Below are 144,179 nucleotides of genomic sequence, written 5' to 3' on the forward strand. Positions count from 1 at the left end.
TTCAGTGGATTCAGTACTGTTATAAGCTAGTGAAATTAGCCTACAGCTAATTTCTTTTGTCCCGTTAGCATCCAAAGCTAAGTGTATTGTCTTAGAAACACGTGGCGGTCCTCCCCCCCACAGACAAACACACCTTAGCTAGCATTCCTTTACCTTAGCTAAACACAAGGCTAATCTAGGCCTACACAAACACGTGGCCTCTCACAAACACACCTCAGTTAGCATCCCATGCTAGCTTCTTTCTTTTCACCTGACACACACAAACACGTGGTCACAGGCCTCACCTGGCCTCACAAACACACCTCAGTTAGCATCCCATGCTAGCTTCTTTCTTTTGCTAGGCCATAGGCCTTACCACGTGGTCAACTCCTCCCCCACAAACACACGTGGAGTTAGCTACCAGAGCTAATTCTTTTGTGTAGACCACACACCACGGGCGATTGCTCTAAGACAACGACGGAGGCTCAGCCTCCTCTAAAAATTCTGGATCTGAAATAGCAATGTTATAAGTTATAACAGGTCTGACTTACTGTTACTGTTCCCAGTGCATGTTGGACTCCGGCAGGGCTGCCCTTTGTCACCGGTTCTGTTCATAATTTTTATGGACAGAATTTCTAGGCGCAGCCAGGGGCTGGAAGGAATCCTGTTTGGGAACCACAGGATTTCATCTCTGCTTTTTGCGGATGATGTTGTCCTGCTGGCTTCTTCAAGCCAGGACCTTCAGCATGCACTGGGGCGGTTTGCAGTCGAGTGTGAAGCGGCTGGGATGAGAATCAGCACCTCCAAGTCCGAGGCCATGGTTCTCGACCGGAAAAGGGTGGCTTGCCCTCTCCAGGTTGGTGGAGAAGTCCTGCCTCAAGTGGAGGAGTTTAAGTATCTCGGGATCTTGTTCACGAGTGAGGGAAGGATGGAGCGTGAGATCGACAGGCGGATCGGTGCAGCCTCCGCAGTGATGTGGTCGCTTTACCGGTCCGTCGTGGTGAAGAAGGAGCTGAGCCAAAAGGCGAAGCTCTCAATTTACCAGTCGATCTATGTTCCGACTCTCACCTATGGTCATGAGCTTTGGGTAATGACAGACAGAACAAGATCGCGGATACAAGCGGCCGAAATGAGTTTCCTTCGCAGGGTGGCTGGGAGCTCCCTTAGAGATAGGGTGAGAAGCACAGTTACTCGGGAGGAGCTCGGAGTAGAGCCGCTGCTCCTCCACATCGAGAGGAATCAGCTGAGGTGGCTCGGGCATCTTTTTTGGATGCCTCCTGGACGCCTCCCTGGGGAGGTGTTCCAGGCATGTCCCCCCGGGAGGAGGCCCCGGGGAAGACCCAGGACACGCTGGAGGGACTATGTCTCTCGGCTGGCCTGGGAACGCCTCGGTGTTCTTCCCGAGGAGCTGGCCGAGGTGTCTGGGGAAAGGGAAGTTTGGGCTTCCATGCTTAGACTGCTGCCTCTGCGACCCGGTCCCGGATAAGCGGAAGAAGACGAGATGAGATAAGTTATAACATTGCTATTTCAGATCCAGAATCATAGAAATATATGTGCTCAACCCAACTACAGTGCGAAATTATTCCGTTATAACTTTCCCCAGTTCGCCTAATGTGTGCATGAGTTTTTTCCCCTCGTGACAGCGTGATGCAGCCCAGCCTCAGTGGACTTCAATGGCATTTGGGAGCTATGCGCTTTCAATATCAAAATGCAAGACGATTATTGGACAAATACTGCGAAAACGCCCACCCACCGGACTCCCAGCCTCAGTGGACTTCAATGGCATTTGGGAGCTATGCGCTTTTCAATATCAAAATGCAAGACGATTATTGGACAAATACTGCGAAATCGCCCGCCCACGGACTCCGAGCCTCACACTGGGAGGGACATGGCAGTTTCTGCGAGGAGACTGGTGATTGGTGAAAGCGGCCGGATATTTTCTTTGATTGACAGCTCGTTTCAAATATAGACAGGCAGCGGTGAATTTCAGTTCAGTCCCATGCAGATTCGCAAGTGCTGTGGTGTATTGTAAGAGATCAGCTTACATTTCGATTTCATTCATTACATACGGTTTCTACCAGCTTTATTAGTTTGTATATATTTTCATTGTAAATAAAGTGTAAATATAGTGTTGTCAAGTTTGCTATCTTAGTTCCAGAAATTTCATTTATTTGAGTGACTGAACTTGAACTTGAGGGGGTTAGTCAGCTAGCAAGAAAGCTGCGCACGGATGCCAAGCACTGCTGATTTAATTTTGGCGAAGCCATTTGCCAGTCTTCCTTTCGAGGAAAAAATTAAAATTAAAGAGCAGGGTAGACCAACGCCTCAAATTGACTTGGTGAAAAAGGTAGGGAATAATACTCGTTCCTTTCAGCTCTCCTGGTACGAGAAAGTGAATTGGCTAACAGCAAGTGACCCACATCAACAACAGTAAATAGGCTACTTTAGTAATATGTCATGGATGGACCAAAAATATAGAATCTATTTAAAATGTTTATGCTGATTATATTATATTGGAATATATATTTTTCTGGATATGAATTAAACACAGCTACAATTTGGAAAACATTTTTAAACAAAAACACAGCCGAGAACATTTCACACTACAGACCTGGATTAAAAGTGAAGGGTTATCAGAATTGTCAATAAAACATTTCTCAGTCAAAATAAGTAAAATATAGGGAAAGTGTCATTGAATGAAATGTGTGGCACCCAGCTCTATGTTTGGCTCCCCAAGGTCAGTGCTTGTGCCTATTCCAGAACACTCTGCTGTTACTGCTGAGGTTCCTGACAAAGAGCTGCTTTCAATAATGATCAATTTTTAAACAACATGCCACAATTTTAAAATATAAAATGTTAAAATATACCCCCCCAACACCACCATCATGTATATTGGACAGTAGGCTAATGGGCCAAAAGAACCTGTTATTTCACAGTTTGTGACCCTGCCAACAATCAGCCAGATCAGAGGCAAGAGTATGGGCAAAATTGATGTGTTTTTTCTTTTTTCTTTTAAAATCTAGAAATATCGTAACCGACCAGCCTCCCCTGTTTGAAAGACTACCAGCCGCCACTGCCACACACACACAAGGCCTCTCTCTCTCACACACACACAAACACATCTTAAGTAGCACACAAAGCTAATCTTTTGCCTTCACAACAACACGCACACACTCACACACACATGCGCTCATCAAGGATATCTCACTGTTTGTATATATTTCAACTGCCATTATTCATTTTTATCTTTGTTATAATAAATTCATTTATTATTGAAACTGTGTGTTTATCTCATCTCATTCTCATCTCATTATCTCTAGCCACTTTATCCTTCTACAGGGTCGCAGGCAAGCTGGAGCCTATCCCAGCTGACTACGGGCGAAAGGCGGGGTACACCCTGGACAAGTCGCCAGGTCATCACAGGGCTAACACATAGACACAGACAACCATTCACACTCACATTCACACCTACGGTCAATTTAGAGTCACCCGTTAACCTAACCTGCATGTCTTTGGACTGTGGGGGAAACCGGAGCACCCGGAGGAAACCCACGCGGACACGGGGAGAACATGCAAACTCCACACAGAAAGGCCCTCGCCGGCCCCGGGGCTCGAACCCAGGACCTTCTTGCTGTGAGGCGACAGCGCTAACCACTACACCACCGTGCCACCCCCTGTGTGTTTATTTGTGTTCCAATATCTTTGAAGTCCTCAATCTCCAAGAATTCAAAGGTGCATATGATTTATGTAATATGGTAAGTGATCATAATAATTTGGAATATACCATAATTTAGCTGTTTGGTAATTTATTATTAAGCGCCAAAATTAATGGTATTAATAAATGAGACTGATTTAATGATAATATGAGACTGATTCAATGAAAATGATTCAATGAGACTGATTCAATTTAATGATTTAATTATTAACCTTCAGATTTAATGAGATTGATCACTCAATTACCCAAATGCACCTACACTCCACACAGAAATATGGAATCAATTTTGTGCCAAAATGTTCATACAATACTTTTGAAATATCAGACAAAAACGACAATGAATAATTTGTTTGCCAGTCTAAAAAAATTGACTTTTTTTTTTTTGCATTTTGATTTGTCATTTTTGTTTGATATTTCAAAAGTATTGTATGAACATTTTGGCACAAAATTGATTCCATAGAGTAGCATAAGAATAATCTCATCACTAGATCAAGGATTGAGTACTAACAACAAACATTCAACTAAATACGGTATATTGTGAAATGGGAGGAAGAACTTAATGTAGAAATCACAGATGAGGAGTGGCACAAAATGTGGAAGATACATCACTCGTCTACTAATTCACAAATTTGGAGGGAGTTTGCATGGAAGAACCTGATCTGTTTTTTTATTACACCGAAAATGAAGAGTAAGCAGCTGCACAGCCATCAGAAATGTTGGCGAGGATGTGGATCTTTTAATGTAGACCACTCTCACATCTTTTGAAAATGTCTAAAAATAAATGTATTCTGGGAGATGGTATGTAGGGAGCTACAGCAAATATTAGGATATGGAGTGCCTAAGACTTGTTTAGTGCTTTATTTATGTAAATTCTCAGGGACTGATATTACTCATGATGGATACCTGATCAAAATACTACTGGTGGCAGGCAAGAAAGCCATCACTAGGAACTGGGGAAAGGAAACACCACCAACGAAAGATCAATGGATAACAATTGTGGAAGAAATCTTTTTAATGGAAAAATTGACACATATATTGAAGCTACAGGGAGCACAACTGGACGGGAAATGGGAAAAATGAACCCTATACAGGACTCTAAGTGCTAATACTGGACTGGAATAATAATTGAAAGATATACCATTCTACAAGATTGTAAGAATAGTGTGCTGTCCCCAGGCAGCTTTCTGTTTAGTTTACTTTTGTTTGTTTTAATTGTTGCAGAAATATGTCAATAAAAATTTAAGTGACAAAAAAAAAAAAAAATTCTACTTGAAGTTAGGCCACGACGTCACGCTACCCCATGATGGATTATTTTCCTATAACAGCATGTCCTGTTGTGTTTTATCCCTTCTTTATCATTGACTGTCTCAGTTGTTATTGTTACAGTCCCCGCTAATGATTATCATGGTGGCAAGAGGAGAAATTTTATCAACTGCTCAAATTTGCTTCCTTCTCACGCTGGTTCTTCCTTGTCTTGGTTACACTGGGGCTTCTCATCTATCGCTATCGATTCCCAGACCATCCAAGAGCATTTAAGGTTTATAGCTGTAATTAACTATTTATTTTTCAGGCCAGCTCTTAATCTTGTTTGAAAAAAAGAAAAGATTTATGCTATCTGTGCTACCAAGCAAGACAACATCCAAATACTGTTAGTTTTATTTGAATTGATTGGATTTTACAATTTTTTTTTGAGCCTAGGTTCCTTTGGTGGTTCCTGTGATCTTCACAGTGTTATGTTTCTTTATCATGGGTCTGTCTCAGACCTGTGGAACACAGGCTGCAGTTTGGCTGTTACTCTCACTGGAATCCCAGTGCACTACCTGACCATAAAGCACTCCTATGTACTGACCCATTGGACAAAAGCCTTTGGTGAGTTTCTCAGCCAAATGTAAGCCATCATTGCTCTTCATCCCCATCCATCCATCCATCCATCCATTATCTGTAGCCACTTATCCTGTACAGGGTCACAGGCAAGCTGGAGCCTATCCCAGCTGACTATGGGTGAGAGGCAGGGCACACCCTGGACAAGTCACCAGATCATCACAGGGCTGACACATGGAGACAAGCAACCATTCACACTCACATTCACACCTACGGTCAATTTAGAGCCACCAATTAGACTAACCTGCATGTCTTTGGACTGTGGGGGAAACCAGAGCACCCAGACGAAACCCATGCAGACACGGGGAGAGCATGCAAACTCCACACAGAAAGGCCCTTGTCAGCCACTGGGCTCAAACCCAGGACCTTCCTGCTGTGAGGCAACAGTGCTAACCGCTACACCACCATGCCACCCTCTTCATCCCCAGTAAACACTTTATCTTGGTTAAGGTTGCAGTGGACACCGAGTCTGTCCTTGGAAAACACCCCAGCTGGGACACCTGTCAATCACAGGGCACCTTCCACATCTTGTTCTCATATGTCAGCCATAGTTGACTGTTTTACTGCAGATTTGTTAGTGAGCTCAGAAGAGCTAACCAGAATGAACGTCGAGGATGTAGAGCAGTTCCCAACCAACCATTCTCTCTCTCTCTCTCTCACACACACACACACACACACACACACACACACACACATTCACATATATGGGCAATGAGGTTACCCTAACTGCATGTCTTTGGACTGTGGAAGGAAACCCACACAAACACAGGAAGAACATGCAAACTCCACACAGAAAGGCTCACGTCAGCCGTGATGCTCAAACCCAGAGTGCTAACCACTGCACCTCCATGCTGCCCATCACCTTCCACAAGCTCTTCTGAAACTGACATCCATTTTATAAAGCTTATACAGTATGATTCAAACTCAAAGTCCTTTCCATGCCACAAGGCATAGTCTTTGGCTTCTCATGTATTACATAGCTAGGGTTAGAGTGGGGGGCTAGTCCTCTGGTAACCAGAGGAGTTTGCTGTCTCCTGTCAGCAGGGGGCCTGGACAAGATGGGAGAATGCGCTGGAGAGGAAAGTGACCTGGACTGAGATCTGGAGAGCTGAGCCTCACCGCATCAAATTTCTCATCCAGGCAGTGTACGACGTGTTGCCCAGTCCATCAAACCTGCATGCATGGGGTCTTGCAGAGTCACCAGATTGCCCATTGTGTTCCAAGAGAGGCGCCTTGGAACTTGTTCTTAGCTGCTGCACAACAGCACTTGGAGACGGGCGTTAACGGTGGAGGCATGACCAAGTCCTGAAGACCATCGCTGAAGCCATCAACACAGGACTGGTATGGGCAAAGCAGCTGCGCCCCCCCCAAGTATACCATCGCCTTTGTCAGGGCTGGGGAGCAGGTTGCCCAAGCAAAGAAAGCACCAGCAGGCATCCTGACCTCTGCAAGAGACTGGCAGCTGCTAGTGGACCTTGAAAAACAACTGAAGTTCCCCAGCCACATTGCAGTCACCACCCTCCGTCCTGATATCATCCTTGTATCCGAGGCCACCAAGCAGGTCGTAATGCTGGAGCTGACAGTCCCGTGGGAAGACCGCCTGGAAGAAGCTTTTGAAAGGAAGCTCTTCAAATACACGGGGCTGGTCAATGACTGCCAGCAGTCAGGATGGAGGGCAAAGTGCCTTCCAGTTGAGGTAGGCTGCAGAGGCTTTGCAGCCCGGTCCTTGGCCAGTGCACTGGGGTGTTTAGGCATTGTCGGACAGCAGAAGAGGACAGCCATCCGCAATACCATCGAAGCGGCAGAGAGGGCCTCAAGAAGGCTGTGGCTCAAGAGAGGAGAACCATGGAGTCGTGGTAGCTAGCATGCCATCTGGACACAAGCTGGGGTCTGATCAGCCCTGGCTGGGTCACCTGGATGAGGGTGTATGATGTTGAAAGACCCGAAACACCCAATGATTCCAGGAACATCACTGACGATGTGTCCAGTTGCAGCAGTAGATGTGTTTCTACAGTACAGAGTGGGGGGCTAGTCCTCTGGTAACCAGAGGAGTTTGACTCCCTACTCACATCTGTATTGTGGCCTCGCCAGATGACAGTAGGTGCCAGTTTTATGATGGTCTTTGGTATGCCCCAACCGTAAGTAGAACTCACGATCTCCCAGTTGAGAGGCGGACATGCTAACCACTAGTCAAAGTCCCTCTCACACCAGAATCTGGTCTTCCCAGGCAGTCTCCTGTCCCAGTACTAACCAGCTCTTTGAGGCGTATGGGTGCAGCGCTGATCTCCGTTTCGACAGCCCTCGGCCTCTTGCCTATACAGCTAGGGTTACAGTGGGGGGCTAGTCCTCTGGTAACCATGACAGTTTGACTTACCTACTCGCATCTGTATTGCAGCATGCCTTGCCATACGGTATTAGGTACCATTTTTATGATGGTCTTTGGTAGGCGCCAACCACGAGTAGAACTCGTGATCACTCAGTTGAGAGGCGGGCACGCTAACCACTAGGCCAACTAGCCATTATATAGTATTATTACTACTTCACTATTATCATCTCATCTCATCTCATTATCTCTAGCTACTTTATCCTGTTATACAGGGTCGCAGGCAAGCTGGAGCCTATCCCAGCTGACTACGGGCGAAAGGCGGGGTACACCCTAGACAAGTCGCCAGGTCATCACAGTGACACATAGACACAGACAACCATTCACACTCACACCTATGGTCAATTTAGAGTCACCAGTTAACCTAACCTGCATGTCTTTGGACTGTGGGGGAAACCGGAGCACCCGGAGGAAACCCACACGGACACGGGGAGAACATGCAAACTCCACACAGAAAGGCCCTCGTCGGCCACGAACCCGGACCTTCTTGCTGTGAGGCAACAGCACTAACCACTACACCACCGTGCCGCCCCCACGCATTCATGTACAGGTTTTTCTGTATTTTGAGCATTTTCTATATTGTAGAACAATACTGAAGACATCAAAACTATAAAATAAGATATGGAACATACAACCCCGATTCCAAAAAAGTTGGGACAAAGTACAAATTGTAAATAAATTGAATAACAGAATGCAATAATTTACAAATCTCAAAAACTGATATTGTATTCACAATAGAACATAGACAACATATCAAATATTGAAAGTGAGACATTTTGAAATTTCATGCCAAATATTGGCTCATTTGAAATTCCATGAAAGCAACACATCTCAAAAAAGTTGGGACAGGTGCAATAAGAGGCTGGAAAAGTTAAAGGTACAAAAAAGGAACAGCTGGAGGACCAAATTGCAACTCATTAGGTCAATTGGCAATAGGTCATTAACATGACTGGGTATAAAAAGAGCATCTTGGAGTGGCAGCGGCTCTCAGAAGTAAAGAAGGGAAGAGGATCACCCATCCCCCTAATTCTGCGCCGACAAATAGTGGAGCAATATCAGAAAGGAGTTCGACAGTGTAAAACTGCAAAGAGTTTGAACATATCATCATCTACTGTACAGTGCATGATATCGTCAAAAGATTCAGAGAATTTGGAAGAATCTCTGTGCGTAAGGGTCAAGGCCGGAAAACCATACTGGGTGCCCGTGATCTTCGGGCCCTTAGACGGCACTGCATCACATATAGGCATGCTTCTGTATTGGAAATCACAAAATGGGCTCAGGAATATTTCCAGAGAACATTGTCTGTGAACACAATTCACCGTGCCATCCTCTGTTGCCAGCTAAAACTCTATAGTTCAAAGAAGAAGCCGTATCTAAACATGATCCCGAAGCGCAGACGTCTTCTCTGGGCCAAGGCTCATTTAAAATGGACTGTGGCAAAGTGGAAAACTGTTCTGTGGTCAGACGAATCAAAATTTGAAGTTCTTTATGGAAATCAGGGACGCCGTGTCATTCGGACTGAAGAGGAGTAGGACGACTCAAGTTGTTATCAGCGCTCAGTTCAGAAGCCTGCATCTCTGATGGTATGGGGTTGCATTAGTGCGTGTGGCATGGGCAGCTTACACATCTGGAAAGACACCATCAATGCTGAAAGGTAAATCCAGGTTCTAGAGCAACATATGCTCCCATCCAGACAACGTCTCTTTCAGGGAAGACCTTGCATTTTCCAATATGACAATGCCAAACCACATACTGCATCAATTACAGCATCATCGCTGCGTAGAAGAAGGGTCTGGGTACTGAACTGGCCAGCCTGCAGTCCAGATCTTTCACCCATAGAAAACATTTGGCGCATCATAAAATGGAAGATACGACAAAAAAGACCTAAGACAGTTGAGCAACTAGAATCCTACATTAGACAAGAATGGGTTAACATTCCTATCCCTAAACTTGAGCAACTTATCTCCTCAGTCCCCAGACGTTTACAGACTGTTATAAAGAGAAAAGGGGATGTTTCACAGTGGTAAACATGGCCTTGTCCCAACTTTTTTGAGATGTGTTGTTGTCATGAAATTTAAAATCACCTAATTTTTCTCTTTAAATGATACATTTTCTCAGTTTAAACATTTGATATGTCATCTATGTTCTATTCTGAATAAAATATGGAATTTTGAAACTTCCACATCATTGCATTCCGTTTTTATTTACAATTTGTACTTTGTCCCAACTTTTTTGGAATCGGGGTTGTATATGGAATTATGTGGTAAACAAAAAAGTATTTTTAAAAAAAGTCTCGTTTTAGATTCTTCAAAATATCCAGCGTTTACCATGACGACACTTTGCGTGCTACTGGCATTATCTTAACCAGCTTCAGCAGCATGGTGGTGTAGTGGTTAGCACTGTTGCCTCACAGCAAGAAGGTTCTGGGTTAGAGCCCAGTGGCCAACGGGGGTTTTTCTGTGTGGAGTTTGTATGTTCTCCCCGTGTCCGCGTGGGTTTCCTCCGGGTGCTCCGGTTTCCCCCACAGTCCAAAGACATGCAGGTTAGGTTAACTGGTGACTCTAAATTGACCGTAGGTGTGAATGTGAGTGTGAATGGTTGTCTGTGTCTATGTGTCAGCCCTGTGATGACCTGGCGACTTGTCCAGGGTGTACCCCGCCTTTCGCCCGTAGTCAGCTGGGATAGGCTCCAGCTTGCCTGCGACCCTGTAGAAGGATAAAGCGGCTAGAGATAATGAGATGAGATGAGATGAGTTTGTATGTTCTCCTAGTGTCTGCACGGTTTTCTTCTGAAAACTGTGACATAAATCTCTATATGTCATTCGTGAGGAAATTGATTAATTGTTTTGATAAATCTGGGGACTTTTTGTTTGTGAATGTGTCGATATAATAAAAAGAAACTCAGACGTTGGCTTGAAGATTATCTTCTCATGTTGAAAAACTCATATTTTTCATACGAAATACATCACGGATCTGAGTGATATATTTAAATAATACTGGCTGGTGTTGAGTGGTATATCAGATATATTCCATTCAAGGATACTAAACGAGTCAAAGACAAATTCATATCATGGTAGCTGAATGGAGTATATCTGATACAACATGAAAAAAGTCAGTCAATATTATTATCCATACACATTCCTTTCGAGTGTTCAACGTGTCTTTCTCTTTTAAAATTCTCTCAAAATATTCCGTATTTAACAAAGCAAATCTGCTGGCCATCGTTGTTTACAAATTATCACAGTCGCTCGCTCGTGCGGAAGTTTTATGTCTCCGATGTCGTTGTCTTGGCAACCATGCTATATGGTAAACCATATTCAACGCTCATTCTCTATTGGGTAGAGTGACGTAATACACGTAGGATAAGTGATATGCTAACGATATTGCATGCTACTAAATGAAATGAATGAAACCCGCTAGAAGGGAATAGTAGACGTTTTTATTCCATTGAAAAAGTGTCCTGTATGTATGATAATTCCTGATATTTCTCTCTGATGACATCACTCCCAGTGTTTTCCCACTGACTAGACTCATGTTGTCAAAATGGCGAACCGGTTCAGAATTAAAATTCTTTTGTTTAACTTGCATTTCATTTTTTTTGTGGATGTGTCCATATAATATAAAGAACATTACATGGTGGTACGAAGATATGAAGTTTATCTTCTCGTGTTGAAAAATATCACTCCTTAACTTCGCTCGCTCGTGATATATACATTCACCACTCGAAGATAAACTTCATATGTTCACGCTACCATGTAATATCCATATGTTACTTCGTAGTGTTGACGTCTTCGGTGTTGTTCTGCAGTGGAGAAAATGCAGAAAAACCTGCAGATGAGTTAATGGGGGGTGTATAAACTATCCACCGGTACTGTATATTACTGAAAACTCAGAAACATTTGCATGAAACACATTGTTGTACAGTGCATTCATGAAGTCCTTAATCAAAGGTCCATAAGCACTTGGTTCATTTTAATGAACGTCTCTCAAAACTGGAAAATTTAATATGCAGAAATGTTGGGGGGGGCAGACTACAAGCATCAATTGATGAGCTGAGGTGGAATTTTTATCATCTTTTAGAAGATTTTTTTTGACAATACACATATGACTGTGATGATGATGATGATGACAAACAACCAAAAAAAATTTTTCATTGAAAGCCAACGCATGCAAGAGACCAGGACTGGGTGATGTGCACAAATATATTTATTATTATTATTATTTAAACCTCAATGTCAGATATGATCCTGCACACCATGTTACATCTGCTGCTCTGTGAATTAAAACTGAAATAATGTGCACCGTATCAGTTTGCCGTGGCACTGTGTCTCACTGTAAACCGGTTTCACGTTGCATCACCCATCCGTAGAGAAACTATAACTCCTTCATCATGAATACAGTCGTAATCTGCTGGCATACGATCAACTAAATGCCAAGACAAGATTATTAAAGTCCTAACATAAAAATATAGAGCTCAGTTCTGTGCTACGTACAAAGAGGATGAGTTTACAGATTAATTTCACTGTGTTTTTCCCAAAAAACATAAACCATCAGCTTGAATCACAGGTCTTTCATTCTCATCAATGCACTGGGTTCAGAAGTTTGAGTGCAGTAGTGTCAACGTGGGGATTCTCTTCAATCCATGTACTCATTTACACATTTTAAAACACACACACACACACACACACACACACACACTGCAAATTGTGCAAATCAATCAATTCTTAAATACATTCCTTTGATGCTTTCTCACTCACCGCATTACTGACTTTTGTCTTTCAGAACTCATGTGATCATGACACTCTAAACTGACATACACACAGTAAAAGGACAGAGTCTCTCTCTCTCTCTCTCTCACACACACACACACACACACACACACACACACACACACACAAAAAAGCAGTGAGAGGAAGCAAAGGCAGTGAAAATCATGTGTGGAATGTGTCCTTTTTGAAGTGTGGCTAATGGTGCTCACGTCCGAATCGTCGTGCTTCAGGATGACGATCTTACTCAAGCGTTGCTCTTAAATACTTACAGATTAAAAAAAGTAAAAATACTAATAATGTACATGAAGAACAGATCGGCAGGCTGTTGCACAAAAAGCAGTGTTGATGCTCAGAAAGTCAGATATAACAATGTGCATTTAAAAAAAAAAAGGCAGTGAAAAGCGTCTGAGCAGCTTGAAATGTTGACAGGATCTGGTTTATTTCAGCTCAGGAATAAACTGGGACCAGCTGAGGTTAGCAATTTCCATATCTTCATCCTCCAGACCTGAGAAGCTGATGTCCACTAAGATTTTACTCAGGCTGTCGTTCATGGTGTCCAGTACGAGGCCCTCGGTGAGTGAGCGGTTAGGAGAGCCGGTCTGCAGCTCACGGGAACAGGAAGTGAGCAGCTCACGGGGTGAATTGAACAGAGGCAGTTCTTTGAAGGGTGTGCTGCTGAAGCTCAAACCGCTGTGTTCATGCTGCTGAGGTGTACGGATCGGGCTGAAATCCAGCATGCTGCGGCTCCCTTTGCCCAGCGGCGTGACCCTCCATGGCTCCAGCACCCTGCTGGGTGTGGATGAAGCCGGGTGGCTCCCTTTAATGGGCGTTTTTGAAGTTTCATTTTCCAGCTGCAGGTCACACCAGGGTTCTGATTCGATCTCCACTTCCTGGAAGACAGAGCTATCCGAGGCCACACCAGAATCCAAGAAAGTGCTGTCTGGGAAGAGCAAGACGGGCTCCTCGGTGGAAGGTGGGACGAGACGCTGTTTACGACGCGAGCTGCTCGTTTCGTTCCGCTTGCTGCTGCAGGATTCTCCACTGATGGGGACGCACGTGCTCTCTTCCTTCACTTCAGGGACTGGGGTAGACATCATGACGGAGCTCGACTCACTCTTCAGGACCTTTAATATAAAAAAAAAAAAAAAAAAAAAGAACCAAAGCAGCTGAGTTACTGCTCTTAGGTTTGCTATCGGTTTCCATCTGAGCAGAATTTACCTTGGGAGCGATGCAAAGCCTCTTGTATCCCGTTCTGGAGGCACTGGTACTCTGCTGAGGGGCAGACAGAGAGAATGCTGCTGCTGTGGAGGGTAGAAAGAGCGAAGGAGTCAGAGGAAGCTGAATGGGCACGAGGTACGAGTCCGTCCGAGGCAGGAGAGGCTTCATTTTCCTCTCTGGAGACAAAAAAATTTAAAAATTATTTGAAAAATCTAAAAACCTGTCTTCATGTATATCTGTTCTCACGATATCTCACTGCAAGTCATTTTCAAGGGTGTCAACTGTTATTTAAAGGGATAACATACAGCGAGACATACAGTATCGTGAAATAACTCCGACAGGGAAATTGATATGAAGCAGAGGGATCTTGAACCACCCTGAAGAGGATTTAGAACCAGCTTGCTGTACAGTGTCTTGCAAAAGTATTCATCCCCCTTGGTGTTTGTCCTGTTTTGTTGCATTACAAGCTGGAATTAAAATGGATTTTTGGAGGGTTAGCACCATTAGATTTACACAACATGCCTACCACTTTAAAGGTGAAGATTGTTTTCTTTTTAATTGTGACACAAACAATAATTAAGATGAAAAAACAGAAATCTGAAGTGTGCATAGGTATTCACCCCCCAAAGTCAATACTTCATAGAGCTGCAATTACAGCTACAAGTCTCTTGGGGTATGTCTCGATTAGCTTAGCACATCTAGCCACTGGGATTGTTGCCCATTCCTCAAGGCAAAACTGCTCAAACTCCTTCAAGTTAGATGGGTTGCATTGGTGTACAGCAATCTTCAAGTTATGCCACAGATTCTCAATTGGATTGAGGTCTGGGCTTTGACTAGGCCATTCCAAGATATTTAAATGTTTCCCTTTAAACCACTCCAGTGTAACTTTAGCAGTATGTTTAGGGTCATTGTCCTGCTGGAACGTAAACCTTCATCCCAGTCTCAAACCTCTGGCCGACTCAAACAGGTTTTCCTCCAGAATTGCCCTGTATTTAGTGCCATCCATCTTTCCTTCAGTCCTGACCAGCTTTCCTGTCCCTGCAAATGGAAAACATCCCCACAGCATGATGCTGCCACCACCATGCTTCACTGTAGGAATGGTGTTCTCAGGGTGTTGGGTTTGTGCCACACATGGTGTTTTCCGGGATGACCAAAAAGTTCAATTTTAGTCTCATCTGACCAGAGAATCTCCTTCTGTGTGTTTGGGGAGTCTGCCACATGCTGTTGGGCAAACTCCAAATGTGTTTTCTTTTTTTTTTTCTTGAAGCAATGGCTTTTTTCTGGCCACTCTTCCATAAAGTCCCACTCCGTGGAGTGTATGGCTTAAAATGGTCCTATGGACAGATACTCCCATCTCCGCTGTGGATCTTTGCAGCTCCTTCAGTGTTATTTTTGGGGTCTTTGTTGCATTTCTGATTAATGCCCTCCTTGCTCAGTCTGTGAGTTTTGGTAGGCAGCCTTCTCGTCAGGTTTGTAGTGGTGCCATATTCTTTCCATTTTGCTATAATGGAAATAGTGTTCCGTGGATTATTCAAAGTTGGGATATTTTTTATGACCCAACTGATCTATACTTCTCCACAACTTTGTCTCTGACCTGTTTGGAGGCACCTTGGTTCTCATGTTGCTTGCTTAGTAGTGTTGCAGAGTCGGGGTCCTTTCCAGATTTATACAGACATCATGTGACAGATCATGTGACACTTTGCACACAGGTGGATCATAATCAAATAATTGTGAGACTTATGAAGTGAATTGGTTGGACCAGCTCTTATTTAAGAGTTTCATATGAAAGGGGGTGAATACCTATGCACGCTCCAGATTTCTGTTTTTTTATCTTATTGTTTGTGTCACAATAAAACAACACTTTTCACCTTTAACGTGGTCAGCATGTTGTGTAAATCAAATGGTGCTAACCCTCCAAATATCCATTTTAATTCCAGCTCGTAATATGACAAAACAGAACAAACACCAAGGGGGATGAATACTTTTGCAAGACACTGTACATTATCTTGCACAATACACAGCTATGTGTGACTATGAGCAAACCTGTATTGTACTGGATCGCTTGTGGTCCAAGTTGCTTGTTGACCTACCTGTAGTGCAAGGTGTAGCTTTCTTAGGATCAGGCAGAACTTGCTTCTGTTGCTGCAGAGACATAAAACGTATCAGTTTCCCAACTCTAGAAGGCACATGTGCAGTTTTCTTTGACAGAACACACACACTCAGCCTGAACTACAAGTGAAGAGGATGCTGAGAAAATTTATCAAAACACAAGACAAGGAATAGTGTAGACATGAATGTGCTTCCTGTTTTCTTCCTGCCTCAAGTCCTGGAATAAAACGAGTGTGATCTGTTGGAGACGATGATGAGTCGTGTATCCTCACTGTCTGACTGCAGTGTGAGGAGGTATGGACTGAGAGAAGTTTTTTAAAAAAAGTCTTACTTGTTGGTAACAGACTTGCATGGTTTGTGGGTAAGCGGGGGCCCCGGGATCAATCACAGGCTGGTTGGGAAACAAGAGGCGTGGCCACATTGGGAAAGAAAAATTGAGATCAGAAAAGGCCTTTTTAGATGTGAAGTGGTTTTTAGATGCTGAGAAGATTCTTACCTTGTACACCTGGTCTAAAGTGAGACAGCGGTTTGCCTCAGGCTTAATGGTCCAGTAGGAGATCTTGCCGTCTGATGTGCTCTCTCGGATGAACATATCGTGCAAGGAGAGGTTATGACGAATAGAGTTCTAATAAAGGACATATCAAATCAAAAACATGGAAACAGTACACCATAAAGATTGTCACGATCCAACCTGGATCCATTACCTTCCAACCCGGTTTAGCTACATTTCGGAAGTAGGGGAAATGGTCCTCTATCCAGTTATAGATATCCTTCAGGGTCATTTTCTTATTCGTCTTGCTGTTGATCGCAAACTGGATCATGGCCATGTAGGAATAAGGTGGTCTTTCGAACAAAGGGCCCTTAACTGCACTCACCTCTCCGTCTGCGTGCTGTGGAGAACACAGGAACTCAAAATGGAGAGATTGACACTGCAGAGAGGTGACTAACAAGACGTCATCATGCTGATGATCAATAAATAAATATCTAAAGGGATCCTCCAGTGGATTTATTCTCAAACTTATTTGAAGTAAAAGTAGTCGCAGATTTAAAAAATCAAACTTTCATTTTCGGAGACTAAATAGTATTCGAGAAAAATTAATTGTCTTTAAAATGCCAGAATGGCTTCCTGCGGTAGTGACGTATGCGATGAGGTCAGGTAGCGGTCACTTGGAGCAACTCAGCTGTTTATATTCTCTGTTTACATTGTAGTTTTACAAATATTTTAACAAATTTATCAGCTTTTAAATAAGGATGCCTCATTGTGTAGCATATAAATGCCACAGTGATGCTAAAAAGAAAGCACAAGCTGGAACTCGACTGCATTTCCACAGAGAAAATGCAAAGTGTGCTTGATCAGTTGGAACAGAGGGTCACCAACAGAAACTGGATCAGACACAAGACCTCACATCTCATGTGTGTGGCTGTGCGCTCTGAAGTTTCAGTTTAAAATGGCTCAACTCGCAGTGTGACATGACACTTTGCACTCTAAAATCTTTTCTTTTTTTTACATGATCTACAGCTGGTGCTGGGGAGATTAACAGAGAGAGTGTATGGCACGGTTTAAAACAGAGATTTTAGAGCACGAAGCGTCATGTCGTGCTGCAAGTTGAGCCATTTTAAACCGAGATTTTAGAGCGAACAGCCACAAACACAGCCACACACACAGGTCAGCTGTAGCAGAGGGTCACCGACAGAAACTGGATCAGACATGAGACCTCACGCTGCAAAATTTTTTTTTACATGATCCATAGATACTGTGTGTTGCAAAGTGTGTGCGGCTGCGCACTCTAAAATCTTGGTTTAAAATGGCTCAACTCACAGCATGTCACGAAACTTCTCTCTGTTAATCATCCCAGCACCAGCTGTAGATCATGTAAAAAAAGATTTTAGAGCACAAAGTGTCGTGTCATGCTGAGAGCTGAACCATTTTAAACTGAGATTTTAGAGCATGCAGCCACACACACGAGACGTGAGGTCTCCACCTCTCGACCAGGAGATCGTGAGTTCTACTCGCGGTCGGGTCATACCAAAGACCATCATAAAAATGGTACCTACTGCCATCTGGCAAGGCATGCTGCAATATAGATCTGAGTGGGGAGTCAAACTCTCGCGGTTACCAGAGGACCAGCCCCCCGCTGTAAACCTAGCTATATAATAGGCGAGAGGCAGAGGGCTACAGAAACTGAGATCGGAGCCGCCCTATGCGCCATAGGGTGCAGGAAAGGACTTTAGACTTGTAAAACTAGCAAAACTATGACGTGAACAGACAATATAAACAGCTGAGTTGTTCTAAGCAACCACTACCTGACTTCATTGCATACATCAAGCCCATCTGGCATTTTTTTAAAAATTCATTTTTCTCGAACACTATTTGGTCTCTGAAAATACAAGTTTGATTTTTGAAATCTGCGACTACTTTTACTTAAAATAAGTTTGAGAATAAATCTGCTGGAGGATCCCTTTAAGGAAAGATACATGACTCTAGACCTCTGGTGGAATGATGTATTGAGAAGATTCAAAGGTTTGTAGCAAGAATAGTAAATGAGCATTACCTCCTGGAGCGGTACACAGCCCTCTACATTCTCTTTGTTGGAATCATTCTTTACTGGCTCAGCACCAGCAGCGTGTGTGCTCATTCTCCCCAACCACTGGATGTTTGTCGGGCTGTTATCTAACACACTGCAGTCTTCTTCATTTTTCACTGATGATAACACATGGCAGAATGAACAGTGGAATACGGGCGGCTATAAACTTCAAGCAAAGTGATAATCTACTGTATATGATTATATATATAGCCTACATCTGCTGGTCAGGAGAGGTTTGGCATCTCCAGCTACACATGCAGCAGGTCGGAGGTTGTTTTCACGCTCTGATGCGGCACGCCCAATTGTTTCGACTCCACCTTCCGATCCGTTGCTTCCGCTCAGCAAGATAAACTTGTTTGGCCCCTGTGGGCCGTGTTCCTTCCCTTTGGCAGTTAGCACATTGATGACACTCTGAAGATCGGCAGTTTTTGGGATCACCACGACTTGCGTGTCCGGTGTTGTAGGATGGTCCATGATGCAAATGCCATCTGGAAAGGACTGCGCTCCTGGCGCCGTCGCAGATTTGCTCTGTGGCTTGTCAGCTTCATTTTTCTGAAATGGAAGTTTCCTCCTCTTGAGGATTATGGGTCTTCTGGGACTCTTCCTCATCATGTTCATAGCAAACCGGATACCTGGATAACAAATATATACATAGAGGATATTACAAGGTTGCACAAAGAAATGAAGTTTATCTTTGAGTGGTGAATGGATACATCATGAGTGAGCAAAGTCTCATCTCATTATCTCTAGCCGCTTTATCCTTCTACAGGGTCGCAAGCAAGCTGGAGCCTATCCCAGCTGACTACGGGCGAAAGGCGGGGTACACCCTGGACAAGTCGCCAGGTCATCACAGGGCTGACACATAGACACAGACAACCATTCACACTCCCATTCACACCTACGGTCAATTTAGAGTGTGAGCAAAGTGAATGAGCACAAATATTTTTCAACATAAGAAGATGAAGTTCATATCTTCACGCCACCATCTATCCATCCATTATCTGTAGCCGCTTATCCTGTCCTACAGGGTCGCAGGCAAGCTGGAGCCTATCCCAGCTGACTATGGGCGAGAGGTGGGGTACACCCTGGACAAGTCACTAGGTCATCGCAGGGCTGACACAGAGACAAACAGCCATTCACACTCACATTCACACCTACGGTCAATTTAGAGCCACCAATTAGCCTAACCTTCATGTCTTTGGACTGTGGGGGAAACCGGAGCACCCGGAGGAAACCCACATGGACACAGGGAGAGCATGCAAACTCCACACAGAAAGGCCTTTGCTGGCTGCTGGGCTCGAAAGCAGGACCTTCTTGCTGTGAGGCGACAGTGCTAACCACTACACCACCGTGATGCTCCCCCCACCATCTAATGTTCTTTATATTATATGGACACATCCAAAAAAAATAAAAAACTCAAGTTAAATCAAAAGAATTTTAACAACATTTTAACAATCGCCATTTTAACAACACAAGTCTGCAGGAAAACACTGGGAGTGGCGTCATCAGAATGAAATATCAGCAATTATTATACATACAGGTCACTTTTTCGATGGAATAAAAATGTGTTCTATTCCCTTCTAGCGGGTTTCATTCATTTGGTTTGATAGCATGCAATATTGTTAGCATATCGCTTATCCTACATGTATTATGTCACTCTGCCCAGTGGAGAATGAGTGTCGAATATGGTTTACAATATTGCTTGGTTATCAAAACAGCATGATGTCACATGTCGGAGCGGACGCAAATATTCAATGAGAAAGTTTTCTGCTGCGCATGCGCACAAGCATTTCTGTGTTCACTGGGAAAGACGCGCTAAACACCAGAAAAGCTGCCAAACTTTAATTAGATATTCTTCACACATATTTACAAGAGAAAAACATACCAATGGACATCGAAAAACTGGAAAAAGAAAGAGTGCAATAATAATCATATTGGCTGGCTTTTTTCGTGGTATATCAGATATACTCGTCTTGAACTCGTTCAGTATCATGCTCGCCGAATGGAATATATCTGATAGACCACTCAACACCAGCCAATATTATTTAAATATGTCACTCAGATCCGTGATGTATTTCATACGAAAAATGAGATTTTTTTCAACACGAGAAGATAAACTTCATATCTTCAAGCCAACGTGTGATTTTCTTTTTATATTATATTGACACATTCACAGACAAAAAGTCCCCAAATGTATCAAAACAATTCATCGACTTCCTTGAGTCTCATAGATTTATGTCACGGTTTTGGTTCTCCATGTCCCGGATGGAGCGCGGATGAAAAATATGAGTGGTGTATTTCCCAGTAAAACACTGGGGTCCATATAATATAAAGTAATAATGCACAAGTTATAACATTTAGTAGTATCTTATAAACGAAATCAGGTTCATATTCTGACGTATCAAGGGAGACTGATGCCAACTCACCTAAACTGTCATCTGATCTATCTATCTATCTATCTATCTATTGCTCTCAAACAAACATTTAGGACTCAGTATCTCAATATATTTATCACATACCTCGATTTTTATTGTTGAATTTTCACTCCCACCGAGTGATCAGACCGTTTTCTCCACTTAACGTACAAACCTTTTGAATGTCAACTATTTCAGTGACGTTTGAATTTTAAAACACACCGTTCGTTCAAACTGATCTCAGTCCAGTTACATTATCTATGAGTTCTAATGTACTCAACAGATTTAAATATTAGACATAGACTGACATTAACTCCTGTTTTGTCTCAGATTGGCTGTCAGAGTGATTGATTGATTGCTGAATACAGTACACCCTTAATTCACAATCACACTGCTTCCTGGAGTGTTAATACGGACATTTCCTCTGCACAGAGCTCCTGATCTTGTCTTCCATCACTACAGTTTGATTACAATATGAGAATTGAAACCTGCCACATTAGCTGCTATGGTTTCATATACAGTCAGTACTAAGACAAAGAACCTCAATAACTTCAGTTATCATACAGTGACTACAACATATCATTATTATTGGTAACCAAGCAACCCAGTTAATATTAAAATAAGCAAACCTTCATATTAGGTCAGTTCTCAGGTGTTTTTTTTTTTTAAATCTCTCCGTTGTAAAACCGTAACTTCATTTTCGAGAGAGAGAGAGAGAGAGAGAAGGTGAAAGAAAGTCGCTACTTCCGTCTTTTTCACCGAGGCAGTTTGAATTTTGGCGCAGACCTATCACGTTCGGTCACGTGAAAAAGGTCTGACCAATAGACACAGGCCATGGGGCTGCAGCGAACCAATCAGAGGAGACACGGAAGTATTACTCTGGAAAACTATGGAGAGCGAAGCTAAATGAAACGAATGTGGAAAGTTAAAGTTAATAGAGTATTATTATTAAAGAAGACATGTCATTGTGCGACATTTTGGACCACGCTTTCGCTGTACAAGTTTGACCGGAAGTGAATGCGAGTAGTTTAACTTAAGCAGTATGTTGGTTCTTAACGCTGTGTGTAGACAGTATGAGTTTATGGCTTGTTTACAGGGCTTTTTAACGGCACACGCTGTTTTTGTTTTCCTCCTTTTCAGAAACAGGGTGAGGATGAGGATGGTGAGGATGAGGAAGTCTGATGTCTCGCGCTACGCGGAAAAGGAGGCTCCTGAATCCACACAAATCTCAGCTGCTGTTTGTGGAACAACCCCGAAGCGGACCCAGACACGATTATAGACCCCAGTTACGAAGCGCAGTTAATCCAAGGTCCTTTGTGTTGGAACAATCAGGGCAAGGAGTCGCAGGCCATTCTTGGGTAAGTCGGATCACTGGTTGTTGTAAACTCTTTTCAGGGGAAAGTAGCTAAAAAGTACGTTCAAAACGTCGCCTGATGACGTCATGGACTCAACAGGGGCCATGAAGAAGGAAGCGATCCAGAATAGAATATGCAGGAGAGATTAAAGGTCGGGCGGCACGGTGGTGTAGTGGTTAGCGCTGTCGCCTCACAGCAAGAAGGTCCTGGGTTCGAGCCCCGGGGCCGGCGAGGGCCTTTCTGTGTGGAGTTTGCATGTTCTTCCCGTGTCTGCGTGGGTTTCCCCCACAGTCAGGTTAGGTTGACTGGTGACTCTAAATTGACCGTAGGTGTGAATGTGAGTGTGAATGGGTGTCTATGTGTCAGCCCTGTGATGACCTGGCGACTTGTCCAGGGTGTACCCCGCCATTCGCCCGTAGTCAGCTGGGATAGGCTCCAGCTTGCCTGCGACCCTGTAGAACAGGATAAAGCGGCTAGAGATAATGAGATGAGATTAAAGGTCATAGGCAACGGTCGGCGGTGAAACGTAGAATATCAACTTTATTGTCTAGAAGCACGAACCAAAAAGCGAATTCAATCTTCCGAGTGTCTACTTTGCACCCTCTTATCTCATCTCATTATCTCTAGCTGCTTTACACGGTCGCAGGTGAGCTGGAGCCTATCCCAGCTGACTACGGGCGAAAGGCGGGGTACACCTTGGACAAGTCGCCAGGTTATCACAGGGCGACACATAGACACAGACAACCATTCACACTCGCATTCACACCTACGGTCAATTTAGAGTCACCAGTTAACCTAACCTGCATGTCTTTGGACTGTGGGGGAAACCGGAGCACCCAGAGGAAACCCACACGGACACGGGGAGAACATGCAAACTCCACACAGAAAGGCCCTCGCCAGCCACGGGGCTCGAACCCGGACCTTCTTGCTGTGAGGTGACAGCGCTAACCACTACACCACTGTGCCGCCCCATCGTGACGTCATTTAAGCCAAACAGACTGGGAGCAGCTCTGTGTTTACCTGCGAGCCGAGCACACGTGTACAGACTTTGGTCGTGAGAGGTTGTGTAAAATGTCTGATAGCGATTTTGAAGTAGGAACTCTCCAAATTGAATATTGAGAGGTGAAACCATATATGTATGAACCTATGGCCATTGCGAAGCAATCGGTGAATGTGGCTCACTGGTTTGACCTTGCGGCCTAGGAATCGGACAGCGACTCGGCCGACTCTGATCACGGTGACGCCGGACCTCAACAAGACTCGCGCCCACACGATTTATCCTGGTAATTATGATAGATTCTTACTTTCGTTGTAATACTAAATAAGAGCCCTTTTGAAGAATAATTAAACCACCCTCTCTAGTGGATATAGGTAACGATTACTTGACAGTGCACCGGCAGGCCACATTAGCCTGCCATCCGCGGCATTCTACTATTTATAGCCTACTCTAAGCGAGGAAATATCCGTTTGTCTCATTTCCACAATGACTGTACAGAATCCCTCAGGATTCTTAACTTGTCAATTGCAAGCAAAAGTAAAAATGTTTACCTCCAATCTTCTCCTTTTTGCTTGAGCGTTGCTGGTCCATTTCTTCTTTGACTGCTTGATTTTGTTTCACGCGCACAATCCACTCTCTCCACCTCTTCTCCTCTCGCTTCACGCGCACAATCCACTCTATCTGCCTCTTCTCCTCTTTCGGAAAAAGCCAACCCACTCGCTCCGCCTCTTCTCCTCCTCTTTCGGAAAAAAGCCAACCCACTCGCTCCACCTCTTCTCCTCTTCTGGAAAAAGCCAATCCACTCTCTCTGCCTCTTCTCCTCTCTCGGAAAAAAGTAAAAATTTCTTCCTGAACCGGTCTTGTTGTTACAGTTCACTGCACAACAATAAAGCATGTTTTTCTTTGGAAATTCACGAACACACGTCTGCACTCAAGCCGAATGGCAATGTAAGTAAACGGAAGTGGACTCAACTCAAGCGATTTGTTTGTCTTAAATGACAACACACACCGAGTGGTCACGAAAATAGCCGAACAGAAATTTGCCATGATCCGCGCTAACTTATTTTAATTATTACTTATTAACAATACTTCTTGGGACCAGAAGAAAATTACAGAGGGTTTTTTTAACATATAAAGTTTCAAATGTGCATATAATTAAAACCGTTGCCTATGACCTTTATTTACTGCTTTGCAAGTTATTTTATATCCCCCCGCTGTTGTAGTATGGTACGCGTACTGTTTATAGACCCCTTGCTTATGATGTCACGCATCACGTGATAATTACAGCTGGGGTCAGACAGACACCGTCTTTCATGCAAGCAAGGCTTAATCTGTCTTCAATATGGTTAATTTTTGCGCTTTCTTTGCTTGTTCAAACAGAGAAATAGATAAGTCATTACCATCTCCTGCGATAACCTGGCGACTTGTCCAGGGTGTACCCTGCCTCTCGCCTGTAGTCAGCTGGGATAGGCTCCAGCTTGCCTGCGACCCTGTAGAACAGGATAAAGCGGCTGCAAATAATGGATGGATGGCATTACCGTCTCCCCACTATCGAGAAAAATGTTAACAAATCGAAGCAAGTGCTTCAAGAACAACGAGGAAATGAGTGGTTAAAGAATATGAGGAGAGTTGCTCAGCCTGAAAACTCCAGGGAAATTCATGATTGTATTTAAAATGTATTTTACAAAAACATAAAGTCGGAAGTGAGTGTGGAAGAGTTTACTTAAGAATCTTGTTTTATTTTTTCTGCTCACATTCGCGTTAGCTCCTTCATGAAAGTGTTTGATTTTCTTAAAGGTGAAGCAGCTTCCTGATTAGACACTGAAAACCCAGATTGGTTTCAGGTAACTCTGGCATAAAAAACTCAACAAGGAGCGACGTGCGCAATAAATCCTGAAAGAACAGAACCGATTAAGAGCAGCAAGAGCTGGAGCTTTGTTTCTGTTATCAGAGGAACCCAGTCTTGTGCAAAATGTCTCCACTGAGTCGGAGTGTAGTAATGAACCTACAGTCTGCAAGAGTTCTACACGAACACACAACTTTAGAACAGCTGCACGCATGTGAAATGGAAATAAATCAACTAAGGCAGGAAAAACTACAACCCGGATTCCAAAAAAGTTGGGACAAAGTACAAATTGTAAATAAAAACGGAATGCAATGATGTGGAAGTTTCATTCAGAATAGAACATAGATGACATATCAAATGTTTAAACTGAGAAAATGTATCATTTAAAGAGAAAAATTAGGTGATTTTTAAATTTCATGACAACACCACATCTCAAAAAAGTTGGGACAAGGCCATGTTTACCACTGTGAGACATCCCCTTTTCTCTTTACAACAGTCTGTAAACGTCTGGGGACTGAGGAGACAAGTTGCTCAAGTTTAAGGATAGGAATGTTAACCCATTCTTGTCTAATGTAGGATTCTAGTTGCTCAACTGTCTTAGGTCTTTTTTGTCGTATCTTCTGTTTTATGATGCGCCAAATGTTTTCTGTGGGTGAAAGATCTGGACTGCAGGCTGGCCAGTTCAGTACCCGGACCCTTCTTCTACGCAGCGATGATGCTGTCATTGATGCAGTATGTGGTTTGGCATTGTCATGTTGGAAAATTCAAGGTCTTCCCTGAAAGAGACGTCATCTGGATGGGAGCATATGTTGCTCTAGAACCTGGATATACCTTTCAGCATTGGTGTCTTTCCAGATGTGTAAGCTGCCCATGCCACACGCACTAATGCAACCCCATACCATCAGAGATGCAGGCTTCTGAACTGAGCGCTGATAACAACTTGGGTCGTCCTTCTCCTCTTTAGTCCGAATGACACGGCGTCCCTGATTTCCATAAAGAACTTCAAATTTTGATTCATCTGACCACAGAACAGTTTTCCACTTTGCCACAGTCCATTTTAAATGAGCCTTGGCCCAGAGAAGACGTCTGCGCTTCTGGATCATGTTTAGATACGGCTTCTCCTTTGAACTATAGAGTTTTAGCTGGCAACGGCAGATGGCGCGGTGAATTGTGTTCACAGATGATGTTCTCTGGAAATATTCCTGAGCCCATTTTGTGATTTCCAATACAGAAGCATGCCTGTATGTGATGCAGTGCTGTCTAAGGGCCCAAAGATCACGGGCACCCAGTATGGTTTTCCGGCCTTGACCCTTACGCACAGAGATTCTTCCAGATTCTCTGAATCTTTTGATGATATTATGCACTGTAGATGATGATATGTTCAAACTCTTTGCAATTTTACACTGTCGAACTCCTTTCTGATATTGCTCCACTATTTGTCGGCGCAGAATTAGGGGGATTGGTGATCCTCTTCCCATCTTTACTTCTGAGAGCCGCTGCCACTCCAAGATGCTCTTTTTATACCCAGTCATGTTAATGACCTATTGCCAATTGACCTAATGAGTTGCAATTTGGTCCTCCAGCTGTTCCTTTTTTGTACCTTTAACTTTTCCAGCCTCTTATTGCCCCTGTCCCAACTTTTTTGAGATGTGCTGCTGTCATGAAATTTCAAATGAGCCAATATTTGGCATGAAATTTCAAAATGTCTCACTTTCGGCATTTGATATGTTGTCTATGTTCTATTGTGAATACCAGGGGTTTTCTAGAAAAATTTAGTATGAGGGCGCTCACCATGGTGGGGGGGGGGGATGGTGCCGGTTGTCACCCCCCCCCGCCGTGCAAAGCCTTTGAAAAATGCTCCAATGGGACATTCTGAGGCTATCTGAGAGGGAAATTGTAACAAATTGTCTGTCAACATTGAAAAAGAAAGAAGTAATCATCTTCTGCCCCGGACAGTCTTTGGCTTTCTTCCGCTTCGTGCCGTGGGATGACATCTTTTAAATGCCCAAGTGTCAACAAAAACAACTCGCGAACTACTTCTGTCAAAAGCTCCCGCGCTGGTGTGTGAAAGGTCATTTAGTCTCGAGAAATCTCGCTCTACAAGTCAGCTGACCTTGTATGTAACCCATGTCAAATCTCGCGAGAGCAGCCGCGACAAGTAAACAACTAAACAACATGGCGCCTCAGTCTGGAAAATGCCAATTCGGATTGTTTTTGCACCATCTGGCGGTGTATCTACTATGATTGGAATATTTTTGGAGCAATTATAACGTATTTGATGATCAGACACATTGTCATGTAGTGTTGCTGGGATGTTTTCACGGAGTCGGTAAGGGGGTGCATGCCGAGAGTAAGAGGGCGCAGCGCCCCTGTTCCCCCGTTTAGACGAAAGCCTGAATACAATATCAGTTTTTGAGATTTGTAAATTATTGCATTCCGTTTTTATTTACAATTTGTACTTTATCCCAACTTTTTTGGAATCGGGGTTGTATTTTGGATAAAATCGTTACTGTCCGTTACACACTGATCAACCTGTGTGACTTAGTTGTGCCTTTGAATGGAGAATAAATGAAGAGGGAACTGAACATTAACCGTTTATTGGAATTATTATTACAGGGGTTATTATAGTTACTATATTACTATAGCTGCACCTGGAATGTGTTGATTCTGTTAGCGTTTGTAATTATTGTACCATCTGCTATTAGATAAAATAAAATTGTACAATATTGTTTGAAAGTCTAGAGCAAGATATTATTTTACAAATAACACTTCAGATATTGTTTTAACAATAATAAGCATCACTGTATAAATGATAGAGTGCAAATAGCTGTGTAATTAGATGTCCTTGGGGTTGCTGAGACATGGAGGGGGAGTAATACCATCTCGCCCACAGTTCAGGTTGGAGTCCTTTGAGAGTAAATGCTTTGGGTTTTGCAGCACTCTGTCCCCGAAACCTGATGTCGGGGAGGAGTCTTAACCTTTGTGTATTCTTGCTTTTGTAATTTTTTTTTTTTTTAAACTACGTTTACCTTTTTAGATGTTTTGATAGTCCAGTTAGTCATTCTGGGAATACTCGGGTGAATCAGTTTTGTTGATTTAAACAGATAAAAGTACATGTTTTGCGTTTCAATAACCAAATTTCAACTCAATGTGTGATCTTCATTTTATGTTGCAATTCACAACTATTCTATGGTTTTCCTAAAAAAAAAAAAATAGTACTCGCAAAATTGGGGGCAAGTGATAATATTGAGGGGCAAGTGGAAATTGACCCCAGGGCAAGTGGGTTTAAAAGTTAATGTAAAGCCCTGACCCTGGTCACACTACAGCTCACGAATGTTCTCTGAGCTTTGCAGGTTGTTTTTTGGTGTGGCTCCGCCTCACGAGTGGCTAAAAACGTCATGAAGAATTTCAGTGGATGCGTTAAAATTTGGTGGTGATGTTTTCATCAGCAAACTGAGCAGCAAATACTCGCAGATGGCTTTGGGAATACACTACCGTTCAAAAGTTTGGGGTCACTTTGAAATGTCCTTATTTTTGAAAGAAAAGCACTGTTCTTTTCAATGAAGATCACTTTACACTAATCAGAAATCCACTCTATACATTGCTAATGTGGTAAATGACTATTCTAGCTGCAAATGTGTGGTTTTTGGTGCAATATCTCCATAGGTGTATAGAGGCCCATTTCCAGCAACTCTCACTCCAGTGTTCTAATGGTACAATGTGTTTGCTCATTGCCTCAGAAGGCTAATGGATGATTAGAAAACCCTTGTACAATCATGTTAGCACAGCTGAAAACAGTTGAGCTCTTTAGAGAAGCTATAAAACTGACCTTCCTTTGAGCAGATTGAGTTTCTGGAGCATCACATTTGTGGGGTCGATTAAATGCTCAAAATGGCCAGAAAAATGTCTTGACTATATTTTCTATTCATTTTACAACTTATGGTGGTAAATAAAAGTGTGACTTTTCATGGAAAACACAAAATTGTCTGGGTGACCCCAAACTTTTGAACGGTAGTGTACTTCATGGCATTTGGTGCGAAGCATTCACACCAAATGCCTCATTTTAATCAATAACCCATTGCGAGCTGTAGTGTGACCATAGCCTAAGCGCAGAGCTTTAGAATAAAGAACGAAGAAATGCAAGGGTGGGAGACACAGTGGTGGTCAGTGATTGGTCATTGGGAACAATACTGATCAATAATAGTCAGAAGCTCAACAGAATTTGTATCCACTGTAGGTGTGTCCTCAGTTTACATCGCTGGAAGGTACAGCAGTCAGATGTGTTGGAAAAAGTAAGAAGAAAAAGAAGCATCATCTCCCCACAAGCTCCTTAAACAGAACATTGCCTTCAGCTCAAGTTAGAAGATCAGCTGTGTGTAAATACCCTGCTTTGTTATTTGAGCCTAGTATCTCAGTTCCACTGAGACATCACGGAGGTCTCGGTAAAAAGAGCTCTGTGGGACATGTTGGAGATTCTCCAGAAATAAGACCTCAGAATCACAGCGACGGATCTGGTTCTCCAGTCAGCCGTAACGAGATGCCAAGGCCGAGTTCTCTAAACACAAGATGGGATAACATGAGTGCATCAGGAGCTAAAGTAACCCCCAAACACACTGGTTTTGGAGCTGGGAAGCCGACAACTCCAAGCTCTCTTCCAACACGTATATCCACACCTGACGTTAGCAGCATTTTCACTCCTCCTCACATAGAGACTCCAAAAATGGCACACTGTGAACAGCTTGCTTCATCTTCAGTTCTCAGCCTCCTCTTTTCCCAAAATCACCCCAGAACTCCTCCGAGAACTGAAAAGGTATTGGTGAGAGACACACCGGAGAGTGACTATGGGCTGAAAGTGACCTGGAGAAGGAGGAAAAAACTGCTGAGATTACTCACAGAGCGAGGTCAACTCCTTGGCACCAAGGCCGTGATCAGCAATCAGTGGCCAGATGTATGAACAGAGAAAGATTACTTTTTTTTTTATTATTATTGTTTTCTGTAATTTGACGTATGATGGACCACACACAGTACTGTGCAAAAGTAGTCTGAGGCACCCTATTTTTTTTCATACAAACTTTGTTATAGATTTCTTTTTTATGACTTCTACATTATTGAGTCAAAACATTGCAAAAACATTTTAGAGTCCAGGCGTTCGCTTTTTTCCAGCACAAAATTAAATGTTCCAGGAAAAAAAAAAGTTTGTATCTGAGCAGCATATTACATAAGAGACGACTTTTCAGATTAAAAAAGAAAACATAATGAAGGTTTTGGTGCAAAATGAAGAAGTGAGTGTGACAAAGTGTCCAGAAGAACGGTGGCTGGTTCTGTAAGATGCTCAGTAAAACCTACAGCTCATCTCATCTCATCATCTCTAGCCGCTTTATCCTGTTCTACAGGGTCGCAGGCAAGCTGGAGCCTATCCCAGCTGACTACGGGCGAAAGGCGGGGTACACCCTGGACAAGTCGCCAGGTCATCACAGGGCTGACACATAGACACAGACAACCATTCACACTCACATTCACACTTACGGTCAATTTAGAGTCACCAGTTAACCTAACCTGCATGTCTTTGGACTGTGGGGGAAACCGGAGCACCCGGAGGAAACCCACACGGACATGGGGAGAACATGCAAACTCCACACAGAAAGGCCCTCCCCGGCCACGGGGCTCGAACCCGGACCTTCTTGCTGTGAGGTGACAGCGCTAACCACTACACCACCGTGCCGCCGGGTCGTCTCACACCAGATATTGACTTTGTTTCATTTATTATGGCTTACTGATTACTGGTGTGTGGTTTTTTTTTTTTTAAATAAATGTTGAAACATTGAATTATTTTTAAGCCATTTTTGGGCTACAGCATTTCTTTACATGTACCAAAGACTTTTGCACAGAACTGTACATGAATGTACAGTATGTTGATAATAAGAGAAAGAATCTTTATTTTGTGGGTGTTGAAGTGGATGAAATGTAGTAAATGCCTTTTTTTTTTTTTTTTTTTAAATCAGCAAATGCATTCATGTTGCTGAAATGGATTTAACTCGAATTTACAATTTCAGGTATTAACACATTTTACTTCCTACAGCCTGAGAAGCTTGTTACATCCAGAACGTCCTGTTTCTCTGGGAACTGTGTGTGAGAGACACTTAATTTTTACTCCAGTGATGAAAGCTTCAAATGTGAGTCAGTTCAGCTGTTCACGAAATGAGACTGTTCCCACTAGAGAACGCACCCACTAACATGTATAACGTATGAGTATCGTGTGCTCTATTTGTGTAATAAAGTGAGCTATTTTTTTTAGATGAAGTATGCTCAAGTCTTATGTTTGTTAAATAGACCAGTCTGTGTAATGCTGGGATCAGACCACATGATGGTTTTGTCCTACATGATGATCACCATGTCAGATTAGATGATCATAGTGCCATAAAATCGTGACGTGTCATCATCGGGAGATTGACAACATGACAAGTTTGACCCTGACCGATCATCGTTCGCATCTTTGTGTTGTTGAGGAGGAGGGTTGAGAAACTGTCAATCATGGCTACAAAGGAACACATCGTACGAGTTGTCAAACTAGGCAAGAAGATACAAAGTTTGGACATGCTAGATTTTTCATCAGGGTGTCCTAGATGCCACGTTGTTGTTCTTTGATTATGCTGCACTATGAGGCCTGTTTGTCGTTCCTGATGTACATATTTGGGCCTGACACTGGAAATTTGTCGGTCATGATAAAACCGGGTCAAAATCGGGCTGAATTCGTGGAGCCTGATCACTGAATAAGCAGTACATTGCTATTTGTAGACTGTTTTATATTTCTACTTATATTATTCTTCTTATGCTTCTTGTTGTTGTTATTATTAGCTTATCTGGACAACAGGCGAGTTTATGCCATCATGTGTTGTCCATCTGGCATCATCCACGTTTCATGTAAATCGCTTCTTCTCTCAATTTTTCACTGATTTTTATTCTTTTTGGCAGGAAGGTAGGTCTGCCTGGGCTGCATATAGCTTCTACCCAAATTTGCATACAGTGGTGCTCGAAAGTTTGTGAACCCTTTAGAATTTTCTATATTTCTGCATAAATATGGCCTAAAACAACATCAGATTTTCACACAAGTCCTAAAAGTAGATAAAGAGAACCCAGTTAAACAAATGAGACAAAATATTATACTTGGTCATTTATTTATTGAGGAAAATGATCCAATATTACATATCTGTGAGTGGCAAAAGTATGTGAACCTCTAGGATTAGCAGTTAATTTGAAGGTGAAATTAGAGTCAGGTGTTTTCAATCAATAGGATGATAATCAGGTGTGAGTGGGCACCCTGGTTTACTAAAAAAAAAAAAAACAGGAATCTATCAAAGTCTGATCTTCACAACACATGTTTGTGGAAGTATATCATGGTACGAACAAAGGAGATTTCTGAGGACCTCAGAAAAAGCGTTGTTGATGCTCATCAGGCTGGAAAACATTACAAAACCATCTTTAAAGAGTTTGGACTCCACCAATCCACAGTCAGACAGATTGTATACAAATGGAGGAAATTCAAGACCACTGTTACCCTCCCCAGGAGTGGTCGACCAACAAAGATCACTCCAAGAGCAAGGTGTGTAATAGTCGGCAAGGTCACAAAGGACCCCAGGGTAGCTTCTAAGCAACTGAAGGCCTCTCTCACATTGGTTAATGTTAATGTTCATGAGTCCACCATCAGGAGAACACTGAACAACAATGGTGTGCATGGCAGGGTTGCAAGGAGAAAGCCACTGCTCTCCAAAAAGAACATTGCTGCTCATCTGCAGTTTGCTAAAGATAACGGACAGAATAGGACAAAGCAGCTAGAGATAATGAGATGAGATTATTATGAGGAGGAGTTGTGTATATACAGTATTATGATAGTTGTTGGTTTTGTTGCTGTAGTACTAGTAGCAATATGTTATTTTTATATTACATATTATTGTTTTTACATTTAAAAACAAATTTAACGTCAAATTATTAAGGGTACTTTTAACTTTTCTGGTATTTTCCCACAACTCCTGAAAATCGGAAGCAGTAGGAATCAAGGCGGAACTACACATAGCTTTATCGTAACAGTAAAAACAGTAGTACAATCCTTGTCATTGTAAATTTATAGTACACTAGATAGGGTGTAAAAGCCATGCTTTCCCAGTCGGTGTAGTGCACTTCTGTAGGGAACGAGTGTTCATTGAGGATGAAGTCCACGCAGAAGTTGTTAGTAAATATTCGCTTTCACGCCTGATGAGCCAGTTCCTGAACCGGAAGTGATGATGTTTGGGAATGAATCCGCCATGCAGAGTGGTTGTTCAGCTTCAGCTGGCTGTAGCAGTCCCGCCGTGGGTCCCTCACTGACCCACGGCTCCGGGCTGCTGGACTCCGCCACTGAACTCTTCATCATCCGGAGTGATTTCCGCTCGGCTCTGACCGCCTGTGAGAAAGGACTGGAGAGGTTAACCCGGGCTGATGAGCAGGAACAGAGCAGGTGGGAGCAGTGTGTGAGCTTCACCATCAGGATGGGTTTCCCCCAAAAACCTCTTAACGCTAAAAGAGCATCTTGACTAGGAGAGAGAGAGAGTTCATTGTGCTGCTCGCTTTACTATTTAACGATGATCTTTGTGTTGTGATGCTTTTGGGAAACTCAGGCCAGATGTGTAGGTAGTCATGCTGTGAAATAATTTCATTTAAAAAATATCTGATATGCTACTATTGCTATATTTATTGAATTCTCGATTCTGATTGGTCAGAAAATGTTTTCTATAGCAGCACCACTAAGAAGGTTTACATTCATTCTAATGCTTTATCATTTCCATGGTAATGGCTCATTCTCAGGGACTTGTCTTGTATCTCATCTCATCTCATTTATCTCTAGCCGCTTTATCCTGTTCTACAGGGTCGCAGGCAAGCTGGAGCCTATCCCAGCTGACTATGGGCGAAAGGCGGGGTACACCCTGGACAAGTCGCCAGGTCATCACAGGGCTGACACATAGACACAGACAACCATTCACACTCACATTCACACCTACGGTCAATTTAGAGTCACCAGTTAACCTAACCTGCATGTCTTTGGACTGTGGGGGAAACCGGAGCACCCGGAGGAAACCCACGCGGACATGGGGAGAACATGCAAACTCCACACAGAAAGGCCCTCGCCGGCCACGGGGCTCGAACCCGGACCTTCTTGCTGTGAGGTGACAGCGCTAACCGCTACACCACCGTGCCCCCTTATTTAATGTTATTTACCAAATAAAAACATGGAATCAGAATTTGTCATTGTGTATATATACAAGGAAATTAAAAGCTCATCTTAAGGTGCAGGATGACATATAAATAGGGGAGGGAAACCCATTAGACCACAACATGGAACAGTACCCAAAACATACAACAGACATCTACGAAGAGAGGGGGAAAAAAAAGTGTATATTGCATTGGTTATTATTGGACTATTGAGGCAGATACTAGTGATAGATAAGAACTAATATGGAACAGTCAACAGGGAGTGGGTTTAGTGCATGTTAGCATTCAGTAGGGTAATGGCTCTAGGGATAAAACTGTTCGAGTCTGTTAGTTCTGGACCTGATGCACCTGTAGTGCCTCCCAGAGGGCAGCAGGTCAAACAACTGATGGCTCGGGTGAGGCAGCGAGGGTTATAGATGTCGTCTAAGGTGGAGAGAGGGTGGCCGACAATTTTCTGTGCTGTCTTAACCACTCTCTGCAGCCTCTTCCTGTCTGCTTCAGTGCAACTGGACACAGAGATGCAATACGTGAACCTTGGAGATGTTTAACATTTGGAAGGAGTCTCCAGTGTTGGTGCTTTATACTTTTAGGTTTTCCACCACAGGAAAGTCTTCAGCAGAGAGAAAATTGCACTTTACACAGCTCCATACTTAAGAGAGTATAGTAATGCATCAACCTGATTTTTTTTTTTTTTTTAAATGGCTTTTGCAACCATATGACATCCGAACGATGAACATGTACCACCACAGGGAACCTGATCATAAGTACAAGGCCACGTATCCCACAAACACTTACCCACCGGACAATGAAATTTGTATATTTATTTACATAAGAGATGGGTTTTTATCCAGCACTTATTTTTAATTTACAAACACATTTTACACTCATCAGGAGCTCCGCTTTTAGGCAGTGAGCGATTCCACGCTTATGGGTACTGAAATGGGGACATGAACTTATTTTTAAAAATTCACCTAAAACCATTTCTTTTTTTTACCATCAGGTCACAAAACATGTAATCTTTAATGAATGACATGTTAAAAGATAACTTTAATTTTCTGAGATGTAATAAAAACATATTTATATGCCAAAGTCAGAACGTAACAGAAGTGTTGTGGACATATATATTCTCAATTTTAACAATGTAGAATTACTTTTTGAAACATAGGAAGGTGATGTTTTAGCAAATATAATTAATAAACATGTGTAGTAGAATAAACATACACATTCTTTCAATAAGATTAACATGGTATAGAGCTAGATTGTAATTAATTTGTAACAGACGCGAGATGGACAATCGTAACAGAAGTAATGTAACAGACATCATTTTGGAACTCATAGGCTTGACTTTGGCATATAAATATGTTTTTATTACATCTCAGAAAATTAAAGTTATCTTTTAACATATCGTTCATTAAAGATTACATGTTTTGTGACCTGAAAAAGAAGTGGTTTTAGGTGAATTTTAAAAAATAAGTTCATGTCCCCATTTCAGTACCCATAAGCGTGGAATCACTCATATATATCATTATCTCTAGCCGCTTTATCCTGTTCTACAGGGTCGCAGGCAAGCTGGAGCCTATCCCAGCTGACTACGGGCGAAAGGCGGGGTACACCCTGGACAAGTCGCCAGGTCATCACAGGGCTGACATATATATGAGAGAGAGGATATTACACTGTGGCACGAAGATATGAAATTTATCTTCAAGTGGTAAACATATTCACGAGTGAGCAAAGCAAAGAGGTGAAAATATTTTCAACACAAGAAGATAAACTTAATATCTTCACACCACCATGTAATGTTCTTTATATTATATGGACACATCAAAAAAAAAAAGGCAAGTTGATCAGAAGAATTTTAATTCTGAACCAGTTCTCCATTTTGACAACATGCATCTAGTCAGTGGGAAAACACTGGGCGTGATCTCATCTCATTATCTCTAGCCGCTTTATCCTGTTCTACAGGGTCGCAGGCGAGCTGGAGCCTATCCCAGCTGACTATGGGCGAAAGGCGGGGTACACCCTGGACAAGTCGCCAGGCCATCACAGGGCTGACACATAGACACAGACAACCATTCACACTCACATTCACACCTACGGTCAATTTAGAGTCACCAGTTAGCCTAACCTGCATGTCTTTGGACTGTGGGGGAAACCGGAGCACCCGGAGGAAACCCATGCGGACATGGGGAGAACATGCAAACTCCGCACAGAAAGGCCCTCGCCGGCCACGGGGCTCGAACCCAGACCTTCTTGCTGTGAGGCGACAGTGCTAACCACTACACCACCGTGCCGCCCTGGGCGTGACCTCATCGGAGTGAAATATCAGCAATTTTTATACATACAGGACACTTTTTTTTCAATGGAATAAAAACGTGTTCTATTCCCTTCCAGTGGGTTTCATTCATTTGGTTTGATAGCGTGCAATTTTGTTAGCATATCACTTATCCTACGTGCATTACGTTACTCTACCCAGTGGAGAATGAGTGTTGAATATGGTTTATGATATTGCATGGTTGTCAAGACATGACGTCACACATCGGAGCTGATGTGAATATCCAATGAGAGTTTTCTGCTGTGCATGTGCACAAGCATTTCTTTGTTCGCTGGTGGTACCTGCAGTAAACTGTCGCAGTGAATTGAAAATGCTATAAGATCCGTATTACACGTGAAACTCCCGTGCTAGTGAGCGAGTGTGACAATTTGCAAACAAGCTTTTTGTAAAATCTATAATTGTTCCGTTGAATGTGAATAATAATAATAATGGCTTTTTCGTGGTATATCAGAGATACTCGTCTTTGACTCGTTCAGTATCATGCTAGCTGAAAGGAATATTTCTGATATATCACTCAACACCAGCCAATATTATTTAAACGTGTCACTCCGATCCGCTATGGATTTCATATGAAAAATCTTAGTTTTTCAACAAGAGAAGATAAAATTCATATCTTCAAGCCAATGTATGATTTTCTTTTTATTATATCGACACATTCACAAACAAAGTCCCCAGATTTCTCAAAACAATTCATCGATTTTCTCATGAGTCACATATAGAGATTTATGTCACGGTGTTGGTTCTCCAAGTCCCGGTTGGAGCTTGTATGAAAAATACAAGTGGCGTAATTCTCACTAAAACACTTGTGTACGTATATTATTATTAACTTTACGGTGAGAGAACAAACCTGTTTCATGGGAAGTTCCACACACCTGACCATCATGCCCATATGTGCTTGTTGAGCATCCCATTCCAGATTTAGTTCCCAGTGTTTACTGTTATAATAACCTCCACTCTCCTCTTCTGGGAAGGTTTCCCCACTAGATTTTGGGGTGTGGCTGTGTGGATTTGTGATCATTCAGCTACTAGAGCATTCGCGAGATCAGGTACTGATGATGAGCGTTCCAGTTCATCCCAAAGGTGTTCAGTCAGTCAGGGTTCTGTACAGGACACTCGAGTCCTTCAACATCAGTCTTCGCAAATCACTTCTTCATGGAGCTTGCTTTGTGCACAGGATCATTGTGATGATGGAACAGGTTTCCACCGCTTAGTTCCAGTGAAGGGAAATTGTCGTGTTCCAGCACACACAGGTGTTCTGTACAGTTGTGTCCTTCTAACAATGTGGGAACAGTTTGGGGAAGAACCTCATATGGGTGTGATGGTCAGGTGTCCAGATACTTTAGGTCACTATAGTGTACCAATGACCTGATTAACAGCGCGACCTGGTATTAATAAATGTAAAAACACTTCCAGACCTGTTGTTATGAGAAAATAATCAACCCTTGGAGTGCATCGTGCCATCCTGCTTATTTTTCACACATTCGCTTTGGGTTTATTTTTCTTATTTTATTTTCTTACTTATCTGGTGCTTCATTGTTGTTACAGAGTTGCCTCATTACAAATCAAATCTCCGTTAATAACTACTTAGTATTCCATATTAAAGCGTGGTACGGTTAATTGAGTAGTTGGCTTTGATCGCTGAGACCATAATTAGTGGACAAGCTGGTGACTGGACGCTGGATAACTGGAGAGAGATCGCCACATTGGTTCATTAAGCATTACAGAGCATTACATCACAGGCATTTATCAGATGCTCTTATCCAGAGTGATGTACAACACACCCAGGGAGCAGTTGGGGGTTAGGTGCCTTGCTCAAGGGCACGTCATACATTTCTGCTGGTCCAGGGATTCAACCCAGTGGCCTTTTGGTCCCAAAGCTGCTTCTCTAACCATTAGGCCATGGCTTCCTGCAAAAATTGTCTATCTAGATATCTGTCTGTCTGTCTGTATGTCAGTCTATCTCTCTAGATATCGGTCTGTCTGTCCGTTTGTCTGTCTGTCTGTCTAGATATAATAAATTTTATTTATAAGCACCTTTCATGACACTCAAGGACACTTTACAAGAATAAAACAGATAAGAAAAACAACAGATAGAAACCTATGCAATATAAAAAAAATAAATTTACAGGGAATAAACTAAACAGCAAAAATAAGAAAAAAGAGAGAAAAACAATGCAAATTACAAAGACTAGGCTATTTTGAACAGGTGAGTTTTGAGTCTAGATTTGAAAAGAGGAAGAGTGTCAATGTTACGGATATCAGGTGGGAGGGAGTTCCAGAGTTTGGGAGCAGAGCGGCTGAAAGCTCTGCGTCCCATGGTGCTAAGGTGGGCAGAGGGCACGGTGAGATGAGTGGAAGAGGAGGATCTGAGCAAACGGGTGGAAGTTGTGATATGGAGGAGATTTGACAGATTGGGGGGGGGGGGGCAAGATGGTGGATGGCCTTGAACGTGTAAAGGAGAATTTTGAAATCAATTCTGTACTTAACTGGGAGCCAGTGGAATTGTTGTTGGACAGGGGTAATGTGGTGGAATGAGGGAGTTTTGGAGATAATGCGAGCGGCTGCATTCTGGACCAGTTGAAGCTTATGGAGGGATTTGTGAGGGAGGCCAAAAAGGAGAGAATTACAATTATCAATATGGGAGGTAACAAGGATGGACGTGGTATGGGGGGTGAGGGAGGAGCAGAGACGATTAATATTACGAAGATGGAAATATGCAGACCAGGTTATATTACTGATGTGAGATTGAAAAGATAATGAGCTATTGAGGATGACACCCAGACTCTTAACCTGAGGGGAGGGGGAAACTGTCCACTTTGGATAGTGTAGATTTTGTGCTAAGAAGAAGAATTTCAGTTTTATCGTTTTTAAGTTTGAGGTGAACCAGGATTTTATTTCAGATAAGCAGTTAGAAAGGGAAGAGGGCGGGAACATGGAATTTGGTTTGCTGGCTAGATAGAGCTGAGTGCCATCCGCATAGCAGTGGAAATGGATATTGAATTTATGGAATATATTGCCAAAGGGAAGAAGGTAAATAATGAAGAGAATGGGTCCCAGGACAGATCCCTGGGGCACACCTGAGGAAACGGGGGACGACTGGGATCTGAAGGACTTGAGTTAGATGAACTGAGTGCGGCCCGAGAGATAAGAGTAAAACCAGTCAAGTGCAATGTGGTTGATGCCAATGGAAGATAATCTGTTAAGGAGGATGGTGTGAGAAATTGTCAAAGGCTGCAGTCAGATCAAGAAGGATAAGAATGGAAAGTAAACTGGAATCAGCTGCCATAAGGAGGTCGTTGGTGATTTTTATGAGAGCAGTTTCTGTGCTATGGTGGGGGTGGGAACCAGACTGGAATTGTTCATAGAGGCTATTTTAGGTTAAATACGAGTGAAGTTGAGTGGCTATAATTTTTTCAAGTATTTTGGAGATGAAGGGTAGGTTAGAGATGGGGCGGAGGTTATTAAAATGATTGGGATCTGAGCCAGGATTTTTCAGAATGGGGGTAACAGCTGCCGTTTTGAAGAGTGTCGGAACAATTCCAGTAGTGAGTGAGGAATGGATGATGGCAGTTATGAGGGGGAGCAGAGAGGAGAGGCAAGATTTGACCAGAACTGTAGGGAGAGGATCTAGCTGACATGTAGAAGGCTTAGATTTACGGATGAGGTCATAGATGACAGATGCATCTGGGAGTTGGAAACAGGAGAATGGCTGACAGTGTGGAAGAGGTTCAGAGGAGGAGAGGGGCAGAAAATCAGGACTTAAGTTCTGGCAGATTTTAGGAATTTTCTCACTAAAAACAGCATCAGAGAGTTACAGGTGTCAACTGAGTAAAGATGATGGGGGGGGGGTAGGGAGTCTGGGGGTTGGAGGATTTTGTTTGATAGAGAAAAGTGTTTTGGTGTTCCCTTCATTGGAGCAGATTAAACCAGAGTAATAAATGGATTTTGTTTGAGCGATTGAATCCTTATAATGTAATATGTGAGTCTTGTGCATTTCTTTATGAATAGTAAGACCAGTTTTTCTATGGAAAAACTATGTCTAAAAATAGATATGTCTGTCTATCTGTATGCCAGTCTATTTCTCTAGATGTCGGTCTGTCTAGATGTCGTCTGTCTGCATGTCTGTCTGTCAGTCTATCTCTCTCTAGATATGTCTGTCTGGATGTCTGTCTAGATGTATATCTGTCTGTCAGTCTATTTCTCTAGATGTCTGTCTGTCTAGATATCTATCTGTCAGTCTATTTCTCTAGATGTTGGTCTGTCTAGATGTCGTCTGTCTGCATGTCAGTCTATCTCTCTCTCTAGATATGTCTGTCTGTCTAGATCTATCTGTCTGTCTAGATCTGTCTGTCTATCATCTGTGTCTAGATGTCTGTCTGTCTCTGTCTAGATGTCTGTCTGCAGGTCAGTCTCTGTCTGTATGTCAGTCTGTCTCTCTAGATATGTCTGGATATCTGTCTGTCTCTGTCTAGATGTCAGTCAGTCTATCTCTCTAGATATCAGTCTGTCTAGATGTGTCTCTGTCTAGATATCTATCTGTCAAGATGTCTGTCTGTCTATTTGTATGTCAGTCTATTTCTCTAGATATCTGTCTGTCTAGATGTCTATCTGTATGTCACTCTGTCTCTCTAGATATGTCTGTCTAGATGTCTATCTATTCAATTAACTTCAATCTTTATTTCAGACTCACAAGAGGGTCCATAACAGAAAAATAAAATCATCTAATGATAAAAAAACTGTGTGTTTTGTAATGTATCATATACACGGGAGCACAACAACTTCAGCAAATCTGTCAGTCAGTCAAAAGATTTAGACAACATTCAGCTTTGCTCACAGCTTTATTTTTTTTTAGAAGCTATTTATTTCAAAACTCAGGGTGGTTGTGGATTATTAGACCATAGAGACAAACAAAATGGGTTCATTTTATGTAAATAAACTTGGTGTCTTCTTGTTGTATACACAGTATATTTATAACAGCTCCTGATTTATTTCCTGGAAATGTTCTGGAATTTCTAATCTGATAGAAAATTGAACCATCACCAAAACCTGTGTGTTTTCCTAGTGCCAGGTACGGAGAATTGAAAGCAGCGCTCTGCATTGTTGGGATTCAAGCTCTGGCCGAGTTAAACCAGTGGCATGATGTCCTGACCTGGGTTTTGCAGCATTATGGTGAAACGGAGCAAATTCCAGCCAAGATCATGCAGATGTGGTAAAAATGTTCCCATGACACTTTATGTATGAGGGATGTTCGGGAAGATTTGGGTTGGTATCTAATAATCAGGATAACATTTAGAGTTAGATAGCAGAGTGGCCAAAACCACACACGCTACTGCATTCAAGAAACAGTTTCCAAACATTAAAGGTAGACTGCCTTTCAGATTTTTCAAGTGTAGGTCATAAAAAGAATTTTCCCTGACACCTGATTATTTTTATTTAGTGGACCGAAACCTACTGAATTCAAATCACAGACTTCCAATTTTATTAGTTTTAAAAAAAATAGAACCATTAATGAATTTATCTCCACGTGGCCCTAAATTCTCCACTATTTTTTCCTGCTTCACCATGACCCGATTCAAGATACGACATCATGCATCACGTGGTGGGCTTTCCCAGTTCACGTGAGGCATTGTGGGATACAAATTTGAAATGGGAGAGAAAAATGGAGGATGTGAGCATGCGAATGAAACATGAAAGACAGACTACAGTAACGGAAAGCGAGAAGAAAAGACGTTGTGTTGTGAAGGAAAGGAAACACAGGAACAAACTAATAAATATCGGCGGTCAGCGAGCACCTCAGTGTGATCAGCTGTTCGTTTAGCGACAGAATGATGGAACTGTCAGTGCACGGTCAAAGGTAAACCTGCGTGCGCACACGTACTTCCTCTGTTTGTTTGACTGCGTGAAGCGAGCGATTTCGTGCATATAATCCCCTCAAATTAAATAACTTCCCAGCCACAGAATGGCCTGACATTTTGAGATATTACAGAAATAAACATATCACAGTAACCAAATTTCAGAGGGAACTAAATTTCACCGATTTTATGAAACCGAAAGGCCGTCCAGCTTTAAAGCATCGTTTCCATGTTAGCGTCACAGTAGTGAATTTTTTATAAGAAATTATCTGTGAAACCTGATTTGCATATCATTAAAAACCCATCAGGCATCATAATATTCTGCCATATTTTCAGTGAGCAAGGTGACTGTGCTAGTGAATTTCTAAAGAAAAATGAGCAAATCTAATAGAATTAAATATTTTTTCCCAGTTAAATTGTATTTCCCCATGTCTAATTGATAGGCATGTAACAATTCACCAGATTTGCAGTTTGATTTGATTCACGATATTGGGTTCACAATTCAATTTTCCCATGATACTTTTGAAAAAAAAAATTAAATGAAAAATTTTACCATAAAATGCAGCATTTTATTTCATTTTACTTTCCTGGTTTTTCATCTTAAATATTCCTTTTGTTAAATAAAAAAAAACACATTTCATTTTCTTAATAATTAACAATGATTTTTACCCACATTTGTGAATATTTGAGTAAAAATATAATAGTCTAGCATCTGAAATATTCCTTTTATTAAAAATGAAAAAAGATGATAACAAACAGGATTTTCTTAAACTTTGAACATTTGTACTTCCTCTGTCTGCTTCTCATTTCTTTATCTTTCAACAGTCTGTAAAAAGAGAGCTTGGATTTCTTGTTAAATTCATTCAGTTCAATTCATTCAAAGTGTTTGTCATATGCACAGTAAGGAACATGTCCTCCTGCACAATGAAATTCTTAGTTTGCCGTCCACCACGAATGCCAAATTTCAACAATAAATAGGTGGAAGATATAATGCAAAGTAAAAGCAAAGCAATATAGTGCAAAATAAAAGCAGTATAATACAAAATAAAAGTAATATAGTACAAAATAAAGGTAAAATAGGCAGTATAATATAAAAATAAGGCAATGATAGAACGTAGCAGCGAAAAAGGGCAGTAGTGTGTAAATACGTTTGTACAGCTGCTGCTTCTCGTCGCTTAAAAATGGCGATCTTTCGCGGTCTTATTGTTGTTGGTCTTAAAGGGGAACAGAGGGCAATATATAGAGTAAATATAACAATAAAACACACATTAACGAACCTTATTCAAGACTTACAAAAGTTTTTTGTTCTAAGGTTGGAAAGTTATAGTGTTTTGAAAGTAGCTCGAGCAAACTATTTCCGCAGTTTGAACAGCCCGCCATGATATTAATTTTATCCAATCAGAATGCACGTTCATTTTCTCTGCGTAACACTCATGACGTATGTATGTGCCCAGTTGTGTTGGCTCATTGAGGTTGGGAATAGCACGTGTGAAATACCTGTTTCTGCCTCTTGCGACGATTTCGCAAGTCCACAGGTGGCGCCTATCTCATTGCAGCAAATAAATTCTGCTGGACTCGTGAGTAACTCCACGTTACATTTTCCGCACGAGCACCACGCCGTGTCACCTGCACGCAGACGCTCTGCCCCACGCTCGCCATGCCCATGGTCAGCATCAGTCTCATCCTTGCCGTCATCCGAGCTTTCTTCTCTTATTTCATCACCGGAGTCGAGAGTACCTCTCCTAGCTATTTTAAGTTCGTTTCTTAAGACAAGGATTTTTTAAGATGTTCCCTTGTTGACCGTTTCGGCGAGAATCTTCCGCCTTCAAAACAGTCACCAGATGTGTCCTGGGGGAGCGACCTGACAGCAGGAGGCGTGAACTACCTGTCAAATTGGGCGGGACGTTCACGCCTCCGTAGCGTAACATCAGCTGATAAGGCACGTCACCACTCGACATCTGGTGACTGTTTTGAAGAAGGCGGAAGATTCTCGCCGAAACTGTCAACAAGGTAACATCTTAAAAAAATCCTTGTCTTAAGAAACGAACTTAAAATAGCTTTAATAGTTAGACATAATGAACTTCCACTACATAGTACCTCTCCTAGGTTCAAACTGGTACCCTTCTAAGCCATAGTCTGCTTGCAGTGTGTCTTGCGGGATCTCTTCGTATGATTCGACAGAGCTGTCGCTTTCCAGGGGTGATAGCGTTCCGGCGCCGCGCCGTGGCTGGGGAAAAAAAAAAAAAATCTAGTTCGCCCATTGTCCTGTGTCGTTCTGAGATGCGCAGATAGACAGTAAAGGGAATTCGAATTCCCTTTACTGTCTATCTGCGCATCTCAGAATGACACAGGACAATGGGCGAACTAGATTTTTTTTTTTTTTTCCCCCAGCCATGGCGCGCCGGAACGCTATCACCCCTGCGCTTTCACTTGATGCGCGCGATGCCATGATTACACGCTTATCTCCTCTATTTCGGAGAGTTCCGCTAGTGCAGTGGGTAGCGCTGACGTCAGGGTTTTTTAAAAATGGCGACTCTTGTGCAGTTTAGCGTATAAAGTATTATATTTACAATTACCAAGATATTTCGTTGTTTTCTAGTATATAAATTTGATAGAATACTTAAGAATACGTTACTTTGTCACATCAGCAACTGTATATATTCGGTACCCCTTTAACACCCCCCCCCCCCCCCCCAGCTGACGTAAGCGGTTCTTTCCTCTGGCCCAGCAGAGAGTTGGTGCTAGCCTGGAACTGGTTTTTCTGGCCCCAGAGCCAGTTCTTTGTCAGTGGAAACAGAAAACTCGGTTCCAAACTAAGCACTGGCCCCGAACCAGCCCTGGAATTGCTTTGGTGGAAAAGGGACAACAGTGATGCAGCTGGTCAGGATGCTCTCAATCGCGCAGCTGTAGAAGTTGCTGAGGATCTTGGGCAGCATACCAAACTTCCTCAGCCTCCTCATTAAGTACAGCTGCTGTTGAGCCTTCCTAACCAGCTGTGTGGTGTTAGGCGTCCACGTGAGGTCCTCACCAGAGGTGGGTAGAGTAGCCAAAAATTGTACTCAAGTAAGAGTATTGTTACTTTAGAATAATATTAGTCAAGTAAAAGTAAAAAGTAGTCGTCCAATTAATTACTTGAGTAAGAGTAAAAAATACTAAGTGAAAAAACTACTCAAGTACTGAGTAACTGTATTAACAATAACAACAAGAAGCTCAAGGCAGTCTGCACATAAACCATAACACTGTGTGTGTGTGTGTGTGTGTGCGCGCGTGCATGTTCACTCCATGAAGTGACTGTTCAGCTTTAACAGCAGCTGGCTCTCAATTTTGCACTGTGAAGCTGTGACCTTTTAGCCGTGAACAGGTGAAAACAATAATAAATTAAATATTAATTAATTAAATCTTTACAAAGTAACATAATAACAAAACAATGGGTAGAGGTTACAAAGAAAAAGGCAGTCTGCACATGAACCATAACACTGTGTGTGCGCACGCGCGTGCATGTTCACTCCGTGAAGTGACTGTTCAGCTTTAACAGCAGCTGAACATCACACGTAATATCTCCTCGTACGAAAAAGACTGGAAATAATCCTGTAAGATGCAATCAACGATGTTAATCCTTTCATCTCCCAAAAAGTTGTTTACTGGATCCATCTCGCAGAGGAGTTGGCAAGTGGAAGTAACAAGCAAAAAGGTTGCAAACTATTCTTTAAGTTCGTTTCTTAAGACAAGGATTTTTTAAGATGTTACCTTGTTGTTGACAATTTCGGCGATAAACTTCCACCTTCTTCAAAACAGTCACCAGATGTCGAGTGGTGACGTGCCTTATCAGCTGATGTTACTCTATGGAGGCGTGAACGTCCCGCCCAATTTGACAGGTAGTCCACGCCTCCTGCTGTCAGGTCGCTCCTCCAGGACTGTGCTCCAGGTGTGCGACAGCGCATACGCTCCCTCATCCCGGTTCATAGTCCTCTGCGCCCGCTTGCGTATCTCCACTGCCGGTATCTATTTTCTTCAGCGTGAATGACTCTGGCCTCTTCCCAATTCATTATATGATTTTGCCGTTTACAGTGGTCTGAAATGGCTGATTTTAGGTTTTCTTGGTGTGCTTTTTCTTTTTCGGATCTTGTGAGTCTTTTTGTTTTCTTTTTCACATTCTATTTGGTGTTCTTTTCTGCGAGTATGGAAGCATCTGCCCGTTTCGCCAATATAGATTTTATTACATGAACGGCAAGGGATTTCATATATGACGTTGCATTTATTGTCCGGTTGTATTTTGTCTTTGGGGTGAACTAGCAGCTGTCGGAGGTTCTTGTATGGTTTGACCGGGGTGTTGATGTGGTATTTCCTCATGGATCGTTGGATGCGTTCTGTAACTCCTTTTATGTATGGTAGTGTGACAAAGCCCCGGTTTGTTTTTTCGGTGTTTTTTCTTGTTTGTTTGTTTTTTTTCCTTTATTTGTGTCTGTAATTTCCCTTTTCGAATTGCCCACGGTGGATATTGGCAGTTTTTTAATGCCTGTTGGATGTGTTGTTCCTCCTCCTGTCTGTCTTTCTCCTCCGTGATGTTCTGTGTTCAGTCGTATAGTGTTCTGATTACTGACATTTTACGTGCTATGGGATGTTCAGATGTCCAGAGAAGATATTGGTCGGTGTGTGTAGGTTTTCTGTATGTTGTAATTCTAATGTTCCCTTCTTCTGTGTGGTGTATTTTTAGGTCTAGAAAAGCTATTGTCTTGTCCGTTTCCTCTTCGTGTGTGAATTTGATGTCGCCTGTCTTGGCTATGGAGTTTAGATGATCCGTGAGTTGTTGTGTGTGGCCTGTTTTGGTTATTTCAAGGATGTCATCAACGTATCTTTTCCAGAAGATAGGTTTGCAGTCGTCCGGTGCTGTTTCTATGGCTCGGGTTTCCAGATCCTCCATAAAAAAGTTGCATAGAGTGGCAGATAGCGGGTCCCCCATTGCAAATCCCTCTTTTTGTCTGTAAATTGTGCCTCTGAATTGGAAATATGTGGAAGTGGAGATGAAATGCAATAGTTTTATGTCCTGTGCTGTAAGTTTTGTATGTTTTTTCAGGGTTCTGTCTGCTTTTAACCGGTTTTCTACTATGTTGAGAGTGTTTGCGACCAGTGTTTTTGTAAAGAGGGATATGACGTCATGTGATACAAAAATTTCATCCTTTTTTATCTTGATTTCCTTTAGTTCTTTCGCCAGTTGTTTTGAGTTTTTGCAGTGGTATTCCGTGAGTCCGAGGAGTGGTTTAATTATGTCTGCCAGTGTCTTGGAAAGGTTGTAAGTAACAGATCCTATACTGTCTACTATGGGTCTTGGTGGTGCTCCGGGTTTATGAATTTTCGGTGTGCCGTATTTCCGGGGGGTGATGTCTGCTGTGGGGATTAGGTGGTTGTATGTTTGTTTATTGATTTTGTTGTCGTCCATTAACGGTTTGAGTAATAGTTTGTCTTTTTTTCTTTTTCTCCGTTGGGTCTTTTTTGAGTATTTCATGTGTGTCTGGGTCCGTGAGCATTTCATTCATTTGTTTTTCATATTGATTCGTGTCCATGATAACCATGGTCTTCCCTTTATCAGCCGGTAGTATTGTTATTTTCTTGTTCTTTGTAAGTGTTCTGATGGCTTCCATTTCCTGTTTACTTCCACATATTTCCAATTCAGAGGTAAGATTTACAGACAAAAAGAGGGATTTGCAATGGGGGACCCGCTATCTGCCACTCTATGCAACTTTTTTATGGAGGATCTGGAAACCCGAGCCATAGAAACAGCACCGGACGACTGCAAACCTATCTTCTGGAAAAGATATGTTGATGACATCCTTGAAATAACCAAAACAGGCCACACACAACAACTCACGGATCATTTAAACTCCATAGACAAGACAGGCGACATCAAATTCACACACGAAGAGGAAACGGACAAGACAATAGCTTTTCTAGACCTAAAAATACACCACACAGAAGAAGGGAACATTAGAATTACAACATACAGAAAACCTACACACACCGACCAATATCTTCTCTGGACATCTGAACATCCCATAGCACGTAAAATGTCAGTAATCAGAACACTATACGACCGAACACAGAACATCACGGAGGAGAAAGACAGACAGGAGGAGGAACAACACATCCAACAGGCATTAAAAAACTGCCAATATCCACCGTGGGCAATTCGAAAAGGGAAATTACAGACACAAATAAAGGAAAAAAACAAACAAACCGGGGCTTTGTCACACTACCGTACATAAAAGGAGTTACAGAACGCATCCAACGATCCATGAGGAAATACCACATCAACACCCCGGTCAAACCATACAAGAACCTCCGACAGCTGCTAGTTCACCCCAAAGACAAAATACAACTGGACAATAAATGCAACGTCATATATGAAATCCCTTGCCGTTCATGTAATAAAATCTATATTGGTGAAACGGGCAGATGCTTCCATACTCGCAGAAAAGAACACCAAATAGAATGTGAAAAAGAAAACAAAAAGACTCACAAGATCCGAAAAAGCACACCAAGAAAACCTAAAATCAGCCATTTCAGACCACTGTAAACGGCAAAATCATATAATGAATTGGGAAGAGGCTAGAGTCATTCGCGCTGAAGAAAATAGATACCGGCAGTGGAGATACGCAAGCGGGCGCAGAGGACTATGAACCGGGATGAGGGAGCGTATGCGCTGTCGCACACCTGGAGCACAGTCCTGGAGGAGCGACCTGACAGCAGGAGGCGTGGACTACCTGTCAAATTGGGTGGGACGTTCACGCCTCCATAGAGTAACATCAGCTGATAAGGCACGTCACCACTCGACATCTGGTGACTGTTTTGAAGAAGGCGGAAGTTTATCGCCGAAACTGTCAACAACAAGGTAACATCTTAAAAAATCCTTGTCTTAAGAAACGAACTTAAAGAATAGTTTGAATAGTTAGACATAATGAACTTTCACTACATAGGTTGCTAACTAGCTGCCAGTGCCCAGCTTGGCTGGGTGGTGGCGGGGATTGCTAGCAAGCAGTCAAGCTAACAAGCTAATGCCCTTCCTTTTGTGAACAAGCACTTGTAGACAAATAATAAAACAAATCTCACAGAAAAAAACACCTAAAGTCTTCACAAATCCCTCTAATCTACAACAAATACAGTAGCTTGAAAAATGGAGATTTCACAAACGATATGTTACGCGTTTTATTTAGTAAGTTTTCACCAGTCTTCCATTCCCAGTTTTTGACCAGAGCCGTGTACAACTATAACGCTATTGAGGAGCTGACATTAGGCGAGCAACCTTATTTTCATGAGCATTTTTTTGGTTTCACGTCAATAGAAAGTGATTGTTAGGAAGATTTTTTTTTTTAGCTTTATTTCTTGGTTCTCTGGTGTGTGTGTGTGTGTGTTATCTTGCCATCTGAGGCTGCAGTGCGTCAATACATTTCCACAAAACAATATATTTTACAGTTATTTATGATGTGACAACAGGGCTAATGTCTGCCTACGAAGACAGCCAAAAGCACACAGCCTACTTACCGCAATGTGTTTCCTCAAATTTGACGTTGAGTTTTTAGAAGCTGAAACGTCCACTGGTTTGGGGAGACACATGTGACCCCGCATAACATAATTATTATTTTTTGTTGTTTGGAGAGTGAACATGGTTTGTATGTGTGGCCAGGGGTGTGCCTCTTCGGCTTGACGAGAAACGCTGGCCGGTGTCTCTGCCATTTTTCTTCTGCTTCCATGCTCTTTTCCACCTGGACTGGTCTTTCCGCGGGAATTTTGTGTGCGGGTGCGCATGGCAGCTTGGCTCTGTTTGATTGGTGAAACGGAGCTAAACCATAGCTGCTGCCACTATGGCTCTGGCTGCTACATTTGATCGGTGAGATGCTGTCATGTGACAGAGCCTCTGCTGGAAGTCTTGACAAAACAAACAGACCACGCATCGCACGGATCAATAAAAATAAAGTAGCGAGTAATGAGCAGAATATAGCCCAATGTAACGGAGTAAAAGTACCGCTTCTTCTTCACAAATATACTCAAGTAAAAGTAAAAAGTATGCTGCATTAAAACTACTCTTACAAGTACAATTCATCCAAAAAGTTACTCAAGTAAATGTTACGGAGTAAATGTAGCGCGTTACTACCCACCTCTGGTCCTCACTGATGTGAACACCCAGATATTTGAAGCTGCTCACCCTCTTCACCTCAAGTTCCTGGATGAACACTGGCTGATGAGGTCTCCTCTCTTTCCTCATGTCCATTATCATCTCCTTCGTCTTGTCCGTGTTGAGGGTGAGGTTGTTGTCCTCACACCATGGCATCAGACTGGCCACCTCCCTCCTGTAGGCTGCTTCGTCTCTGCCAGTGATGCGTCATATCACTACGGTGTCAACCGTGAACTTCAGGATGATGATGTCTTTGTGGGAGGCGACACAGTCGTGGGTGAACAGCGTGTAGAGGATGGGGCTGAGGACACATTCCTGTGGGGTGCTAATGTTTGTGATGATGCTGGATGAAGTCCTATTACCAATCCTGACAGTCTGGGGCCTGCCAGTCAGGAAGTCGAGGAGCCAGTCACAGAGGGTGGGGTGCAAACCCAGTGTGGACAGTTTATGGGTGAGTTTGTGGGGGATGACCGTGTTAAAGGCAGAGCTGTAGTCAACAAAGAGCATCCTGATATAAGAGTCTTTGCTTTCCAGGTGGGAGAGAGAATAATGGAGGGCAGCAGCGATGGCATCTGAGGTGGGCCTGTTGGGCCACCTCAGATGCCATCACTGATGGCATCTACAAATCTGTTTGTACTCGATCACACAGCAGCTCTTTCACATTTTAGATGTGCTTTTGTGTATTTTTCAGTGTTAGAGCTGTGTTTCTTCTGCCTACGGTGAAGTCATACCTATTCCTGCTATTGTCTGTTATTGTACCATGTGCTGTCTAAATAACACAATTACAGTGAGGAAAAAATAAGCGATTGATTACCCAGACTGATTATCACAATTCATTTTTTTAATCGATTTGAATCATAATAAATTTGTGTTACAATTTCATTGTGTATATTGTATCCCTCATCAAAATTCCTGTGCAGGGATTGGTCAAGGATGGCTCACGTGACCATAAAATAGTTCCACCACGGATTACAGTGAGACAGGTTGATGTGCTGGTTCAGGAGTCATTTAATCTACTCCCCTTTCTGAACTGTTGAGCTGATACCCATCCCCAGAGCTGCTATGCATCGTCTTGTTCTAACCACATGTTAGTTGGTTTACAAACCGTTTGCTCAGCAGCCAGTTTGGAAAAGTCACGTGAGGTCATGCGTGAGTCAGAGGTCGCGACCGCGGCAAACATGGTGGATCATCCAGTTAGAACATAGATTCCTAAATTGAAATATTTAGACAAATATTTTTATAAAAATAAAAGTCGAGAATTGAAATATTCCAAATCTAAATGCACCTGTGAGCTTGAAGGCTCTCGAGCGCTCGCTTCTGTGTCAGAGCTCGCCAGTTCCACCATGTTTATTACGACCTTGCTCATTGTATTATAAGGATGAACTTCGGCCATTTCCATACCCAAGTGTAAACAGCGCGGTGTTTTTCCAGCTCATTCTCCTTCACAGGCCTGAGGCAGTGAGCAATACAGCATGGGATTCAAGTACCTTGGGGTTATTCTAGCGCCACTGGGTACTATTCAGGGCTCAAAATTCGCGGTGGTCTGGTCGCCCGAGGCGACTTAATTTGTCATTTGGCGGGTAATTCCTATCACTAGGCAGCCCGGCTGGCTAGTTGAAGATAAATATATATGAAGCGAAGATTCAGACTAGGGCTGTGCAATATATCGAATATACTCGATATATCTCCAAAAATTCTGTGAGAGATGCATAAAATTATTATATCGTAACTATCGAGTATTTTATGGTCATCTGCCAACTTGTGTTTGTTGCGTTTGTTTAAAACATTTCCCAGTGGTTTTCTCCCTGTCCTTCAGGCAGTAACGTGAGAGGCTGCCTAAGGGTAAAAAAAACCAATAACGTCTCACACTCTCCAACCAATCCTGGGCGACATCTAGGTGCTGAAAGGAACTTGCGGCTGCAGGAAGATTTTCTAGTTCCGGTTTACAGCACTGACTCAGTTCGTGCAGTCGCTGGTGTTGCATAGGCTCTGTCAATAAGCTCTGTCAATTTCAGCGACAAATTAAAAATGGAAGCGGACGAATTGGTTCCTAAAAGAACTAGTAAGGGGTCGGTCATCTGGCATTTTTTTGGATATCGCGAGGAGGACGTGGAACAGCAAATGCCAGTTTGTAAAGTGTGCAAAAAAAAAAAAACAGTATCAAAATACTCGGGTGTTGAAATAAATGCACATTAGTCATGAACAATGGTAACTACTCTATTTTGTGTTATTTTTGACAGAAGTAAAATTCATACATGAACAAATTTTGGCGAGTTGATTTTCTGTTTGGCTAGTTACTTTTTGGAAGGTAACTAGTCCAGCTGGCTGGTGGAAAAAAAATTAATTTCGAGCCCTGCTATTCATCTTTTTAATACAGCGACCTGTGTCACGTTAAGCAGTGTATCTCCTGATGCCAAAAAAAGGGGATATAGTATGAGTCAGTCATGGTGTGTCATGGATATACAGTGGTGCTTGAAAGTTTGTGAACCCTTTAGAATTTTCTTTATTTCTGCATAAGTATGACCTAAAACATCAGATTTTCACACAAGTCCTAAAAGTAGATTAAGAGAACCCAGTTAAACAAATGAGACAAAAATATTACACTTGGTCATTTATTTATTGAGGAAAATGATCCAATATTACATATGTGAGTGGCAAAAGTATGTGAACCTCTAGGATTAGCAGTTAATTTGGAGGTGGAATTAGAGTCAGGTGTTTTCAATCAATGGGATGACAATCAGGTGTGAGTGGGCACCCTGTTTTATTTAAAGAACAGGGATCTATCAAAGTCTGATCTTCACAACACATTTGTGGAAGTGTATCATGGCATGAACAAAGGAGATTTCTGAGGACCTCAGAAAAAGCGTTGTTGATGCTCATCAGGCTGGAAAAGGTTACAAAACCATCTCTAAAGAGTTTGGACTCCACCAATCCACAGTCCGACAGATTGGGTACAAATGGAGGAAATTCAAGACCATTGTTACCCTCCTCAGGAGTGGTCGACCAACAAAGATCACTCCAAGAGCAAGGTATGTAATAGTTGGCGAGGTCACAAAGGACCCCAGGGTAACTTCTAAGCAACTGAAGGCCTCTCTCACGTTGGCTAATGTTCATGAGTCCACCATCAGGAGAACACTGAACAACAATGGTGTGCATGGCAGGGTTGCAAGGAGAAAGCCACTGCTCTCCAAAAAGAACATTGCTGCTCGTCTGCAGTTTGCTAAAGATCACGGACAAGCCAGAAGGCTACTGGAAAAATGTTTTGTGGACAGAATAGAACTTTTTGGTTTAAATGAGAAGTGTTATGTTTGGAGAAAGGAAAACACTGCATTCCAGCATAAGAACCTTATCCCATCTATGAAACATGGTGGTGGTAGTATCATGGTTTGGGCTTGTTTTGCTGCATCTGGGCCAGGACGGCTTGCCATCATTGATGGAACAATGAATTCTGAATTATACCGGCGAATTCTAAAGGAAAATGTCAGGACATCTGTCCATGAACTGAATCTCAAGAGAAGGTGGGTCATGCAGCAAGACAACGACCCTAAGCACACAAGTCGTTTTACTAAAGAATGGTTAAAGAAGAATAAAGTTAATGTTTTGGAATGGCCAACTCAAAGTCCTGACTTTAATCCAATCGAAATGTTGTGGAAGGACCTGAAGCGAGCAGTTCATGTGAGGAAACCCACCAACATCCCAGAGTTGAAGCTGTTCTGTACGGAGGAACGGGCAAAAATTCCTCCAAGCCGGTGTGCAGGACTGATCAACAGTTACCGGAAATGTTTAGTTGCAGTTATTGCTGCACAAGGGGGTCACACCAGATACTGAAAGCAAAGGTTCACATACTGTTGCCACTCACAGATATGTAATATTGGATCATTTTCCTCAATAAATAAATGACCAAGTATATTTTTGTCTCATTTGTTTAACTGGGTTCTCTTTATCTACTTTTAGGACTTGTGTGAAAATCTGATGATGTTTAGGTTATATTTATGCAGAAATATAGAAAATTCTAAAGGGTTCACAAACTTTTAGCACCACTGTACCATGAACTGACATCACAATTTCAAGCTATATGGCCGACTCGAGTCACAGCTGTGACTCCGCGAGCATTTCTGTGTGTGGGCAATTCCATGTAAATGTCAACCTCACCATGCAAAAATAAAGCAACATGTAATACATCAAAACCACTCCGGGAGATATCGCCTAGGCCTGTATTTTACAGATGTGAATAAGTTGAACCAATTTGTCACAAGAATTGTTCCCTTCGCCTTAATATGTCAGTCTTTCTTTCTTATAATGTAAAACCCAAGCTAAAATCAACTTTGATCATGTACAATTCTATATTATTGCCACAAGCCACAGAAATGTATGCTAAAATCCACAAAACAGCAAAACAATAGCCATCCTAAATATTATTTAAGAACTTTGATAGTTTTAGCTGATATTTAGAGAGTTTTTCAAAGGGTTATGGTGGTTAAATTGCTGATTTTCTAAACATATGCCATGTCTATTTCAGACGCGTCACATCCATAATGGAATTTCGTCACATCCATAACGCTGACTTTTCCTTCCGAAACTCTGCATGAAATACAAAATATTTTAAACGAAGATTTTTTAATATTCACCTTGGACCCCTCTATCAAATGGATATCTCCATTTCGACATTAGGTTTACAATTTCACAGAATTTGATAAAAATGTACAGTCACCCAAGAAAAGTGATACTTTTTTCTGTCACGTCCATAACGCATCTTTTATTGGCATTTTCTGGCATGCCCTAGATGTACTATGGGAATTGTTCTTGTTCTATCACTTCTCCAGTATGGTACAGCCTTAAAATATGCAACACCTGTTTAAATACTGGGAGACAATAAAACATGCACTGGGTCATTTGTTGCCATTTTGAGTTCAAGTGTCACGTCCATAACGCTGGAATTGCTCGTGTGTAGATCTACATATCATGATCATGCCTAGCGAGGCAGGCGATAGCATGGAACATGGCACATGTACAGGTCAAAGGTTGGTCCAAAGTAAACAACAAACATGGCTGCCTCCAGTGAGTTTATGCCGAGATTCAATCATCACACTTTCAGTTTGGAATTTTTCAATAAGGGACATAAATCTAATCTACCATGCACTGAGAGGCTCCGGGAATTATGGATTCTCTTCAGTGACTGCAGTAGGACTATTTTCTTCAGGGCTGCACCAGTCACCTCAGAGAATCCATAATTTCGACTGGAGCCTCTCAGTGCATAGTATATTAGATTTATTGTTCCATGCCTGCTGATTGAGGTAATTGTATTCGTTAAATGAGCTCCATGCAAGCAGGAGAGAGTACGGATAATAACTTGGACATGGGTTGAACTGGAGGGATGTGCAGTCTATATCCTGTGCAGTCGAATTGGCTTTATATTATAGCTGTAATGATATTCAGTAGCTCTCTGGCATAGCAGTGGCCAACACGTCCATCTGTTTTTTTCTATCTACATTCACAGCATTCTTCTCTACACCAAGGTGTCGGAGCAGGCAGAGGTGCAGGAGGCAGTGCAGACCTGGCTGCACTGCTCCTCTAACTCGAGCCTGCCGGGTTACAGCAGCGTGGCTGAGCTCTACACCCTGCACGTTCTCCTGCCACTAGGCCAAACCGCAGAGGCCAAGCAGCTGCTGATGGGTGACGTGGGGCAGGTAGCCTTTACCGAGGAGCAGAGACAAACTGCACTTGCAATACTAAAGGATCATGATGCTAAAAAAACGAACCGTTCAGATCCAAGCCCTGAACCTGTCCCTGTGGAAGCAGAAAAAAAGATTACACTTCAAGGTACTGTTTGTTTATTTCTATTAAAGAACACTGAGGCTGATTCCACACTTAAGCTTCAGGTCACTCATCCCACTGGTTTTACATTTACAAATATGGAAGTAAAATCCAGATGTAACAAATCTAGCCCATAATACTGTAGCTACACCTTCATCTTCTCTTTTTTACGTTAATTTGTGAAACTATATAACAAGCTTGAAATATCATCTAGGTTATGAAAATTATCCTGCAGTGTTTCCTCACACTCGCTCCATGAAAACATTCACTGTATGAAATATTTTGAATATTCCACATGTTAAAGTCAAACATTTAAACATGAAGTTGAATCATCTGAATTTCCTGATCACAGGAAGATGAACATTAAGTTCTCTCCCCTTTTTTTTTTTTTTTTTTTTTTAAATTCTCCGCTGGCCGAAAAGCCCAAAGGGGGATTATGTCATGGCGATGTCCGTCTGTCCATCCTGGGAAGGGCACTCACCTTCTGAAAACAACTCCTCTCAACTTTTTGGAGGAATTTCATGAAACTTGACAGGATTCTTTTGGCCCTTTTCCACTACCCTTTTTCAGCTCACTTCAGCTCGCTTCAGCTCACTTCAGCCTGACACGGCTCGCGTTTCGACTACCAAAAAACAGCACGACTCAGCTCGCTTCAGCCCTGCTTAGCCCCTAAAACTCGCACCGTTTTGGAGTGGGGCTGAAGCGAGCTGAGTGAGGCTGGGGGCGTGAGCAGACACTCCCCTGTGCACTGATTGGTGAGGAGGAGTGTCCTCACATGCCCACACACACCCCGCGAGCACGCTGGGATCTGTAAACACCGCAAACCCGGAAGGAGAAGAATTACGAATTACGAGAATTTCTGAAGCCTTATGCGCCTCGCCTCATCTATACGCTCTTGCCAGTATCTGTTCGCGTTGTCGGTGACAACAAGCCACAGAACCAAGACCAGCAACACTAACGACTCCATGTTCTCCATGTTTATTGTTTACTATTCGGGTCGTGAGACTACCGCTTAAAAGCTCACTGATGTCACTGTTTGCGCTGCTTAACGACATCACCTGACGTCCACCCACTTTCGCTAACTCCACCCAATGTGTCCACCCACTTCCAGCCAGCACGGTTCAGCGCGGTTGTAGTCGAAATGCAACTCCAACAGCCCCGCTCAGCCCGAGTCAGCACGGCACGGCTCAGCCCAACTCAGCCGCGTTTGTAGTGGAAAAGCGGCATTTGTTATATGTCGGTAATACGCACACTGCAATTTCGTTAAATTCGGTCACATTTTACCAGAGTTACAGTCCTTGATTTAACAAAATTATACTTTGACAATTTCATGAAGGTGTGTTTGCCTTCTGACATCAACTCCTCACAATTTTTGGAGGAATTTCTCAAAGCTTGGCAAAAGGCTTTGTTATATGACAGTTATATGCATATTAAAATTTTCGTTTAATTTGGGCAGATTTTCCCAGAGTTATGCCCTTGATTATTAACAAACTTATATTTTGGCAATTTCATCAAGGTGTGCTTACTTTCTGAAATCAACTTCCCTCACAATTTTTATCCCCCGCTGGCTGAAAGGCCCGAAGGGGGATTATGTCGTGGCGATGTCCGTCCGTCCGTTCTGGGAAGGGTACTCACCTTCTAAAATCAACTCCTCTCACAATTTTTGGAGGAATTTCACGAAACTTGTCAGGATTTTTTTGTTATATGTCGGTAATACGCATATTGTAATTTCGTTCAATTCAGTCACATTTTACCAGAGTTATGGCACAGTTGCCAGCAGGGGATAGCCACGGGTTGTTTGCTTCAGTGTTGAAAAATGGAAAGAGGGGAAAAATAAGTCTTAAAAAAAAAAAGTCACCATAAGCATAGAATCACCTGTTAAATTGTAGCATACCAATGGTTTATATGTTAATCTTATTAACTCAAACTCTAATCCTGGCTTATTATTCAGTTTTTCATCCTAACTCATAATATTCAGTAACTGCTAGAAAGATGTACACTACCGTTCAAAAGTTTGGGGTCACCCAGACAATTTTGTGTTTTCCATGAAAAGTCACACTTTTATTTACCACCATAAGTTGTAAAATGAATAGAAAATATAGTCAAGACATTTTTCTGGCCATTTTGAGCATTTAATCGACCCCACAAATGTGATGCTCCAGAAACTCAATCTGCTCAAAGGAAGGTCAGTTTTATAGCTTCTCTAAAGAGCTCAACTGTTTTCAGCTGTGGTAACATGATTGTACAAGGGTTTTCTAATCATCCATTAGCCTTCTGAGGCAATGAGCAAACACATTGTACCATTAGAACACTGGAGTGAGAGTTGCTGGAAATGGGCCTCTATACACCTATGGAGATATTGCACCAAAAACCAGACATTTGCAGCTAGAATAGTCATTTACCACATTAGCAATGTATAGAGTGGATTTCTGATTAGTTTAAAGTGATCTTCATTGAAAAGAACAGTGCTTTTCTTTCAAAAATAAGGACATTTCAAAGTGACCCCAAACTTTTGAACGGTAGTGTACCGCTATATGGCCAAAAGTTTGTGGACATCCAACCATCATACTCGTATGCATATACACCAGTCGGCTGTAATATTATGACCACTGACAGGTGAAGTGAATTACACTGATTATCTCATTACAGTGGCACCTGTCAAGGGGTGGGATACATTAGGCAGCAAGAGAACAGTCCTTTCTTGAAGTTGATGTGTTGGAAGCAGGAAAAATGGGCAAGCAATCTAAGGCCCTGTCCACACGGCAACGGATTCAGGTGACTCCGATACAATTGCTTATCGTTTAGGCCTGGCGTCCACACCGCACCGGCGTTTTGGGTGCCCAAAACGCAATCTTTTTGAGAACGGGTTCCAGAGTGGAAAGATCTGGCAACGTTGCCGTTGTGAAGTCGTCTGGATGAGTAGAACGGATTTGTTTACGATGACGTCACAACCACATGACTGTGAGTGCTTCACGCCGGGTAGAAGTGTAACAAATATCACCAGGAAAAAGCCTTACAGAGCACTAGTGAGAGTGAAACACGAGCTTGGATATTATTATTATTATTATTATTATTATTATTATGTTCAGTGTTAGTTCACAGTAGTAATGCAAGAAGCAGAATAGTGACAGTAATAGTGAAGCAAAAACATGCAATTGTACAAACACTGCAGCTCTACAGCAAAATATTCATTTATGAAATGGTCTGATTCTTAACACCAGTAGTGCCAATGATCTTCTCATTGCGATGCGAGTTGTCAACAAATCCTATAACTTGGTTCATGAAACGCGCTTACAAAATATTTTCACTGTGAATATTTGTGTAATGGTGCAATCCCGCCAGCAAAAATAGGGGAAAAAAGGAGCGATCTCACCTCTTCAGATGTTGATTTAAGTCCGACAATACATTCCTTAAAAAGGGCGTAGAGGAGCAAATTAATCCAATTTATTCCAGACCATTAAAGACGCCGCCTTCCGCGTAGAATCATACGTCATCCTCGCCGCCATATTGGATAGGTCAAAGCGGAGAATAAAGATTAGCTGCGTTTAACTGTACCAACAGGTTTACCGTCCAAACGAGATCATATGGGATTACCTTTCACAGGTGAGAAACAACAAATTAATTCCATCAACGTGTATCATTCACTTTATTCCGGACCATTGAAGACGCCGCCTTCCGCGTAGAATCATACGTCATCCTCGCCGCCATTTTGGAGAGGTCAAAGTGGAGAATAAAGATTAGCTGCGTTTAACTGTACCAACAGGTTTTCTGTCCAAACGAGATCACATGGGATTACCTTTCACAGGTGAGACTGGAAAAATACTTTTCATTGTATTTGGTCATTATAATGTAATTTTACAAACAGATTTTCCTGACTTTGTGGCTAATATGAAGTCTCGCGCATAATAGTTTATGCGCATGCGTCGTTACTTCTTCTATTGTTCTGGTGTCTCCGAAGGGACCGTCTTACAGCACCCCTAGAGGTGTGGCATGTGTATTGCATTGTTTTCAGCAAGCGTTGCGTTGCCATATGGACCTGATATTTTACTGATTGTTGCCCATTTGGACGCGATATATTTTTAAATAACATCTCGTTGCCGTTGTCGTGTGGATGTAGCCTAAGTGACTGGGGGCCAAATTGTGATGGCGAGATAACTGGGTCTGAGCATCGAACAAAAATGGCACATCTTATGGGGGTGTTCCCGGTATGCAGTGGTTAGTACCTACCAAAAGTGAACCAAGGATCCAGAGGACAACTGGTGAGCCGGCGACAGGGTCATGGGTGTCAAAGGTTCTTGGATTCGCATGGGGCATGAAGGCTAGCCCATATAGTCCAATCCCCAGAAGAGCTACTGTTGCACAAACTGCTGAAAAAGTTAATACTGGTTAAAACAGAAAGGTGTCAGCCTATGTTCCCTCTAAGCTGCACGCCTGCGCAATCGCGCAGTGCTCCCACGCTCTCCGCGCAGAGCAACCCAATGCCAGCGCAGAGAATTCTGAATGGGTTAGCTTGTTAGCTTTACCTGCTTTCCTGGCACTCCTAATTTTTTTTTTTTTTTTTTTTAAGAGTCGATATTAAAAAAACTGATGGCCAGACACAATTATAGACAATAATACACAATAAAAATATTTTTCATTATTTTGTGTGTTATTACTATTAGTAAAATAAAATGTTTGTGACGTTTTAGCTTACGTATGGCACGTCCACCGGAACTGTTACGTGCCATCATGTTATGATTCTGTTGCTAGTGCTTGCCGTTTGAGTTCGGAGTGTGAAGCTGAGGTAAATGCAGCAATGGCGAAACGACCGGGTACGTCCACGCATCAAGCGAGAATAAAAAAGAAACGTGAAGCTTTTAAACTGGAATGGCTGTCGGAGTATGTGCGCACGGACGGACAGGATGTAAAACTTGGGGACATTTTTTCGTTTTCGAGTGAGAAAGGGCTGCTCTGCAAGACGTGCTGTGAAGCCAAAGTAAGGTAGTAAAATAGGAAGGTATTATTGCTATTGGAGTGATATTTGCCTCAACACACAAAAGTGATGGGTAATGGGTTTGCTGTATGGTACTGTACAGCACGGCAGGTGTTCTGATAAACTGTCCTACACGTCAATGCGTCCTACAAAGCCCCACTGCACATGCGCAGAGCACAAAACGTCATTTCTTGGCATTTGAACAGATTTTTGTCCTACATCAGCTGTGCTATAAACGGTGCAGATTAACGGCGTGCATTCAATCTTTACTACTTAATCTAACATAATGCTAATTGTTAGATTAAGTTTTAGTTGGTTTACATTGTACTGCAACTTGTGGCTATTGCAATATAAAATATTCAGAGTGATGTGTGGCATATTTGTAAGTAAAACAACAAATCAGTAGACAAGACACTGTATATGTAAACAAGTTAACATGTACAGTGTCTTGTCTACTGATTTGTTGTTTTACTTACAAATATGCCACACATCACTCTGAATATTTTATATTGCAATAGCCACAAGTTGCAGTATAATGTAAACCAACTAAAAACGCAGATTATGGTGGGTGGCTAGACTAACTGTGTAGCCTAAGAAATAATAAGGCAGCTAGCAGTGTAGTTTTGGTTGTGTGGGGGGCCCCCAAATCAAATTCTGCTTAGGGCCTCTTAAAGGCTTGGGCCGGCCCTGCTGTACAGATACGGTATGGTAAGATTATTATACAGTTGGCCCGCGTGTATGTCTGAAGTTGCTCACAATGGTACAAGGCAGGTGCTCAGGGACATGGCACATATGCTCAGGCACATTAAAAATTAGAGGGAACATTGGTGTCAGCAGTAATGTTCAGACCTAGTCATCTTGCCGTCAAAGTTGCTCAGACCCTTGCACTTGCCCATTTGTCCTGCTTCCAACACATTAACTTCAAGAACTGACTGTTCTCTTGCTGTCTAATATATCCCACCCCTTGACAGGTGCCAATATCTCATTACAATCAGTGTTATTCACTTCTTCACCTGTCAGTGGTGGTGTATGCATATATAACATCTCATTCGAGATTATTTTAATGAAACTATTCCATATTGTTTCAGGGTCAGTGGTCCGGAAGTTGAATGCTGTAATGAGGTTGTTGTACAGAGGACTCTCTTTGGCGGGTGTCACTGCCTGGTCACGCTTTATTCACAGAACCGCTGTTCTGTTATTCCTGCTCTATCTTCTGCTCGTCCGTATGGACCCGGGTAAGGAGATCATCATCTTCAACTGCTAACATAAACTACAACTGTAGATAACGTGCACATCAGTCTCAGCTTGCGCCGCAAAGAAAGAGAATACATGCACCTGAGAATATTTAAAAGAATAATGTAGGCACTGCTACGTGTCTTAGTTCAGCATGCCAAAATTATGACATGATGACTGCATGCCAGTAAAGAGATTGGACGGATTGATGATGCTTCATGTTTCTTTTGGAAAAATTAGTGGACATTTGCATTGTCATGAAGAGGATTCTATAAACCATTCATTTCAGGCAGAATGGGCTGAGGAGGGGAGGGGTGGGGAAATAGCGTAACTTCTGTGAGTCATGTCTTGATCGACGTACAACTGAAAATGAGGGCGGTTTCACAAATTTCTACTCGAGGGTCAGTGGGCTAGATGGACCACCCACCTCTGATTAGAGGGTGGTAATGTATTTAAAAAAAAAAAGAAAAAAAGATACATTTCATGACCTGGATAAGTCTCAAATGGTGGACTCTACATCAGCATCTGCCTTATAAACTTCAGGATGATTTTAACCAGTAGATGGAGTTTTGAGCCATTTTCAACCAAAAAAGTGTTTATTTTTATATTCAAAAAAGTCATTTTAACACCAGCATTGATGTAACTGTACTGTGATGAAACATCTCTTATTTTACAGCTCATAAAGCCATTTAAGTGTGCAGTACCTCTTTAAAAATCTGTCCTGTTGCTCCTATTTGTTTGTTTATTTTCCTGGATGCGACTTGTAATCATAAAAGCTTGGCAGCGTAATAGCTACATAAATTTGCAGTAAATCACGCCAGATATACAATCTGGAGCCAAACTCTAAAGCTTCACATTACTGAACAGTGTATATACATCTCAGGAGCTCTCATAGGATATGTTTTTTCTGAATAAACAGGATTTTCATGAACACCACATTTCTTGTGTAAATGCTCTTACGAATGATTTTGCAAATTAAAATTTGTTGATAAAGTATAAAATATATGTTGTGTAATATTTAAAAAAAAATCTTTTTTTTTTTTAATTTACTGGCTGTGCTCATGTTAAAGGAGATACGCAAAACCTTTATTTTTAAATAAATTTCTGAGTGGATAGTATCTCCATCCTTGATTCTTGTATGCTGCATAAATGGAAATAAAAAAAAAAAAATGTTTTTGAGAGTTAAAATCGACCGCAAAGTTGGCATTGGAGCTGCTCCACTGAGCCAGCCAGCCCTGAATGCGTGACATCACTGCGGTAACCGGTTTTACGGCTGAGGCCTTTGACAGCTATAGACCAAAGTCATATAAATAAAAATGTATGGTGAAAGTAAGAAATACTGTTACCGACTTGCTCAACTAAGACTGATTTGACTTCATTGATTGTGGGTTGACTCTCATTGAAACAGGACAGGCGTTATAACTTATGCAACATACATGTACATGTGTGCATTTTCACTGATAAAACGTAAAAGGCTAATTAAATAATCAGATGAACTGAGACAATCACATTCTGAAGCAAATTAAATAATCTTGTACCGGTAACTTAAACACAATACAAGTTACATGTATTAATCTAAATGCAGGTGAACAACGTGTTGTTTTGTATCCAAATGAGAGTCGGAGCTTACCCGTCTGTGTTCTCGCTTCTTGAAGGCCAATCTTGTGGCCGATTTATTTTGAAACAATCTGACTTTCAGTTGTTCATTCAGTTCTCCGTTCATTCGCTTCTTCCACGTAAGAGCAAGATGGCAGCAATATCCAGCAGAGAAATGGACCAACCGTCTGACTCATTCTCCATTTTCTCCATTACTGAGTACTCTGCCATTACTGCTCGGCTCAGACAATTACTAAAACCTGGGACGGGATGGAATGTCACCGATTTTAGCAACAACCACAGGGAGGTCCCTGCCTGAGCGATAATATATCACGTCCCGTTCCGTCCTGGGTTTTACCAACAACCCTCAGCTCACACTCCGGGAGAACTAGTGCAACTGAACTCACTTTCCTTTTTTTTTTTTTTTAATAAATACTTTCCTTTTCTTGTAGTTTTCCTTTAATTGTTGGTACTGCACCCTCTTTCAGTACAGGCTTGTAGCCAATGCTCCTCAACAGATCAGAGGTCTCATACAAGTCTTCAGTAAAATGTGCAGAGCAGAGGAGAGATCATTTCATAGGCGCCCAATGTGCCCATGAATTTCTCGCAAAACGCGTCCAAATCTTTGCAGTTGCAAAGTAGAATACAACGTAAATCCACCTTCTGTCATGTTGCTGCACCCGCCAGCAGCACATCTATATGGCATGGCGAAAATTAGCTCAAAATGGAGGATCGGAGTTGCAGTCAGCTCTGTGTTTTAGTATAGCGGAAATGGCGATGAGACCGATAGACTTCCTGCCGTGACATTATGACGTCAAGGTCATTCATTCAGACCGCTACCTATATGAATCGCTTTAATCGTAAAAATTACTATATTAGATTTATTATTAACGCTTAAAACTATTCCTGTGCCATTCTTGAGGTCTCAAGGCATTTATAAACGAAAGTGAGGCCATGGCTCTGCGCATCTCCTTTAAGCTGATATCCTGTTCTAACACCTTAAGAATGAGACGTCCTGCGTAAATACTGATATTTCCTTTTAAGCAGACCTTAAATTATTTTTTTTTAACCAAAACACATTCAGAAACATATGTTCTTTATCCACAGCTTTGCCCTCAGCTTATCCATGGATCCTCCAGCTGTACAGACTCTGGCAGCAGATGTGGAATGCCATGTTTGGACCCTACTACAGAGCTTCTTCATGAAAAATTTGTTTGTGCACAATAAGCTGTAGAAAAACATGATGATGATGCAAACACTGCAGTCATGATGAATACAATGTGATGTATGTGATTTGATAAGATCCATTATCCGTAGCCGCTCATCCTGTACAGGGTCGCGGGCAAGCTGGAGCCTATCCTTGCTGACTATGGGCGAGAGGCGTGGTACACCCTGGACAAGTCACCAGATCATCACAGGGCTGCCACATAGTGTGTGAATGGCTGGTTGTCTCTGTGTGTCAGCCCTACGATTGATAAGATAAACTTTATTCATCCCTCGTTGGGAAAATTGACGTGTTTCAGCAGCTCACAGATAGAAAAGAGTCAGGAATAAAGAGTGCAATTAAAGTATATTAAAAAAAAACTACAGTGGATATAAAGTGTACACACCCTGTTAAAATGATGTAGGAGTCTATCAGGCTGCCACATCTTAACTTGACAATATTTGCCCACTCTTCCTTGCAAAAGTGCTCCAAATCTGTCAGATTGCGAGGGCATCTCTTGTGCACGGCCCTCTTCAGGTCACCCCACAGATTTTCAATTGGATTTAGGTCTGGGCTCTGGCTGGGCCGTTCCAAAACTTTTTTGGTGTCATTGTCATGCTTAAAGATTAAATTGCTCTTCATCTTCAGCTTTCTAGCAGACACCTGAAGGTTTTGGGCCAAAATTGACTGGTGTTTAGAACTGTTCATAATTCCCTCCACCTTGACTAAAGCTCCTGTTCCAACTGAAGAAAAACAACCCCAAAACATGATGCTGCCGCCAGCATGCTTCACCGTGGGTATGGGGTTCTTTTGGTGATGCGCAGTGTTGTTTTTGTGCCAAACATACCTTTTGGAATTGCGGCCAAAAAGTTCAACCTTGGTTTCATCAGACCATAACACATTTTCCCACATGCTTTTGGGAGTTGATGTAGTTGGGCCTGGATGTTTTTCTTTGACCCTACCTCACAGTCCAGACATGTGGAGAACATGGGAGATTGTCACATATAGTACACCACCAGTACTTGCCAGAAATTCCTGTAGCTCCTTCAGTGTTGCTGTAGGCCTCTTGGCAGCCTCCCTGACCAGTTTTCATTGTCTTTTCATCAATTTTGGAGGGACGTCCAGTTCTCGGTAATGTCACTGTTGTCCCATATCTTCTCCACTTCTTGATGACCGTCTTCACTGTGCTCCATGGTATATCTAATGCTGTGGAAATTTTTTTGTACCCTTCTCCTGACTGATACCTTTCAACAATGGGATCCCTTTGACGCTTTGTAAGCTCTCTGTGAACCCTGGCTTTTGCTGGAGGATGCAACGGAGTAAATGTCTGAACTTTTGTTTGGGGTTAATCAGTGTCATTTTAATTGATGGCAGGTGTGAACCCAAAAAGACCGAATGCTGTAATTAAATGAAAAGGTGCTTCAACAAAGTATTAGTTTAAGGGTGTTCACACTTGTGCAACCAGCTTATTGTACATTTTTTTTTAATTTTTCCCCTTAACAGATTTGTTTTTCAGTTGAATTGTACAGGTTATAGGTCACATTAAAGGTGGGAAATGTTTTGAAATTATTTATCGTGATCTGTTAGGTTTTTCTGATGTAAAAAAAAATCATTTTAACGAGGTGTGCACACTTTTTTTTTTATATCCACTGTATATAAAAAAAATTGTGTGTAAAAGTAAAAACATGGGCCATGTACGTAATGTACACAACAAAATAAGAATGGAACTTAGTATTACTTCACATGCAGTAGAAATATTGCACTCATAAATACTGGTTACTGAAATAGAAATATTACACCAGGTAGTGAATGTTTTTGCACAGCATAACATAATAAGGATGGAATGTGTGTGTGAAGTGACCAGAGAAACACAAGCGATGAACATAATTGTACACGCCAGTTATGAGCGTGAGACTTAAATAAGAAAATATTTGCAAATGAAAAGGTTATACTAAATAGTAACATTATTACACAGCGTAAGGAGGTGATGGCAATGAGATGCGAATAAAGTGACCAAAAGTATTGGGACTGCACAGAATGGCTCTTGAAACGTCACTCATTTAATGATGGATGTTCTTACAAGTGTTTGTCGCGCATACACACTCGGGACAAAAAGCTAGCCTTTTCCTGTCACTGGTGTGCTACACTTAAGGTCAGGTTGTTTAAGTAGATCTACCTGGAAAGCATGTCATCCATCATTCTACAGGCTAATTTAAGGTGGTTCTTCAGGTGCAAATTAAAACTAAAACATTATTAAAGATATGTGACATTCCCGTTGCCATGGAGAAACGAAACCGGAAATTAACGGTACACATGATGTCCCCCAGTCACAAGGAAAGGCATTCAGTACCCTTTTTCCTGAGAATGGACACTAAGTGAAGTTTGTTGCTCGCTACTATATTGCTCTCGAGGTTTTACCTTATTTATGATTTAGGATGTTGAACATCTATTACTGAATAAAATGATGTGAGCTGTGTGAGTTTACACATCGTGTATGTCAGCATAAGTTCAACTGGGATGTATAAGACAGTACAAATTCACACAACATCTGGATGACCTCTCATTACTGTATGTCAGGAATATGGTGTGGATGTAAACAGTCTACACACCCCTCTTAAAATTACAGGTTTTTGTAACATTCAAAAATAAATCATGGCAGATATTTTTTGTCAATTCTAATATGAAAGAAAACCAAATTCAAGTGAAAAACAAATACAACCCCAATTCCAAAAAAGTTGGGGCACTGTGTAAAACATGAATAAAAACTGAATGTGAAGATTTGCAAATCATGGAAACCCTATACGTATTTAATTGAAAATAGTACAAAGACAACATATCAAATGTTGAAACTGAGGCACGTTATTGTTTTTTGAAAAATATATACTCATTTTGAATTTGATATCAGCAACACGTTTCAAAAATGTTGGGACAGGGGCGTGTTTACCACTGTATTGCATCACCTCTACTTTTATCAACACTGTAAATGTTTGGGAACTGAGGAGACCTATTGCTGTAGTCTTGAGAGAGAAATGTCATCCCATTCTTGCCTGATATAAAATTTCAGTTGCTCAATCGTTCGGGGTCTCCTTTGTCGTATTTTCCACTTCATAATGCACCAAATGTTTTAAATAGAAGACAGGTTTGGACTGCAGGCAGGCCAGTTTAGCACCTGGACTCTTATACTACGGAGCCATGCAGTTTTAATATGTGCAGAAAGCGGTTTGGCATTGTCTTGCTGAAAGAAAGAAGGCCTTCCCTGAAAAAAATTTTGTCTGGATGGCAGCATATTGCTCTGAAATATGTATATATCTTTCAGCATTAATGACGCCTTCCCAGATGTACAAGCTACCCATATCACATGCACTAATGCACCCTCATACCATCACAGATGCTGGCTTTTGAACTATGCACTGATAATAAGCCGGATGGTCCCTCTCCTCCTTAGCCTGGAGGACGTGGTGTCCATGGTTTCTAAAAAGAATTTCTACTTTTGATTCATCAGATCTCAGGACAGTTTTCCACTTTGCCTCAGACCATCTTAAAAGAGCTTGGGCCCAGAGAAGGTGGCGGTGTTTCTGGATATTGTTTATATCTGGTTTTAACTTGCATTTGTGGATACAGTAATGAACTGTTTTCACAGACGATGGTTTTCTGAAGTGTTCCTGAGCCCATACAGTGATTCCCACTACAGACACGTGTCTGCTTTTAATGCAGTGTTGCCTGAGGGCCTGAAGATCACAGGCATCCAATGTCAGTTTTCAGCCTTGTTTCTTGCATACAGAGATTTCTCCAGATTCTCTGAATCTTTTAATGATATTATGGACCATAGATGATGTGATCCCCCAAATTTTTTGCAATTTTACATTGAGGAACATTATTCTTATATTGTTGCACTGTTTGCCCTCGCAGTCTTTCATAAAGTGTTGAACCCCTCCCCATCTTTACTTCTGAGAGACTCCACCTCTCTGGGATGCTTTTTTTTTTATACCCAGTCATGTTACTGACCTGTTGCCAATTAACCAAATTAGGTTTTTTTTTAGCATTACACAACTTTTTCAGTCTTTTGTTGCCCGTGTCCCAACTTTTCTGAAACGTGTTGCTGACATCAAATTCAAAATGAGCATATATTTTTCAAGAAACAATAAAATTTCTCAGTTTCAACATTTGATATGTTCTCTTCGTACTATTTCAATTAAATATAGGGCTTCCATGATTTGCAAATCTTTGCATTCTGTTTTTATTTACGTTTTACACAGTGTCCCAACCTTTTTTGGACTTGGGGTTGTAGAAACGTTTAAAGGAGGGAATAAAGAAAAAAAACCTCACTATAACCTGGTTGCATGGAAGCTGCTGAGAGACCTACAGCAGGAATATCTCCAAAACCACCATCAGACTCCACCTCCAGGGCAACAGATTATCTGGAAGGTTCCAGAAAAAAAGCCTTTTCTGTCAGTTAACCACAAATATAAACATCTAAAGTTTGTGAAACGTTATGACAACTTTGACTGGAACCGTGTTCTCTGGTCATATGGAACAGAAATGGAGCTTTTTGGTAATAAACACTGAAGGTGGGTTTGGTGTAAAAAATGAGGCGATAATGAAAAGAATCCGATCCCTACTGTAAAATATGGTGGAGGTTCTGTGATGTTTTGGGGCTGTTTTTCCTCCAAAGGCCCTGAAGCCTTGTTAGGGTCCACATCATCATGGACTCCATGAAATTCCAGGACATTTTAAATCAGAATCTGGTTCCTCTGCCAGGAAACCAGGTGGCACCTGGTGTACAACCACCTGGGCAGCACGGTGGTGTAGTGGTTAGCACGGTCCCCTCACAGCAAGAAGGTTCCGGGTTCTAACCCAGCGGCCGGCGAGGGCCTTTCTGTATGGAGTTTGCATGTTCTCCCCGTGTCTGCGTGGGTTTCCTCCAGGTGCTCCGGTTTCCCCCACAATCCTAAGACATGCAGTTAGGTTGACGTGGGGCGGCCTTGGGCTGAGGTGCCCTTGAGCAAGGTACCGAACCCCTGACTGCTCCCTGGGCACTCTGGGCTGCCCACTGCTCTGGGTGTGTGCGTGTGTTCACTGCTTCAGATGGGTTAAAGGCAGAGGATGAATTTCACTGTGCATGTGACAAATAAAGGTTTCTTCTTCTTCTTAAACTAAAACTGGGTAGTCATTGGATCTTCCAGCAGGACCATGATCCGATGCATGTCAACACAACCAACACAAAAATGGTTCACTGAGGACAGAATCAAGCTTCTGCCCTGGCCATCTCAGTCCCCTGACCTGAAACCCTGTGGGCTGAGCTGAAGAGGAGAGAGCACAGGAGAGGGTCGAGGCCCCGGATGATCTGGAGAGACTGTGTAAAGAGGAATGGCCTCAGACGCCCTGCTCTGTATCTCCAACCTTATAGAATGTTACAGGAGAGACTCAGTGCTGTTTTACTGGGAAAGTGAGGTTATACAAAATATTAAATGCAGTGTGTGAATAATAGTCAGACCCTCCAGGATTTCGCGATTTGCAACTTCAACGCAAATTCAACCAATCCCCGCGAATTCAGGGCGGTGTTGCAATTATCTCCAATCACTGCAACTTTCCCGCAAATTTGACCAATCGTTGGCTTCGTCTTGAGGTGACGTCGACAAACTACCTTCCGCCTTCCGTGTATGCGTTCAAGAGAAGCAGCGTGTGCGAGTCAGTGTTTATGTAGGCTTAAATTCTGTTACTGAAAGTGTATGTTTACAGTGAAGGACTGTGTGCACTTTACATTATTTTTTTTTTACTTAATACAAGAAATTAATGGATGCCAACATTTTTGCCAAAATGGTATTTTATTTTCCATTTTTTAGGCAGCTTCAGCATCATACTGTGAGATTCTGTTCCAATTGTTTTTTTTTTTCTTCTATGAAGCCTGAGCCATTTATTTTATTAGTTTATAATTATTGTTTAATTTGGTCTTCAGGGCCCTGTACTCACGGGCGCAGATAGAGGGGGGGGATTCGTCCCACCCAGATTTAAATTCACCTCGTTCGGCCCCCCCCCCACCCCACCCCACTTATAGGGAGGAAAAAACGTCTATGCTGTCTTTCTTTGCATAAGGCAAACCTCACGGAAAAATCAAAAGACTAATTACCATTCGGTTTATTGAGGTGCACAGCAGTACAGACATACAGTAGTTGCAACTGCGCAGACTGCACAGGTTGCGAGCTCGAGCTTGGTTGCTATGGTTACAAGTTTGACAGGCATATCGGGGACAGCGCCTCCTAGTTCAGGACCCCAACACGGCATGATGAAGGGTGCCAAAAGGCAGAAAACGATTGCATCGTTAAAAAAAAAAAAACGACTGTAAGTAAACTGTGCCTTACTTTATCATATCACCTTGCAATTTTTTGATAGTCTGTTCAAAGTAATGTAGTGAAAGTAAAATCGTACGGAGTAGAGATGCCTTTCTGGTAGCCTCCTTCTTTCGGTGGTAGCCTGTAGATACAGCGCTCAGAAGGCAGTTTTAATGTTTAATCTGGCGTTCCCTGCCATAATTTCAGCGAGCATATTGTTTCATAAGGAAACTTTGCGAAGAGTTGTTGACTGACTGCCGCTCACGCAACACACAGGCATAGTTAGAAAGTCAGGATGCACTGGTTTACACTTTACACACACACGCGTAGCCCAGCCTCTCGCTATGGTTAACAGGTGGAACTTAGCGGTTTTAAAACTAGTTTTGCAATTTCTGTGCGTGATGATAATGTGTAAACTTTGGATTTCCATAGGCTATGTTAAAATGTTATCATTGTCCTGGCCTGCAGGTAGTTCCTGGTGATGGCAGTGAGGGAGGTGAAATAACATGTATACACACTACCGTTCAAAAGTTTGGGGTCACCCAGACAATTTTGTGTTTTCCATGAAAAGTCACACTTTTATTTACCACCATAAGTTGTAAAATGAATAGAAAATATAGTCAAGACATTTTTCTGGCCATTTTGAGCATTTAATCAACCCCACAAATGTGATGCTCCAGAAACTCAATCTGCTCAAAGGAAGGTCAGTTTTATAGCTTCTCTAAAGAGCTCAACTGTTTTCAGCTGTGCTAACATGATTGTACAAGGGTTTTCTAATCATCCATTAGCCTTCTGAGGCAATGAGCAAACACATTGTACCATTAGAACACTGGAGTGAGAGTTGCTGGAAATGGGCCTCTATACACCTATGGAGATATTGCACCAAAAACCACACATTTGCAGCTAGAATAGTCATTTACCACATTAGCAATGTATAGAGTGGATTTCTGATTAGTTTAAAGTGATCTTCATTGAAAAGAACAGTGCTTTTCTTTCAAAAATAAGGACATTTCAAAGTGACCCCAAACTTTTGAACGGTAGTGTGTGTGTATATATATATATATATATATATATATATATATATACACACACAAAATGGAATCATTTGCTGACAGCTCAGTCCCCCCAGTTCAAAAATCCTATCTGTGCCCCTGCCTGTACTACGAACGGAGGTTAACCTACCCAGAAGTAACCCAGGGTTCCCCCGCTAAACCGGGGTTGACAAAACCTGGTTATCTTGTTTGGGGTTAAACGGTACTACGACGCCAGTTATGAAGTTGATTTGTTGAACCTGTGTTAACCTAATCAGGGTTAATGCGCGTTCACGTGAAAGGGGAGGTCTCTCATCTCATCTCATTATCTCATCATCTCTAGCCGCTTTATCCTTCTACAGGGTCGCAGGCAAGCTGGAGCCTATCCCAGCTGACTACGGGCGAAAGGCGGGGTACACCCTGGGCAAGTCGCCAGGTCATCACAGGGCTGACACATAGACACAGACAACCATTCACACTCACATTCACACCTACGGTCAATTTAGAGTCACCAGTTAACCTAACCTGCATGTCTTTGGACTGTGGGGGAAACCGGAGCACCCGGAGGAAACCCACGGGGAGAACATGCAAACTCCACACAGAAAGGCCCTCGCCGGCCCCGGGGCTCGAACCCGGACCTTCTTGCTGTGAGGCGACAGCGCTAACCACTACACCACCGTGCCGCCCTTGAAAGGGGAGGTTATCAGCGCAAATCACCACTGTTCACAATGGCACGGTCGCCGTACTTCACGGAGGAAGAATGCGCTGTCATAATGCAAAGCTACGAGGAGTTCAAAACAACATTAAGAGCAAAATCTAACACAGCGGCTGCCAATAAGGAGCGGCAAGCATGTTGGCAACGAATTGCCGATCGGGTAAATGCGTAAGTACATTCTCCCTTCTACATGTTCCAGAACAGAAGTATAGGATGAGAGAAAGCTTCATGATCAATCACAAGTCACAGAAAATGGTCCTTCGACGTGGCCCCAGTCATATATAGCTTGTTTAATGTCCGAAAAATCCTGAATAAAATTTGGTATGGTAAATTCATGGAGTAGCCTACTTAAGCTGATATGTGCACAGAGTCACATGAATTAGGATGGCTGACTGTTCAGTCCCTTTGACTAAGTTGGTGTATGTCCTGTGAACATTTCAGAGGCAACAGCAGTGCCAAACACACCTGGCAACAGGTGAAAATGAAATATAAAAACATCATTCATAATGGTAAGTCTGTGTGTGTGTCGTTCTTTTTCTGTACTGTGTTTCAGATGAAAAAGCTTTTGCCCAAGGACAAGAAGTAGGCTAAACAGCATTTGCCTTTTATTTATTCAAGTGTTTGCCTAATAGTTCAAATTGTTTTGTATATAGTTTATAATGTAGTTGTGTGATATTAATGATAATATTGTGGGAAAACTACTTTGCATGGACGTTCATTTAATTTATTCTATCGTCATTTTGTTTGTTCTATTTTTGTGTATTTTATTTATTTATCTGTTTGTCTAGTTGTATCTATTTTTCTAATATATTTTTTGCATTAATTGTTTTTTCCTATTAAAATAATCTTGTTCTTGTTATAACTTTATCTATTTATCTGACTGTTTAGTTGTATCTATTTTTGTTACAATTTCAATATTTTTAATATAAGTTTTTTTTTCTATTAAAATCGTGTTATATTTATTGTAGTTGTATCTATTTTATATCTCAGACTTAAATATTTTTGTAAAACAAGTGTTTTTTCTATAAAATATTCTTGCGTTCTTGATAACTATGTTCTTGAGTGGGTTCTTTTTTTTTTTTTTTACATAAAAGCCGTTCTGCATGGACATTCATTGAAGCCCTCATTGTTTTTTAATGGTTATTTATGAGCGTTTAGGGGTTACAGTAATGTAAGTCTAGGTTGCTTTATATAAAAGGTATGTCCAGAAATATTGATGTCACTGTCTAAGCAGAGGGATCTGGCTTCTTTAGACGCTGTCTTCGTAAAACTGAATAAATGTTTAAAAAGAGCCAAATGAGCCAGTCTTTTGAACGGCTCTTTTCAAAGAACGGATCACAAAGATGCGGATCCCATCAAAGAGCCATAAATCCCATCTCTAATCTGCGCTCCGATATCGCATGGGTCATCCAGGTACACTGGCCTAGAGCAGGGCTTTTCAAAGTGTGGGGCGCGCCCCCCCTGGGGGGCGCCAGAGTTCTTCAGGGGGGGGCGCAACATGAGGAGCCTTTACCAGAGACAAAATGGATCGATTTTTAGTACCTAAAGCTACAGTGAGTGAGGAGACAGTTTGGGCCAAGCAAAAAAACCCAGAGCCTCCAGGATGTTGCGATTTGCAACTTCAGCGCAAATTCAACCAATCCCCGCGAATTCAGGGCGGTGTTACAATTATATCCAATCACCGCAACTTTCCCGCAAATTTGACCAATCGTTGGCGTCGTCTTGAGGTGACGTCGACAAACTACCTTCCGCCGTACTTCCGTGTTTACGTTCAAGAGAAGCAGCATGCGCGCAGTGTTGCCAGATTGGTTTTAAGTGCATTTTGGCGGGTTTTGAACATATTTTGGACTGGAAAACGTCAGCAGTATCTGGCAACATTGCATGATGTGCGAGTCAGTGTTTATGTAGGCTTAAATTCTGTTACTGAAAGTGTGTTATGTTTACAGTGAAGGACTGTGTGCACTTTATTTTTATTTTTTTTACTTAATACAAGAAAGTAATGGATGTCAACATTTTTGCCAAAATGGTATTTTATTTTCCATTGTTTAGGCAGCTTCAGCATCATACTGTGAGATTCTGTTCAAATTGTTTTTTTTTTCTTCTATGAAGCCTGAGCCATTTATTTTATTAGTTTATAATTATTCTTTAATTTAGTCTTCAGGAGAGACTGCCTGCACACAGTACTAGTATTAATAGTTTTACATGAAAGCTGAGGCATTTATATTATATTTTAAGGTAACTTCATGTTGTGCTGTGAGGTTCTCTGCACTTTAACTTTAGAACCAACAGGTGCATTTGGATAAATAAAGCCTATTTTTCTGCATTTTTGTAGTCCTGGTAATCTTTTATATTGGTAAAGTTGTTTATAGGACCATTTCTCAGTGTCTTTGTTTTTTAATCAATAGTTTTTCAGTAATAACTTAATATTTAACATATCACTCAATTTTAATCACAAAAAGAGAAAATCGCAACAATTTCTCGCAACTTTCACTTCCTCCCGCAATGTAATCGCAACAAAAACCTAAAAAACACCGCAACTTTCATCGCAATTTTTTTGGAAAACCCCCCGCAACATCAGACATTTTAGCCCGCAACAATCGCAAAAAAGGCCCGCGGAATCCTGGGGGGACTGGATAGTGGCACATGTGTTTATATTGGTAATTCTGTCATAATTTATTCTGAGAAAAAAAAAATATTTCAACTGAAGGTGAGATGAAGCGACTTCACCAAAAGGTGGATTTTCTTTTCAAACTGTTTTTACTAATCTTTACAAGGGGTGCCAATAATTGTGGAGAGCACAGCTATATTCTAGATCATGTCTATATAGTGTGTTGGTCTCGTTATTGGTTAGAGAGACACGTCCTGTGACGGATTTGTAGGAGGATCAGCAGGATGTTTTGGACAGGTCGTTGCTCCGCCTGGAACAGATCCTTGTGAGTGAAATGAAAGTGAAAGTGAACCGGTTTCGTTTCTGGTAAACATTAGCTCTGAGTAAAGTCTACACCACAGCAGCTCAGTATATATTCCACTTTGTTTGACGACTATTAAAGCTTCACTACAGGTCAGTGTTTAATTTCACACCATTTTGTTTAATAAGGTTCGAAATAACCTGTGTGTTTGTTGTAATCCTTAAAGTGTTTGTGCTACTGAGTTTAAAGCTGTTGATAAGTCTATTAGAGAGCAGACAAAATCAGTCAGGCTGTGTTAAGAGACATGACAGAAAAACTTTTCAAAAAGATTCATTATTAACATACATGACTACAGTTTTATTTGTGTTACTCTGGATTTATTTAAAAAGAATGCAGTTCTCTGTTTTTTTTTTATATCATTCTGTACTTCCAGCTACTGTATGAAATGATTAATGCTACAGAAGGTTTTTCTTCATTGAGATTTTTTTTTATTAATATTTTTCCTATTCCAGTGACTCATCTCATCTCATCTCATTATCTCTAGCCGCTTTATCCTTCTACAGGGTCGCAGGCAAGCTGGAGCCTATCCCAGCTGACTACGGGCGAAAGGCGGGGTACACCCTGGACGAGTCGCCAGGTCATCACAGGGCTGACACATAGACACAGACAACCATTCACACTCACATTCACACCTACGGTCAATTTAGAGCCACCAATTAGCCTAACCTGCATGTCTTTGGACTGTGGGGGAAACCGGAGCACCCGGAGGAAACCCACGCGGACACGGGGAGAACATGCAAACTCCGCACAGAAAGGCCCTCGCCGGCCATGGGGCTCGAACCCAGGACCTTCTTGCTGTGAGGCGACAGCGCTAACCACTACACCACCGTGCCGCCCCCAGTGACTCATATATATCAATAAAATCAATCAAAACCACAAATGCTAACATACACTGATCAGCCATAACATTGACACTGACCGGTGACGTGAATAACACTGATTATCTCATTACAATGGCACCTGTCAAGGGGTGTGATATATTAGGCAGCAAGAGAACAGTCAGATCTTGAAGTTGATGTGCTGGAAGCAGGAAAAATTGGCAAGTGTAAGGATCTGAGAGACTTTGACAAGGGCCAAATTGACACCTACCGGTATCTGTTTTAGACAGCAGTAACTTTTTCAGCAGTTTGTGCTCTTCTGTGGGATTGGACCATATGGGCTAGCCTTTGACACCCATGACCTTGTCACTGGTTCACCGGTTGTCCTTTGGATCCTTGGGCCATTTTTAGTAGGTACTAACCACTGCATACCGGGAACACCCCAAAAGCTGTGCTGTTTTTTTTTTTTTTTTGATGCTCAGACCCAGTCATCTCGCCATCACAATTTGGCCCTTGTTAAAGTCACTCAAATCCTTACACTTGCCCGTTTTTCCTGCTTCCAACACATCAACTTCAAGAACTGACTGTTCTCTTGCTGCCTGATATATCACACCCCTTGACAGGTGCCATTGTAATGAGATAATCAATGTTATTCTATCCACATTCACTGGATATGAGCAAGCATGTGCTCTGATTGGCTACTTTACTACTAGGCTATCAGCTCATATACTGTGAGTAGAGAAAAACAAAATGGTGGAGCGTGTTGCTGAACCAACCAAGGACAAAATAAAAACTCTACTCGAAAACAAAACCCCCCAAAAATAGAAAAAAGCAACAAAATGTGGAATGAAAGTATTTGATAGTAAGAACATATTTTTTTTATTTTTCAAGAATTATTATTATAGCATTTTCACAAACTGCTACTGTCATTTCACCGGTTTATTTACATTCTAAGCAGAAAGGATTTTGTCAGATGTTTTGTATAAAGTTTTCATTTATCGAATTTGCAAAAAATAAAAATACTCTGTTTCTCAAAATCCAGTGAATGTGGACAGAATAAAACAGTTATTCCACTCAATCTCGTCGTACATGGCTTATAGCTGACTCGGTGCTATGTGCCTTGTCAGACATCAGCTCATGTATCACTCGATTTCATGGAATAACTGTTGAATATTCACTTCACCTGTCAGTGGTTTTAATGTTATGACTGATCAGTGTTTGCCTCCATTTTCTCATCTCATCTCATTATCTGTAGCCGCTTTATCCTGTTCTACGGGGTCGCAGGCAAGCTGGAGCCTATCCCAGCTGACTACGGGCGAAAGGCGGGGTACACCCTGGACAAGTCGCCAGGTCATCACAGGGCTGACACATAGACACAGACAACCATTCACACTCACATTCACACCTACGGTCAATTTAGAGTCACCAGTTAACCTAACCTGCATGTCTTTGGACTGTGGGGGAAACCGGAGCACCCGGAGGAAACCCACACGGACATGGGGAGAACATGCAAACTCCACACAGAAAGGCCCTCGCCGGCCACGGGGCTCGAACCCGGACCTTCTTGCTGTGAGGCAACAGCGCTAACCACTACACCACCGTGCCGCCATTATTATTATTATTATTATTATTATTATTAAGTTATATATATAATTTTTTTTTTTTAAAGATGGGGATGGCTCAGTCTTCATCATGGAACAATACCAGAGCATGTAGTGAGTTGTCTTTTATTTTTTTATTTCTTTGTCTTTTTGTTTTTTATTTTATTATATTGGAGGTTGAAACAAGAAAAAATGTCTGCACACTTAGATCCTTTAGTTCATTTAATTGCCAAGCTTTCGGTCAGAGACCTTCCTCAGGGCCCTGAGGAAGGTCTCTGACCGAAAGCTTGGCAATTAAATGAACTAAAGGATCTAAGTGTGCAGACATTTTTTCTTGTTTCAACAGTCTTTTGGTTTTGTTTGGCACCTTTTTATCGTGAGTGCGGTGTGATCTGTTTAAATGCAATTATATTGGAGGTTAAAAGTCTACACACTTGCATTAAAACTGTTGTTTGTGATTTTTGTCTTTTTCCATCTTTAATGTGATATAGCACCCAATAAAATTCTAGCGAAAACACAAAGAATCATTTTAGGAAGGAAAAGAAAAAAACTTACACTAACCTGGTTGCATAAGTATTCACATCCCTGAACTAATATTCTACTTTATTAAAGCATCTTTTGTTTGTAATACAACGCATTGTTTTGGGAGTAAGGGTCTACTAACTTGGCGCATCTGGATTTGACAATTTTATTCCACTTTTCCTTGCAAAAATGCTCCACATCTATGAAATTGCCTCGATCTCCTGTGCACAGCCTTCTTTGAGTCATTCCACATTTCACAAGCATCACTCTCCATCCAGCATCCAGTCACTAAAAGAGGTCATTGTTGAAGAATGGAAAAAGATTGATGTTGCAAAATGTCGCCAACTTGTTCATTCCATGCCTAGAAGACTTGGTGCTGTCATTAAAAATCATGGAGGCCATACAAAGTACTAGATGTCGTAGTTTTTGTTGTGGGGTGTACTCATTTTTGCACCACCCTAATTTGAGTAAAACTGAAAAAATGTGTAATCTAAGTTATATTATTAACCTTACTTTCACGTTATAAGTTAAACAGATGTTATATTAAACTTTGTCTTTTCAACATTTTGGAAATTGTGTTGAGATGTTGTTTAAAATTTTACTTTTCAAAGGGGGTGGACTCATTTATGCTGAGCACTGTATCTCATAGTAAATATGGGAAAAATAAATCTGACATGATTTATCTTAGTTTCATTTTTTTACATCACAAAAACCTGCCACTTTAACAGAGATGTGTAGACTTTTTTATATCCACTTTATATTGCCTCTCCATTGTACTTTATAGTGGAGGAATAATTTGTTTCCTGTTCTGTATTTATAGATACACACCAGTGAATATCTTAATGATTATGAGATAGTAAACAGGCATGAACTGTGTTTAAATGTCTCTACAATGCAATCACTCCTACGTGCAGGTGTGAGAGGACTTTCGAACTGTAGTCTCTCCTGCTGTATCAATGCCTTACTGCAGTCTTTTGCAGCCACTACAGAGTTACAGGAGCTGCTCACCAGGTAAAACAGGATGGCACCTGAGTTTAAATACCATAATTATTAGTTATTAAAACACAGTTATTCCTATAATACCAGAAACCTGCTTGAGGAATGTCAGTACTAACACATTTAGGTTTTAAATACTATAAATTAACAACATTATATCCAGCAAATGCTAATTGTATCTTACAAGACATGAATAATAAAATTTATAAGTAAAGATATAACAATTCCAGGTACATTTACACTTGAGGCCAAAAGTTTACATACAGGCATATAGGCTAAAAATATTCATTCTCAGTTTGTCACAACTCCACACATTTCTTTTGGCAAGTCAGTTTAGGATATCTACTTTATTCACGTCAGATATCATTTTAAAATCAAGGAGAAACAGATTTGTTTCAGCTTTAATTAACGATATAAGAATTCCACTGGATTAGACGTTTACATACACCAAGCTGACCGTCTCTTTAACCAGTCTGGAAGATCCCAGAAATCAGCTGTGGCAGTGGGGGCATGGTCAAGCACCGATTTGTGAATGAAGGGCAGTCCTAGAGTCACTGAGACATGTGGGACTCATGGCTAACTCAAAGAAGTGTGTGATTGGATGGGTGGAAGTACAGTATCTGGGCTTCCACTTGGGTCAAAGGCAAGTGCATCCCCAAATTGACAAGATGGCAGCCATTGCGACCTGCCTGAAGTCCAAGACCAAAAAGTTGCAGTGTATTTAATTTTGACTGAAAATTATATTAAGATAATGTCTCATCTCATCTCATTATCTCTAGCCGCTTTATCCTTCTACAGGGTCGCAGGCAAGCTGGAGCCTATCCCAGCTGACTACGGGCGAAAGGCGGGGTACACCCTGGACAAGTCGCCAGGTCATCACAGGGCTGACACATAGACACAGACAACCATTCACACTCACACCTACGGTCAATTTAGAGTCACCAGTTAACCTAACCTGCATGTCTTTGGACTGTGGGGGAAACCGGAGCACCCGGAGGAAACCCACGCGGACACGGGGAGAACATGCAAACTCCACACAGAAAGGCCCTCGCCGGCCCCGGGGCTCGAACCCAGGACCTTCTTGCTGTGAGGCGACAGCGCTAACCACTACACCACCGTGCCGCCTTAAGATAATGTGAGTTAGTAATAAAAAATAGTTATAGGAAGAATATATGGCATGGTGGTGCAGTGGTTAGCACTGTTGCCTCACAGCAAACAGGCTCTGGGTTTGATTAGGGCCTTACTGTGTGGGGTTTGCATTTCCTCCGTGTGCATAGGTTTCGTCCCATAGTCCAAAGACATGCAAATTTGGTCAAATGGCTACTCTAGATTGCCCACAGGTATGAATGTGAGTGTGAATGGCTGCCTGTCTCTCTGTCTTATCCCTGTGGTCGATTGGCGACCTGTCCAGGGTGTACTCCGCCTCTCACCTTGTCCAGCTCACCCACAATCTCATCTCATTATCTCTAGCCGCTTTATCCTGTTCTACAGGGTCGCAGGCAAGCTGGAGCCTATCCCAGCTGAATACGGGCGAAAGGCGGGGTACACCCTGGACAAGTCGCCAGGTCATCACAGGGCTGACACATAGACACAGACAACCATTCACACTCACATTCACACCTACGGTCAATTTAGAGTCACCAGTTAACCTAACCTGCATGTCTTTGGACTGTGGGGGAAACCAGAGCACCCGGAGGAAACCCATGCGGACATGGGGAGAACATGCAAACTCCGCACAGAAAGGCCCTCGTTGGCCACGGGGCTCGAACCTGGACCTTCTTGCTGTGAGGTGACAGCGCCAACCACTACACCACTGTGCCGCCCAGCTCACCTGCAATGGATAAGAAAATGAATCTGAAATCTGATTCATTCATAGAAAATGAATGAATTTGTTATTCTGAGAAATCTGATCAATTCACAGGGGATGAATACTTTTACAAGCCACTGTATGCAAACTTTTGGCCTCAGCTGTATATGTAAGATATGTACAAATATTTTTATAGTGGCTGATATTTTTGCATTTAGATGGCAGCCATCCGAGGAATCTGGTGACTACAATGTTCCCCTGGAGCTCAAAAGAGCATTAGAAGCCATGAAGGATAAAACGCAGCCGAGGCCTCATAATGATTTTCTGGCATGCCTTCACTATAACCACATTTGCCGTATGCAATGTCATATTTCCATAAACATAAAAGTCAACAGTAAGAATCATTAACACTGTAGCTGAATAATAATTATAACTGTTTCAAAAATGTCCTGAACATTTAAGCTTGTAATTCTGCTGAATTAAATAATTTAAATTCATAGAATGCAGTAAATTCCTTTTGGTAGTTTCTGAATAAACTATTTTGTGTTTTGTTTTAGGGTTAACTCAACATGACGCTGACGAAGTGTTCCACGCCATCCTCAACCTCATTCAGAAGCAGATGTCTGACCAGCAAATTGTGGGTTTAGAATTTAATTCTCTATGCTGTGCTTTAAAAACTATCCAAAAAAATTAGATAAGGCATAAACACACATGAGTATCATAGCCAAATTAATCTAAAATATCCTACTGACTATAACAGATTGTAATTCAGACCATATTTCATCTAGAAGTGTTATTGGCACATTCTGTAATCGCGGGTACATTTCAAGCGTTGACTCTGCTAGTGGTGGTCAACTCTGTTATCGCTAAACCGGGCAATCCATTGACAGAATTGATGATAACAGAGTTGACATTTTCCACCATTTTGTGTCTTAACTGCACATGCTAACCTCAAACTTGCTACCACGTGACATGTATTAAGAACAGAATGTTATGGATTTTAATCATATTATTGTTTTTTTAAAAGCAAGTGAGAGATTCACTCCAATACCACAATAACTGGGTTGACAAATAATTAATCTACTGTTGGTGTAAAATCCTCAACATTTTGTTCAAATTAACAAGAAAAGAAACACAACACACCTCACTGCCTTTCTGAAGTTTCCCACCAGAGGAAGTGACATCACTAGGTGCAGGTGTCATGCGTATTATTAAAAGTCTTTGTGGATTTTATGCGTTTTTTTTAACAGAGTTGACAAGAACATTGGGACTGACAAAAAAAAAATTATTACTAAATTTCACATAATATAGAAAATAGACTTTCAGTGCAACTGATTTTAAAACAGATAGTTAGACTGAATCACTTCATGTTTATTCGAGTTAAATGGATGAATCAGGAGTCGAAGACAGCCAATAATGTGGGGGGGGGGGGGAGGGGGGGAGTCATTTAGTTCATGTTTTATGGATAAATTGGGTCAAAAATGTACATCAATTGTTTTGGTGAGATTGGTGTATTGGTGAGAGTTTGTTATAATTTGCATTATGGTTCAAAACTGATTCAATAAGGATTTCTTTTGTGGAAAATAACAAAAGGTTTATCTTAGAGACACAAAATGTACCCCGAATTCTAGAATGATGTTATTACAAGTGGGTTTGAAAGATCCTAATGATGTCATGGGCATGATTATGTTCTACGAACTCACACAGAGTAGAGCCTTGCGTGTGATAGAGTCTGGATTGTCTTTTTTGTTGCAGGCTGCAGAGATAAAAAATCTTTACAAGATCGGGGTGGACGGATGCTGTCAGTGTTTATCCTGTGAGAATGTACACCGCGTCCCCGCCTTATTTCTCAGCTTTCCGCTATATCTGCATGAGGACAGGGACAGCTTGGTGAGGAACGAGACCTTGTTCAGGGGTCTGTGGACACATTTGATGAAATATTTTTCCTTTTGGTGCCACTGAGCATCACCTAGTTTTAATTGATCCTTTAGTTTCTTTAGATCCTTGGTTCTGCTCTCTCACCTCCTCATCTGTACACTCGGCTCAAACAGATAAAGCTCTAAAGCTTCAGCTTTCATGCTAATACTACCATCAATGGCATTGTTCTTATCATTTCATGGATAGTCAAATATTCAAGCAGAGCTGAGTCTCTGCTGTACTCCAGTGTAAGTGCGTCATCTGGCTGTATTGCACTTAAGACCTTTGTGTCCAATGTTTGCTCTCTCCTCAACACCTACACTGGATGGACTTCACATTAATATGATACTAAATATCACTGGAAAATACAAACATGGAAAATCTTAAAGCTGAGTTTGAGATCACTACATTTTTTCCTCCTATTAAACAGCATTAGTATGAATACACAGGTGATTATGGGAAATTGTGCGCACTGATTGGTCGAGAGATTCAGACTATTTCTCGATAATCACCTCGAGTGACTCAGCAAAATGGAGGCCGATAGCTTCGTCACTGTAAGTGGGGAAGAATTAGAAATGATGAAAGAAAATGTTGTCCTTAAAAGCACTAAAGATACTACGAAGTTTGGTCTAAAACTATTCAAAGGTAAGGTGGAGTTGTGATTTTATTTTATCCATTTCAAAACAAAGTATTTTATGTGAGTCGGCATAGATAAGTGACACAAGTCTGCGCTGCGCTTTTATTATGGTTCTATGTTGCTTTTGAAGTTTGAAATAAATTATTTTTTTTATTTATACCCCTGCTCTGAAGAAGGGAGGTTATACTGGTTTACTTCTGTCCATCCGTATCTCCATCCATCTGAAACAACCTTTTTCTCAGCAAGCACAAATCATAGCTACTTGGTACCAAACTTCAGCTTGGGGTTCTATACCGTGTATACCAATTTCAGGTCTGTTGTGTATCAGCTTCCTGTTTGCCGACTGAATGTATTTACAAAACAAAAAGCGTGGATTTACAAAATTTTTGTAACACTTTTCTCAGCAACTACAGATCACAACAGCTTGATATTTGGTACCAAGTTTCAGCTTGGGGTTCTATACAGTGTTTACTGTTTTCAGGTCTGTCACACATCGACTTCCTGTTTACCGACTGAATGTATTTACAAAACATATAGGGTGGATTTTGACGTTATTTCAAGAAGCAAAATGCTATTTCAAAATGAGGGTTTACCAGGATGCTGTTTGAAATCCCTGGGGAGAGACACGGCTCTTTACTTACTTGTTTCGGGGTTAATTATTTGTTGAAGTCAACATTCATAATAAATGTCCTATTCCTTCGATTGCTTGCATTCTGATACAGTGGTGCTTGAAAGTTTGTGAACCCTTTAGAATTTTCTATATTGTTACATAAATATGACCTAAAACATCATCAGATTTTCACACGTCCTAAAAGTAGATAAAGAGAACCCAGTTAAACAAATGCGACAAAAATATTATACTTGGTCATTTATTTATTGAGGAAAATGATCCATTATTACATATCTGTGAGTGGCAAAAGTATGTGAACCTTTGCTTTCAGTATCTGGTGTGACCCCCTTGTGCAGCAATAACTGCAACTAAACGTTTCCGGTAACTGTTGATCAGTCGTGCACACTGGCTTGGAGGAATTTTAGCCCATTCCTCCGTACAGAACAGCTTCAACTCGGGATGTTGGTGGGTTTCCTCACATGAACTGCTCGCTTCAGGTCCTTCCACAACATTTCAATTAGATTAAAGTCAGGACTTTGACTTGGCCATTCCAAAACATTAACTTTATTCTTCTTTAACCATTTTTTGGTAGAGCGACTTGTGTGCTTAGGGTCGTTGTCTTGCTGCATGACCCACCAACTCTTGAGATTCAGTTCATGGACAGATGTCCTGACATTTTCCTTTAGAATTCACTGGTATAATTCAGAATTCATTGATCTATCAGTGATGGTGAGCCGTCCTGGCCCAGATGCAGCAAAGCAGGCCCAAACCATGATACTACCACCACCATGTTTCACAGATGGGATAAGGGTCTTATGCTGGAATGCAGTGTTTTCCTTTCTCCAAACATAACACTTCTCATTTAAACCAAAAAGTTCTATTTTGGTCTCATCCGTCCACAAAACATTGTTCCAATAGCCTTCTGGCTTGTCCACATGATCTTTAGCAAACTGCAGATGAGCAGCAATGTTCTTTTTGGAGAGCAGTGGCTTTCCCCTTGCAACCCTGCCATGCACACCGCTGTTGTTCAGTGTTCTCCTGATGGTGGACTCATGAACATTAACATTAGCCAATGTGAGAGAGGCCTTCAGTTGCTTAGAAGTTACCCTGATGTCCTTTGTGACCTCGCTGACTATTACACGCCTTGCTCTTGGAGTGATCTTTGTTGGTCGACCACTCCTGGGGAGGTCTTGAATGGTCTTGAATTTCCTCCATTTGTACACAATCTGTCTGACTGTGGATTGGTGGAGTCCAAACTCTTTAGAGATGGTTTTGTAACCTTTTCCAGCCTGATGAGCATCAACAACACTTTTTCTGAGGTCCTCAGAAATCTCCTTTGTTCATGCCATGATACACTTCCACAAACGTGTTGTGAAGATCAGACTTTGATAGATCCCTGTTCTTTAAATAAAACAGGGTGCCCACTCACACCTGATTGTCATCCCATTGATTGAAAACACCTGACTCTAATTTCACCTTCAAATTAACTGCTAATCCTAGAGGTTCACATACTTTTGCCACTCACAGATATGTAACATTGGATCATTTTCCTCAATGAATAAATGACCAAGTATAATATTTTTGTCACATTTGTTTAACTGGGTTCTCTTTATCTACTTTTAGGACTTGTGTGAAAATCTGATGATGTTTTAGATCATATTTATGCAGAAATATAGAAAATTCTAAAGGGTTCACAAACTTTCAAGTATAAGCGAGAGCAGGGGGATATGTAAGTGAGCAATAGCTCACAGTTGATCTTGTTTAATATGTATTTTTTTTTAAATAATCACCTGTGTATTTATACTAAAACAATTATCCACCTCAGGCTCAGTGAATATAGGTGAATAATAACCTGCAGTTCATCTCAGTTATTATTCACCGATATTCACTTCACCTTTAGTGAATAATTGTCCATTGTGATTCCCTAGCAATGTCCCCAGACACCCACCATTTTCACCAAATTAGCACCAGAATCACTAAACGCATCAGAAATATTTCAACGTTTTAAACAGATTTTTAAAATCAGGGTGGCGTTTTCCTTTAAACATAAGAATGTTTAGATTTGTGCATCAGAAGGAAAAGCATCTGTACTCCACCGTGTGTGTGTGTGTGTGTGTTACTTTTCTGTCGTGCATAGCTGAATCATTAGCACACAACATTCATTCAGTTGATGCTGTTTTCTTTCCCAGGATGAGTGTGTAAAAGCGTTTTTTGAGTCACAGATATTGGAAGGCAGTGAAGCTTTTTACTGTGTCAAATGTGAAAAGAAGACGCCAACTGTTCAGGTCAGACAATTTGATGATGACGACGATGACAATGATGATGATGACAACAACGATGATGATGATTGTTGTTGTTGGTGGTGTTTTTTTTTTATAGAGCTATCAGCTTGTTTCCCTGCCATCGATCCTGTGCATTAACCTAAAGAGGTTCAGAAACAGCAATGGCATGACCAGAAAGCTGAGCACCAAAGTCACTTTCCCTGAAACTATAAATATGGCTGAAATGTTACCTAAGGAACATTCCCACATGGTAAAGTTTGCTAAGTAATTTATCTCATGGGTTGAAAATACAGTACATTTATAAATGTTATAAATGTTGCCTGTCTTTTCATAGTCTGAGAGCAGGTACAGACTGTACGCAGTCATTGTTCATTCTGGGATTGCCACGGTGGGGCACTACACAGCGTACATCTATTCCACGGACAGCAAGTGGTATTATATTGACGACAGCCACGTGGATGAAGTGAGCCAAGTTTCAAGTTTCATGCATTTCAAACTGATGTTTACATACATTATAAAGACTTTACAAAGAATTGCTCATTCATGTAGTTATCAAACCAACCAATCACGTGGCAGCAGGACAGTGTGTATAATCATGTAGATCTGGGTCAAGAACTTTAGTTTATCTTCACAGCAAACATCAGAAAGAAGGAAAAAAAGTGTGATCTCAATGACTTTCACCTTGGCGTGGTTGCTGGTTTTTCAGAAATTATCGAGCTGAATTTTTCACACACAGCAGTTTCAACACAGAATGGTGTGAAAAACAAAAAACATCCAGTGACCAGTGGGTCTATGGGTGGAAATGATGATGAGCGAGATCAAAGGACAGGAAATCTACAGTAACTTAAAAAAAAAACATTAATTACAGTATTCCCGAGTGATGCAACCAAAAAGCTTTCACGCTGTCATCCAGAGATCACAAGTTCAATCATAATTCTGGAGTCCATGAGAACAAACTTGGCCACATTCTCATGTGGCACATTCTCTTTTGTTAATCAATCACAGCAATGCTAACCAAATATGGGCGTCTGTGAGCTCATGCTGTAGCTGTAGATGTAGATGTGAGGAGAGCTGGCTCATGGGTGGGGATTAACCGTGACCAAATTAGGGAGACAACTGGGGGGAAATCCACAATAAACCTGAATCTGGTGCATGAATGAGCAGGGGGAAGGTGTTCCTATTAAAGTTGTTAGTGAGTGTATAGTATTGAAGCTTCAGCATCTGGAACACAATTTTTTTTATGCTGTTTGTAGGTCAAATGGGAGGAAGTTCAACAAACTTATGGAGGGAGAGGACGGTTCAGGTATTCTGCAAATTTTTAATGGGCAAGATGATGTAATGTGTCACATTCATGATGTTATCAGATTTTTTTTTTTGAGTAAATTATTTTTTGTGTGATGTTTCAGTGAAACTGCGTATATGCTGCTGTACAGGACCCTGAGCTCACAGGCAGCCTAGGAATCCATCAGATGAACATAAAGATCCTTTAAATCAAATTAAATGTAATTCAGTAAATTGTATGAATCAGATTGTAGTAGGAAATAATTTGTATGAAGTGATATAGAAATAATTTTTATGGCTTCGAAAACATTTGGTGTATGTAGCACTAAGAGGTTAATCATCAGAGGAAATCATTTTCTTGGGAATGTTTCTGTTTCTGACTTTGATTATCTGTCAAAAGAGCTTTTTATGTATCCAATTTATATTTAACTAAATTTTCTCTACAAAATAAAACCTGACTTCTTCAATCCACTGTGTTGGTTTATTCTGTCCACAAGGTGTCAGTGAACAATCAGAACATTCAGTCCAGAGTCATGGGTGCTGTAATGCGAGTGTACTTTGCCAGAAGACAAGTGCGCCGACTAAATTAATGTTATAAAAATTACACTGAGGAGCTATGATAGCAGAAGATGGGCTGACATTCATCTTCATTCACTGATTCATCTTCAGTAACCGTTTATCCCAGTCAGGGTCATGGTGGATCCAGAGCCATTCCCAGAAACACTGGGCATGAGTTGGGAATTGAATGAATGAATGAATGAATGAATGAACCCTTTATTGTCACTGTTACCAGTGAAATTGGCCATCAATCTGTCCTTACAGAGGGGGAACAGGACAGGAAGACAGGGATAAAAGAAAAGAAACACAGTAGTAAGATGAGGAAAAAAGAACACCCCCACACTATGCTCCTGTCAGGAGTACAGTGTGGGAGCATTTAAAAACCTCCGCACAAGCACACAATAACACAAACAACAACACAAGTACACTTTAAACACGGGACTTGGGGGGTAATCAGGGGTAGGGGTAAGGGGGGGAGGGGGAGGGGGGGAGGGGGAGGAGGTAATCCAGCGCAAGCAAGCAGCCGTCCGCTCCTGCAGCCATGAAGGCGCTGGTCACGCACCCGCTTGTCACACTGGGGGTAAAAATGGCGACCACAGAAAGTTAGAGAAGGAATGCGAGAGTGTCTCCCGGCAGTGACCTTCAGGGGGAAATGTTGCCTCAGCAACGGCCTGAACCAAGGCCGGTGCTGTCTCAGGGCGCCGAATGTCAATAAGATATGAATTGTTTGGCCTTTCCAGACGCAGTCTTTGCACGTCCACACCGCTCGTCCATGTCTGTCCGTTCCGTCCATTCTATTCAAATTGATCTCCGAAAAATGTATTCCTTGCAAAGCTGAAAGCTGCTCCGAGATAACAACCATTTTGTGGTTAAAGTTCTGAATGTCCACAGTCCGAGTGCCAACAGCTTTGCCCACCACTCCAATCATATCGGACAGCTTTGTGGGGCTTTGAACAGCTGTCACCGTTGTCTGATTTCCTCGATATACCAGGGCAATGCTTAATCCAATCAGCAAAAGTCCTGTAATCATAGTTCCGAATAGGTAGATATCTTCAATGTCCTCCATAGAAAGAATCGCCAGGCACACGACCCGCCACCGCTCCCACGCATCCATCGTGTAACCAGCTGCAAACGTTCCGGCAGGACAGATGGGTTCCCCCGAACCCAAACTTCTCGTCGAGAAAACTGTGTCAATTTCGTTAGGAGACCAGTTTATCAATTCCATGCTTTTTTTAGTTTAGAAAGTAATGCAGGGAGATTCTCTTCAAAAAGTACAGCAGACGAGACAAGACACAGAAGCACAAGCAGGGAAAAAAGGAGGGAGAGGGAGAGCAGAAAATGTGACCGCCTTCCGTGGAAGCACGGAGAGAAATTCTGTACACTCTGGATGGGACACAAGTCCATCTGGGGCCAATCAAAGAAAGATAGAGTCTAAGATGAAAACTTGGTTTAGTAATACAGTACTAATCTTGTTCTTTTTTTAACATTTCATTCATTTTACAAAAGAAGTAGTATTACTTCCTGTTTTATTGAAATACACCAAACAGATCTTATGTCCTGGTGTTTGCTTCTGCTTAAAGCAGCATGCAGGAAGGTTTTTACATTCATAAGCATGCAGCAGTTCAAAAAAGTGCCGTTTCCTCTTCAAGCACACATGATGCATATGTTGCCCATGAAACAAACCTACAGTGATGCTTCAAGATCCATTTCGATCAAAGCTGGACCTTTCAGAATACTTTCTTCTGTTCCTGAAGCTCTCTCTCTCTCTCTCTCTCTCTCTGTACACAGAGGTTGTTTAACCTGTCACTTGGCTGAACGCACTTCAACTTTCAAGTCATTCAGCTAAATGTTAGCATGTCAAACACTGCAGGCCTCTTCTTGTCTGAAGTGCACACATTTCCTTTTGATCTATAGGTAGTGCTTCTGTCTGCCAGCCATTATAAAAACAAAAGAGCTGAGCCTAAAGTCTCAGAGGCTGTCCACACGGCAATGGATTCAGGTGAACCTGATAAAATTGTTTATCGTTTCGGCCTGGCGTCCACACAGCACCGGCATTTTGGGTGCCCCAAAACGATATTTTTTGAGAACGGGTTCCAGAGTGGAAAAATCTGGCAACGGCGCCGTTGCGAAGTCGTCTGGATGAGTAGAACAGATTTGTTTATGATGACGTCACAACCACATGACTAGAACAAGCAGCACTCTCGCTGTTTTGTATGAACCACTGCATTGCATTCACTTTTGTATACAGCTTTTCTTTTAAATAAACAAGTAAGTGAACCATTTCTTGAATTTCTTTTTTTTTATTGGATAAGACTGCTTTTCAAAATGTTCACACACAATATAAAAAGTTATATAAATTATATAAAAATGCTTTTCAAAATGTTCACACACAATAAGAAAATTAAGTTATATAAAACTATGCACACTAATAAAACTAATTTGTACACACAGAAGGCATGATTTCCTCGCGTAGTCGCAGCCATCTTCTTCTTGTTGTTGTGTGTTTGTTCCTGAGAGTGCTTCACGCCGGGTAGAAGAAGGGGTTTATGCGCATGCATCCTACTTCTTCTATTGTTCTGGTGTCTCCGATGGGACCGTCTTACAGCGCACGTAGAGGTATGGCATGTGTATTGCATCGTTTTCAGCAAGCGTTGCGTTGCCATATGTACCTGATATTTTACTGATCCGTTGCCCATGTGGACGCGATATTTTTTTAAAGAAAATCTCGTTGCCGTTATCGTGTGGATGTAGCTTCAATTACTGCTGCAGCTGTTAGGTCCGAGCACTCTGATTGGCTACACTACTATTAGGATATCAGCTCATATACCGTGAGTAGAAAAAACAAAATGGCTGAGTGTGTTGCTGAACCAACCGAGGACGAAATAAAAACTACTCGAAAACAAAAGTCCAAAAAATACAAAACAGCAACAAAATATGAAATGAAAGTATTTGATGGCAAGAACGTGTCTTTAAAAAAAAAAATTCAAGAATTATCACATTTTTTACAAATTGCTACTGTCATATCACCAGTTTGTTTACATTCTAAGTGGAAATTATTTTGTCGGATGTTTTGTATAAGGGTTTTATTTATCAAATTTGCAAAAAATAAAAATGCTCTGTTTCTCAAAATCCAGTGAATTTGGATAGAATAAAACAGTTATTCTACTCAATCTCGTTGTACATTGCTTATAGCCAACTTGGTGCTACGCGTCTCATCGGCGATCAGCTCATGTATGACTTGATTTCATGGAATAACTGTTTTATTTATATATACCTTCTATATACTTCTACCTTCAGGTAAATGCTACTGAAGTTTATGGTGCAAGACTGCCAGACTCAGCAATAGCTTCTTCCCACAAACCATCAGCATACTTAACACATTTAAAAAGTTCACATGAACATGATGGACTTAGGACTGTTGGACCCACTAACATACACAGACTGTTACAATTGATGACCCCCTTAATGCACATACAGATTGTTGAAATGCTGCTATCCGGAATAATATGCTGTCATCCTGTACAATATCTTTTTGAATTTTAAAAAACTCTTAAACCTACTGAAAGACTTGTTTTGTGCACCTCTCGTCTGCATTTTCTAAATTAATACAAATACAGTGCCTTGCAAAAGTGCAATATCTTGTTATACTGTGCAATAATTCAATGCCATCACTACGCACTTTATCATCACCCACCAGTGTTATGGTTCTCATCCATTTTTTATGCAATATGTTCTCTTGTGCAAAGTTTGTTTGTGGCCTTGCTTTCACTGTCTATTGGTCTACGTCTGTGTTTATAGCACAATATACAAGTCTGTCTAGCTGTCTAGTATGTTTACCTGTTGCTGTCTTGTGTGCATTTACTGTAACATGTTTATTATTTATTGTACATACCAGCACATTGGAGTGTGGGGAAACATAATTTCTTTCAGCCTTGCACTGCTTGTTGTATGGTTTGAATGACAATGAAGTTTGACTTTGATATATATATATATATATATAATTGTTTTTTTCTCTCATCCTGACGCCCTTTTGCCCAACTGGGCTGTCAGTTGCCAGCCTCTTATAAGGCTGTCTGCGTCTATCGAGAGCACACACACTTAATCTACTACTGGCTTGCTAGGCCTTTCACAGCTTCACAACCATTCACACCTACAGTCAATTTAGAGCCACCAATTAACCTAACCTGCATGTCTTTGGACTGTGGGGAAAACTGGAGCACCCGGAGGAAACCCACACGGACACGAGGAGAACATGCAAACTCCGCACAGAAAGGCCCCTGTCGGCCGCTGGGCTTGAACCGAGAACCTTCTTGCTGTGAAGCCACAGTGCTAACCACTACACCATCGTGCCACCAAATATATATTACCAGTCAAAAGTTTGGACACACCTAATTCAAATTCAATGTTTTTCTTTATTTTTTATGAATTAAGTCACTTCGTGTCTTAAAGTAATAATGGATGTTGTTTCTCTTTACTTACAGTGGTGCTTGAAAGTTTGTGAACCCCTTAGAATTTTCTATATTTCTGCATAAATATGACCTAAAACATCATCAGATTTTCACACAAGTCTTAAAAGTAGATAAAGAGAACCCAGTTAAACAAATGTGACAAAAACATTATTCTTGGTCATTTATTTATTGAGGAAAATGATCCAATGTTACATATGTGAGTGGCAAAAGTATGTGAACCTCTAGGATTAGCAGTTAATTTGAAGGTGAAATTAGAGTCAGGTGTTTTCAATCAATGGGATGACAATCAGGTGTGAGTGGGCACCCTGTTTTATTTAAAGAACAGGGATCTATCAAAGTCTGATCTTCACAACACATGTTTGTGGAAGTGTATCATGGCACGAACAAAGGAGATTTCTGAAGACCTCAGAAAAACCGTTGTTGATGCTCATCAGGCTGGAAAAGGTTACAAAACCATCTCAAAAGAGTTTGGACTCCACCAATCCACAGTCAGACAGATTGTGTACAAATGGGAGGAAATTCAAGACCATTGTTACCCTCCCCAGGGGTAGCTGACCAACAAAGATCACTCCAAGAGCAAGACGTGCAATAGTCAGCGAGGTCACAAAGGACCCCAGGGTAACTTCTAAGCAACTGAAGGCCTCTCTCACATTGGCTAATGTTAATGTTCATGAGTCCACCATCAGGAGAACACTGAACAACAATGGTGTGCATGGCAGGGTTGCAAGGAGAAAGCCACTGCTCTCCAAAAAGAACATTGCTGCTCATCTGCAGTTTGCTAAAGATCACGTGGACAAGCCAGAAGGCTATTGGAAAAATGTTTTGTAGATGGATGAGACCAGAATAGAACTTTTTGGTTTAAATGAGAAGCGTTACATTTGGAGAAAGGAAAACACTGCATTCCAGCATAAGACCCTTATCCCATCTGTGAAACATGGTGGTGGTAGTATCATGGTTTGGGCCTGTTTTGCTGCATCTGGGCCAGGATGGCTTGCCATCATTGATGGAACAATGAATTCTGAATTATACCAGCGAATTCTAAAGGAAAATGTTAGGACATCTGTCCATGAACTGAATCTCAAGAGAAGGTGGTTCATGCAGCAAGACAACGACCCTAAGCACACAAGTCGTTCTACCAAAGAATGGTTAAAGAAGAATAAAGTTAATGTTTTGGAATGGCCAAGTCAAAGTCCTGACCTTAATCCAATCAAAATGTTGTGGAAGGACCTGAAGCGAGCAGTTCATGTGAGGAAACCCACCAACATCCCGAGTTGAAGCTGTTCTGTACGGAGGAACGGGCTAAAATTCCTCCAAGCCGGTGTGCAGGACTGATCAACAGTTACCAGAAACATTTAGTTGCAGTTATTGCTGCACAAGGGGGTCACACCAGATACTGAAAGCAAAGGTTCACATACTTTTGCCACTGACAAATATGTAATATTGGATCATTTTCCTCAATAAATAAATGACCAAGTATAATATTTTTGTCTCATTTCTTTAACTGGGTTCTCTTTACCTACTTTTAGAACTTGTGTGAAAATCTGATGATGTTTTAGGTCATATTTCTACAGAAATATAGACAATTCTAAAGGGTTCGCAAACTTTCAAGCACCACTGTAGGTGTTGAATAGGGCTATTTACTGTATTTTTATTATTTACTATTTACTGTTTGATCTCAAATGTGTTAAAAAGGCAAGGAACTCGTCCACTAATTAACTTTTGATGAGGCACAGCTGTTAATTGAAAAGCATTCCAGGTGACTACCTCATGAAGCTGGTTAAGAGAATGCCAATAGTGTGCAAAGTGTCATTAAGGTAAATGCTGGATACTTTGAAGAATCAAAATATGAAACTTTTTTGTTTACCACATAATTCCATATATTTTCCAGATGTTATTTCATAGTTTTGATATCTTCAGTATGGCTCTACAATGTAGAAAATACAGAGAAACCTGTACATGAATGAGTAGGTGTGTACAAACTTTTGACTGGTACTGTAACAGTTGGTGTGTGTGAACACCAAACCATCACATCTATATGTGCTTGTTTGAACATTCCATACAAGATTTAGTGCCTCGTCACTGTTCACTCCACTCTCTCTGCACTCTTCTCTTCTCTTCTCTTCTCTTCTCTTCTCTTCTCTTCTCTTCTCTTCTCTTCTCTTCTCTTCTCTTCTGGGAAGACTTTCCACTAGATTTTGGGGCGTGGCTGTGTGGATTTGTGATCATTCAGCTGCAAGAGCATTAGTGAGATCAGGTACTGATGTCTGGGGTACAGTTGGTGTTCCAGTTTAGTTTGGTGTGCTTTCGTCTTTGGAGAAGTCTTGCATATTCTTTGATAGGAAATAACAGTGCGATGAAAGAAATGGTTAATACTGAAAAGATATCTTGCTTAAAAACACCAAAAATGCCCTCGGTTCTGTCTTTCCTGTGTCGTTTTCATGAGCTGCATGACTTTTCTTTCCTGAAAGCCTCACTTTAGCACCCATATGTGTCAGAGTCGGTTTGACAGCTGCTGAGCTCAGCGTTCCCCACCTCTGCAGTTATGTAATGTTTGTGAAGAGGAAAGCGTTCTCTTTCTTGCTGCATGCATCTGGGTCATGACTGAAACTGCCACCTTGCAAAACTATCGTAACTCTCGATGTCTACATGACACGTGATATGATTTACAGTATTAAATCCTGTCCTTGGTGTTTCTCAGCAAACATCCTGTTGTCAATTTTGATGCAGAATTATTTTTCCTCTGCTGAAAGAATGCAAAATGAAGTTCCAGATCTTTCCAGAAAGCAAGTTTTGATACTGTGGTCTTATTTCAGAGTCCAGCTGTGTATACCTGTGGCCGAGTATCTTTGCTGCACAAGTCACAGCCTCACAGCACTGCTAACAGTGATCTGAAATAAAACACACACTCCTCTGCTCTTGGCCTATTCTGGTCCCCAGGAATTTGGATCTCTCTCTCTCTCTCTCTCTCTCTCTCGCCAAGAGCAGCATATTTACCATGTTTTCTACGAACAGGAATTGTGCATATCCAGCAACTGTGGCTGAGAGTTCTATTCCCATTTTGTCTGTCTGCAGAAGTGCTGCGTGTGTATCTTTAGAAGGGTTTTTTTTGTCCACCCACATGACTAAAAGCAAAGCTTTGTGATCAAACTGTCTATCAAGGATGTAGGTGTCTGCAACCCTTATGTATTCTTAAGAAAATGACAACAGAAATCCTGGTGTGAGATAAGACGGGTGCAGTTTATACATGCTGTTGTAGAGCTGAGACACACTTCTGTACAGACATGTCTTCTGCTCTCGCCTCTGTCCACATGACCACGACTCCAGTCTGACATTTATATATATTTTAAATAAACCTGAGTGTTAACACTAACTCATCTGTGATCGCATGCAGTGTAAACACACTGACAATGGACTAAGTGTTTTATATGGTACACGTTAGGTGATTGACAGGGGGGGTCAAACTACTGTATGTGCTTCAGGTGAAAGTTTAACCAGGTTCTTGAATGCACTTTTTATAATGGAGGCCATCGCATTCCAACAGTGTCACTGGACTGGAATGTGAGGAATGATAACGTATTGTGGAGAGAAAGAAAGGAAAGAGAGGGTGACATGGAAAAAAGAGCGTGAGAGAGTGAATAGGACAGCAAAAGAGCCAAGAAGGAAGAAAAAAAGCATATAGATATACAATACCAGTGAAACCTTTCTATACCACTTCTCATTCTCAAAGTGTGACTTTCTTTCACTGTGGCATGGGTGTTGGTTTGAGCCAGATGGACTGGTTTGAGTATTTCAGAAACTGCTGATCTTCTGGGGTTTTCACACACAATAGTCTCTAGAGTTTACACAGAATGGTGCGAAAAACAAAAAACATTGAGTGAGTGAGTGAGTGAGTGAGTGAGTGACAGTTCTGTGGGTGGAAACAAATGCCTTGTTGATAAGAGAGGTCAGAGGAAAATGGCCAGATTGGTTTGAGCTTTTTTGCCAGGAAGGATATAGTAACTCATATAATCACTCTTTACAACCGTGGTGAGCAGAAAAGCATCTCAGCATGCAAAAGCAGAAGAACACATTGGGTTCCATTCCTGCAGCCAAGAACAGGAATCTTAGACTCAAGAACAAGTTCCTATTAAAGTGGCCAGTGAGTGTAATATGGAATTATGTGGCAAACAAAAAAACAATATATTTTTGATATTTTAGATTCTTCAGTATATCCAGCGTTTACCTTGATGACGCTTTGCATACTATTGGCGTTATCTTAACCAGCTTCATGAGGTAGTCACCTGGAATGCTGCTCAACAAGTGTTGCCAGGCAAAACAAACCTCGCCCGGCAGCACTTATTTTATACCTATATGTTGATAATGGTAATATTTCTCAATCATCAGCTATCAGGTTATAGTCCTATGAAAATCCATGACCTTGAGTTTGACATTTCAAAGTCATTCAAGGTCAAAGGTCATGGTGCCAAATGAAAGCCCATATGGCACTTCCTATAAGTTGATAAGGGGAAATATCTGTCTACCATCAACCGTTTTCAAGTTACAGCCCTCTGAAAATCTGTGGCCTTGAGTTTGACCTGGGCGGCACGGTGGTGTAGTGGTTAGCGCTGTCGCCTCACAGCAAGAAGGTCCTGGGTTCGAGCCCCGGGGCCGGCGAGGGCCTTTCTGTGCGGAGTTTGCATGTTCTCCCCGTGTCCGCGTGGGTTTCCTCCGGGTGCTCCGGTTTCCCCCACAGTCCAAAGACATACAGGTTAGGTTAACTGGTGACTCTAAATTGACCGTAGGTGTGAATGTGAGTGTGAATGGTTGTCTGTGTCTATGTGTCAGCCCTGTGATGACCTGGCGACTTGTCCAGGGTGTACCCCGCCTTTCACCCATAGTCAGCTGGGATAGGCTCCAGCTTGCCTGCGACCCTGTAGAAGGATAAAGCGGCTAGAGATAATGAGATGAGATGAGTTTGACCTTTGAAGGTCACTCAAGGTCAAAGGTCATGTGCCAAATGAAAGGCCATATGGGAGTTCCTATATGCTCATAATAGTAAACATCTGTCTATCGGCAAACGTTTTTGAGTTATAATGGAAAATGTCATTTTGACCGAAAGATTGACCTTTCTGGTGACCTTGACTTTCGCCTTGACCTGATTACCCCCAAAATTTAATTAGGTAATCTATGGACCATTGCCCACCTACCCTGAAAATTTGAACTCAATCGGTGTAACTGTCTAGACGCTAGATTGTTAAGAAACAGACACGCACACACAAACAAACAAACAAAAAAAACAAACTGCACTGATTACCTCACCCTGCTTACTCCATCGCGGGCGAGGTAATTAACAGCTGTGCCTCGTCAAAAGTTAATTTGTGGATGAGTTTCTTGCCTTTATAATGCGTTTGAGATCAAACAGTGAATAGTAAATAATAAAAATACAGTAAATAGCCCTATTCCACACCACAACTGCAGTAATCCATATTATGTCAAGAACCTCTCAACTAAGTAAAGAGAAACGACATCCATCATGACTTTAAGACATGAAGTGACTTGTGCTTAATAAAAATTCAAAAACGAAACTTGAGTTAGAATTAGATGTGTCCAAACTTTTGACTGGTACACTCATTTGACTTGTGCCCATTCCAACACAATACATCAATTTTTCATTTCTCTTGCATATACAGTCAACTTGAGAATTAAGAGAGGATGCACAAAAGAATGGACCAAAAATAAACATTAAACACAATGACAATAGAATTTTGGACATGAACACGGTGGATGTTTGCAGTAAATGGGGATCAAATACAAGGAAAAGACATCAAAAAACACATGGCATTGGATCATTGCTGCATTGGGGCGTGTGTTTTTTTCTTTCCTGTGAGTAATACAGGGATTCTTGTGAAGAATGCTAGCAGGATATATTCAATAATGATAGGAGTGCTTTCTTTCAACATGAAAGAAACCCCACCCCTGTACACAGAGCACCAGGGCTCACTGAGTGGCTTAATAACAAAATAATAAAAATGATATAACTCTGATGCTATGGCCTTCACAGGCGCCAGATCTGACCCGAACACCTAATGGAAGATTTTGGATTAACATGTTTGACAGTGCCCTCCAGTACGATCATCAAATAAAACACCACCTGAGGGAATATCTTATGCGGTTCTTCTCTCTGGTCCTGTCCCACAATCAAAGCCAACCTGGTGCACACATCGACACTGGTCTGGTGGTTTGGTTTAGCCCAATCTCTTCCTAAGATGCTTTATGTGTTATGATTTTTCCTTTAATAGATCACCAGTTTGTTGAAAGAAAGGTCAAGGGTTCAATATCCCATTTTACTGGATGTCTTCTGTTCATATTTCCACTGCATTCCAGGTATTGAAGTTGTGAGGGTGTGCATTGAGAAATGGTCAAAACAAAGGTAAACTCTGCCAAATTGTGCATTTTTTTAGTATTGTGGGAAATGTTAGGAAACATGTAACATCTGCTTTTGCTCTTATTTACTTCTTCTTTTTCTTCTTCTTCTTCTTTGTATATTCTTGCATATTTGCACTAACTTCTTTCACTTCATTTATTGTTTCTTGGTCAGTTCTCTTCCTGTCTATATTATGTTTATATACTGTAGCGCGTGTGTGTGTGTTAACCTTTGCATGTTGTTGTATTGTGTTTGTTCACATGTTCCTGTTATTGAGTGTGTTCCTGACCACTGCACAGATTGGTTTGTGTGCATATGTGAACAGGAAGTGAGCAAATTCATTGAAATGCATTCTCACAATCAGTTTAGTGTCTGCTCTTTTTGTGCAACAACTAAACAGTCTTGTTTTCTTACATAGAACTGAGCACACGTTACTCTTAGTCTTCTTGCTACCTGATAAAAAATAAAAATAAAACATAAAACCCTTGCCTGAATACATGTTTTAAAATGGCTTTGCATTAGACAAGACCTTGTAGCTTAGGCAACATCTTCGACATCCTGCATATACAGTGTCTTACAAAAGTATTCATCCCCCTTGGCCTTTGTCCTGTTTTGTTGCATTACAACCTGGAATTAAAATGGATTTTTGGGGGGTTAGCACCATTTGATTTACACAGCATGCCTACCACTTTAAAGGTGCAAATTGTTTTTTGTTTGTTTGTTTTATTGTGACACAAACAATAATTAAGATGAAAAAACAGAAATCTGAAGTGTGCGTAGGTATTCACCCCCTTTTGTATGAAACCCCTAAATAAGAGCTGGTCCAACCAATTCACTTCATAATTCACATAATTAGTTGACTAAGATCCACCTGTGTGCAATCAAAGTGTCACATGATCTGTCACATGATGTCTGTATAAATCATCCCGTTCTGGAAGGACCCTGACTCTGCAACACTACTAAGCAAGCAACATGAAAACCAAGTGTAGTGCCCTTTTTAAAATTAGCCTTTAATGCTTATTTTAGTTCACAAAGAAAAAAGAGACAATCTTTGTACCTCCATGTTTGATCAATATAATGTTTGTGAAAGAATTGCTCTTAAAATGTAAATGTGTTCTACTGTGTTTTGGATTCCTGCCATTCAGAAAGGTGGTGCTACAGCCATGAGATTATGGATGTTTTTGGTTGTTTTTTTGAGGGGGGAAGAAAAAATGATGGCGGAATGTGAATAAGTAAAAATTGAGTGGGCTACTAGAACACTAAGTGTTTATTGATATATAGCCTGGGCAAGTTGATTTTCCCTGACGAGATGTGTGATGTATGCCCAAACAAGACTCTTATCCACGCGTGAGCTGTTGTCGTGGGGAAGTTTGTTCGCTAAAAAGACTCTACAGGCCAGATTCAGCGGCATGAGCGGCTGTATCTTCGCTTTGAGGCCTTGTGGACTGCAGTTCAAGGAAGCGGATAACCGGATTCCAGACCTCTACAACTGCACGCTTACAACGGGACCCCTGGATAGTCGTGAGTGAAATATTTCACAGGGCTTATTGCCATTTTGATTCAGCGAATTGATCTATGAGCTCCAACGAATGTGCGCCAACGTTCTGAATGTGCACCAACATCACTATTGACCAGTGAGATATTCGTGGGAGTAGTTTTACAATCTGGTCATGGTTAAAGACTGTGGGTGGGTATAATTTAGGTGCCAGTTAAAAGGTTAAAAGAGTAGTTACTTAATAAATTCAATCTTGTAATTCCTAATTTCTATTTTGAGATTGTGTGTTTGTTTGATAAGGACATTGGTGGTGTCAATCATAAACATAATGAATATGGTAATTTAATGTAGGCCTATACTGGCGTAAGCGGTTAAAAGGTATACATTTGATGTGCCACTCCCCCTGGTGTTTTCCTATCCCTTAGAAAATATATAACGAGCCTGAACATAGGTGGGAGGGCTACATTTGTGGGGGCTCATCCGGGATTTATTAATTCTTTTTTTTTCTTTTTTTGTGTGTGTGTGTGACCGGGGTGATGTGTTCTGTGCATTTTGTTTTCCTGCTATTTGTGCTATTGTAAGAAGGCTTTATTATTTGGGCAGTTTGCATATAATAAGGTTATAGCCTACAGAGTTGCAAATATATTTGACACTTTTTGTTGTTGTTGTTGTTTTGTTTTGTTTTCTCATTAGCTTGAACAGACACATAGCATCATACAATAACATGGATACAGATAAAATTATAGCTTGGTGCAGTGAGAAAGTCATTTCTTTAGAGCGTTCACTTGTTCTAAGTCAGGTACCACTAGACACTCCTGAGGCAGATGTTTACAGAGTTTTAGACACAGTTAAAGACATTGGTAGGACAAAAGTATGCGACCGATGTTGCGATGACACAGGACAACAAGAGTTCTTGCTAGTGGAAGCTTCTGGACAGCTATCTAAGATTACTGGTCCACCTAAAGTAGGAATAGTTGATGAAATAGGTCCATGGCCTGTACAAGTATTTAGCGCAATGCCCCATTCCCATGTGACTGATAAAGGAGATGATTTCCAGGCTAAATTGATTTCCTTTCTTCAGCAAGAAGGAAGATCTCTAGCTGACATTCAGAGTGCAGCCTCCCAACCAGCCACAGTCAATGCTGAGTTAGTTGGAGCTATTAACTCACTAGTGCAAAAATGTCACATTCCCCCATCAGTTGAAGCCCAGAGTTATAGGAAGCTGCGCACTTTCTCAGGTATGATTCCCAAGCCCAGTGGAGAAGATGAGTATGACGTATGGGCTGAACAGACTTCTCATATCTTGGAAGAGTGGCAGTGTTCTGACTCATTGAAGAAACAGAAACTAGTTGAATGTCTAAGAGGACCTGCTTCAGATATCATGAGGTTTGTCAAGATTGGAAATCCCTCCGCTACATCTGGTGATTACCTCAGTGCTCTAGAAACTACATTTGGCAATGCAGAGAGCGCATCAGATTTGCTGGTGAGGTTCAAAAGCACTTTTCAGGAGGAAGGAGAAAAGCTCTCTGCATACATATTGAAGCTGGAAAAATTACTGCATGTGGTGTTTCGCAAAAACGGCATTGAGTACTCTGACCTGAATCGCCTCCGCATCCAACAAATCATTCGAGGAGCCCTTCCAAATGACATGGTAGCACTGTGCCTAAGAATGACACATAAATTACGTGAGCCGCCTTCCTTTGCTGAGCTTCTTAAAGAGGTACGAGAAGAAGAGAACATAGTTTACAACCAAAATGTAGCCAAAGCAACTGTATCCTTGTCCTCAGTACCCACTCCCAAAGCTCCACCAAGTGACACTGAAATTGAATTATTTAGGAAAGAAATTATGGGGTTGAAAAGTGAAGTAACCCGCTTGTCCACAGCGGCTGCTGGTTCTGCACCCTCTGAACTTCCAAAGATGCACAGCTTGGCTGCAGCAGCCTCTTCTCCTGACAGAGGGGTGCCGGTAAAGGCAGGGGGCGGAGCCGGCTATTTCTGTTATAAATACGGTGAAGAGGGTCATTTCCAACGTGAATGTTGCAATGAGGACAATCTGCGAAAAGTAAACCATTAAGCTGACACGGTCAAAGGGAAACCAGTCAGGGGCTCGGGGGGGGGGAGCTCAGTGGGGGGGGGGGAGCCTGTAGCTCCAGGAAAGCCACGTTCCACAAAGTGTCAAACACTAGAACAAAGCAAAACAGCCCTTCCATCAGGATTAGTAGGGCCTACTTTTATCCTTCCTGTTCAGATAGAGTGCATCTACACTAAAGCTTTGCTGGATAGTGAGTCTTTTGTACAGATCTTTTTATGAGAAATATCTGAAACATCTGCCATTAACTCCCATTGAGAATTTGGAGATTTGGGGGCTAAGTTCTCAGAGTTATCCATATGATGGCTGTTTGTCTGTAAGGCTTGAGTTTCTGGGGTCTGTGACTGGTGTAACTGAGACTATAGATGCACTAGTGTTGGTGTGCCCTGATCCCATAATGAAGGGTGAAGTGTCTACAGTGGTGCTTGAAAGTTTGTGAACCCTTTAGAATTTTCTATATTTCTGCATAAATATGACCTAAAACATCATCAGATTTTCACACAAGTCCTAAAAGTAGATAAAGAGAACCCAGTTAAACAAATGAGACAAAAATATTATATTTGGTCATTTATTTATTGAGGAAAATGATCCAATATTACATATCTGTGAGTGGCAAAAGTATGTGAACCGCTAGGATTAGCAGTTAATTTGAAGGTGAAATTAGAGTCAGGTGTTTTCAATCAATGGGATGACAATCAGGTGTGAGTGGGCACCCTGTTTTATTTAAAGAACAGGGATCTATCAAAGTCTGATCTTCACAACACATATTTGTGGAAGTGTATCATGGCACGAACAAAGGGGATTTCTGAGGACCTCAGAAAAAGTGTTATTGATGCTCATCAGGCTGGAAAAGGTTACAAAACCATCTCTAAAGAGTTTGGACTCCACCAATCCACAGTCAGACAGATTGTGTACAAATGGAGGAAATTCAAGACCATTGTTACCCTCCCCAGGAGTTGTTGACCAACAAAGATCACTCCAAGAGCAAGGCGTGTAATAGTTGGTGAGGTCACAAAGGACCCCAGGGTAACTTCTAAGCAACTGAAGGCCTCTCTCACATTGGCTAATGTTAATGTTCATGAGTCCACCATCAGGAGAACACTGAACAACAATGGTGTGCATGGCAGGGTTGCAAGGAGAAAGCCACTGCTCTCCAAAAAGAACACTGCTGCTCATCTGCACTTTGCTAAAGATCATGTGGACAAGCCAGAAGGCTATTGGAAAAATGTTTTGTGGATGGATGAGACCAAAATAGAACTTTTTGGTTTAAATGAGAAGCGTTATGTTTGGAGAAAGGAAAACACTGCATTCCAGCATACGAACCTTATCCCATCTGTGAAACATGGTGGTGGTAGTATCATGGTTTGGGCCTGTTTTGCTGCATCTGGGCCAGGACGGCTTGCCATCATTGATGGAACAATGAATTCTGAATTATACCAGTGAATTCTAAAGGAAAATGTCAGGACATCTGTCCATGAACTGAATCTCAAGAGAAGGTGGGTCATGCAGCAAGACAACGACCCTAAGCACACAAGTCATTCTATCAAAGAATGGTTCAAGAAGAATAAAGTTATTGTTTTGGAATGGCCAAGTCAAAGTCCTGACCTTAATCCAATCAAAATGTTGTGGAAGGACCTGAAGCAAGCAGTTCATGTGAGGAAACCCACCAACATCCCAGAGTTGAAGCTGTTCTGTACGGAGGAACGGGCTAAAATTCCTCCAAGCCGGTGTGCAGGACTGATCAACAGTTATTGGAAACGTTTAGTTGCAGTTATTGCTGCACAAGGGGGTCACACCAGATACTGAAAGCAAAGGTTCACATACTTTTGCCACTGACAAATATGTAATATTGGATCATTTTCCTCAATAAATAAATGACCAAGTATAATATTTTTGTCTCATTTGTTTAACTGGGTTCTCTTTATCTACTTTTAGGACTTGTGTGAAAATCTGATGATGTTTTAGGTCAGATTTATGCAGAAATATAGAAAATTCTAAAGGGTTCACAAACTTTCAAGCACCACTGTATATTGGTGGGAACAAACACTTCAGTGGTGAAAAAGCTGTTGGAAGCATGCAAAGAAAAGGTAGGGGAAGACTTTCTTGCAACTTTGATAGTTCACCCAGTGATGAAAGATGCTTATGAGAAAGTTATGGTGATGCCACATCAGTCCGCAGACACTGAGCAAGGTGTTGTGTGGTTTTCAGGTAGTAGACCAGTAACAGTATCCCTGGTGAGACTGCAAGGGTCACAAGAATCCCTAAATATCCACACAAGAGTTCTAGCACTATGCTTCTAATAGATTATCCTGAAGAATCTCGTTTCCCTGAGGAACTACCTGTTAGGCCGGAGATGCAAGCCACCAGCATTCTACAGTCACGCAGAACCACTGTAACGGTCCGCAATGTCTCTTCCCATCCTGTTATGTTGAAGAGGGGCACACCCATTGCTCATCTTTTTCCAGTGGAAATGATATCCAGTTCTGTTTTCACAGAAGAGAATGCCCCGAAAGTCGGCTGACGGCAGAGTCGTTCGATTTTGGTGACTCACCGATATCTGTGGAGTGGAAAATGAGGCTGGTGGAGAAAATGCTGTACCGATGTGATGTTTTCTCACAACAGGAATTTGATGTGGGTTGTGCCAGGAGTACCCAGCACCAAATTAGGTTGACTGACGATAAACCATTCAGGGAAAGATCTCGGCGGCTTGCACCAGCTGACATTGAAGATGTGAGACAGCACCTTGCCAAGTTAAAGAGTGCTGGCATTATTTCAGAAATCACGTAGTCCCTATGCCTCACCTATAGTGGTTATGAGAAAAAAGAATGGGCAGATACGAATGTGCTTGGACTACAGGACCCTGAATCGACGCACAATTCCAGATCAGTACACAGTACCATGAATTGAGGATGCACTGGCTTGCCTAAGTGGGAGCAAATGGTTTAGTGTACTTGATTTAAGGAGTGGATATTATCAAATCCCTCTTTCTGATGATGACAAAGAAAAAACTGCTTTTATATGTCCTGTAGGTTTCTTTCAGTTTGAGAGGATGCCACAGGGGATATCTGGTGCCCCTGTGACATTCCAGTGCATTATGGAAAGGACAGTAGGGGACATGAATTTATTGGCGGTCTTAGTGTATCTTGATGACCTCATCATTTTTGGTAGGACCCCTGAGGAATATGAGGAAAGGCTCCTCAAGGTACTGGATCAATTGAAAGATGAGGGGTTAAAGTTGTCTTTAGACAAGTGCAAATTCTGTCAGACCTCAGTTAGTTATGTGGGGCACATTGTGTCTCAAGAGGGAGTCTCTACAGATCCATCCAAAGTAAAAGCCGTAAGCTCCTGGCCCCGGCCCCGTAATGTAACTGAGTTACACTCATTTTTGGGATTCTGTGGGTATTACAGAAGATTTGTAAGAGACTTTTCACAGGTGTCATTCCCCTTGAACCAGTTGCTGCAGGGTTGCTTGCCAAATAAGATGGTGGGAAAGAAAGCTAAGATGAAATCTGAAGAAAAGTTGTACTATAGTGCCTCAGAACCATTTGGTGACAGATGGAATGATGGCTATGAGGCTGCCTTTAAGGAGCTAAAAGCCAGACTCACCAAAGCTCCTGTGTTAGCTTTTGCTGATCCATGTCTTCCTTATACTCTACACATTGATGCTAGCTGTGAGGGCCTTGGAGGTGTTCTATATCAGGATCAAGGTCAGGGTTTGCGACCAGTAGCTTTTGTGAGTAGAAGTCTCACTCCTTGCGAAAAGAAGTATCCAGTGCATAAGCTGGAATTTCTAGCATTAAAGTGGGTGGTGGTCGATAAACTTCATGACTACCTCTATGGTGTCAAATTTGAGGTGCAAACAGACAACAATCCTTTAACTTATACATTGACCACAGCCAAGCTGGATGCTACAGGACACCGTTGGCTAGCTGCCTTGTCGGTTTATGACTTTAGTCTTAAGTATCGTCCTGGAAAGCAAAACATTGATGCTGATGCCCTCTCTCGGTGTCCTCATTCAAGCTCAGAGAGGAAAGAAGATTGGGTGCACATCTCACCTTCAGGTGTTCGGGCCATGTGTCGGTCATCTGAGGTGGACAAGTCAAATTGTTCCTCAAGTTTTCAAGTTGTTGGCTACTTAGGTGGCATTATGAAATCAATCCCAAGGGTATACTGTAATCTTTCCACATTAAGTACCACTTCTCTTCCTCAGTTGAGTTCCTCTAACCTGTCTACAGCTCAGCAGGCCGACCCGTGTTTGGGGGGCATATGGGAAGCTGTTCAACAGCAAGATGCTGGAAAGGTCAAGAAAAACCATAAAGACCATCCACTGCTCATGAGAGAGTGGAAGAGGTTAAAGATGGAAGATGGAGTCCTGTTTTGACACACACACAGGCCCCAAATAAGCCAAAGCGTAAGCAGTTGTTATTGCCATGGAAATTACACCAGACAGCCCTTAGGCCTTTGCATGATGACTGTGGACATTTAGGCTTTGAAAAGACTTACGCCTTTGTCAGGGATCAGTTTTATTGGCCTCATATGAAACTGGATGTTGAGCAATATTGTCAAACGTGCACAATGCGTTCAAAGAAAAACACTTCTAAAGAGAGTCGCTCCTTTATCTCACTTGAGCAGCAGTGGCCCATTAGACTTGGTCTGGATGGATTTTTTATCCATTGAGCCTGATTCAAGCAATACTTGTAATGTTTTAGTCATCACAGGCCATTACACAAGATATGCTCAAGCATTCCCGACCAAGGACCAAAAGGCCACCACTGTTGCCAAAGTGCTGTGGGAAAGATATTTTGTTCACTATGGATTACCAAGACGTATGCACTCTGATCAAGGCAGAGATTTTGAAAGTCAACTGATTCATGACTTGCTTGAGATGCTGGGGGTGGAAAAATCCAGAACCACTCCCTACCATCCCCAGGGTGACCCTCAGCCAGAACGGTTCAATCAGACCTTATTGGATATGTTAGGAACCCTGGAGCCAAAGCAGAAAAATCAGTGGAGTAGACATATTGGGCATCTTGTGCATGTTTATAATTGCAGTCAAAATGAAGCTACTGGCTATACGCCATATTATTTGATGTTTGGGCGTGAGACTAGACTGCTGATTGACTTGAGTTTTGGGATTTCCTGCGATGGCTCTACAACTAAGTCTTATCAGAGATATGTGAACAACATGAGAAAAGAGTTGAAAGCAGCATATGAATTGGCTGAAACCACTGCTGGGAAGAAGAATGATGGGAATAAGAAAAGGTATGATCAGAAGGTGCATTACTCACATCTTAGCCCAGGTGACAGAGTGTTAATCCGAAACCTTGGGCTACAAGGAAGACACAAATTGGCCGATAGGTGGAGTTCTGTACCCTACATTGTTGAAAGCCAAATGCCCAATCTGCCTGTTTTCTGGTTGAGACCAGAAGACGGAGATGGGCCGATCAAGATTCTTCACTGAAATCATCTCCTCCCCATTGCTCATAGGCTGAGATCACACCCAAGTACCAAAGTTGTAGAGGAGATGCCAAAAAGGACTCTGAGGAAGAGGAAACCTAAAGACAGACAGGATGTTGGCCCCCATTTGAGCAGTTGGGATGGACCTAGTGAAGAAGAGGATGTTGGGGTTTGTGGGGACAGCTCAGGAAGTGATGATGAGGAGTGGGAGCCATGGGTTGGTGTGCCATCCCCAGATGGGCATGAGAGAGAGGCTGAAGCGGAGAAACAGCTACCCGACCCAAATCTGACTGAGATTGATATTGATGAAACAGGGAGGACAGGTGACATTGAGGAACTGTGTCAATCTAACCTTGAGGATACAAGAGATTGTTCAGACCCCTCTGACGACTATGGCTTAGAGGACCCTTTTGTTGAAGAAATTTATAGTGACCCCAAGCATTCCGAAACCTGTCTAGAGGAGTCTCCTGATGAAATGGACTCTAATGAGAAAGAGATTAGGGACTGTAGAAGATCTCAGAGAACTAAGACAGCCCCAAAATGCTTTACATATGATGAATTAGGTGAGCCCCATATCAGGACAGACTTGCCTGTTAGGTATTGCTCAACACTACACATGTGGATAGGGAAACATTAGTGTCAGACAACCATGCACTGCACAATAGGACATGAACAGGGTTTTAGTCTATGCAACATTTCAAAGTGCATAATTAGCTCATTTGTTAGTTGGGACTTTTTGTTTTGTTTTGTTTTGTTTTTGTCTTGGAAGTAGTGTCTATGGGCATTAATGACCGTAATGTTTTGAATATAAGTCCTATAGGCCTATCTTTTCCTTTCATTTTCATGTGTTATGAGGACATAACCTTTTTTTGGTGAGGGGAGAGTGTAGTGCCCTTTTTAAAATTAGCCCTTAATGTTTATTTTAGTTCACAAAGAAAAAAGAGACAATCTTTGTACCTCCATGTTTGATCAATATAATGTTTGTGAAAGAATTGCTCTTAAAATGCAAATGTGTTCTACTGTGTTTTGGATTCCTACCATTCAGAAAGGTGGCGCTACAGCCACCTTATTATGGATGTGGATTATGGATGTTTTTGGTTGTTTTTTGAGGGGGAGGGAGAAAAAATGATGGCGGAATGTGAATAAGTAAAAATTGAGTGGGCTACTAGAAAACTAAGTGTTTATTGATATATAGCCTGGGCAAGTTGATTTTCCCTGACGAGATGTGTGATGTATGCCCAAACAAGACTCTTATCCACGCGTGAGCTGTTGTCGTGGGGAAGTTTGTTCGCTAAAAAGACTCTACAGGCCAGATTCAGCGGCGTGACTTGGACGTGGGCCTCTCTCAGCCGGGTCGCGGGTTTTGCAGCTGTATCTTCGCTTTGAGGCCTTGTGGACTGCAGTTCAAGGAAGCGGATAACCGGATTCCAGACCTCTACAACTGCATGCTTACAACGGGACCCCTGGATAGTCGTGAGTGAAATATTTTACAGGGCTTATTGCCATTTTGATTCAGCGAATTGATCTATGAGCTCCAACGAATGCATGCCAACGTTCTTAATGTGCACCAACGTCGCTATTGACCAGTGAGACATTCGTGGGAGTAGTTTTACAAACTGGTCATGGTTAAAGACTGTGAGTGGGTATAATTTAGGTGCCAGTTAAAAGGTTAAAAGAGTAGTTACTTAATAAATCCAATCTTGTTATTCCTAATTTCTATTTTGAGATTGTGTGTTTGTTTGATAAGGACATTGGTGGTGTCAGTCATAAACATAATGAATATGGTAATTTAATGTACGTAGGCCTATACTGGCATAAGCGGTTAAAAGGTATAAATTTGATGTGCCGCTCCCCCTGGTGTTTTCCTATCCCTTAGAAAATATATAATGAGCCAGCTACACAAGGAGCACTCGAAACAGGCCAGAGACAAAGTTATGAAGCAGTATAGATCAAGGCTGGTTTATAAAAAATATCCCAAACTTTGAATATCCCAGGGAGCACCATTAAATCCATTATAGCAAAATGAAAAGAATATGGCACCACTACAAACCTGACAAGAGAAGGACGCCCACCGAAACTCACAGACCAGGCAAGGAGGGCATTAATCAGAGATGCAACAAAGACACCAAAGATAACACTGAAGGAGCTGCAGAGATCCACAGCAGAGATGGGAGTATCTGTCCATAGGACTGTTTTAAGAAGTACAGTCCACAGAGTGGGGCTTTATGGAAGAGTGGCCAGAAAAAAAGCCATTGCTTAAGAAAACACATTTGGAGTTTGCCCTACAGCATGTGGGAGACTCCTTAAACACATGGAAGAAGATTCTCTGGTTAGATGAGACTAAAATTGATCTTTTTGGCCATCAAGGGAAATGCCATGTGTGGCACAAACCCAACACCCTGAGAACACCATTCCTATGGTGGTGGCATCATCATGCTGTGGGGATGTTTTTCATCTGCAGGGACAGGAAAGCTGGTCAGGACTGAAGGAAAGATGGATGGCACTAAATACAGGGTAATTCTGGAGGAAAACCTGTTTGAGCTGGCCAGAGGTTTGAGACTAGGATGAAGGTTCACGTTCCAGCAGGACAATCATCCAAAACAGGCTGCTAAATCTACACTGGAGTGGTTTAAAGGGAAATGTTTAAGTGTCTTGGAATGGCCTAGTCAAAGCCCAGGCCTCAGTCCAATTAAGAATCTGTGACAAAACTTGAAGATTGCTGTACACCAACGTAACCCATCTAACTTGAAGGAGTTGGAGCAGTTTTGCCTTGAGGAATGGGCAAAAATCCCAGTGGCTAGATGTGCTAAGCTAATAGAGACATACCCCAAAAGGCTTGCAGCTGTAATTGTAGCAAAAGGTGGCTCTACAAAGTATTGACTGGGGCGTGGGGGGGTGAATACCTATGCACACTCCAGATTTCTGTTTTATTCATCTTAATTATTATTATTATTTGTGTTACAATAAAACAATTTTCACCTTTAAAGTTGTAGGCATGTTGTGTAAATCAAATGGTGCTAACACCTCAAAATCCATTTTAATTCCAGCTTGTAGTGCAACAAAACAGGACAAACACCAAGGGGGATGAATACTTTTGCAAGACAGTGTATTTTGTGCTTGGAAATAGATATACTTTCTTGTAAATTATGTCTACGATTCAGCTAAAATAAAATAAATCACTTTTTGTCAAGAAAGGTCCAATTGAATTTCTTATGAAATTACTGATATATCCTGCAACTGTCATTGTCTTCTGCTACCTCTTATTATCTTCTATGAGAGTTACTGAAATGTGGTGGATTAGCCAATGCCTCCTAAGATGTTTGCAAATTCGCTCCCCTCATCTGTAGCTTGTTACAGCACTATAACGTGGTGGGGAGGATGACATCATGGACGCTTTAGAAATTTACCCGCCAGCCCTCTTCAGCGGCAGGGAACCCACAAGTGGACCCAGACACGCGTGCGCACACACACACACACACACACACACTGGATTTTTCCAGAAAAGCGAGAGGCCCCTTTGAGGGAGACTAAGCCAACTGTAAATGTCACAAATGAATGAAGGGCCTCAGTTCAAAATGGAGTGTAATTCAGCTCGCACCACAGCTGCACTGTTTGATCTGCACAAATGCAATCTGTCCCAACATATTAGTGAAGAAAAGAGGCATTAATTCTTTGCCATGTTATGACATTGGAGAAAAGAATTTTTACATGTTCCCACACATAGTTTGGAGTCAGTCTTTCTTCATCTGTAGTTTGGTCTCCGTTCAAAAAACCTGCACAACCTTCAAGCCACAGGCCGAACACTAATAACTCTATGAGCACTTGATAAGTTTGCACAAGTCTTTCAAGAATTTAAAAATACACCCTCAAGGGCCTTTGGTATGAAAGCGTTTGATAATTTGTTGTAAATATGTGTAAATACTCTGTTGAGTGCTTCTTCATGAGTCATATATGTAACAAATATTGTTCAAATGAAGTAAACCTTGAAAGGTACATCATGTAAAGTATACCATAAAACCGAACTGCTACTGATCCATTCAGAGTTCTCCATGTCTGTTTCTGCCATCTCAGAAGTATGATTTGGAGGCTCAGAAATCTCACCAACACCTGAAGCTCATAATCTTGGTGTATTGTTTGACCACAACTTGTCCTACACACAACAGATCAACAATTGCTGCAAATCCTCCTTCATGGCTCTTAGTCAGATTAACAATGTTCGAAAGTACCTGGATCAGCCAACTGCTGAGAGGTTGGTCCATGCCTTCGTTACATCAAGGCTGGATTACTGTACCAGCCTGCTTTACAGTCTACCAGAGTACGAGCTCAAGAAACTCCAACGTGTCCTGAATTCAGCTGCCAGAGTTGTAGCACGACCACAGCATGGTGAAGATGTCACCAATGTCTTGAAGAGGCTACGCTGGCTACCAATTAATGCACACATTGAGTATAAGTTACTTATCCTGGTCTACAAATCATTACATGGACTTACTTCGAGGGACTGTTGTGTGTATATTTCAACACTCGCATTCTGAGGTCAAATGGGAGGAAGCTCCTGGCTGCTCCAAGGAACAACACCAAAAGTTACGGTGATACAGCATTTTCATCAGCTGGACCAAGACTGTGGAATAAGCTCCCGTTGTCCCTTCATAAAGCTAACTCATATGGATCCTTCAAGACTGCTCTAAAGACATTGCTTTTTGAACAATATTGTGAAACTTAGAGTGGGTGGGTGGAGCACAGAAGTACGGCAGGCCAGAACTGAGTTTCCAAAAACTCTTTATTGTGACACTTTTCAGCGCTACACTCTCCCAGACACTCAGACACGCGCGCGCGCACACACACGCACACACACACACACACACACACACACACACACACACACACACACACACATATATCAGTCGTCTGGTTGGGGAGAGAGCTGTAGTCCTCCGCTCTCTCCCTCCTTATATAGGGCGCAGTCACTGGGGAAGACACACAAACACAAGTTAATTGCCATCAGGTGCAGTGATTCTGCCACTTACCTTCCCTGACTCCGCCCTCCGGTCACAGACCGACGCTTGACCACGCCCCCGCTGCCACATACCCCCACCGCCCAACTCAGGCCGGGCAGCCGTCTGGCCTGCAGCCGACTCCCCCCCGGCGGGAGAGGAAGTCTGCCATGACCATCTGCACCCCCGGCCTGTGGATCACCTTGAAGTTAAAGGGCTGGAGTGCCAGATACCAACAGGTGATCTGCGTGTTGGCATCCTTCATGCGGTGGAGCCACTGGAGGGGTGCGTGGTCCGAACAGAGGGTGAAAGGGCATCCCAGCAGGTAGTAGCGGAGGGCGAGGACCGCCCATTTGATGGCTAGGCACTCCTTCTCTATTGTGCTGTAGCGCCCCTCATGCACTGACAGCTTCCTGCTGATGTACAGCATGGGGTAATCCTCTCCCTCCACCTCCTGGGACAAAACAGCCCCCAGCCCTCTGTCCAATGTGTCCATCTGCAACATAAATGGGAGAGAAAAGTCAGGGGAGTGTAACAGTGGCCCCCCACACAGTGCAGCCTTCACCTCAGAGAAAGCCCGCTGGCATTGCTCCGTCCACTGGACCGGATCTGGTGCCCCCTTTTTAGTGAGATCAGTTAGCGGGCTGGTGACGTCCGAATAATTTGGTATAAATCTATGATAGTAGCCAGCCAGCCCCAGGAACTGTCTCACCCCCTTTTTGGTCTTGGGCCTTGGGCAGGCCGCAATTGCTGCTGTCTTATTAATTTGGGGATGCACCTGCCCATTGCCCAAGTGGAAGCCCAGATACTGTACTTACACCCGCCCAATCGCACACTTCTTTGGGTTGGCCGTGAGACCCGCTCACCTCAGCAACCCAAGGACGGTCCTCAGGTGTTGCAGATGCGGTGGCCAGTCATTACTATAGATTATTATGTCATCTAAGTATGCGGCCGTGTAGGTGGCGTGGGGGCGGAGGACCCTGTCCATAAGCCGCTGGAATGTAGCGGGCACCCCAAACAGCCCAAAAGGAAGTGTGACAAATTGGTGTAAGCCAAACGGTGTGGAAAAGGCCATTTTTTCTCGGGATAGTGGAGTCAAGGGGATCTGCCAATAACCCTTTGTCAAATCCAGTGCTGAATAAAAGCGAGCCGTGCCTAGTCGATCCAGCAACTCGTCAATACGAGGCATTGGGTACGCATCGAATTTAGACACCGTGTTGACTTTTCTATAGTCCACACAGAACCGGACCGACCCGTCGGCCTTGGGAACCAAGACCACCGGGCTGCTCCAGTCACTGTGGGACTCCTCGACGATGCCCATTTCAAGCATGGCCTCGAGTTCTTCCCGAACCACCTTTTTCTTGTGTTCAGGTAGCCTGTAAGGGCGGCTGCACACACCCCCAGGGGCATCTCAATGTGGTGTTCTATGAGGCGGGTGCAGCCAGGCAGGGCGAGAACATGTCCGAAAATTCAGTCTGCAACTGGGCAACCTCCGTGAGTTGGGTTGGGGAGAGGTGGTCTCCACAGGGGACCAGAGAGGTAAGCGATGTCAATGCTCCTTTTTGAACCTCCGGCCCCAGCTCCGCCTTCTCCGGAACCACCGACACCAACGCCACGGGGACCTCCTTATTCCAGAGTTTGAGCAGATTGAGGTGGTAAATCTGTAGCACCCCACCCCTGTCCATTCACCTCACCTCATAGTCAATGTCCCCAACTCGCCGTGTGACCTCAAAGGGTCCTTGCCACTTGGTAATCAATTTGGAGCTCAACGTGGGCAACAGTACGAGTACTTTATCTCCTGGTGTGAACTCCCTAAGGCGCGTACCCCTGTCATACAGGCGGATGTGCCGTTCTTGGGCCTGCCGCAAATTCTCCTGGGTTAGGTGTGTGAGTGTGTGGAGTTTTGCACGCAGGTAAATAACATATTGGATTTCATTTTTGCTTGGTGAAGGTCCCTCCTCCCAATTTTCCCTCAGTACATCTAGGATGCTGTGCAGCTTACACCCATATAATAATTTGAACGGGGAGAACCCCATGGAGGCTTGTGCGACCTCTCGCACTGCAAATAACAGGGGTTCAAGCCACTTATCCTAATTGTGTGCATCCTCGCGTACAAACTTTTTAATTATGTTCTTGAGGGTGTGATTGAACTGTTTGACTAAACTGTCCATTTGTGGGTGATAAACGCTGGTGCGGATCGGCTTAATTCCTAGTAACCCATACAGTTTGCGCAGTGTGTGTGACATAAACGAAGTGCCTTGATCAGTCAGAATCTCTTTGGGGATTCTGACTAGGGAGATGATGTGGAAGAGCGCTTCCACAATACTGTGTGCTGAGATATTGCGAAGAGGCACTGCTTCCGGGTATCGCGTTGCATAGTCCACCAGAACTAAAATAAAGCAATTCCCTCGTGTTGACCAATCTAATGGCCCAACAAGATCCATCCCAATTCTTTCAAACAGGGTCTCGATTAATGGCAGAGGGCGCAAAGGCGCTTTTGGAATGGCCGCTGGATTTACTAACTGGCATTCGTGGCATGCCATACACCACCTACGGACATCACTGCAAATCCCTGGCCAGTAGAACCGGGCCATTATTCGGGCTAGTGTCTTATCCTGCCCCAAGTGTCCAGCCATGGGATTAAAGTGAGCCGCCTGGAATACCAATTCCCGGCGGCTCTTTGGGATCAAAAGCTGTGTGATCTGCTTTTTAGTCTGAGTGTCCTGCGTCACTCGGTATAGTTTATCCTTCATAATAGAGAAATAGGGGAAGGATGGAGTGGCATTTGGTTGGAGCGTCTGACCATCGATTACTCTCACTTGGTCAAATGCATTCTGCAGAGTCTTGTCTCACGACTGATCTAACTGGAAATCCGCGAGGGATTCCCAGAGAGAGAGAGGAGGAGCATGCTGCTCCTCACTCTGACGCGGAGATGACGTAGACGGCTCTGTAACAGCTTCTCCCGCGAAAGACACACCAGGACCTCCCCCGCTGAACTACATCAGGACCCACTCTTCACTAAATGAGTCATTAATTCCCAAAATCTCGGCCAATCAGTCCCCAAAATTATCGAGTGGGTAAGGCAGGGATTAACCGCTGCCTTTACACTAAATTTCTCCCCTCGAAATAGAATGTGGACCAACACTAAAGGGTAGTTGTGAACATCCCTGTGCACACACAACACCTTCACCAATTGTGCTCCCCCCAATGCCTCGTCTTGCACCAGGCTTTGGTGGATGGAGGTCTGATTACAGCCAGAGTCCACCAAAGCCTGATACGTATCCCCTTGGACACTCACCGGTATGCGATACGCTCCAGCCCGATCGAGGGCGGTTCCTGGCGTGTCGGGGATCTGGACCACCACGCCCACCTCCATTACCGAGCACTGATGCTGGAGGTGCCCCGGCTCCCCACAGTGCCAGCAAACCGTCCCGGGCTTTCTCTCTGCACCGGCGCTCTGGGGCTCACTCACCTGAGGGGGGGAGAGACAGACACAGAAGCGGGAAACGAGAGGACACCGCGGGTGCGGAGGGTGGAGCCGGCCCCCGCCTCCGTGGTGGGGGAACGGGGCAAGGACGAGACACAGAAGGAGAGGGGGAGAGAGTGAGAGAGGAGAAGAGGAGATCTGCGATCCTTCTGTGGGAACAGCCACCAAATGATCCTCCGCCAACTCGATGGCCTGATCCAGCGACGCCGAGCGATGGCACTGGACCCACTCCATGGTTCCTTCGGGAAGTCGGATGATGAACTGCTCCAGTGCCACCAGATCGACGATTCCCTCGGTGTCGCAGTTGTCAGCCCTCAGCCACAGCCGGCAGGCGTCCCGGAGTTGCTGGCCAAACACGAATGGCTAGCCGACCTCCTCTAGGCGTAGAGTGCGGAAGCGCTGGCGTTGTTGTTTGGGGGTGTGCCCCACACGCTGAAAGATGGCCTGGCGCAGGTCTGCGTAGACCAGCCGGCTGTCGGCGGGGAGCTGTAGTGTGGCCAGCTGCGCCTCGCCCATTAGCAGGGGGAGGAGGCGCGCCGCACGCTGTTCCACCTCTGCTGCTTGTTCAAATAGCACGAGGAAGGACTCGGGGTCGTTGTGCGGGCCCATCTTCGTGAGGGTGAGGTGGGGTGGGCCCGCAGCGGTGGAGGCAGTGGACCCCGCCGATGCGAGGAGGTGCCAGAATGCCTGACGATCTTCCTGTTGCGCCAGTGCCAGGGCCTCAAACCGTTGCTCTTGCTCCTTTCAGAGGGAGACCAGCACCTGGTGCTGGCTCTGTTGGGCCGTGGCGAGGGCATGGATCAGGTCTGCGAAGGGGGAGGACTCCATGGGGCTGTTCTCCTCTGTGCTCCATCCTGGGTTTCGGCACCACTGTGAAACTTAGAGCGGATGGGTGGAGCACAGAAGTACGGCAGGCCAGAACTGAGTTTCCAAAAATTCTTTATTGTGACACTTTTCAGCGTTACACTCTCCCAGACACTCAGACACGTGCACACACACACACACACACACACACATACCAGTTGTTTGGTTGGGGAGAGAGCTCCAGTCCTCCGCTCTCTCCCTCCTTATATAGGGCGCGGTCACTGGGGAAGACACACAAACACAGGTTAATTGCCATCAGGTGCAGTGATTCTGCAACTTACCTTCCCTGACTCCGCCCTCTGGTCACAGACCGATGCTTGACCACGCCCCTGTTGCCACAAATATTATTAATTATGAAAACTTTCTTACGATTTGAATACTACGCTTCACTTTGATTAATTTGTTTTCATAATGTTTTAATACATGTAAACATTAATATACATGTGCTTTTATTGTTATAACTTATTATTTGTTCATATCATTATTTTTAGCTCATCCGGCTGACAGGCGATGAGTTTATGCCATCATGTGTTGTCCATCGTCCGTCTGGCATCGCCCACATTTCATGAAAATTGCTTCTTCTCTCTCTCAATTCTTCACTGATTTTTATTCTTTTTGGCAGGAAGGTAGGTCTGCCTGGGGTGCATATAGCATCAACCCAAATTTGCATAATTGCAATTAATAATAAAGATATGGAGTAATTAAGTCCTAACGAGCAGTTTCAACACAAATTGCGTCTTCTCCCTGAATTCTTCATCTATATTGATTCTTTCTGGCATGAAGGTAGGGGTACCTAGGGTAGCTTCTATATATAGCTTGTATGTCGCTTGTATACAGTGTATATAGCTTGCAACATTTATTGCACAAGGTGGCCCACTTTAGATCATTCCTTCTGGACTAGATGGGGCCGGAGTGAGCTACGCCATCATTGACAGTCTCATTAATTTTTATTGTTAGAGCATTGAGACTGTGAAATGCTTCAAAATAAAGCATTATTATTATTATTATTATTATTATTATTATTATACAGTAGATGTATAGTGGAGTACAATTATTTTCCTCTTAATAAAGGGACACATGTTTCTACCTTCAATCCAGTAGTTAGTATCTTTTTACTAAGACTGCAACACTTAGAAACAGCAACTGATCACATTTTGAAAAGGGAAAACTATCATCTAGACCCCAGTCCACTCATTCATGCCTTGAAAGTCTATGTGCTTTGTTCTCACAAACAGTACCCTCAGTGTGGGCGCTTTCTAATCCCAGTGCCAAAAAAAGGTTTAATATATTGACATTATAGCAAAAACTTCCCAAGGGAATTTGTGCTCTCTGTGTAGAGTTGATTACCTCACTGTAGTAACATTCGGTAGTGACACTGAATATCAGTGGTCTCATTCACCACATGGGAGCTGGACGGCCTCAACCTGAGTTGCTGCAGTGATGTAATCTAATGTAGCATGAGAGTACATTCTTGGGGTTATGCAGGTTCACTCTCAATCAGTATGAAGACCAAGAACCTGCTGAGAATATTATAGAGTATGTAGCACATTCATGTGAATCAGAAAAATCAAAGGACATGGTTATTAGCCTACAGACTGTGTGCTTCTGCTGCTTGGATGAATTTCCCTTGGAGGAAAAAAAAAATAATTCACCTTCTTAATGCAAAATGTTAATACTTATTTTGTCATATAGAGCAGGGTCCAAAAGTCTGAGAGCACTAGTGTAGTGAATACCTGATGTAGGTGGAGTACAGAAGCACGGCAGGCGGGAACTGAAGTTCTTGCAAACTTGTATATACCGTACACATACTGTGTACAGTTAGGTCCATATATATTTGGACACTGACACAAATTTTCTTTTTTTACCTGTTTACTGAAACATATTCAAATTATAGTTATATAATGGACATGGACATAAAGTCCAGACTTTCAGCTTTCATTTGAGGGTATCCACATTAAAATTGGATGAAGGGTTTAGAAGTTTCAGCTCCTTAACATGTGCCACCCTGTTTTTAAAGGGACCAAAAGTAATTGGACAATTGACTCAAAGGCTATTTCATGGGCAGGTGTGGGAAATTCCTTCGTTATGTCATTCTCAATTAAGCAGATAAAAGACCTGGAGTTGATTTGAGGTGTGGTACTTGCATTTGGAAGATTTTGCTGTGAAGAAAACATGCAGTCAAAGGGGCTCTCCATGCAGGTGAAACAAGCCATCCTTAAGCTGCGAAAACAGAAAAAAAAAACATCCGAGAAATTGCTACAATATTAGGAGTGGCAAAATCTACAGTTTGGTACATCCTGAGAAAGAAAGAAAGCACTGGTAAACTCATCAATGGAAAAAGACCTGGATGCCCACAGAAGACAACAGTGGTGGATGATAGCAGAATAATCTCCATGGTGAAGAGAAACCCCTTCACAACAGCCAACCAAGTGAACAACACTCTCCAGGAAGTAGGCGTATCAATATCCAAATCTACCATAAAGAGAAGATTGCATGAAAATAAATACAGAGGGTTCACTGCATGGTGCAAGCCACTCATAAGCCTCAAGAATAAAAAGGCTAGATTGGACTTTGCTAAAAAACATCTAAAAAAGCCAGCACAGTTCTGGAAGAACATTCTTTGGACAGATGAAACCAAGATCAACCGCTACCAGAATGATGGAAAGAAAAAAGTATGGCAAAGACGTAGTATAGCTCATGATCCAAAGCATGCCACATCATCTGTAAAACACGGTGGAGGCAGTGTGATGGCTTGGGCATTCATGGCTGCCAGTGGCACTGGGTCACTAGTGTTTATTGATGATGTGACACAGGATAGAAGCAGCCGGATGAATTCTGAGGTATTCAGAGACGTACTGTGTGCTCAAATCCAGCCAAATGCAGCCAAACTGATTGGTCGGAGTTTCATAATACAGATGGACAATGACCCAAAACATAAAGCCAAAGCAACCCAGGAGTTTATTAAAACAAAGAAGTGGAATATTCTTGAATGGCCAAGTCAGTCACCTGATCTCAACCCAATTGAGTATGCATTTGACTTGTTAAAGACTAAACTTCAGACAGAAAGGCCCACAAACAAACAGCAACTGAAAACCGCTGAAGTAAAGGCCTGGAAAAGCATTAAAAAGGAGGAAACACAGGGACTGGTGATGTCCATGAGTTCAAGACTTCAGGCAGTCATTGCCAACAAAGGGTTTTCAACCAAGTATTAGAAATGAACATTTTATTTACAATTATTTAATTTGTCCAATTACTTTTGAGCCCCTGAAATGAAGGGATTGTGTTTAAAAAAATGCTTTAGTTCCTCACATTTTTATGCAATCATTTTGTTCAACCCACTGAATTAAAGCTGAAAGTCTGAACTTCAACTGCATCTGAATTGTTTTGCTCAAAATTCATTGTGGTAATGTACAGAACCATTCATTCATTCATTCATTCATTCATTATCTCTAGCCGCTTTATCCTTCTACAGGGTCGCAGGCAAGCTGGAGCCTATCCCAGCTGACTACGGGCGAAAGGCGGGGTACACCCTGGACAAGTCGCCAGGTCATCACAGGGCTGACACATAGACACAGACAACCATTCACACTCACACCTACGGTCAATTTAAAGTCACCAGTTAACCTAACCTGCATGTCTTTGGACTGTGGGGGAAACCAGAGCACCCGGAGGAAACCCACGCGGACACGGGGAGAACATGCAAACTCCGCACAGAAAGGCCCTCGCCGGCCCCGGGGCTCGAACCCAGGACCTTCTTGCTGTGAGGCGACAGCGCTAACCACTACACCACCGTGCCGCCCCTGTACAGAACCAAAATTAGAAAAATGTTGTCTCTGTCCAAATATGTATGGACCTAACTGTATATATCTTTTTAGCTTCACTCACTCCCACACACACACACACACACACACACATAGCCACTTACCTTCCCTGACTCCACCCTCCATTCACAAACTGCTGCTTGGCCACGCCCCTGTAGCCACATACCCCCACTGCCCGACTCAGGCTGAGGAACCTTCCAGCCTGAAGCAGACTCCCTCCCCACGACAGGACAGGAAGTCCACCACCACCATCTGTGCCCCTGGCCTGTGGACCACCTCGAACTTAAACAGCTGGAGGGCGAGATACCAACAAGTGATCCACGCATTGGCATCCTTCATGCAGTGGAGCCACTGGAGGAGGGCGTGGTCCGAATAGAGGGTGAAAGGGCGCCCCAGCAGGTAGTATCGGAGGGTGAGTACTGCCCACTTGATGGCAAGGCACTCTTTCTCGATGGTGCTGTACTTGCTTTCATGCATCGAGAGTTTACGGCTGATGTACAGCACGGGGCGCTCCTCACCCTCCACCTTCCGGGACAAAATGGCCCCCAGCCCTCTGTCTGATGTGTCAGTCTGCAAAATAAAGGGGAGAGAGAAGTCAGGGGAGTACAAAAGTGGGCCCCCACACAGTGCAGCTTTTACCTCAGAGAAAGCCTTTTGGCACTGCTCTGTCCACTGGACCAGATCCGGAGCCCCCTTTTTAGTGAGGTTGGTTAATGGGCTGGTGGCATCCAAATAATTAGGTATAAACCTATGATAATAGCCAGCCAGCCCCAGGAACCATCTCACCTCCTTTTTGGTCTTGGGCCTCGGGCAGGCCATAATCGCTGCAGTCTTGTTAATTTGGGGACGGACCTGCCCATGACCCAATTGGAACCCCAGATACCGTACTTCCACCCGCCCAATCGCACACTTTTTTGGGTTAGCTGTGAGGCCCGCATGCCTCAGCGACTTTAGAATGGCCCTCAGATGTTCCAAGTGCCGTGGCCAATCATGGCTGCAGATTATTATATCATCTAGATATGCGGCCGTGTAGGCAGCGTGAGGGCGGAGGACCCTGTCCATGAGCCGCTGGAACATAGCAGGCGCCCCAAAAAACCCAAAAGGGAGCGTGACAAATTGGTGTAATCCAAACGGTGTGGAAAAGGCCGTTTTCTCTCGGGATAGAGGAGTCAAGGGGATCTGCCAATATCCCTTTGTTAGATCCAGCGTCGAATAAAAGTGAGCAGCACCTAACTGATCAAGCAACTCATCAATGTGAGGCATTAGGGATGCATCAAATTTAGACACCACATTGACCTTTCTATAGTCCACACAGAACTGGACCGACTCATCGATCTTGGGAACCAGGACCACTGGGCTGTTCCAGTCACTGTGGGACTCCTCAATTATGCCCATTTCAAGCATGGCCTTGACTTCGTCCCGAACCACCTTTTTCTTGTGTTTGGGCAAGCAGTAAGGGCGGCTACGCACTACCACCCCGGGGGCATTTCGATGTGGTGTTCAACCAGGAAGGGGTGAGAACAGGTTGGAAAATTCCTTTTGCAACTTGGCCACCTCTATGAGTTGGGCTGGTGAGAGGTGGTCTCCACAAGGGACTAGAGTGGTTCGAGATGTTATCTTTTTTACCTCCAGCCCCAGCTCCACCTTCTCCGGGACTACTGACACCAATGACACAGGGACTCCCTCATTCTAGTGTTTTAAAAGGTTGAGGTGGTAGATTTGCAATGCCCCGTCCCTATCCATTCGCCTCACCTCATAGTTGATGTCCCCAACTTGCCGTGTGACCTCAAAGGGCCCTTGCCACTTGGCAATTAATTTAGAACTCAATGTGGGCAGTAATACGAGCACTTTGTCTCCCAGCGTGAACTCTCTAAGGCGCATGCCCCTGTCATACAGCCCGATTTGACATTCTTGTGCCTGCTGCAAATTCTCCTGGGTTAGGTGCGTGAGGGTGTGGAGATTTGCATGCAAGTCAAGAATGTACTGAATTTTGTTTTTGCTAGGCGAAGGTCCTCCTCCCAATTTTCTCGGAACGCATCCAAAATGCCACGCGGCTTATGCCCATATAATAATTCAAATGGAGAAAACCCCATGGAGGCTTGCAGGACCTCTTGTTCTACAAATAACAGGGGCTCAAGCCACTTATCCCAATTATGTGCATCTTCACTTACGAATTTCCAGATTATGTTTTTGAGGGTGTGGTTAAAACGCTCCACTAAGCCATCCATTTGTGGGTGATGGACACGGGTGTGGATAGACTTGATACCCAGTAACCCATACAGCTCATGCAGTGTGCGTGACATAAATGTAGTGCCTTGGTCTGTCAGGATTTCTTTCGGAATCCCAACCCGAGAGATAATACAGAAGAGTGCTTCCACAATACTGCATGCTGAGATATTGCGGAGAGGCACTGCTTCCAGATATTGCATTGCATAGTCCACCAAAACTAAAATAAAGCAATATCCTCATGCCGACCGACCTAATGGCCTGACGAGATCCATCCCAATTCGCTCAAACGGGGTCTCGATTAGAGGGAGAGGGCGCAAAGGTGCTTTTGGAGTGGCCGTGGGATTTACTAACTGGCATTCACGGCATGCCGCACACTACCGATGGACATCCCCGCGAATCCCTGGCCAATAGAACCGGGCCATTATTCGGGCTCGTGTTTTATCTTGCCCTAAGTGTCCAGCCATGGGATTAAAATGAGCCACATGGAATACGAGTTCCCTACAGCTCTTTGGGATTAATAATTGGGTTGTTTGTTCACCATTTTGAGTGTCCTGCATCAGTCGGTATAATCTATCTTTAATAATAGCAAAATAAGGGAAGGCCGGTGCTGCACTTGGCTGAAGAGTTTGACCATCGATTACTCTCATTTGATCAAATGCAGAGTCTTGTTTCACGACTGCTCTAATGGGAAATCCTCAAGGGTATCCCCGAGAGAGGGAGGAGGAGAGGGCTGCTCCTCACTCTGACGCGATGCTGAAGTAGACGGCTCTGTGACAGCTTCTCCAGTCAACACCACACCGGGATCTTCCTGTGACCTACTAGTGCAGGACCCACTACATGTTAAATATTCCATCAGCTGTTTAAACCCTGGCCAGTCAATACCCAAAATCAACGAGTGGGTGAGACAAGGATTAACCACCGCCTTTATTCTATGCATTTGGCCCTGGAATAGACACTATGGACAGACACTAAGGGATAATTGTGAACATCCCCTTGCACGTACAACACTTTCACCACTTGTGCTTTCCCCAATGCCTCACCTTGCACCAGGCGTTGGTGAACTGAGGTCTGATTGCAACCAGAATCCACCAAAGCATGATATGTATCCCCTTGAACACCTACCGGTATGCAATATGTTCTGGCCCGATCGGGGGCAGTCTCTGGCGCGTCAGGGATCCGGATCACGGCTTCCACCTCCCTTGCGGAGCCCTGATTCTGGAGATGCTCCGGCTCCCCGCCGAGCCAGCATACTGGCCCAGGCTTTCCCTCTGCACCAGAGGGATATGCACCGCATGCTGCTCCATTGGCCACCCCCACACTTGGGCCGCTTGCTCAAAGAGAGCGATGAAGGCTTCTGGCTCGGGCTCGTCATGCTTCGTGAGGGTGACATGAGGGGAGTCCATGGTGGTAATGGTGTAATGGTGGATGCCCCTGCCGATGCTGGAATGCCTGGCGATCTCCCCACTGGGCCAGCATCAAGGCTTCAAAGCGTTGTTTTTGGTTGTTGGCCATCACTCACCTGAGGGGGGAAGGACACAGACACAGAAGAGGGAGACGGGAGGACACCACGGGTGCGATGGGCTGGCTGGGGAGGAGTCAGCCCCTGCCTCCGTGGTGGGGGAATGGGGCAAGAGAGAGACAGAGAGAGGAGAGAGAGAAGAGAAATGAGGAGAGGCACCTTCGCCTCGTCCACCTGTCGTCAGAACCGCTGCCAGATGGTCCTCTGCCAACTCGATGGCTCACTAGAATGATGCCAGGCGGTGACACTGGACCCATTCCACTGTTCCTTCCGGAAGTCGAGAGATGAACTGTTCCAGTGCTACCAGGTCGACGATCCTGTCGGCGTCGCAGTCTTCTGCACTCAGCCACCGCCGGCAGGTGTCCCGGAGTTGTTGGCCAAATGTGAACAGTTGGCCGACCTCCTCCAGTGTCAGCTTCCAGAACCACTGGTGATGTTGTTCCGGGGATCGGCCGACCTGCTGCAAAATGGCCCTCTTAAAGTCGGAATAGTTGAGCTGGCTGTCAGCAGGGAGCTGCTGTGCCACAAGCTGCTCCTCACCTGTCAGGAGCAGGAGGAGGCAAGCCACGTGCTGCTCCATTGGCCACCCCCACACTTGGGCCGCTTGCTCAAAGAGAGCGATGAAGGCTTCTGGCTCGGGCTCGTCATGCTTCGTGAGGGTGACGTGAGGGGAGTCCATGGTGGTAATGGTGTAATGGTGGATGCCCCTGCCGATGCTGGAATGCCTGGCGATCTCCCCGCTGGGCCAGCATCAAGGCTTCAAAGCGTTGTTTTTGGTCCTTCTGGAGGGCGGTCAGTGCTTGATACTGGTTCTGCTGGGCAGCAGCGAGGGCATGGATGAGCTCCATAACTGGGGAGGACTCCATGGGGTGGTTCCCTTCTGTATTCGCTCCCAGGTTTCGGCACCACTGTAGTGAATCCCTGATGTGAGTGGAGTACAGAAGCACGGCAGGCGGGAACTGAAGTTCTTGCAAACTTCATTTATATATGTATCTTTTCAGCTTCACTCACTCCCACACACACATGTACTCTGGTCGGGAGTCAGCTCTTCTCTGCTTTCCCCCTCCTTTTATGCTCCATCCCTGCAAAACACACACCACACACACACACACACACACACACACACACACACACACACACACACATTAACACCAGGTATAATGACTTAGCCACTTACCTTCCCTGACCCTGCCCTCCATTCACAAACTGCTGCTTGGCCACACCCCCGTTGCCACAACTAGTTTCTATTTTTCTAATTTAATGCAACAATTTTCATGACAAATTATATTATTGATAACAACTCGAATGAAAAGTGGAATCTTTGAAATATTTGCATGGATTTCAGACTTTCTTTGTATTTGGTTCATCCCCCTTTTTGCTTTAATGGCACTGTACACTCGAGCTGCATGGAATCCACAAGTTTATGCAAAACCTTATGATCCATTTTAGATCCAATACATCAGCGTGTCGTCTGATCACGTGCTTCAGTAGAAGACATGAGGAAGTTCTGACATTTTGTACAAAGCAGTTAACATGGTGAATATCATATATTTGCTTACATTTAAACCAAGACCTACAAATAGTGCAGAATCTTACATAGTAATATCATGTCCCCGTGTGTTCATACTCGGCACACCTCAAACTGTCACTCATGTTCACGCGCATTTGTGCTCTGAATGGGCAGCGTGCACCTCAAGGACTAATTACTATGCACCTGCTCCAGATCAGAGGGCAGTCATGGCATGCACATAAAAGGACTTCGAAAGCACACTAATTTTGCAAAGTATACGCACAGTACCTAGTGTCTGACTATACCAAGCCTATTATTCAGTGTTTATACTCTGGTTCTTGACTGTGCCTTTCACTTTACCTCTGATAATCTGTTTGTGCCTCGTATGACACTTGTGTGTTTCCCAACTCTGTCTTTGCCTAATGTTTTGATCTGTATGCCTGACCATTCACGAATAACCTCTTCCTGCACTTACATCTATCTTCCATCACCTTTACTGACAAGTAAATATTCCAGATATTGAACATTTATTGGGGTGGCATGGTGGTGTAGTGGTTAGCACTGTCGCCTCACAGCAAGAAGGTCCGGGTTCGAGCCGTGTGGCTGACGGGGGACTTTCTATGCAGAGTTTGCATGTTCTCCCCGTGTTCACGTGGGTTTCCTCCGGGTGCTCTGGTTTCCCCCACAGTCCAAAGACATGCAGGTTAGGTTAACTGGTGACTCTAAATTGACCGTAGGTGTGAGTGTGAATGGTTGTCTGTGTCTATGTGTCAGCCCTGTGATGACCTGGTGATTTGTCCAGGGTGTACCCTGCCTTTCACCCGTAGTCAGCTGGCATAGGCTCCAGCTTGCCTGCGACCCTGTAGAAGGATAAAGCGGCTAGAGATAATGAGATGAGAATGAGATGAACATTTATTTTCGTTGTTTTCAATATTTCAAAATTCTAAAACCTTTTTTCCAATTTTAAATTAAAAAAACAAACAAACAAGACTTTCAATGTGGTCTCAGACTCTTGTACACTACTGTATATATAAATGGTGTTTGTGCAATCAGTGAATTTGTGAAAGTCCCAAGCTGAACCAGAACCTTTCTCCATAATGAATTTTTGCACTCATTACATTGTGCCTGTATTCAATTAATCCACTTCTACATCTGTTTCCACATCTGTCTCTGGATATGAACAAGTCAGATTCAAAACTCATCATAGGCTATCGATTCAATTCAATTCAATTCAATTCCCTTTATATAGCACTTTTAACAATGGGCATTTTCACAAAGTAGCTTTACAGAAATATATAAATTCTGAATATAAATTTTACATATATGAATTGATAAATTTATGCCTATGAGCAAGCCAGAGGTGATGGTGGAAAGGAAAAACATGAAGTCAATTTTGATAAAATTATCAACTGTTCACTGATGCAGACTTGAACACAAGACTGTTTGTTGTAACTGCAGTCCTCAAGTTATCATGACAATTGTAGTTTTAAACCATTGTAGCAAACCTGTTTGTATTAATTACAGTCCAATGCTGTCTTCACAGTTTCTAAATGCATCTTCAGGCTGTCCATTTGGGGTCATCCTCAGCAGGAGCAAGGTGATGAGAATTCCAGCCAGAAGTAGGTTAGCAGGATGGATCAGGCAGGTCCAGAGTGTTGAAGGCATCACTGGTATTTCAGGAGTAGCATCTGTAACTCAACAGAGAGACAGAGGGGTGGGGGTGCGGGGGCATACAATGGTGCTTGAAAGTTTGTGAACCCTTTAGAATTTTCTATATTTCTGCATGAATATGACCTAAAACATCATCAGATTTTCACACAAGTCCTAAAAGTAGATAAAGAAAACCCAGTTAAACAAATGAGACAAAAATATTATACTTGGTCATTTATTTATATATATTACATATCTGTGAGTGGCAAAAGTATGTGAACCTTTGCTTTCAGTATCTGGTGTGACCACCTTGTGCAGCAATAACTGCAGCTAAACGTTTCCAGTAACTGTTGATCAGTCCTGCGTACCGGCTTGGAGGAATTTTAGCCCATTCCTCCATACAGAACAGCTTCAACTCTGGGATGTTGGTGGGTTTCCTCACATGAACTGCTTGCTTCAGGTCCTTCCACAACATTTTAATTGGATTAAGGTCAGGACTTTGACTTGGCCATTCCAAAACATTATTCTTTTTTAACCATTCTTTGGTAGAACGACTGAGCTGTCAACTGATCACCACCTGGTGGTGAGTTGGATCCGCTGGTGGAGGAGGAAGCCGGACAGACCTGGCAGGCCCAAACGTATGGTGAGGGTCTGCTGGGAATGTCTGGCCGAGCACTCTGTCGGGGAGGTTTTTAACTCCCACCTCTGGGAGAGCTTCTCCCAGCTTCCGAGGGAGGTGGGGGACATTGAGTCTGAGTGGACCATGTTCTCTGCCTCCATTGTCGACGCGGCTGTTTGGAGCTGTGGCTGCAAGGTCTCCGGTGCCTGTTGTGGTGGCAATCCCCGAACCCGGTGGTGGACACCGGAAGTAAGGCATGCCGTCAAGCTGAAGAAGGAGTCCTATCAGGCCATGTTGGCCTCCGGGACTCCTGAGGCAGCTGACGGGTACCAGCAGGCCAGGCGTGCCGCAGCTTGGGCAGTTGCGGAGGCAAAAACTCGGAACTGGGAGGAGTTCGGTGAGGCCATGGAGGAGGACTATCGGTTGGCCTCAAAGAAATTCTAGCAAACCGTCCGGTGCCTCAGGAGGGGGAAGCAGTACTCTGCAAACACTGTTTACAGTGCAGGTGGGGAGCTGTTGACCTCTACTGGGGACATTGTCGGGCGGTGGAAGGAATACTTCAAGGATCTCCTCAATCCCACCATCACGTCTTCCATTGAGGAAGCGGAGGCTGATGACTCAGAGGTGGACATGTCCATTACCCAAGCCGAAGTCACTGAGGTGGTTAGCAAGCTCCTCGGTGGCAAGGCACCGGGGGTGGATGAGATCCGCCCCGAGTATCTCAAGTCTCTGGATGTTGTGGGGCTGTCTTTGCTGACACGCCTCTGCAACATCATGTGGCAGTCGGGGACAGTGCCTCTGGAGTGGCAGGCTGGGGTGGTGGTCCCTCTTTTTAAGAAAGGGGACTGGAGAGTGTGCTCCAATCACACTTTTCAGCCTCCCAGGGAAGGTTTACTCCAGGGTACTGGAGAGGAGAATTCAGCCAATAGTCGAACCTCGGAACCAGGAGGAACAATGCGGTTTTCATCCTGGTCGCGGAACACTGGACCAGCTCTATACCCTTCATAGGGTGCTCGAGGGTTCATGGGAATTTGCCCAACCAGTCCACATGTGCTTTGTGGATCTGGAGAAGGCATTCGACCATGTCCCTCGTGGTATTCTGTGGGGGGTGCTTCAGGAGTATGGGGTTCAGGGCTCTTTGCTATGGGCTGTCCGGTCCCTGTACGAATGGAGCAGGAGTCTGGTTCGCATTGCCAGCAGTAAGTCAGACCTGTTCCCAGTGCATGTTGGACTCTGGCAGGGCTGCCCTTTGTCACTGGTTCTGTTCATAATCTTTATGGACAGAATTTCTAGGTGCAGCCGGGGGCCGCAAGGAATCCTGTTTGGGAACCACAGGATTTCATCTCTGCTTTTTGCAGATGATGTTGTCCTGTTGGCTTCTTCAAACCAGGACCTTCAGCATGCACTGGGGTGGTTTGCAGTCGAGTGTGAAGTGGCTGGAATGAGAATCAGCACCTCCAAGTCCAAGGCCATGGTTCTCGACCGGAAAAGGGTGGCTTGCCCTCTCCAGGTTGGTGGAGAAGTCCTGTCTCAAGTGGAGGAGTTTAAGTATCTCGGGATCTTGTTCACGAGTGAGGGAAGGATAGAGCGTGAGATTGACAGGCGGATCGGTGCGGCCTCCGCAGTGATGCGGTCACTTTACCGGTCCGTCGTGGAGAAGAAGGAGCTGAGCCAAAAGGCAAAGCTCTCGATTTACCAGTCGATCTACGTTCCGACTCTCACCTATGGTCATGAGCTTTGGGTAATGACTGAAAGAACAAGATCGCGGATACAAGCAGCCGAAATGAGTTTCCTTCGCAGGGTGGCTGGGTGCTCCCTTAGAGAGAGGGTGAGAAGCACAGTCACTTAGGAGGAGCTTGGAGTAGAGCCGCTGCTCCTCCACATCAAGAGGAATCAGCTGAGGTGGCTCAGGCATCTCTTTCGAATGCCTCCTGGATGCCTCCCTGGGGAGGTGTTCCAGGCATGTCCCCCCGGGAGGAGGCCCCGGGGAAGATCCAGGACACGCTGGAGGGACTATGTCTCTCGGCTGGCCTGGGAACGCCTCTGTGTTCTTCCTGAGGAGCTGGCCGAGGTGTCTGGGGAAAGGGAAGTTTGGGCTTCCATGCTCAGACTGCTGCCTCTGCGACCCAGCCCCGGATAAGTGGAAGAAGACGAGATGATATTTGTGTGCTTAGGGTCATTGTCTTGCCCAGATGCAGCAAAATAGGCCCAACCATGATACTACCACCACCATGTTTCACAGATGGGATAATGCTCTTATGCTGGAATGCAGTGTTTTCCTTTCTCCAAACATAACACTTCTCATTTAAACCAAAAAGTTCTATTTTGGTCTCATCTGTCCACAAAACATTTTTCCAATAGCCTTCTGGCTTGTCCACATGATCTTTATCAAACTGCAGACTAGCAGCATTGTTCTTTTTGGAGAGCAGTGGCTTTCTCCTTGCAACCCTGCCAAGCACACAATTGTTGTTCAGTGTTCTCCTAGTGGTGGACTCATGAACATTAACATTAGCCAATGTGAGAAAGGCCTTCAGTTGCTTAAAAGTTACCCTGGGGTCCTTTGTGACCTCGCCGACTATTACACGCCTTGCTCTTGTAGTGATCTTTGTAGGTCAACCACCCCTGGGGAGGGTAACAATGGTCTTGAATTTCCTCCATCTGTACACAATCTGTCTGACTGTGGATTGGCAGAGTCCAAACTCTTTAAAGATGGTTTTGTTTCCTTTTCCAGCCTGATGAGGACCAACAATGCTTTTTCTGAGGTCCTCGGAAATCTCCTTTGTTCGTGCCATGATATACTTCCACAAACATGTTGTGAAGATCAGACTTTGATTGATCCATGTTCTTTAAATAAAACAGGGTGCCCACTCACACCTGATTCTCATCCTATTGATTGAAAACACCTGACTCTAATTTTGCCTTCAAATTAACTGTTAATCCAAGAGGTTCATATATTTTTGCCACTCACAGATATGTAATATTGGATCATTTTCCTCAATAAATAAGTGACCAAGTATAATATTTTTGTCTTATTTGTTTAACTGGGTTCTCTTTATTTACTTTTAGGACTTGTGTGAAAATCTGATGATGTTTTAGGTCATATTTATGCAGATATATAGAAAATTCTAAAGGGTTCACAAACTTTCAAGCACCATTGTATATTCTAGACTCATTACATCTCATCTCATTATCTCTAGCCACTTTATCCTGTTCTACAGGGTCGCAGGCAAGCTGGAGCCTATCCCAGCCGACTACGGGTGAAAGGCAGGGTACACCCTGGACAAGTCGCCAGGTCATCACAGGGCTGACACATAGACACAGACAACCATTCACACTCACATTCACACCTACGGTCAATTTAGAGTCACCAGTTAACCTAACCTGCATGTCTTTGGACTGTGGGGGAAACCGGAGCAAACCCATGTGGACACAGGGAGAACATGCAAACTCCGCACAGAAAGGCCCTCGCCGGCCACGGGGATCGAACCCGGACCTTCTTGGTGTGAGGTGACAGCGCTAACCACTACACCACCGTGCCGCCGACTCATTACATGTAAACTAACATGTTTCAATCATTTTTCTGTTTTAATTTTGATAATTATGGACAATGCTGAAAATTAAAAAAAATCTCAAAATACGAGAATATTTCATTTTGAGTTTGAGTAAAACAGTATAAATACTGTGTATCTCTCAGTCTAGTTCAGTATATGCAACCACAATCATGGGAAAGACTGTGGACTTGACAGTTGTCCAGAAGATGATCATCGACACCCTCCACAAGGAGGATAAGCCACAGAAGGTCATTGCTGAAAAGGTTGGCTGGAAAAGGTGCACAAGCAACAGGGATGACCGCAGCCTGGAGAGGATTGTCAAGAAAAATAAATTCAAGAACTTGGGAGACCTTCACGAGGAGTGGACTGAGGCTGGTGTCAGTGCATCAAGAGACACCACGCACAGACGTCTTCAGGAAGGGGGCTACAACTGTCACATTCCTAATATCAAACCACTTCTGAACCCGAGACAACATCAGAAGCTGACAAGAAGATGACCTGGGCTCAGGAAAGAAAGAATTGGACTGTTGCTCAGTGGCCCAAAGTCCTCTTTTCAGATGAAAGTAAATTTTGCATTTCATTTGGAAATCAAGGTCCTAGAGTCAGAAGGAAGAGTGGAGCTGCACAGAATCCATGGTGTTTGAAGTCCAGTGTGAAGTTTCCGCAGTCTGTGATGATTTGGGGTGCTATGTCATCTGCTGTTGTTGGTCCACTTTATCAAGTCCAAAGTGAATCCAGCCATCTACTAGAAGATTTTACAGCACTTCATGCTTCCATCTGCTGACAAGCTTTATGGACTGTGGCAGCGGGGGCATGGTCAAGCGTCGGTCTGTGACCGGAGGGTGGAGTCAGGGAAGGTAAGTGGCAGAAGCACTGCACCTGATGTTGGTTAATCTGTGTTTGTGTGTCTTCCCCAGTGACCGTGCCCTATATGAGGAGAGAGAGAGCAGAGGAAGGAAGCTGTCTCCCCAGCCAGACAACTGATGTGTGTGTACGTACATGCGTGAATAGTTTAAAGCTGAAAAGCTAAAATAAAGAGTTTGTGGAACTTAATTCTGGCCTGCCGTCTTTCTGTGCTCCACCCACACGAACTGCTACAGTGGTGCCGAAACCCGGGAATCGAGCACAGGAAAAAGAACATCCCCATGGTGTCCTCCCCCTTCGCGGACCTGGTCCACGCCCTCGCCACGGCCCAGCAGAGCCAGCACCAGGTGCTAGTCACCCTCTGAAAGGAGCAGGAGCACCGGTTCACGCCCTGGTGCTGGTGCAGCAAGAAGACCGACAGGTGATCCGGCACCTCCTCGCGTCAGCGGGGTCCACCACCTCCACCGCCACGGGCCCTTCTCCCCTCACCCTCACTAAGATGGGCCCGCATGACGACCCTGAGGCCTTCCTCATGCTCTTCGAGCAGGCAGCAGAGGCCTCGGGCTGGCCGGTGGAACAGCGCACGTTGCTCCTCCTCCCCCTGCTAACGGGCGAGGCGCAGCTGGCTGTGCTACAGCTCCCCGCCGACCACCGGCTGGTCTATGCGGACCTTTGCTGGGCCATCCTTCAGCGGGTGGGGTGCACCCCTGAACAACAGCGTCAGCGCTTCCATGCTCTGCGTCTGGAGGAAGTCGGCTGGCCATTCGTGTTTGGCCAGCAGCTCCGGGAAGCCTGCTGGCGGTGGTTGAGGGCCGACAACCACAATGCCGAGGGGATCATCAATCAGGATGCCAATGCGCTGATCACCCGTTGGTATCTGGCACTCCAGCCCTATAATTTCAAGGTGGTCCAGAGGCCGGGGGCGCAGATGGTCATGGCGGACTTCCTCTCCCGTCGGGGGGGGAGTCAGCTGCAGGCTGGACGGCTGCCTGGCCTGAGTCGGGCAGTGGGGGTATGTGGCAGCGGGGCCATGGTCAAGCGTCGGTCTGTGACCGGAGGGTGGAGTCAGGGAAGGTAATTGGCAGAATCACTGCACCTGATGTTGGTTAATCTGTGTTTGTGTGTCTTCCCCAGTGACCGTGCCCTATATGAGGAGAGAGAGAACAGAGGAAGGAAGCTCTCTCCCCAACCAGATGACTGGTGTGTGTGTGCGCGCGCGTGCGTGAGTAGTTTAAAGCTGAAAAGCTAAAATAAGGAGTTTGTGGAACTTAATTCTGGCCTGCCGTCTTTCTGTGCTCCACCCACACAAACTGCTACATGGACATACCGAATTCCTTTTCCAGCAGGACTTAGCACCTGCCGGGCGGCACGGTGGTGTAGTGGTTAGCGCTGTCGCCTCACAGCAAGAAGGTCCTGGGTTCGAGCCCCGTGGCCGGCGAGGGCCTTTCTGTGTGGAGTTTGCATGTTCTCCCCGTGTCCGCGTGGGTTTCCTCCGGGTGCTCCGGTTTCCCCCACAGTCCAAAGACATGCAGGTTAGGTTAACTGGTGACTCTTAATTGACCGTAGGTGTGAATGTGAGTGTGAATGGTTGTCTGTGTCTATGTGTCAGCCCTGTGATGACCTGGCGACTTGTCCAGGGTGTACCCCGCCTTTCGCCCGTAGTCAGCTGGGATAGGCTCCAGCTTGCCTGCGACCCTGTAGAAGGATAAAGCAGCTAGAGATAATGAGATGAGATGAGACTTAGCACCTGCCCACAGTGCCAGAATTTCTACCAAATGCTTGCTGACCATGATATTACTGTGCTTAATTGGCTAGCCAACTCACATGACCTGAACCCCACAGAGAATCTTTTTGTCAAGGGGAAGATAAAAAACACCTGAGTCAAAAATACAGATGTACTGAAGGCTGCTATCAAAGCAAACTGAGCTTCAGTAACACCTCAGCAGTGCCACAGGCTGATCGCCTCCATGCCGTGCCACACTGATGCAGTAATTTGTGGTAAAGGAGCCCCAATCAAGTATTGAGGGAATCAATGAACATACTTTTCAGAAGTTGGATATTTCAGTATTGTAAATCCTTTTTTGAATGGTCTTAGAAAATATTCTAATAATTTGAGATACTGGATTTCTGATTTTCATGAACTATAAGCCATAATCATCAAAAGTAAAACAAAAAAAGGCTTGAAATATTTCACTTTATGTGTAATGAATATATAATATATGAAAGTTTACTTTTTTGAATTAAATTACAAAATAAAATGAACTTTTTCAAGATATTCTTTGAGATGCACCTATAGTAATCAAATATACCAGGCACTGAGAGGCTCCGGTTGAAATTATGGATTCTCTGAGGTGACTGGAACAGCCCTGAAGAAAATAGTACTACCCCAGGCACTGAAGAAAATTCATAATTCCTGGTTCCTCACAGTGCATCATATATTAGATTTATATCCATCATCATAGGGCGGCATGGTGGTGTAGTGGTTAGCACTGTCACCTCACAGCAAGAAGGTCCTGGGTTTGAGCACAGTGGCCAAGGGCCTTTCTGTGTGTAGTTTGCATGTTCTCCCTGTGTCTGCATGGGTTTCCTCCAGGTGCTCTGGTTTCCCCCACAGTCCAAAAATGTATAGCCTAATATGCAGGTTAGGCTATAAATTGGCTCAAAATTGACAGTAGGTGTGAATGTGAGTGTGAATGGTTGTTTGTCTCTATGTGTCAGCCCTGCGATGATCTGGTGACTTGTCCAGGGTGTACCCTGCCTCTCGCCCATCGTCAGCTGGGATAGACTCCAGCTTGCCTGTGACCCTGTACAGGAAAAGCAGCTATAGATAATGGATGGATGGATCCCTCATCAGAAAATTGCAAACTAAAAATGTTAAGATTGAATCTCGGCATAAACTCACCGGAGGCAGCCATGTTTGTTGTTTCAGACCAACCTTCGACCTGCATATGTGCGATGTAACATGCTATCGCCTGTCTCATTAGGCATGATCATGATATGTACTGTAGATCTACCCACAGAGAAATGCTCACGGAGCCACAGCTGTGACTCTAGTCAGCCATATAGCTTGACATTGTGACATCAGTTCATGGTATATCCAGGATATACCATGACTGACTCACACTATATCCATTTTTATTTTTGATGTCACGAGATACATTTCTTAATCAATGGTGGAACTATTTTATGTCATGTGAGCCATCCTTTATATATAAAGGTAATTTTAGCTTGCTTACTAATTTAGCCAAATACTGTTGGGTTCCAGCAGATTGCTAACTAACTAGCTATTTGTTAGCTAGCAAGCTCATATTAATTCATTATTGTTTCCAGCTACATAGTTACACTGCTAGCTGTTAACAAACATGCCCATTGCACATTATCCTGAGCATTACCTATAAGCTCAAGCAGCACATTTAACTCAGCAAATATTCACTACGGAGCATATGTGACATCTTAAATTTAATACAGAACTTTCCTACTGTAAAACATCAAAAGATGGCTTGCTAATTTAACCAAACCCTGGTGGGGTTTCAGCAGGAAATAATAATAATAATAACAATAATAATAATAATAATAATAATACATCCATTATCTGCAACCACTTATCCTGTACAGGGTCACAGGCATGCTAGAACCTATCCCAGCTGACTATGGGTAAGAGGCAGGGTACACCCTGGAAAAGTTGCCAGGTCATCACAGGGCTGACACAAACAACCATTCACACCTACAGTCAATTTAGAGCCACCAATTAGCCTAACCTGCATGCCTTTGGACTGCGGGGGAAACCAGAGCACCCAAAGGAAACCCATGCAGACACAGGGAGAACATGCAAACTCCACACAGAAAGGCCCTCGTCAGCCACTGGGCTTGAACCCAGGACCTTCTTGTTGTGAGGCAACAGTGCTAACCATTACACCACCATGACACCCTAATAATAATAATCAGTTCAATTTATATAGCGCCTTTCTCACACCCAAGGTCGCTTTACAATTGAGGGAAGAAAAAAGAAATAAAAATAACTTGAAATAACTTGAAGATGCAACAAAACAGGACAAACACCAAAGGGGATGAATACTTTTGCAAGACACTGTAAAGTATAAATATGCCAAAGTAATAGATATAGTAACAAAGTACAATTACTCAAGTCTTGTCCACCCCTGCTAATATTTATATTTAAGGAGCATATAGTTCAGCCACCGTTTTGCTGTTACTTCCTCTACAATTGTGACTCTGGTTGCAGGTCCAATCAAAACATACACCCCTTAAACTTCCTGTTACAGTTGCCTGTACAGACACTTAAATAAATATCCAAAATGCCAATAGCCAATGAGAAGTACTCTGCAGGCCCCACTGTTCAGATTTTATGAAAATGTCATGGACGGTTTGGATTTTCACACACTGGTAATGATTTTAAATTCTGAAGGAAGTACCTTCATGTTGAAGTTGACTTATAAATGTTCATAACAAATGAAACATATCCTGCCCAGTGAACAGACTATAAAATGAGCAGAGATCATAGTGAGGCTATGTCCATAACTGTAAGGGAAAGAGTTCCCCGGAGGGACACCCATGGTCCTGGGAAGTAGTGATCAGGGATCAGAAAGAGCATGGCAGCTGAGACCCCTTCCTCCTTTCCTCTTCTCCCTCCCACTCTCTCCCTCACATGAGTGGGTTCATATCAGCCAGCCCTCACAAACCTTTAAATGATAGTGTTAACAAAAGTGGAAACTCTCTCCCAAATTGCAAAGGGCTTCTCAGAGTCTGCTGGTGGGAAGAGTTTCGGACTTCCTCTTCGCTGACCTTGGTGAGAAGATCAGAATAGATTTTCCAATGGGTATCGGTTATTATTAGTCCTTATATGAGCAGTAATTTTAGTTGTTGTGTGGGAATGTTTCAGTGAAGCTTCACTCTGAGTGTTTCCTGGAAGAAATCTCAAAAAGCCTTATTTCATTAGCCTATTATTGAACACAGAGTTGTATGCAAAAGTTTAGGCACCCTCACCAAATAATATATTTTGATGATTTTTTTTCAAATGAAATAAACACATCCTCTGCAGTAAACTTTTTTCTGTACATGTTAATGGACCATTACTTCATATTTGATAGAAAATAAAATAGGAAAAAAATAGTGAAAAAGTTTGAATACCCCCCTTTGGCACACATCACAGCTTAGAAATGCTTTGCCATTTAAGAGTTGATCTATTCTTCTTTCAGGAATTTTCACCCACTTTGGTTTGCAGTATGTTTCGAGATTATAGTAACGCTTTATGTTTCCATCCAATATCTGTAACCACTTATCATGTGCAGGGTTGCGGGCAAGCTGGAGCCTATCCCAGCTGACTATGGGTGAGAGGCGGGGTACACCCTGGACAAGTCGCCAGATCATCACAGGGCTGACACATAGAGACAAACAACCATTCACACTCTCATTCACACCTACGGTCAATTTAGAGCCACCAATTAGCCTAACTTGCATGTCTTTGGACTGTGGGGGAAACCGGAGCACCCAGAGGAAACCCACGCAGACACGGGAAGAACATGCAAACTCCACACAGAAAGGCCCCTGTCGGCCAATGGGCTCAAACCCAGAACCATCTTGCTGTGAGGTGACAATGCTAACCACTACACCACCGTGCTGCCCTTTATGTTTCCAGTTTCTAGTAATGTTTCTAGCTATCTTGAATGCACAACATATTTAAGATTTTAATGATCAAGTCAGGGGAGTGTGAGGGCCATTCCAAATGCTTCATCCATCCATCCATTCATTATCCATCCATCCATCCATCCATCCATCCATCCATCCATTATCCGTAACCACTTATCCTGTGCAGGGTTGCAGGCAAGCTGGAGCCTGTCCCAGCTGACTATGGGCAAGAGGCAGGGTACACCCTGAACAAGTCGCCAAGTCATCGCAGGGCTGGCACACAGAGAGAAACAACCTTTCACACTCATTCACACCTACAGTCAATTTAGAGTCACCAAATAGCCTAACCTACATGTCTTTGGACTGTAAGGGAAACCCATGCAGACAGGGAGAACATGTAAACTCCACACAGAAAGGCCCCGTCAGCCGCTGGGCTCAAACCTAGAACTTTCTTGCTGTGAGGTGACAGTGCTAACCACTACACCACCATGCCACCCCCAAAACTTCAGCTTGCATTAACTGAAGTAGTTCATGGTGGAGTTTTGAGTATATTATGAACCATTGTCCTGTTGTAGAAGCCAGGCTCATTTCATCTTCAGTTTCTTGACTGACTGTGTCCCATTTGCTTCCAGAATTTCCTGATATTTACTTAAATTCATTTCTCTATCTACTGTATCTGTGCAGTGTTTCCTATACCACTGGCCCAAAGAATAACAGCCCCAAAGAATAATAGATCCACACTCATGCTTGACACTTGGCAAAGTGTTGTTTTTTTTTGTCATCAAATTCCCATTTTTCTCTAAACATAACATACCTTTAGTGATTGTGGCCAAAGAGTCCCATTTTTACTTCATCAGTCCACAGCACTTGATTCCAAAATGCTTCTGACTTATCTAGATTTTGTTTTGCATACTTCAGGGTATTTACTTTTCTGATGAGGTCACAGGTAAGGTTCGCTTCTTGTCATGGTTGCACTGAATACTGCGTGGGACTATGATTCTCATCAGCCACTGCATCTCACCTGAACACAACACTCACATCACATGATTATTTGCACCTAATTCACATTTTGCTTTGATGAACAATTGTATTTAAGTCACGGTCGTATAGCACTCATTGTCTCATGTTTTTTTTGTGAGCAGCATCGTTATATTATGTTGTTGAATCCATGTCAGGCTCATGTGTATTTCAGGTTTGTCTGTTTTATGTTTCATAGTTCACATGTGTATCAATTTAATTAAGATACTCTGCACTTGCATCCATCTCCAACCAATCCGTGACACTTCTGATGACTCTTCTATGCAGATTATTTTTCTTCCAGCAATGCTGCACAATAGCATTCCCAATAATCTCCCACCCCAACTGTGTCAGCTAAACCATGGGTGGTGCAGTGGTAATCACTGTCGCTTTGCAGCAAGGAGGTTCCTGGTTCGAACCTCATGGCTGATGGGGGCCTTTCTATGTGGAGTTTGTATGTTCTCCCTGTGTTTGCATGGGTTTCTCCCACAGTCCCAAGACATGTAGTTAGATTAACTGGCTACGCTAAATTGCCCGTAGGTGTGAATGGTTGGGTGGGAACTGCTTGATGTCCACTCTGGGTAGCTCTCCTGGGGTGGGTTTCCCAAAAGCCTCTTAATGCTAAGAGCATCTTGACTAGGAGAGAGAGTGTTCATTGTGCTGCTCGTTCTACCATTTAACAATTATCTTTGTGCTGCGATGCTTTTAGGAAACTCAGACCTGATCTGCAATAAAACAGTCAACTACGGCTGACATACGAGAAGAAGCTAAACTGCCCTGAAAGTTCTTGCTGTCATTTAGGCCAAGTTTACATTAGACCGTATCTGTCTCGTTTTCTTCGCGGATGCACTGTCCGTTTACATTAAAACGCCTGGAAATGCCGGGAAACGGGAATCTGCCAGGGTCCACGTATTCAATCCAGATCGTGTCTGGTCCGGTGCTGTGTAAACATTGAGAATACGCGGATACGCTGTGCTGAGCTCTAGCTGGCGTCGTCATTGGACAACGTCACTGTGACATCCACCTTCCTGATTCGCTGGCGTTGGTCATGTGACGCGACTGCTGAAAAACGGCGCGGACTTCCGCCTTGTATCACCTTTCATTAAAGAGTATAAAAGTATGAAAATACTGCAAATACTGATGCAAATACTGCCCATTGTGTAGTTATGATTGTCTTTAGGCTTGCCATCTTTCCACTTGCAAATGGTAAGTGATATGCACTGGGATCACACACACAGCGGCTCAGTCCCGGATCACTGCTCGTGCGCTATACTCGCGCGCTCTGTGAGCTGCGCAGGGCCGGAGTGCGCACCCTCCAGAGGGCACTCGCTGTTCAGGGCGGAGTGATTTGGAGCGCAGGATGCCTGCGGAGCCGAGCGTATCCGTGTATTGGTGTTGCTGTGTGCACGCGAATCGTGTATTGGTGTTGCTGTGTGCACGCTAATCGTTTTAAAAACGTTAATCTGATGATCCGCTGATACGGTCTAATGTAAACCCCACCTTAGGGGGTTTGCTTTGCCTTTCTGCCCGGCATTCCATTCAGACAGTGGAAATTTCTGAGTTGGAAGCATTTTGATATCTTTTTTTATAGTCTTTCCCTGCTTTGTAAGCATCAGTTAGATTTTCAGATCATCAGTCAACTGTTTATAGGACCCCTTGGTTGTCAAGTGTTAGAGGATTCAGAGACTTTATCATTCCCTGGTATTGGTCATGGGAAAATTACTGTTAAATCCCAGATTTCTGTCCCAGACATGTGGGCAAAGCAATGTTTGCAGAATAACAGGTACTGCCTTTGAGCATGATAACTACAGATTCTACAGATTTATGATATGATAGAGCACATTTTGCTGAAAGATTGTGTCTTCTAGTTATTTGTATAGGGTGCTTATCAACAGCAAGGTATGCACCAATTCCTGAAATGTTTGCTCTTGGGTGTTGCACTGTACAGCTGCCTCAGCCTGAAAGACTTTCTTTAATGGGTACGGGAGTGAATCTGCCTTCCCCCAGTTTCATTGATAAGACATCTGTTCTAATGCAGGCCCACATTGCTTACTTTACAAACCAAATATGCAATTTCTTGATTAGAAAATTCCAAATAGAGTGCAGCTTAAACTTTTCCCAGAAATATCACAGATCTTTACAGCCCACCCATGTCCACAACCCACATCACATCCACCCCTCCTCAATAATCTCCAGATCAAAGCTTTACTGTATCCTGTGCAATGTGGACAAGTCCCCCCCCCTTCTTCATCAGGGCCAATCTCATACCCATAACACATTTTTCTGCTGATAAGATTGGTATGCCTTCTGTTTGCTCGCAAACATAAACCGAATCTATGACCATGAAGCTTGGAATGTGCTCACTATAGTGTAAAAGCAGATGGTGCGAGCTTGTGTAATTTGAATCCATTTCCTTAAGTCTATCATGGCTTTTGTTATACTACAGCAGTGCTCAATTCTGATTGGTCGGCTTCTATAACAACTTTTGAGCTTCATGCGCTTGTTCTAATGAGTTATTGTTTCTATAGTAACAGGGACATTGTGTCCAATTGTCGGTATGGTGATGTTTTCTGTGTGGGGATGTTTATTTAGCATGTTTGAAATGAGTCTCCAGTGTCAGTGCTTTGTAACAGTCAGAGGTAAAGAAAGTTGTTTTCTTTCATTCTGACACAGGAAAGTCTTCAGGATTGGGAGCATTGCGTTTTGGGGTTTCTCTGTAACATAAGCTGCATTTTTCTCTAATTAATTTTCATCTCATCTCATCT

The 144,179-nt window shown here is 42.9% G+C and overlaps 4 protein-coding genes across 7 annotated transcripts; 3 read left to right on the forward strand and 1 right to left on the reverse strand.

Annotated features, from left to right (window-relative positions):
* Nucleotides 1–12,145: 12,145 nt before the first annotated feature.
* On the reverse strand, nt 12,146–21,844 carry LOC132869579 (forkhead box protein M1-like). Of its 2 annotated transcripts, none has more exons than XM_060902827.1 (9): nt 21,682–21,844; nt 18,854–19,270; nt 18,606–18,754; nt 16,758–16,943; nt 16,550–16,678; nt 16,385–16,444; nt 16,035–16,086; nt 13,945–14,027; nt 12,146–13,850 (listed from the first exon to the last, which is right to left on the reverse strand). In XM_060902827.1, the coding sequence occupies exons 2-9, from the start codon at nt 19,254–19,256 to the stop codon at nt 13,164–13,166; spliced, it is 1,749 nt and encodes a 582-aa protein (XP_060758810.1). In that variant the 5' UTR covers nt 19,257–19,270; nt 21,682–21,844; the 3' UTR covers nt 12,146–13,163. The 2 variants fall into 2 exon arrangements, with proteins under 2 accessions (XP_060758810.1, XP_060758809.1); XM_060902826.1 differs by having other exon boundaries at nt 13,945–14,120; nt 21,682–21,842.
* A 58-nt stretch (nt 21,845–21,902) lies between these two features.
* Nucleotides 21,903–31,550, forward strand: rhno1 (RAD9-HUS1-RAD1 interacting nuclear orphan 1). 2 transcript variants are annotated; one of them, XM_060902828.1, is made up of 3 exons: nt 21,903–22,092; nt 22,193–22,410; nt 29,488–31,550. In XM_060902828.1, the coding sequence occupies exons 2-3, from the start codon at nt 22,234–22,236 to the stop codon at nt 30,202–30,204; spliced, it is 894 nt and encodes a 297-aa protein (XP_060758811.1). In that variant the 5' UTR covers nt 21,903–22,092; nt 22,193–22,233; the 3' UTR covers nt 30,205–31,550. The 2 variants fall into 2 exon arrangements, with proteins under 2 accessions (XP_060758811.1, XP_060758812.1); XM_060902829.1 differs by having other exon boundaries at nt 21,903–22,071.
* A 1,767-nt stretch (nt 31,551–33,317) lies between these two features.
* pex26 (peroxisomal biogenesis factor 26) lies at nt 33,318–68,735 on the forward strand. Of its 2 annotated transcripts, XM_060902830.1 has the most exons (5): nt 33,318–33,741; nt 41,888–42,034; nt 56,342–56,664; nt 62,719–62,865; nt 65,567–68,735. In XM_060902830.1, the coding sequence occupies exons 1-5, from the start codon at nt 33,527–33,529 to the stop codon at nt 65,662–65,664; spliced, it is 930 nt and encodes a 309-aa protein (XP_060758813.1). In that variant the 5' UTR covers nt 33,318–33,526; the 3' UTR covers nt 65,665–68,735. The 2 variants fall into 2 exon arrangements, with proteins under 2 accessions (XP_060758813.1, XP_060758814.1); XM_060902831.1 differs by lacking the exon at nt 41,888–42,034.
* A 7,950-nt stretch (nt 68,736–76,685) lies between these two features.
* usp18 (ubiquitin specific peptidase 18) lies at nt 76,686–89,625 on the forward strand. Its single transcript, XM_060902832.1, has 11 exons — nt 76,686–76,799; nt 79,195–79,240; nt 80,563–80,659; nt 82,670–82,806; nt 83,009–83,088; nt 84,207–84,341; nt 87,805–87,900; nt 87,995–88,147; nt 88,232–88,360; nt 89,151–89,200; nt 89,304–89,625. Exons 2-11 carry the CDS (start codon nt 79,195–79,197, stop codon nt 89,353–89,355), a joined length of 975 nt encoding a protein of 324 aa, XP_060758815.1. The 5' UTR covers nt 76,686–76,799; the 3' UTR covers nt 89,356–89,625.
* The last annotated feature ends 54,554 nt before the right edge of the window (nt 89,626–144,179 follow it).

This window comes from Neoarius graeffei, chromosome 21 (genome assembly GCF_027579695.1).
Source record: "Neoarius graeffei isolate fNeoGra1 chromosome 21, fNeoGra1.pri, whole genome shotgun sequence".
Lineage (NCBI taxonomy): Eukaryota > Metazoa > Chordata > Actinopteri > Siluriformes > Ariidae > Neoarius > Neoarius graeffei.

Excerpts from the sequence above, each read along its gene's own strand:
- LOC132869579 (XM_060902826.1), bottom strand. The coding sequence starts at position 19,256 with ATGAACATGATGAGGAAGAGTCCCAGAAGACCCATAATCCTCAAGAGG. Across the intron at positions 16,944-18,605 it reads GCTGTGTACCGCTCCAGGAG|CACGCAGACGGAGAGGTGAG; the intron begins GTAATGCTCATT and ends TGTTCTCCACAG. Across the intron at positions 16,679-16,757 it reads TAGCTAAACCGGGTTGGAAG|AACTCTATTCGTCATAACCT; the intron begins GTAATGGATCCA and ends GTCCTTTATTAG.
- rhno1 (XM_060902828.1), top strand. The coding sequence starts at position 22,234 with ATGTCTCGCGCTACGCGGAAAAGGAGGCTCCTGAATCCACACAAATCT. Across the intron at positions 22,411-29,487 it reads GAGTCGCAGGCCATTCTTGG|GTGTGTCCTCAGTTTACATC; the intron begins GTAAGTCGGATC and ends TATCCACTGTAG.
- pex26 (XM_060902830.1), top strand. The coding sequence starts at position 33,527 with ATGATGTTTGGGAATGAATCCGCCATGCAGAGTGGTTGTTCAGCTTCA. Across the intron at positions 42,035-56,341 it reads GCCAAGATCATGCAGATGTG|CATTCTTCTCTACACCAAGG; the intron begins GTAAAAATGTTC and ends CTACATTCACAG. Across the intron at positions 56,665-62,718 it reads AAAAAAGATTACACTTCAAG|GGTCAGTGGTCCGGAAGTTG; the intron begins GTACTGTTTGTT and ends ATATTGTTTCAG.
- usp18 (XM_060902832.1), top strand. The coding sequence starts at position 79,195 with ATGGGGATGGCTCAGTCTTCATCATGGAACAATACCAGAGCATGTA. Across the intron at positions 79,241-80,562 it reads GAACAATACCAGAGCATGTA|GTGTGAGAGGACTTTCGAAC; the intron begins GTGAGTTGTCTT and ends TCCTACGTGCAG. Across the intron at positions 80,660-82,669 it reads TTACAGGAGCTGCTCACCAG|ATGGCAGCCATCCGAGGAAT; the intron begins GTAAAACAGGAT and ends TTTTGCATTTAG.